General features: G+C 39.1%; 3 protein-coding genes across 3 annotated transcripts; 1 reads left to right on the top strand and 2 right to left on the bottom strand.

The window, feature by feature from the left end:
• Positions 1–217: 217 nt before the first annotated feature.
• On the bottom strand, positions 218–17,037 carry vsig8a (V-set and immunoglobulin domain containing 8a; the record flags this gene model as incomplete). Its single annotated transcript, XM_083930409.1, has 6 exons — positions 218–434; positions 9,087–9,228; positions 11,099–11,221; positions 11,845–11,997; positions 13,959–14,163; positions 16,882–17,037. The coding sequence occupies 6 exons, from the start codon at positions 17,035–17,037 to the stop codon at positions 218–220; spliced, it is 996 nt and encodes a 331-aa protein (XP_083786535.1).
• Positions 17,038–21,364: 4,327 nt separating this feature from the next.
• LOC310958952 (putative flavin-containing monoamine oxidase A) lies at positions 21,365–64,174 on the top strand (the record flags this gene model as incomplete). Its single annotated transcript, XM_083930115.1, has 13 exons — positions 21,365–21,482; positions 21,599–21,686; positions 23,033–23,213; positions 23,797–23,911; positions 24,367–24,524; positions 27,131–27,220; positions 29,747–29,831; positions 36,143–36,243; positions 41,572–41,730; positions 43,688–43,774; positions 48,712–48,812; positions 52,403–52,691; positions 64,082–64,174. The coding sequence occupies 13 exons, from the start codon at positions 21,365–21,367 to the stop codon at positions 64,172–64,174; spliced, it is 1,665 nt and encodes a 554-aa protein (XP_083786241.1).
• A 12,606-nt stretch (positions 64,175–76,780) lies between these two features.
• On the bottom strand, positions 76,781–112,656 carry LOC310958951 (leucine-rich repeat transmembrane neuronal protein 4-like; the record flags this gene model as incomplete). The annotated part of the gene is made up of 4 exons (XM_083930114.1): positions 76,781–76,846; positions 108,609–110,242; positions 112,390–112,450; positions 112,609–112,656. 4 exons carry the CDS (start codon positions 112,654–112,656, stop codon positions 76,781–76,783), a joined length of 1,809 nt encoding a protein of 602 aa, XP_083786240.1.
• Between the last annotated feature and the right edge of the window lie 9,240 nt (positions 112,657–121,896).

The following is a 121,896-nucleotide window of genomic DNA, read 5'->3' as shown; positions in this document are numbered from 1 at the left end:
AATGATCTTGTAATAAAAGATATTTCTGATGTGACAAACTATCTTATGTCAAGATTATCACTTAATTTACATGAACACTTTTATAAAATAATCACACAGCAGCTCCATATTCCATTAAATAGACTCTATGTGTGACTCATGCTGCTCCAGATTTTGATTCTACTGAAACATTACAATGAAAGCTAAATGCTTCTAAATTCAGCTCTGTTGTTGATTGTCACACTGCGTATCCGTACTTGCTGTCATACTCGACTGCTGTATATTTGACTGGTGTGTGTTCATGGCTGTTGCTGGAGGGAGTTTGTGTGCGTCCGTCATTGAAAGAGCTCACCTCAGCTCTGCTCGTCTGACAGTAAGTAACCTGCGGGTGCTGACTGGATCTCCGGCTCGTATGGCGACTGACCGGACGACTCTCAGGGGGCCGAGCATCCTCCCTGTTTGATATCAGAGCAGAGCAGAACAGAAGAAGAGGAAAAACAAAGTTGAAGGATTTTACTACAGAGGACATTGTTTCACTTCAGTCATTTGAATTAAGATAATTAGTGCTTGTCTTTATTTCATGGTAAAATGGCTTAGGAAGTCACTGTAAAAGCTGAGTTTCATAGCATGAAATCACAACCGTAAAGCTTATTTATGGAGCTTTAGGGTAGAGCTGCACTGATTGTCGAAGACACAGAATTTTCCCTGGTTTTGCTCAGTGAATATTAAATAATAGGGTAAAGAACACAGTGTATAAAATCTGCCTTCAATCTTGTGATAAATGTGTTGTCCTTGCCTATTTAAAGGCTCTACTCAAGTGCACCTACTCACTGAAACCCTGCTTTTACTGCTTCTCTTCTACTGAAGGAGAACATTCACTCTGGTGCTGGCTTCAAAAGCAGACACTGACAATAAGCAAACAGTACAATCTCCTGTCGTCACGAGCACTGCCAACAATTTAAGCTTATAGAAGCCACTTTAGATTCTTCTTTTATGTAACTTTGCAGTACCAGCTGGGATATGCTCCTCTGTCACAGGAAACACTCAAAACAACCGATCAGCATTGGCATTTTCTGCTCCTGTGGAGGCTAACAAAGGCTTTCTGATGGTAAAGGCAATACATTTACGTTTGTTGAGCTGGAATGCTCCAGGTCCTTGAGGCTCTGATTCTAGGCTGTGTATGTGTTGCCATGCAACAAGCTAGGATTGCTGTGAACAAGAATGTGCACAAAACAAATACAGACCAACTAGAGACCATCTTGCGAGGGGATGACACCAGCTTCCCTACTTTATACATCCCTACTTCTAGCCGCCTTGCTCAGATCACACCCATATTCAAACGCGATTATTGTGATTTGGACTACACACCTCCACATTTTGCCATGATGACACACACACACACACACACACACACACACACACTCTCTCAAACAAACAATACCAGCGAAGCTGTCGTAGCTGGTAATTAGTGAAGCTCTTTGTGTTATCTTTTTTACAGAAGGTTGTTCCGAACACAATTACCATGCAGACACAGTTAACTGGATGTCTTTTTAATGGTTGTGGCTTCACACTGAATTTTATTGTATTTTACTATTTATTAATTTGCATCCTGAGAGGCAGTTTGTTAGTGCTACACTTGAAAAAAAATATTCACCGCTCCAGGAATAACTGTAAAATCCTTACACTATCACTGTGGTTAGATAATTACATATTTAAAGCTGCTAAGATCCATAATTTATACTAATGACCTCATTAAAAGGTACTACATAATTCATATTCTTATGCTAACAATGGTTCAAATGACAGTGTGTCATGTGCAAGTTAAGGCTCATAGTGACAATCCACTAGTAATCCACAGAACCCCTCCTCTCTATGATTCCCCTCAGCTCTACACTTTCAGTTCATTGTTTTGGTTACCGCCCACAACTTTATTGTTTTGGTTCAGACTCCCTGCTCTTACTAACAGAGATATTTCCCCACAGAATTTATAGAGGAAATCCAACCAAATATCCAAAACAGACAATGCATATTGGATGTATTCCTCTGGTGGACAGAAACACAACTTCGTTGAATACTAATGTTGCTCCATATTGGTCATCAATCGATTTTATCGTCACATAAAACAAGGAACACTTGATGCAACTTGATAATGATTCACCCTGAAGCAGAATCCGCCAGATCGCCACACAGGAAAAGGGACACCCATTTGAACAGCTTCTGCTGCCCGTGTCTGGTCCGTGTCTGGTCCGTCGAGGCCCCTCACCTTCACTGCCACCCGTGCAGCAGCGCACCCGACCCAAGGGGTTCCTTCTGCTAGTGGTGGGCCCACAGGATGGAGAGGAGGGAGGTGCCACGTCCCTTTTTCGGGCTGTTCCCCAGACGGGGGGCCCGGGCTTCCTCCGGGCAGGGTCTCTCTTCCTCTTCCTTGTTTGTCCATTGGATCTTTGTGAACCATTCTAAGTCCGGCCCCTCGCTTGAGACCACTCTGCCATTGGAGACCCTACCATGAGCACTAGGCTCCAGACAACACAGCCCTCAGGTTCACTGGGACACACAAACCTCTCCACCACAATAAGGTGATGGTCTGCCTAATGCAGAGTTTGGGTCTTGTTTTCCTAACTTTATTTTTTAAATGCATACAGTCCTTGAACCGAACCGATACTCACATGCATACGCATGACTCATCTCTGAACTTTATCCCCACTCAAGCTGCTGCTAATGTTTGTTTGGTTGTTGCTTTTTTTCTTTTCTTTTTTTTTCTTTTTTACCTTGAACACTATATTAATTGTCTGGAAGTCTGACAAATGATTACTGCTTTGCAATCACTCTGCTATGAGCTTTTCACCACATAACCATGTTTATGTAAAGAGAGCTGAACTCTGTATGCCACAGATTTGGAGAAGGTTTGTGGCTTGAAGTGCCTTGCTGTCTTTTGTAGACAACACTGTTCTCCCACACTGACACTGCTCAAATTTCAGCATTAAAGCATGTGGGCTGTTTTCAACTGCATATGAACCATAACTCCACATTTTGGGTAGACACTGTTTATAAGCAAAAGGAATATTCTTGTCAGAGATGTCAGAACAGAAGGTCAGCTGAAGAACATTGGCCCTGGAGCAGCTTTGCATTCTGCATACTGTTAACTGCTCACTGATTTATGTTATCAGAGGACCAAAACAAGTCTGAAACAGGACCTTCTTTTTTAGAGACTGTCCCAAGCTGCCCTTTTCAACTAGTTACACACTGCGCGGATGTTCCTTTCGGTGATCTATTGTCTTTAATGTATGTTTATTTTCTTCAGTTAATTTAAGTTTAGTTTATCTGACATTATGAAGACTTACTTGACTTAAAGGAATAATTAGGCTTTTTTGAGTGGGGTTGTGGAGTACTTATCCATAGTCAGTGTTTTACCTACAATAGATGCGGGTTGGCACGCTGCAAGTTTCGAGAAGCATACAGGACTGCCGACACAGAAGTTAAGCAAAGAAGTCTACTGCTTTTTTTTTATTTCAGCTGTTCAGCCAACCTCCGTAAAAGTTCTGCTTCTGTATACTCTTGCTAAGGAAGGGATCCTGATCACCATAGTGAATGGCATTTTGCAATTGCTGTCATAATTACTCACTATTATTTTCCTGTTTTTATTATTATTATTATTATTTGTTTATTCCACTAACCACGGAAAGTCTGACCTAAACGTACTTCAAGGGCCACCACTATAAGCTGTGTCCACAACCCTTATGCACTTTTGCTGACAGATTAAGAAGTCTTAACAGCAATGTATTACCGTTTTCAAATGTTGTTCAATAATGCATTTAGAACAATTCTTGCTGGCATGTCACACAGCACATTGAACATGAGTAGTATTGATCAGACTTCATGAGTAGTATTGGTCAGACTTCAGACTTCTATTAAAACATATGACTTTCTCTCACCACTTATCTCCAATTTACAATGCTGCCCTTTCATCCCTTCCCAGGAGATTCAACAATCTAACCTCAAAGAACAACTGTTCACAAAAAATGGCCTCCTGTGACTCCAACGACTGTCGTTAAGACCCAATAGAGCACTAACGAAGTCGAAACCTACTTCCCACCAACGACTGCCACTCTAACAACAGTCGTTGGCACTTGGAGCTCAAAGGGTTCCAGTGACATCATTGGCCTTGTGAGAGGCATGGATCTCCATACCAGATAGTTGGACCAGTCCCAGCCTGGTCAGATGCGTACACAAACTAATGAAGCCTCTTGGATGAGAGGTGAAACGTCTTCCTAAACAAATAACCAAGTCCAGTTGCTTTCGACTGAAATTGCTTTGGGGTCAGCTCATAAATATCTCAGTTTATGAGACTTCCTGCTTTCTCGAAGAGTAAAAAAAAAGTTCAAACACAGCCACTGTCAAAAAATTAGATTAACCAGTTTAATAAGGAAGAAGAGACCGCCCTACCCCTCTCCCTCTCCTCTGCTGAAAGATAAGTTGTATTGCTCAAGGAAAATCCCAACATTCCTCTCCTAAGAAAACCTGTGAAACACCAAAGAGACTCATTTTTGAAACAACTACTAAATTGAGTATATATTGTGTAATAACCTGAATTATATTAATTTGTAAAGAAATGTGTTTAATTTGAAACAACTCTGAACTCTCTGACATTAAAAAGTACAAGCAGCAGGTCAGTACAGTAGTTAGGTGAAGCTTTTTTCACCTGAGAACCCTATCTAAGATCAAACTGGTGTTCGGTGCATATGCACAAACAACAGTCAGAGTGTTCCCCCCTGCCACCCGCAGGCCTAAGGAGGCGACCCTCTCGTCCACCGTGGTGAACTCCAACACCGCAGTGCTCAGCCGAGGGTTTGTGAGTATCCCCACGCCAGCCTGGCGCCTCACACCCTGGGCAGCTCCAAAGAAGAATAGGGTCCAACCCCTATCCAGGAGAGCGGAGACCTGCCCCAGAATTATTTAGCAAGAGTCATCCATGCCTTCATAACATCTCAACTGGACTACTGCAACGCTCTATACACCAACATTGATCAATAACAACTCTGGCACCTGCAGTTGGTTCAGTATTCTGCCTCCTGACTCCTCACCCGTACAAAAAAGCACGGTCACCCTGGTCCTCGCATTGCTTCACTGGCTTCCAATCTGCTACCGCATTGGTTTTAAACATATATTGTCTTTTTATAAATCACTCCATGGTCTGGTCCCCTTGTACCTGTCTGATCTTCTATGCCACGACCCCCTCCACAGAAAATCACCAACAGTGTAGGGTCCATGGGGCACATGCAGAATTTGTCTTTGTTATGACATAAGCAGGCCCGGTGCTTAGCCCCGCCTCCTTAACGCCACCCTATATAAAGAGGTGCGACATCACCCTGACTGGCAGTTGAGAGGTCAGTGGCATTGCCAGCACACAGAACTCGAGAATGTTTGCTTGCTCAGGAGCTCCAGGGTCACCACGATCTGCAGCTTAAAAGCAGTCCGACAAGAAAAGGGTCTGCATCAGGATAAATAGCAGATTGGCTTTCACAACACGGCAAAGCTTAAGAGCCTCTTTGGGTATAAAAACAGACTCGGAGCTGACATTACTTCTCATCGACAGGTCGCTTCTCATGGCAGTGCTAATGCTAATGTAGCAGTGTGGCTGCTTACAGTCACTGAATCGCTCTGTAGAACACTTTCTCTCCACATCCCTGTGTCTTTCTTCAGATGTCCTCTCAGCGTTATTAATGTTATAACGCAAAATTATTTTAACAGCACTATTTTTTTAACCCGCTATTAACGCGGGCGTCTCCGAAGATGCTGCTTCTCTCCAGACGCGTGTGTGTCTGTGTGAGTGACGGTTACCACGACGCTCCCGTCTCCCAGATATTTCTGCAGCTGGATTTACATGATCTGGTCTGAGACATGAAACTCACAAATTGAGGAGTTGTCCCACTGCGGTCTGCACGTCACACAGACCATTGTGCATTTGTAGGAGGAAGTTGTTGTTGTTGCCTTACTTAAAGGTGTCAGGTCCATGTCAGGTAAGTGAAAGTGTGTGTGTGTGTGTGTGTGAGGTGTCGGATGCATATCCAGGTATGGAGTAGGCAAGACTCCCCCTTGTTTATATCTGATATGCTCCGCCACAGGATCTATCTAGTGGTCAAATAAAGAAATTGGATTTGCGTTAATGCTCCTTTAAAATCTAGATATTTTTGAGGAGTTACCTCCACTGAAACTGAAGCCACATGGGTGTCTCTGAAGCATTTTTACATCATTCCTTCTGAGATCGGATTTTTAAAAATCTTATTGGTTTTGGGTGACATATCTTACTATGTTTAAAATGTACTGTATCATGAAGTTATTGGACGAAATGTCAGCATCTAAGATGAAACCTTCACATTCAGCTGAAGGAAAGACATTTTTTTGGCTTTCTATGCCTTTTTTTGACAGTACAACTGAAACGGGGGTAGAGAAAGAGAGGAGGGCAAAATGCACAAAAGGGCCGCAGGTCAGAGTCGAACCTAGTCTGCTGCAGTGAAGACTTTAGCCTATATTAGGGCACCCGCTCTGTCAGGTTAACTACTGGGCGCTTAAGGAAAGAGAGTTTAAAGACATGATGAAATGTTTTTAGGCATGGCACAGAGAAGAAACCTGTGCTGTCACTGATGAAAAGTAAATTGTTGCTACTTGTTATGTTTTCTTCTGATGCAACAAGATCAATGAACATCTCAAAGAAATAGCTTGAAACACAAGCACTGTATGCTTGTGTGCTTTCTGAGGGACAGTTGGATGAGAAGATTGAAACCTTTTTCTGCCAAATTGGGGAAACATCCATTGAAAACAATAATCCACTATTTAACAGGAATTATGTGTCAAACTGTCTCTTCATCCGACACACCACCTTATGGAGTCCCTGCTGGTTGCCTGGCAACTGTTGAGAGCCAAAGGAATTGTCTGGCATGAAACCCTACTAAAATGTCAAATTGTTATCAACACATTAAACAAACAAGTGATAACGTATTGGTTTGTGAGCTTCACAGGTGCTGATGGGCATATGTTAGTTGTTTTCCAGTTTCCCATCTATTTGCTAAGCTAAGGTTAACATCTCCTGCCTGTATCTTTATTTTAAAGGATGGATATAAAAATATAAAATAAGATATGAAATATTTGGCTGTTATAGAGAAAATAAGAGTGTTTACCAAAATGTCAAACTCTTCCTTCATGATCCAGCTATGCTTGCTTGTTGAAGGAGCAGTTACAACAAAAAAAACATTGCTGGATCTCAAAGCATAGGTTTGACATTTTGGGACAGAGTTTAAGATTAATTTAAGAAAACCCACAAAACATACATGCACCATGTCCAGAAAAGCCAGACCATTATATTGGTAAGCCAATATTATCAACCAAGATATGACTCAGAGACGGTAGCTATTGGTATTGGTGTAGACTATATGTTTTCCAATATTTATTATTATATTTCTTCTTTGAAGAACATATAATACAAAAAAAATAAGTTGGGGATGATTTAGAAATGGTATCATATAGCCACTTTATCCATGCTCTTACTGGCTCTTCCTACTGCGCATACTCATGATACCATGAGACTCTTTGGGAACTACATGCTAGCTTCTACCAGAGGTTGACAAGGATGCCAGAAGTATAAAGAGAAGCATGTAAACCGCTCATCAAGATGACCAAACAAATCAAAGAGAATTATCCATAGGCCTACATGTTTGAGACAGCTTCAGACAAGAGGCGGAGAGGCAGCAGATTCCTTTGGGCGGATCGCTGACTCACAGTAAGGCAGGTGCAACTCCTGGAGCTCACTGGTGGATGGCTGGACTCTGAGTCCAAACTGCCCGCCTATCCTATACTGACTCAGGTTTCTTTGCTGGTGTTGTGTCAAAGTTTAAGTGTTTCACATATTAGACAGCGATCAGTTTATGGATTATTGATGTACCAACTAAAAATTGCCTGGGATAAGTTTGAATTTCAAATTGCAGAGAAGTGCACAGACATCTCCTCCTTCAGGAGAGGAATGTTAAAACATCTCTGTTGACAAATTTGCTCAAATACAAGTCACTATAGTCAATGTTAGGCATTTTAGATGACAGAGACAGAAGAAAAACACTTTTTTGAGTAGAGGTGGACTTAAAGCAATTATACATACAGAAGTTTTACCCAGGAAAGTATTTTTAAAGTCATAAAGAGGAATTCTGTAATTATACTTTCCTACGCTGTTCCAAGATTTAATAATCAATATATTAATGATGCAAATCTAAGGCAAAAACTTCCAAGAGTGGTTGCTGACACAAGGAGAACCTTTCATGTTTCCCATTCTAAAGAAAGACGGAGAAGGAAAACAAGAAAAAAGAGTTGATAACTTTTAATGAATCCTACTCAGGCTTTCAGATGAAGCACTCAGCAGGAACTGATGTTATTTATATCAGCAGTTGTATTTGCATCAATATACCCGAAGAAAATCTTGTTTCTGCTCTTGTCACATTAAACCTCCCTCTTCATCAAATTGTTCTGCACTATGTGCGGCTTAGTAGCTCTGCATTTGGAACAACCCTGTCAGAATAGTCTAGACTTCTCTGTCTTCGGACGGATTTTCTCTCTAAGAGTCTGTAATAAAACTCTTTCTCTGTCTGTATTTTTGTTGTACGTACATGTTTCTTTCTTTTAATACAAGTCTAGGATTTTATTTCTATTTTCATCCCAATGGACGAGAGGTGTGTTGTTTTATATCTTGTAATACACATTTATAATTGCCTCTGTTTTTTCATGTTCAGTTGTTGATGTCATTCTTTTGATATCTGTTCTCACTTGCTTTGTGATGCCAAAACATGTTATTATTATTGTATGATAATGTAGAAATCTGTGTGCATACAATAATGTTTTATCAGTATGTTCATACCCTTTAACATAACAGAACTAGTCAAAACTGACCGAGGCAGAAGTTTCTTCTTAATAGGACTTTTGGTGTCAGATACAAATGAACTCTAGCAGAAACTTGTCAGACAACGTATGTGGATTTGTTCCCTCCTTGCAGCAGCTCATTCATCTCACCATCAAGCTGCCAACATCTTTAGCTCTGCCCCCACTGTCTCTGCAGTGCTGTACAGTACCTGATGTCATTGGAGAACTCCTTCTCAAAGCGTAGTCTGTTTCTCAGCTTCCAGTATAGAAGCCCGATGAAGACCAGCAGAAGGAAGAGGAGAAGCAGGGAACCCGCAATGGTACCGACTATCACTGCTGCTCTGTTTGGAGCTGTAAAATCAAAAGGAATTATTCTCTCACATGCTCTGTAGCAGAAAAGAAGTGTTTCCTTCTGTGCAGTGGTTACAATCATCGTTGACAATTTTGTATGTCCACTCTTTCATGAAATAGAATAATATAATAATATCATATATAGATAACTGGCACTCATGTATGCTACATGCAGTAGTTGCCAGCAGTCAGGTAGCTTAGTATAGTACATAGACTGGAATGTTGTGGTTTTATTATGTTATTTGCCAAAGTATTTTTTGGGCGGGGACAGTAACTTCAAAGAGTCTCTGCTGGTTGACAGTGATGATAAGACTTCAGACATATAACAGAACTACTAGAACCGGGCGCAGTATGGATCGTCTCATCTTACCCTTGGTTAGAAGGCCAATAAGCATATTTCTTCCCCAAATGTCACTATTCAGTTAAGGCTTTGTGACAATGCAACTTTTCTTCTTCATATAATTCAATTCAAACTTTAACCTAAGATATGAAGTATGGATATAAATTGTTTTCGGCTAATTTGTTATAAGCCTAAAACAAAGATTGATGTTCTCTTGTCAGATTTTGTTATTTAAACAATTTTAAAGGTATTATATCCAATATATCACCAACAAAAATTGGGAAAAGTCCAAAAAGTGACAGTTGTGTGGATGGGTGGGTCTGTCCTAAGCCTGAGGGTTAGAACCTCTGGTCTAGCACAGCACCGTGCACTTGAAATAAAAATGGATGATAGTCTGCCTGAAGCCAAACATCTGCGCATGAAGACTAAAAAAATGGATTTAGAGAGATGTCATACGGGTGTCTGCTCCACAGAACACAAGGCTAACAAAGACAAAGAATGCAGAGGGCTTGTTCCAGTCTAGACCCGGAAAATGATTTATTCCATAAAATTGTACTGAATCACTGACTGTACTCTCCCCTGATGCACTTACAGACACCAGATTCATTCCTCATGAGACACCTCTGGTATTTCTCTGCTTTCTCTCTAGTTCAGAGATACCATTATATATTAGGGAATTTCTGGATTTCCTTTTTGCACTGTACCAACTAAACAAAGCAGGTCACTTGGTTTCTGTTGCCACCTTCTTCTTGTAGACTTTCATTTGGGCAATCTTGTCTTTATACTCTTATCTTGTGTGTCTGTGTGTAACGGTTTGCACACAGCCCTGCAGTCTAATGTCCTTTTATGGGTATTGGCGGGGCTCTTACCTATTCTAATTAGGATATACTAGCACAAGCTTGGACATTTGATTCATTGTAAGAACAGAGGTACAAACAATTCCGTAGTTTAAGAACACCTCATGAATCCGACGTTGGCTTTTCTTAAGAAAAAACTTGAGGAGGAAGATATTGCCGAATGAGGCCCGATGATGCCAAAGCATCAAAATACAATTTGTCCATACTTGAGACTGAATGTCACACACACTTGACGCACCTGGCCCGATTTGGTCTTGTGGCTGTTGTGATCATAAGATGATCCCTATTTCATTTACACTGTATAACAAGGACTGTCAAAATACAAGGCAGTGGCATCATTTCAGCATGAATCATTGACTTTGTGGCTCAGCAGCAGGAAGGCATTGATGAGAAGCAGATGGCTTAAAAAAACCTTTGTCTTCTGTGAGTGGAGCAGTTTTTCTTCAATTGACTGTGACCTCATCTTGTCATTATTAACAACATAATGAGGATAACACACTGATATTACTGATATTACGGGGCATTGTGGTTTAAACCCAATGGGAAGATTGTGGCACAACTACGGAGAGGGAAGACTTAAGAGGATGAAGTCTTGGTCTTTTATGATCAAATGTGTGCATCATAAGTGATGTACACAAACAGCGTCATGCTGTGTGTGAATGTGTTGTCTTACGTTTGTTCGCTTTCAGGCTGATCCTGCAGTGTTGGGCTCCAACAGCATTGATCACCTCACAAAGGTAGAATCCTGCGAAGATCTGCGAGTGGTTGCTTATTTTCAGCTCCCCGGTAACGCTGTCTGAGAGAACACACACCCACCAACACAGATTAACACATAATGTACATGTGTATATGCGCTGATCATACACAAGGAAACAATGACTATAGATCAGAGTAGTATTTTATAGAATTTGTCATTTTAATTTAATAAAGACTTTAAGAGAGGATGTAGAAGTCCACAAAAAATAGAGTGACATATACTTGAGGCTTGAGGTTTATGGCTTTCAACAAATTTTAAAATATGGCAATTTTTGCTCACCCATTATGTATGCATGCTGCCAACATTTCTTGTCTATCTTGCTCTGATCAAGGCAGTTTACAGTAAACAATGTGTACAACATTTCAGTTATAAAGAGTGAAAAGAACATGGGGAGAAAATGCAAATGAATCCTTCTAGTATGCATCATAAACACTGATAAACTACAGTGTTGTGCTGCGTAGTGTATAGAATGCGCAAATGCTGTACATTCAACAAGAAAAGGGTTTTCATTGAGCACAGCAACCTCTCCCCAGCCCGACTCGCTCTCTCTCTCTCTCTCTCTCTCTCTCTCTCTCTCTCTCCCTCTCTCTCTCTCTCTCTCTCTCTCTCTCTCTCTCTCTGATCTGTAGTAGCATCCTGACGTCGGCAGAGGTCACACTTACTCTGTGTGGCTGCAGCAGGGATGGGGCCTGCCCTTTCTCTCCTCCATGTGTATGTTAGGGGAGTGGAGCCTTTTTCAGACTTGCAGTGCAGAGACACAGCCTCACCAACCAGCTCCGCTCCCTCCACCCAGCACTTAGGCACAGACGGCTTCGCTGCAATCATACAAAAAATTACTAGTTTTGCGCTGCCATTTCCATTCCTTTTTGTTGGAAGAACCATTTTGACTTCATAAAGATGGGTGACACCAACACTGAGATGCATTTTTTTACTCAAAAATCCTAGAAAATGTTACACAAATATAAACATGTCTTCATAACACATTCTAAATGTATATATTTCAAATCTATCCTCAGTATATATGGAGTGTAAGCGTGATGATATAAAGATGGAGTACTGTCCTGTTTGAAAGGTGGAGGACAGGAATTGGTAGTGATTAGGTTGAGATTGATTACGTTACATGATGGAGCTCATGAAACAGAACTGGACTGTAATAGATAAAGTATCTCTGTGTTCTTCCCAATTAAATAATAAGATAATGAATACTATTCAGTCATATGTTATGTGTTCTCTGGACCATGTATCCTGCTTCGGATCATGCAAAGAGCCTGATTTATTAAAGGCATGTCTGCTCTCAGGAAAATTTGTCTTGCTCTTAGCATGAAAACAGCCACAGGCTGTCTATCAATGTGAGGGTTTGCTGGAGATATTCATTCAGCAATGTGCTGGTTTCCATCAAGGATGAGGTGATTACATTGGATACAGCTCTGATACCAAGATGAGGAAATGTAAAATTACTGTGAAATGATGATGTTTTTGCCATTTTGCTACTTTCATTTACTCTCAGATTTAGGCTATGATGGAAAAATAACAAAATAGTTTGAGCCATTACTTATCATCCTTCTTTTCACTATTTAACATCCAAGCAGGCCCATATAAGAAAAAATGAAATGCTGGAGGTTGAGCAGTTGAAACAAGTCTTTGAATTTCAGGGTTTTTGAAATGGAAATGAACAGTAGATGTGCACATTACTGTGTCTTTTAAATGTATACTGAGATATAAAATAAAATCAGTGCTCCCTTAACCTGTAACTATGATTGGCCACCTCAAAAGCTTCTTTAAGACTTTATTCAGAAATACCATGTATTCTATCCCTTTGACTCAGAGTTAGTTTGTTGGGACAACTATTTGCTCAATCATAAAACATCTTTGTAAGAAGTGATTTAATGCAGTATTCAGTAAAATGATAATAAATAAATCCACTTCAGTTACTGCTCACGCTCAAACAAGACGAGTTGGACTGGAATCAAGTAAATTACTTTACCCCAGTGTTGACTGAATACACTGACTGAATAGTGAAATGTAATTTCAAATGATTGTCTCCCTTTCCAGTGTCCCATCCACTGCTCAATCCATCAGTTTCAGAAAAAAAAATACTTCCATTAATTGACTTTGTAACAATTGTCAAAATTGAGACCACAGCTATCTCTTCCAAGGCACTAATCTCTATTTGCTCCATCAGCAGATGAAGCAATGTCATGTGCTAATGAAAAATGTGACATGCATTTAGAAGCTCCATAAATAGCTAGTAAGTGAACCTTAAGTCAAGAAGTTATGGGTGATGTGTTTCTCCAAGGAGTAAATTCCATGTTTTCACATAGCAGGGTCTTTTTTATTATAGGCACTAGAGAAAATTGGGAAATTTGACCTCAATTTAGGGAGCAACATTTCATCAAATTAAGGAATTTTCTTTTTTATAGAACAAAACCTGACTGATGAAAACATTTTAAAACAACAGACATTGAGAGAGCCATGTGACCTTGAACTAAACTGACCTCCACAAACCACTAATGGATACACATCATTGGGGTAATGTAGTAGTCTTAAAACATGAAAGCATGCCTGATAGAACCTTGAAATCCAATTGCAAGTGTAATGCATTCTGGCATGTGACAAGGAAATGTAACCTTTATTGAAAGAGGCAACCCAAAACCTTAAAAGTAAATGTGTGTAGCTGCCTCCTCCTTAAAACCAAACAGTACTGTAGTTGTTTAAGGTGATGGATATAAATAATGCATCCCGGTGACATGTGGATGGAACCCAATGGTGGTCTTACCCATTACCACCAGTGACAGCTTGCGCATGTCCACTCCAGGTGATTTCTTCACTTTACACTGGTAGGTAGCACTATGAGCAGGTGACAGCAGACCGATTGAGATTGAAGCATCGCCCATTGAGGGGTCAGGAGCAGCAAAGCTGAGCCCCTTTGCAAGAGCGTGGTTACCATGGATGTATCTAGTGCCGCTGGTATAGGACATGAGCTAAAGGAAAACATAATCAAAGACAGATTCAACAAAGAGTCAACAAATTACACTGGATGACACTTTTAATTGATGTAAACCAATTAAATGTACTTTTACCTATTATTCATCTCATCAATTAAGCAATATCACACGAGAGGGAGTGATTTTGTACTGACTATCATCACAGCTGTGATTTGGTCGTACGCCTCATGCCTAAGATAATCACAGTCGTGATGATATTCAGGACATCAATCGATATCCTTTATTTAACCAGGTAAAAAACTAATTTAGATTAAAACCTTTTTTCCAAGAGTGACCTGGCCAAGACGGCAGAACAAAAGTTACACCAAACACACAAGACACAAATAAAATATGATCATACACTACAGGAAAATTTAAAAAAAAACATAGCCTTGAGTGTGATATTGCTTTTATAAAACAATTCTACAAAAATGAACTAGGGTTCTTCTCTGCTTAACCAGCAATTTATTAGTTAACAGGAATAAAGCGCAACACAAATAGTTTAACTGTTGGATTCATAGTAAGGTATGTTTCTTGCTTTCCAGGCTGTGATTTATTCAGCTCTCTTTTCACAGTCTGAATGGGGATGTTTAGATGATATTTTTGACACTTTTTGACACAAGCCCATGATGTTATCCTTACAGTGTGAGCATTGGCTTCATTTTTCAAGTTGTCCAACTATAGGGTGGCTGAAGCAGTAGGCTATATAACGTTACCACAGTAATATGAGCACACTTGGAGGATTTTATCAAAGTATCCAGGCTTCTTTCCTTACCTTCGTCCTCTTCTGATGACCATTCTTTATCTGATTATCTGTTCTGATCTCAGATACAAAGGCTAGCGACTGTTAATGTAAGGCACAGTGATACATATAGTTAATCTTATAGATCTTGTCAAATCACATTTCTTTGTCAGAACTAACTGTTGTATAATATTGGATAAACTAAAGATAATCCACAGGCCTGGTTACACACGCCAACAGTATTACAGTGATGAAGAAAGCATACACATGGATGTATAATTGTGATAATACATCAGGGCTGTCTGCTTGTCAACTTGTATTTTAGTTCCTTAATGGCCAAAGATCGATAAAGGCAGCGTTAAGTTTGCAGTGGAAAGATATTTAGTTTATTTACGATAGAGAGCTGGTAAGAACTAGCCTCGGACGTGAGACATTCCGGATTGGGCAAGCTCCATTGTATTTTACTCGCAAATCAGTCTGGTAATGTGCTGCGGAGAAAATTTGGAGAAGTCTGCCAAGCGACCGAACCTATCAGCATTTGTTTTGAAGCAAGATTTAAGTGTGACGAAATGAGAAGCGACTGTTCAGTGTAAACAAAATGGCGGCTTCCGCGAATGAGATGAGTGCAGCTATCGAGCAAGCTGCTCATGAACGCTTTTTTCTCTTGGATCCTTCTGTTGGAATATGAACCAGGCACCTGAAACTGTGCCTTTTATCTGTAAATTCACGTTGCACAAACGGCAAATATCCTTTACCAACATGTTGTGTATTTTCTGAGCTTTGCCTCGACTCTGTTAGTACGCCATATGCTTCATTGATCTGATTGGTTGATTTGGCCCGTATGTTGGTGATAGACAGATGGTTTATCCAATCAGAAACCAGTATTTCCACCCCTTCCCAAAAGATCTCCAAATGAGAATTCCCAGATGGATATGCTGAGAGAATTAGAATCATGAGAATCAATCCATCTGGTGGAGTCAGGTTAGGTAAGAACTATACTGAATAAGAGTTTGACTGCAAAAAGCATTCCATATGCACAAGAACCAACAATCCGAACTAGTCACACACTCTGAAGCAGCACACCGGGCTACTTGACCTGGTCAATCCTTGTATTGACTGTGAAAAAATGTCTGCTGGGGGACAGAAATGAGGGAAAAAACAGCCTCTCAAGTCTCAAACACTAATGACTCATTTAATTTAAAAGGCAATTGGATAAATGACTAATTCCTGTGAAATGAAAAAGGGGGTATGAGTTCATCCACACTGCAGCCTCTACAACACATCACATGAGGAGAAAAAGAACTCTGAAAGAAAGTGTGAAATCTCAATAGATGACAATTTTAAAGATTATGATCATGGTGAGAATTGCACATGTCACTAGACAAAGGTTGTCTAGTTTTATTTACGGGCCCATCATTTTCACTTTTTGGAAAGAACTTTGTAATTTGGTCCTATTTCCACTTGCTTGCATAACCTATGCAGCCTTTTTAGCCAGCAGGTCAGCCGTAAATATACAAATTACATACAAGAAAGAATTAATCAATTAAATGGGCTTTTTATTTCTAGGACATTTCAGTGTTCCCTACATTTTCTACCATATAATGTGTTCTTGAAATGTTTGGGAAATTATTCTGAAATCATGGACCCAGAGCCCAGATAAGCATGCACACACACACACACACACACACACACACACACACACACACACACACACACACACACACACACACACACACACACACACACACACACGCACGCACGCACGCACGCACGCACGCACGCACGCACGCACGCACACACACACACACACACACACACACACACACACACACACACACACACACACACACACACACACACACACACACACACACACACACACACACACACACACACACACACACACACACACACATCTGACTCTACATCTATATTTATAGTACAAGTTGCTCCATTCTCATTCTGCTTCTTACCATCTGATCTTTCTGCGTGGTATCTGGACTGATCACTGACCATTCAATGTCAAGTTCTCCATTGTCAAAAGGGCTCGCTGTGTATCTGCAGTCCAATGTCACGCTCTCTCCCTCAGCCTTTTGGATGGTCTGAGGACCCGTGGACGTCACCTGCATCCCACGGGCACATCTCCATTCTTAAGAAATTCAGACAAGTCTTGAAATTAATCACAGAAACATATTAGCTGTGTCTTAATCCCTTAGTGTAATCCTCAAGGATACAAATTGTGTATTCTCATCCAGTGAGCCCATTTCCACATTCATTGAACCACAGCTTATTGTTTCCATGTGCACAGTTTTATGTATATGATTAATATTGATTCAGATTCTTTTTCTCAGAGGAGGTCTGGCTAAGAAATCAACAAAAACACAAATTACTCTTAGAGCTTTACAACAACTTGTTGCAGTTATAAAAGTTACTAAGTGGCCCATGAACAGAACATAGCTCTTGGCTTAACAACCCCAACACAGCTTTTATGTGTTTTTTCCACAAGGTCCTTCACCATTATATACAACAAGAGCACTCTGTTTTCATCAAGACAAGCTAGTTTCTTCTTCTTAGCCCCCATTATACCACATGTATTATGGTGTCTAAATAAGTTTAACTGCTGCCTCCGTCGACAGCAGTACATTGCTTAGCTTCTGTGATGTTATTTTCTGCTATTTCATTAGGTAATACATTGACTATGGATAAGTACCTCATATAATAACCCTTCAGAAACCCGAACTATCCCTTTAAATAGCTGTTAAAAATACTGTCTAGCTTTCTACTACTAACGCTATCACACCAGAAGTTCCACCCATAATAATTTCTACAGTAACACCCCCAAGAATGAGTTAGATAGTTTCAAAGCAAATACCTCTTTCCCTGATTAAGTTCGGACCGTAGAGACACATTAGACCCTTGAGTTCATATCAGGTTTCTTTTTGTTGTCTTAATGTTTCAATCATAAATATAAGTGCACACATAATAAGAAAGCTTTTCCAATTATGCTTTTTCAAACTAGATGTGTATTTGAGATCTGCAGCTCAGTCTATTAAGGGCCCTACCCTGAAGAGAGAAAAAAACACAAGCTCAAATCCCTGGAACATCAGGGAGTCAGTCATCTGGAGGCACAAACTCACAGCGTGATTGGACAGCAGTGAGCTCCATGGCAACACCTGGGGACGCTTACACCACTGAGGATTACAGCTCAGCAGCATTCAACAGAGACGAGGCATGAGGGTCTCAATGAGCATTTCTAGAAGGAAGCTTGATGTAATGAAATACAGTGGAGTAGATAACACAGGGCACAGTCACTATATCTTTGTGTCTTCATACCTGTGCTCAAGAGATATGCGGTGGATAACAAGATAGACAACCAGGGTAGGAAGAAAGCTGATCTGCAGCTTTGTCTGAACATAGCCGTCCTGTTTAAGATAAAATCATGAAGAGCAATTGGTCAAAATATCTGCCAGCATAACAGACAGTACAGTGTCTTTACATGAATAACATATGAAACTACTTTTCACAGCAGGAGCATGGATGTACAACAACAACAACAACAGCAACAACAGCCAACTTTTAAGGGAGATATTACCTGATTGCAGATACTATATCCAAATGCTTGGCACATGGAATACAAAGGAGCAAGCAGGACTGTGCTGTTGCTTTGTAGGGAGCTCCCCCTTTACTTCCTTCTCATTACCGTAAAGCCTTTTGATTGGATGGTTGCTCCACCTGTTTTACCTGTTTCTGAGGAGCTTTCCTTGGTATTGCCATTCAGCTATTGCTATTGTCTTTCACACCCTCTAACTTTCCCCCAAACACTTAGTGATGACAACACAAAACTAAATAAAACAAAATTATGTAAAATAAGAATTTAATCAAATTCCATAAAAGCCAATGAGAATGTGCTTGAGGAAATCAGTGCCTTGGCAGCTGAATGACAATACAAAGCAATCCACTGGTAAACAAGGGAAACTGGGGGAGTGACCCTACAATTAGATGGGGTTTCTGCTGATGGAAACTCAGGGTGCTAATTTGATGAGAAGTGAACTGTTCTGAAAGGAAAAACATCCGCAATACAATGCTGCTTTCTCTACAGTCAATTCTAGTTTTTTGCTTATTTGTTTATGTAGCTGTCTGTCTGTTTGTTTATGCATATTCCCAGAGGTCAGCAACGTCACTTTTTATTAATTTGGATAAAAACAAACACAATAAATTACAATTAAGCTAAATTTAAACCTGAAAATAAGAGAAAGCCATCTGCCTCCACTTGCACAAGGAAACACACAGCCACTGTACACTCCTTCTTTGTTGCATACACAATACAGCACACACCGCTTTAGCTCCTCTCATTTTCCAGATGTATGTGGTTTCAAATAAGGAAAAGAAAGAGATGGCATGAGGTCTCAAGTGACAAGAAACTGGTTGTTCAGCCAAAAACATGAGCCAGCAAGGTTTGTATACATTACCAGGATGTGGGCAAAAAGTGCTTATCTCTGTACCAGATCTACAAGGAAACAGCCTTTATAAAAGAGAAACTGTGAGGTGTTCTTCAGTAGACACACAAAGAAAATGGATTAGTGATTAAGGATTGAAGCTTTAACTCCAGTTGTATATCAAACACTTATTTTAAATCCCATGAATTTTATCTTGTTGACACCGCATTTATTTCACAACTTTCGGGCAATTTATGTGAAAAAAATATTCTTATTTATAGCCACCCGCTGTTTAAGTAGAGTTGTCAGAGAGGGATCCATCTAAAATCCAGCTTAATGCCTCTCTGACCCCACATGCCCACTCTTTCCAAAGTTGAGTGTCTCAATTCATTTACACTACTCTGAGTAACTGCTTTAAATAATATTTTATGGAAAGCAATATTTGTCTAGGCACAGGATGGATTTTGCAGAAGGACATTTAATTAAGTGCTTTAAAAGCATGGAACTGGTACTATTCATTTTTTTGCTACTTCAACATGAAAAAGGAGGCTTTTGGGGTTTCAGTTACCGGAACTGGGAATGACATGTAAGTCGGAAACCCATTACATTTAAGTAGGTGGAGAGACTCTAGCCAGGTTAGCAAAACCATTATGATAATGCATTATGCAATATTTTGAAGCGACAAAAACTGTGGCATCATATCCACAGATATAAGTTAGAAAGTACTGTGTGGACAACTGAGATGAGGTACTGCACTTAAAAATGTTTTTTGAGCTGTAAACTAAATTATATGACTACTGTGATTAAACACATCAATGCAGGGGTGAACATTGACGAGCAGCCATGTTGGAGCAGCCATTTTGCATTGTGATGTCAGGCTTTGTGAGGTTCTACTGTCTTTTCGAGACGGAAATCCAACTTCAGAGGACATTACAGTAGACATCCCCGACTGGACACTCAGAAATTCTGCCGAACGCAACACTGCTTATGTTTTGTTCTAATCAGATCATACAGTACACTGTAATGTGATATGCCCTCTGCAAGTTTTTTTTGTGCTGGATGTCCATGATTTAGGAACCCCAAAATTCCTGAGGCGTTCCCAGGCCAGTGTGGAGATATAATCTCTCCACTTAGTCCTGGGTCTTCCCTGAGGCCTCCTCCCAGCTGGACGTGCCTGGAACACCTCCCTAGGGAGGCACCCAGGCGGCATCCTTACTAGATGCCCGAACCATCTCAACTGGCTCCTTTCAACGCAAAGGAGCAGCGGCTCTACTCAAAGTTCCTCACGGATGGCTGAACTTCTCAGCCCTATCTCTAAGGGAGACTCCAGCCTTGTGGGACTCCAGTGTTTAGTGTAAAGTGAAACAGGTGTGGTTGTCTCACATACTGGGGTTTGTTGCTAAGGAAGTCAAGGATCCTGTTACAGAGAGAGGTGCTTATGCTAAGGTCATTTGTTGACCAGTTTAGAGGGGCTGAAATCAATGAATAACATTATACTTTTTCCCCCACATGCTTGTTTTATTCTAAATAGGTTCACCCATTAATAATTGATTCACAGAAATCAGTAGTGGAATTATATCAAGCTACTGACTTCTGTGAATCAATTATAAATGGCTGATCTGTATATAAATCTGACTTTTACTCTTTTAAATGTAGTTGGGCACGTATTTATTTCAGGCTTGTCTTGAAGGGAATTAAAAAGACTATGTGGTCCAGTATGGCCTTCAGTTCAGACTGACACATTTAAATAATTCATACCTGCACAGCATAGTTATTAACCCAAAAGCATTGCCCCTGTTTTTTTTTTGCTGGAGTTAACATTGCTGATTCTCTGTCAAGTAGGTCATAAGCTGAGTTGTTCACAGTTCCAAAGGGCACTGTTGTGAAAGCAGCCCAGGCTTTGCAAGATAACCAAATTGATACAGGAAAAGGGAAAACAAGTTGGATTTTTGTGCCCAACTGTACGATTACGAGCAGACGTTAAGTTAGAACAAAAAAACGTAGTCACTTGAGCTTGACTATGACTGCAGAAATCTGGGACGTTATTATTGTTGGTGCAGGACTATCTGGACTGACTGCAGCTCATTCGCTCAGAAAAAGGAATGCCGAGATGAGAATACTGATACTGGAAGGAAAAGGTTTGTGAAACTGAGTAGCTTGAAATGTGAAGTAATTCTATAGTTGATTATTTTAGCAATGAAATTGTTGAAAACTAAATTGCCTTTAACTAAATTGTGTTTGGTGTGCCACGCAGACCGGGTGGGAGGTCGCACAGTGTCCAGTGAAATACCTGCAGCCAATGGTGTTGATCGATGGGACTTTGGAGGGCAGTGGGTAGGAAGGTAAGGTTCTCTGAAAAAAATACTGGGATAACAAAGACAGGAGGAGGAGCAGGAACAAAGTGAATGTATGCTCATGATAGAAATTAGTTTTTGTTTATGATACTGAAAACCATGTCGTAGCAATTAAAATGCAGCAGAGTTGCACTGAGCCTCAAATCAGTGATTTTGGAGTGAGCTGTAAATTAAGTCAGTCAGGTATTTCACCTTTTTCATTATGTAGTGCCCAAGACCTTTAAGGAAATCATTATAGCAAAACATTTTGAATTAAGTTAGACAAGCAAGCTTCACCTGACAATGGTTCTGAGTTTGAACCTGCTGACTGCATGCAATTTAGGATTGAGTCCAACCAAGGATAAATGGGCGAAGATAGACGATGATCACATACTGATACACTATTTTGAGGGGATTTTGAGTCTTAAGAGTAGGGTTCCCATAGTTGTCAATTCATCAAAACATCTTAAATTATGTATATATGTGCATATGCATCACTTTTGTTTGATTTACATACAGTAATGACTTGAAATAATATATTTTGACAACTAGAGGTGACCACTCATTCAAAACAACAAAAGTATCTCCCAAAGAGGTTAGCTTAGATGCTGCAATAGCATCAGTTTCATCGGAACCAGAAATTATTTCTTATTTAAAGGAAGAGAATGGCTCTCAAGTCTTTTCTTGATGGAAAATATGTTTCCTCTCTTCTCCTGATTGACTTTGGCGAGACTCTGATAGACAAATGGTTCATCCAATCAACTGCTAGGTATGTTTTGTGAGTGCATGCCCTTTCTCAAAACAGTTTACAATGAGGCCTTCTCAGATGGATCTGTGTAACAAACCATCTGACGAGTCACCTTAGGTAACCAGAGCTCATGTGGAAAGCATGTTACCAAGGGTCATACTCATAATAGCTTTAAATTAAAATACAACTGCCAGACAACCTTCTTACACCCACATAACTGGTTTGAACTGTTTTCAATTGGTTTTGCCAACAGCTTCTTTGTTAGGGTCAATTTTTCTTTTTTTTTACATAGGTTTAACATTATTGTTGTTTTTGAACATGGTTGTTGATCACATTATGGTGCACGCAATATGATTATGGGATTTTTGATGGACTTCACATGTAACCCCACAGGTTTTATGTAAATTATATCATGAAATTTCCCATGTGCAACCTACATGTTTCACATGTGTTCAACATATTTAATGTCATTGAAACGTTCAGTTTCACATGGGCAAAATGTGGTTCATGTGGTCACGTGATCATGTGTTTTTGCACGTGTTTTACATGCAAACCCTGAAAACTTTGTAAACATAATCATCATAAAATGGCTTCCTTTCTCTTCCAGCACCCAAACACACATCTTGGAGCTCATAAAGGAGCTGGGCTTTGAGACCTTCCCACAATTCAATATTGGCAAGAAGGTTCACCACATGGGAGGGCTATATGCCAAAGTTCGCACCTACAGAACCAGTATCCCCGCTCTATCCCCATTGGTGCTAATGGACCTCACCCAGCTCCTGTGGAAGGTGAGGCAACAGACATACAAAGCTTTATTCTGTCATTCCAACTATTCAATCAGAACAGTACTCCCCAACATTTAGAAATTACCGCTAAGGATCAACAATAACCATAACACTCAGTGGACAAATGTGATACAAAGCTGATTAGCGGTTTAGTTAATTCCTTGTTGCATGTGGACCCAGAATAAACTGATATGCTGTACAGTTTATGAGCAGATATACAGTATTTCTGTAGAGGCCACTTTTTACAACCGTGTATTTCTATAATCAGCTTTACATTTCCTTACCATGCTGGAAATCAATAGGAAGTCCCAAATGGATGTGTTAATGGTATTTAGATATATTGTATAATGCAGTGAGCTTTTGGATTGATAGTACAAGAGTGCTTACTCTATTACAATTTGCTGCCCAGCATAAGTGCTTAGAGTAACAGTGGGTAGTAGAAAATGTGTGGGGAAAGCCCTGTCAAAATCATGTTTGACAGCCTCAAACTATTTTTTGTTTTTATCTGTATCAATGGGACACTTTTGCTTCACAGTGGTAAAGCATCATGTGTGGGTGTGGTTTGGTGACTGTACTCTGCACTCAGATTGACAGATTATGTGCCACAGTATGCATCGAGGATCCTTCAAGGACCCCCAACGCTGTTCAACTAGACAGTATGACCCTGCACTCTTACATTGAGCATAATGCTTGGACTGCAGGTAAGGGTTATTTTCCTAGATTGAGCATTCTGACTCCCAAAGTGGCTGATGCGATACAGTGTACCTTACACAGTATTTTAAGAAGCAAGGCTGTAGCCATGCCAGCAATCCTTTGAGGCTGTGATGTGATTAAAAAAGATGAATAATAGTTGAGGTTCAAAGATTGTCTCTGCTCTTTAACAGTCATGGTAACTAATGGCAGTTGTTCATATATGGTTGTAGAGGTTATAATGCTAAAAAGTTAGTTTAACGTATAGATTGATACTCATGCCTAGATTTTTATGCCTTACCAAATACACTGCATTACCAGATTTATTGTCTGCAGACTAAAAAAAGCATAAACATCTAGTGGTTAGCTATCTAATTATATACAACTAGCCAGGAGACTGTCATTCTATGAGAATGCATTTAATTACTTTATGTGTGAGAGCTACATTATGTATAATTTATCCCAGAACTAAAGGAGGAGATGGGAGTTTGTAGCAGGTCTGTCTTTGGCATGGAGCCATCCCAGATGTCCTTCCTATTCTTCCTCATGTATGCTGCAGCAGCGGGAGGGATACTGCCACTGCTGGAGAACACTCCCGGTTCTGCTCAAGAGCTCAAGATAAAGGTACACAGCTAATATCCTTCCTCAGACTGCGTATACTGCAACTGTGTAAAATATGGACAAAGTCTCTTCGACATCACCCATAGGTTTTTGAAGGGTCAAAATGAAGCTCAAAATGGGCGTCTCCTGCTGTCTCCAGCCTTTCTGCTCCCAGGTTATCCAGAAATGGGCAAGAAGCTGGAGAGCTATTGAGCCAAGGCGAAATAAGCCTGGCTTAAAACTCACAGCTAGTGAAAGCTAACCAGCTAGGCTAAGAAGCTAGTTAGATATCTTTGAAGGAAGGAAAAGCGTCGGTGGCAGGCTGGAACCTATTCTAAGTGGTTGTTGTTGTGGAAATGGATTTCTTCAATAAAGATCAACAAAAGGATCAGCTTTTTCTCCTTGGTTTATTTTGACAAAGTGTTTTCCTCTGCAGACAAAAATACGTTCACCCCTGCTTCCTCAATAGGCTCAGAGTTTAGCAGAAATTACTCCGAGCCCACTGGTGCTCAGCCTTTTACAGGAAGAGACAGAACGAGCCAAGCCTTGGTTGGGTGACGTATTTTGACCAAACAAAACATGCCTCATACATTCCAATTCTGAACATTCTGAACTTCTCTCATCACAAGGTCTCTAACACAGGGTCCACATGCACAAATATGCCATTATATCAGCATGAGGCAGTTATTTGCGTTATCCATTAAAAAGGTAAGACAGAGGAGACACTGAATTGCGTTTGACCGGACAAAACTATGATTATGAATTACAAATATCCAAAATTCCCACAACATTGTATACACTTGGGTCTTTAATTCTGTGGGAAACACTTCACCTAACACATGTCTAACAAACAATTTGAAGCAAATCAATTCACCTGAATTTAGATTACAGATTATATTTAGATTACTTTGATGCAGCGACACAGTGGTGTCCAGCCCCCCCGCGACCTAGATAGGGACAAGCGGTTGAAGATGAATGAATGAATGATGATGCATCCGCAATAAGACAATATAATAAAAATACTTATTATTGTTATATAGTTGTTTAGATTAAACCATGCACATATTTATGGTATTGACACTGATAAACATCAGTCCACGGGAGGCTGACATTACGTTACGTTGCTATAAACAGCACTCTGCAAGATTATTATCTTGAATATGACTGTTAAGAAATAATAGTGCTCACATATAAATAAAATAATATAGAAATTTCACTCACTTCAAAACTGTCCTTGGAAACGGAACGCCAAGCCAGAAATCTCAGGGTTATTATGGATTTGGATCTACATTTCGACTGCCACATCAGATCAGTAACAAAATCGGCCTACTATTACCTTAAAAACATAGCAGAGACTAATCTGTTAAAGGTTCCCAGAGTAAATACAAAGCATTGGAAAGCAGCATTCAGTTACTATACAACAAACAGCTGGAATTAACTTCCTGAGGATTTAAGACTTGCTCCAACTATGACTACTTTTAAGACAAAAACTTAAAACATTTATGTTATATTTGGCTTTCTTCTAAATCTTAACTCAATTGCACATACAACTTTGCAATTCTTAAATTCTTTCAAATTTCTATATTTTATTATTTTATTTTGACTGTCATTTATTTGTATGACATTGTTATGTGAAGTGCATTGAGTCCGCCTTGTGTGTGAAATGTGCTATATAAATAGCGTTGCCTTGCTTCGTTTTGACTGTACAGTTGGGCATTTTAACATGGGGCTCAATAGGGATCTGCTTTGTTTTGAAGACCACAAGATGGTGGTCATTCTAAACAATACGCTACAAAGCAACCACTCATCAAAGTCTGCACATCTGGTTCAAGCCCTGTCCCAGTAAACACATTACTGTACCTGTCTGTTTTCTAGATGTGTCATCGACTGGCACAGTTTGAGCACTTGGAGCTGAGGACTTCTATTGGATTTTCCTGTTTTGAGTTCCCGCAGCATGATAGTTTTGGTTCCATATTGTTCTATTTTTGGTCTGTTGCTTCTAAACCTTTCTTCTCCTCAGAGTGGTCTAATGTAAGGGCTTTTCTAGTTACAAACTTGTGTAATAGCACATTTCCTTCCCCTGTTTCATCTGCAGCAATTTTCTGGCGGGATCTTAGCAACTGTAGATCATAAAGTGTAAAAGCTTACGGATGTACAATTCACATCTGCAATATTTTATTTTATTTTTATGTTCCTCAAAAGACATTTTGAATCAATATTTTTTATCTGAAATTTTAAATTAAAGTCACTACTCTTTTAGTTGTGTGTGGTATGTTCTTCATACTTTAAACTCAAGCTTACATTTGGCTTTTATCTGGTCCTGATTTTAGGATTTTTACATATGGTTTCTCTCATTAAAAAAAGCCAAACTGAACGGATGTATGAACAGTGTTCTGAGTCACTTCTGTCCACAATAACCAGGATTTTTAAAATTTTTAATTTAAATTTCTAATTGCTTGAGCACTGCAAACAAAATGTGTTATTGCATTGGGGTGTCAGAATACGTCTCTGACACATGATAATTGGCACTCACACAACTGAATTATCTGCATGGCTGGCAGGAAACCACTAGGGGTTTGTCCATCCATGGGTATCAATGGATTTAAAATGCAGTATTTGTCTTTCCACAGGGAGGCCCCCAACAGCTTTCCCAGTGTCTGGCAGAACGTGTTGGGTGGAAGAACATCCGGCTGGGTTCTGCTGTGACGGCCATATGGCAGGTAGAGTACAGTAACAGCTCACTCAGGGATTGATGAGGCGCGACACAGAGATAACAGCTTCCTCATTGGGGAAACAGGCCGTCTCCTGTGAAGGCACTGGCTGTTCTGCCTGACTGTCTCCCCCACGCACAGATGAGAAACCAAGAAGCTCCATGCACTAAGTTTAGAGAAATCACTCAATAAAATGTTTATTTAGTATTTATCTATTTATAGATTGTCAGAGTACAGAATATTGTCCTTCCTGATACTGATTCTATACCAGGACTTGCATATCGGCCGATACAATTTCCAATATGATGATGTTGTATTTTATTATTTTTATTATTATTATTATTATTTTTAACAGCTGCATACTACTTACACTGTATACTAAATCTATGAATAAATAACACTACCACAGTGGACATTTAAGATTTTAAATAGGACAATAACAGTATAAAAAAAGCTGTGCAACAGTATCTGAAATCGGCAACACTTGTGCCACCCCTGGAAACTGAGGGCTTGCACACTGTACACATCACTGTATTACTGGTTAATTTTGCAGTGTAAAACCAGAAATCGATTGTTCTTTGACACTTTAAAAACAACAGTTGCCATTAGCAGCACAGCAGTAAAGAAGAATCGATTTTTGGGAAAAGTGCTGTTTCATTCAGGTGAAACTACTTTAAAGTTGATTTTTTTGGGGGGCTAAACTATGTGGTTTCAGAACGGTGCAAAGACTTGCATACTCGCCAGTACCCAATCCAGCATTGTACGCGGCATCAGTTTCACATATTGGTATTTATTGGTTATTGGAGCAGCTCTACCTAACATGCTCCAAAGTAGATACGATCAGTTGATCTACAGAAGATTATTGACAACAATTCGTATAAACAACTTGTCATGTATGTCATATATAAAGCCTTTATAAAGATTTAGCCTTTAGGTGCTTTCTGGTAGCTATATATCAAGGATTTACTATAGCTTGGTTCTGGACCTTTGTTGGGACAAAATAATAATTATGATACTTTATGAGAGCTGAAACAATTAGTTGATCAATAAGTTATTGAATCAACAGAAAATTAATCAAAAGTAAAGTTAATATCTTTGGATTTTAGTTGGGTAATGCAACTGTTTCAAGAGAGCACCTTGTATTCTATGAAATTGTGTTGTGGCATGTTTTTTGATAGACCAAATGATTAATTCATTTTATTATTCAAGAAAATAATAAATAATCATTAATTGCTGCCCTCCTCCTGAATACACTACAATAATAGTAAGAATAAGAAGGAGGAAAAAGTGTCACAGATTCACAGGAGGATACCCTGTGCCAGCATGCATTTTCTGATAGGCAGGACCCACCCTTGACATTTTGCCAGTCTGTCACAGTGCTAAAACATGTTGACAGACAAACACACTCACATTCACAGCTACAGGCAATTTAGAGTTCCCAGATTCCCTAAGCTGGACATGAAAACACATAGGAAACCCACACTAGCACAGGGAGCACACAAACTTCACACAGTCGGCCCGGCGGGCTTCACACCCAGGTCCTTCTTGCCGCAAGGATATAGTGCCATGCACATACAAATCAAAAAATATGAAATATTTTGGCTTCCTAGAGAATTGGAGGACAGCTTGTCCAATTTCGAGAAGCTGGGACACATTTTAATTTGAAAAAGCCAACAGTTTCTGCTCTAAAGGGCGAAGGGTAGTAACAGTGATGCTGGACAATATGAACTAATTACAGAGAGGTGTCAGCTTTTTAATGCCTTGTGAATAATATATATATATATATTTCCATAATCCTAAAGTTACTAGGGATTCAGTCAAAGAATTCCTAATTTTCAGCATCCAAAAATATCTAGCTGTTTTACTGACTTCAGAGGATAAGAGCTTTCCATGTGATGTTCTGTGGTGGGTGACTTTTAATTATCACCAGAGGCTCAAGTTTAGTGCATGTGAGACCAAGGGAGCTAGCAAACAAGAGCTCTGTGGTGATTCCCAAACCGAGTGATATACAGTAGAATGCCATTTAACCACATCATTTATAGCACAGCATAAATTACTACAATTTTTCCTTCTCTTTGCATATTGTAAGAATGGACATCCATAAAAATACAAGACACAATAGAAATAAATCAGTTTTATTTATATTGTTTTATTGTTCAGTACATGATTAATGAACTTGGTAGAGTGTCTGAATATCTACTATATGGTATTTAATGATGCTTGTTATGAATTAAGTTAAAGGCCCAAGGGTTATGTATATACATATAAAACATCTGCATTAATTGTATATGGAAAGACAGAATTTGGCTCCATAGACCTAATATTATAGCCAATGTAATTTCAAATATGCACAGTTAGACTGAAAATGTGGGATCATCTACTGGAAAGAAGTAAAGTAATTAAGTTACCGTTAAAATAAAATGTGTCCAAAATCAGTCAGCAAATCACACTTGTACTGTAAATAGTTCTGCCACACCAGAGAGGATGTGCTTGCTTATTAAATAAAGCTGTATTTCTGTTTATGTGTTTGGACAGGATGCTGAGTGGGCCAGGGTGACAAGCACCACCAACACCTTCTTGTGCAGAGCTGTGATTGTCACCTGCCCCCCTCATTTGGCAGGTCAGTTGCGTCTCCCACCTCTGTTGACTCGCTAAATGAAATTGTCACTGATGCAGAGGGCAAATATCCTCCTCCTTCCCAGCTAAATGTGGCAAATGTCCACCCATGCAGATAAATCTTCGATTTCCCTAAATCTTTTCGGCACTTCTGTTGAAGTCAATTCCGTCTGAGGTCGGGCTATGGGCTGAGGAATAGTCTGGATTTTGAACTAGAGCAAGAGTTAAGGCCAAAGCTTTAACTGGGTGCTGATGTGTCATTCGTTATGGTCGGCAGTGGAAAGTTGAAAGTAACAGACCCAACATTACCGACTTATCTGCACTTGAGCTACCAAGGAGGGAAAAAGTGTTGCTGTTCACAAGAGCCAGTTTTAATTGAACCATCTAACGCTGCATTTACAAACTTTGATGACCACACATTACTGCAAATATAATGTGTTTTCTCTTGACCGTGTGGCCAGCCATGTGCTTTTGACATCATATTGTGCCGATGAGTTTGACGCCCAACCCCTTTCCCTTCAGATAATAAAGATTCTGCATTCCAACATTCTCCCTCAACTACAGGGTGAAATAATGGTGACTTGATGTTGATTTAATTTTTACAGTTTGGCTGGTGCTAGTCACGTGTAGGACACTAAGACTGCAGTTGTTGGTGCCAAAGCTGGAGCCAGGGCTATTTTTTGCCAAGTTTGGTAGGGGCCTAAGCTAAATCTGAAGCTGGGGCTTACACTGGGTCTGTGCCTGTTTGTACTAAGCTGGCAACAGATCTGTCACTCAAAGCCTCATACTCAGAGCCATGGACCATTGCCAGGATCCTTAATGAGACAGGTTTGGAGCAGTGTTGAATTATGCAGCATGGATTGCTCCGGCTCGAATGCCACAGTGCCACGCTCTGGCCTTAAATCAGTGTAGGGAGATTGACAGGGACTTTCAAAAGCCAACGTTAGGCCAGTGATTGAGAGGTCACCTCTCCCAAAAGGAGTCAGTGATAAATAAAATGTATGATTGCTGTTTGAAGTCATCTGTGTGACTCGTTTTAAATTTTCCTTAAGTGGGTAAACCTGAGCAGCTTTCCAAGTTAGTGGGGAGTAAAGGAGAGAGCTTAAATGATGATAGTGACTCTAGATGATTTTTCCATTGTGAAGTGCCAAGGGTTGTTCACAATATGCATAACTCATAATCTCATTTGGCTCTTCTTTTACAGATGTTTTAGAAACAAACATTTGTAAAAGAATCGCCAAATTGGGAATTACTAGAATTTCTAATTTACTCTCAAGTCACGCTTTTGAATGAATGAATGAATGGGTAGATGGATGAATGAACAAAGAAAACTTAAAACTCTCTGGGGCCAAGAGATGCTTGGCATAAAAAGACACCCAGCACTGAATATACACACACACACACACACACACACACACACACACACACACACACACACACACACACACACACACACACACACACACACACACACACACACACACACACACACACACACACACACACACACACACACACACACACACACACAAATGCTGGATATGAGCTGTGTGCTCCCCAATATATCATGTTTGTCCTGTTCTTGGCTCCTGGATTTATCTCCCCATTCATCCATCCATCTTTTATAATGAGTTCCGTCAGGTATTTTTTTTCACCTTTTTTTGTTGCCACTTCTCTCACTCACTTCAGTGATTTATGAACTGTTTGCTTTTGCTGCATATGAGATTGCTAGGGATGAAAAGAATGAGCTTGTAAATGACAATTTTGAAGATGTGGTTGAAGTATGTGCATATAATCAAAGGTTCCCAAGTATAGTCATTCTGAGAATACATGGTAGAACAAATAAAAAATACTGATTAAGATTTCACAGCATACAGTTAGAGTATAATGCAATTAGGCATACAGTCACACATTCAGCGGGAGTTACAGAGAGGGCTCTGCAGTAACTAAATACACATTTTGTTTCAACATGTTATTCTGTCTTTTTTAGGTAGGGCAGTTTGTGTCAGAGCATGCCAACTGTGGCTGTATGCCGGCATACTGTATGTATCTGTGTGGGTATGTGCGAACATGTTTATTGTTAAATGGCTGAAGGTAAAGTTCTTGATTTCTCTTGCAAAAGTCCTACCTGACTAAAGGGGACTTCATCTGATTGCAAGTGAACTTGACAGGCAGCCAAGCAACACTATATCTGATGAAGCAATCTATCTTCTTGTGGAGGAGGAGCTCCTGTAACGACAGCAGGCTTGGGCAGCGGTGAGGAAACTATTACATCTGCCACTCACGTTTAAGTCCAGAGGCTTGTTTACACTAGTAGAAAAACAGGTAAGCAGAGCATTAGCATTGATTTGCAGAGTGACACTGTGAGCCAGGATTCCAGGCCAGTATCTGCTGGGCTGTGAATGAACCTAATGAAGCCTCATTTAGGGATTAAACGCGAAGTGGGAGCTGAGAGTGATTGTGAAGATAGCAAATGCAATGTGATTTTTATCTTGCTGAATTTAAACTCTGTGGAAATGAATGAAGCTATCTGTGAGTATTTTGCTTGATGAGCGATATAGCAAAGATGAGCAGGCAAATTTAGTACACGTGGCTTTGTAATGCCTTGTTCTGTGATGGAAAATGTTGAAATCTCACGGGACACACCATGGCCAATACTCTTTTCTTAAGCTTTTGTCATTTCTGTGTGGTGCCTGAAATTTATGGAATATTGAGGCAAATAGTGATATTGATATTTGAGAGTTAAAAAAAAGATAAAGACATACTGTCCAATTATTCATTTTCTAATGTCAATACAAATGTTGGCAAATCGAAGACTTGAAGATTTTTTTCACACATATGTACTCATTGTAAATATTGTTTCAGTACTGGTGGAAAGACTTTGAGGTCATTTAGAAACACTGTCATGCATTGCAAACATTTTTAGCATTTTTTGTCTTTCACCGGTTAAAGTAAGTCAAGCTCAGTTCGACTTATTAAGAGAGGTTTTTAAAACTATTATTAAAGATGTGTGTCTACATAATGTCACAATGACAACAATGAAAATCAAAATAAATAAGCCCCTATTGTACATCAATAACATTATTATATAATAGACTTAAAAACACAATTCATTTGCTTTTGAGGGACATGCGTGTGGTGCAGTTTGTTCAGATTTGATCGACAGCGGTGTCTCAGCTTAATAGTGTTTTCATGTAGGACCCCAGGCCTTTACATGAGTAATTAAAATGAAATGCATCTTCTGTTTGTGATTCAGCCAGCTATGTTTAAATGGCCATTTATTTATAGGAGATAAAAAGCCATCCAATTTTAAACCACAGTTAAATGACTTCTTAAACTACTGAGGGAAATTTTGCCAAAGGGGTCATCCTTGTTGAGTCTATTTTAGTCCAGACCAACAGGAGAAATCATAAGTAATGTTGGAATAGCAGTGTGTGTATGTGGAGATGGTAAGCGGTCTGCTGCCCATATCGAGGCTTCAATTTCAATAAGTGTCAAGGGCCTACGTACGAAATTCAATAAAAGATCTTTGATGTAACGTGTGCATAGATACAGGAATCCATCTTTAACATTTAGATTAAGTGGTTGGTGAATAGTGCTGTCTATATCTGATGGCCCTACAGATTTATGACAGTGAGGGCCATTTCCTTTTTTTTCCTTTGGTATCCATCTGTCGTTATTGCCCCATTCTTTTGAATTGAAACGGTCTATATGGATACATGCCCAGATTTATGGTATAATAGGTTCTTATATCTTTGTTTTGATCAAAATGTTGACACACCGAAGTCGAATGTCAATGCTTTTTCTCTTTTCACGACCATTATCTCAGCCACACACCTAACAGGAGGCTGTGCGTGTAATTACTTCTTCCCCTGCACAACAGGCTGTTACATCATATGCTGTGCACTGCTCTAGGATGAAAGAAATGATCCAATTTCACAACATACGCAGGCACAGCCATGAAATAAACTTCCGCTCTAGCTAGCTTTAGCGATTTTCATACCTTATAAAGTTTCTTTGCACCACTCTTTTAAATTAATATTTGGAAGCTCCATCTCTGAAGCATCATCCCTTTCATGTTGTCTTGATTTGATTGGTTTTCACATTTTACTTTCCTCATTCTTCTGATAGTCAAAGACACTGAAAGTGCCTCTGTGCTTTGGTTAAAGCTCAGCATGAGAAAGTAATGGAAATTTCGTAGCCAAAGGCTAACAAGATATAACTCACAGGTCATGCCAGGCATGTCCAGTAATGCACACACAAAAATGAAATAAAAGAGGATTCAAATGTCATTCAAATGATTCAAATGTCATAGTATTCTGAAAGGAGAAAGTGAGATTATGATAGAGAGAAAGGCAATGAAACGACTAAAAGGAAACCACTCTGGGTGAGGCAGCATCCTTTGTCAGATTGTTAAGGGTCAGGAACCAGCAGTTGTGCAGATTGCTCTGGAGCTTGAACACACCCTTGAATTTGTAGCTGCTTTCAGATGACAAAAAGATGCAAAAAGCAATCTGATGAACTGTCAAATCAGAGTACTAAAGTTCAGAGAACAGTGCAGAAGAGGATTGTGTCAGCATCCTTTAGGGGGAACTTTGTACTCCTCAATGTCTGATCCAAAAATGAACTCTTGCACATTTCATCCACTGTAGTCAAATCATAAATCAGTCATTCTTTACTGAGCAACTCAAGTGGTTCAGTATAGTGGTTCTTCAGTCTCCTGGACCATCTTAGAGATTGTTCATCTTATTCTAAAAAAAAAAAAAAAAAATGGCTATGTAAATTAATGAATGGGTTGTAACGGAGTCAAACGTTGTGCAGTTTTGCATATTAAAAGGTCTGAGTGGAACTATTTCATATTTCCCTCTTGACAAAAGGGCTGGACTGTTTGGCACTGCCTTCTGAGCCACTACCATGGCTAAAAGTCTGAATATGCTACACTCTTACTCACCTCATTAACCTTTACTAAGCTTTACTTTTTTTTGGAGAATTTTGCTATTGTTCTCCAGTTACAATCATCAGACAAAGTCATGTGTGCCTCCTTTTTTTTTTTTTTTTTTATAGATTTGGGTGTGCAGTTTGCATGTTTGCCAAAGCAACAGTGAACACTGAAGCAGAGAGAAGATATCTTGTCATTGTTGAAGAGCATCTTTCACTTTTACTGAAATACTCAGTATTTATCACTTGGCACTTTGAAAAGTAAATTCTGGAAATTGCCAGAAAGATAGCATTTCAATAGTTAGATTTTTTACTGATGGCAGTTTACAAGTTGTACTCTGTTCCTATTCATCGGGTAGCCACCTTTCGGGCACAAAAGATCACATTGTCCTTAATCTTATTTATTTACTTAAACTGCCATACCATTGAAGCCATTTATCCACGTCGTCTCAATTTAAATGTAAAGCTGAGCTGTGATGACATTCCACAGAAGTGTCACAGCAGACTTGTGCATGTTAGATTGGATGACAGTTGTTGTCACTGTAGACCACTCTAGTGTTCAAAAGAATAAGATGCCAGAATACGTCTCATTTAGGCATCAACAACTTACCAAATAATGAGGTAGAAGGCATATTCTGCTATCAACCTAGATGGCTTAGGTGTCAAAACAAGCAGCCCTATGGATATGTCTCCACTTGACAGGTCTTATGTCATGTGTATAGTGTTGTCATTTGAACGTCTAAGTGACCATGTCAAATTAGTTTGGAGCCACTTATCATGTCACTGTTTTTCAATTTTACTGCTTTGGGCTCATCAATTTTGTTTAGCATTAAGGGCATTATTTTGAGGTTGCTGACAGCTCTTGACAGTTTCTAAATGATGTTTCACATCTTCCACTGGTTCATTCGTTAAAAGCCTGGCTTTAGGCCAGATGTCGCTTCACTTGCCAGAGCAAGCACACAAACAGTCGGGCTCCTCTGCATGCGTGACATACAGTACCTCTAACGGTACTGATGAAGTTACTTGACTGCTCTCACATCAGTGAGATGGGGCTTTTACAGATGTAAGTGCCGCGATTAGTACTCTGCAGCACAGCAACAGCCAGAGTAGTATGAGATCATGGGGATTTCTTTGCAAGGCCATTAATGCTAGTTGATGATTCAAGGTAAAACCATCATGATCAATCAAGGGATTAGCTCCGTGTGCTATAAGTCTTCTGTTTTTTTATTTTCTCTTTTACGGCCTCTAAAATAAAGCATAGATTTGTTCAACATGTTATATGTAAAGTACACCAGATGAAACCAGGGAAGTTGGGTTGAATAGAAGAAAAAGCATGTTTTTTTTGGGATTAATGGTGTACTGTTGTTTTCCCCACAGCAAAGATCCACTACCAGCCAGCCCTACCCAGCCAGAGGGAATTCCTTACCCAGAACATGCCTGTGGGCCACATGATAAAATTTATTATTACCTACCACACAGTGAGTAACAGAGAATAAATCACAACTGAACATGAATAATGTTGTTATTAGATACAAGATAAGAAACATTCATTTTAAACAATCATTATTTTTCTTTTTCTCTTTTTCTTTCTATTTAATAATAAATAATAAATGATAATACATTTTCTTTCTTTCTTTCATGACACGCAAAGTCACCTCACAATCCACAGATAAAATTATACTCAACATATAAAAACAGCAAAGCATTAGTAGTACATTAATAAAAACAGGCAAACAAGAGACATGCGAAGGACAGGATAAAAGCAAAGTGTGCAGGACAATGATCTATACAGTGAGTAGGCCAGTTTGAACAGATGAGTTTTTAGGTTGGTTTTGAATGCTGCCTGCGATGGTGTCGGATTGTTGAACGTGTGAGGCAGTGAGTTCCAGAGCCTGGGAGCAGTACAGCTGAAGGCCCTATTGCCTTTTCTTTCTTCTAAAATGCTTTTACACATGTGTTGTGTTTAGCACTGTCGCCTCACAGCAAGAATCTTCCAGGTTCAAATCCAGCCTGGGGCCCTATTGTGTGGACTTTGCATGTTATCCCTGTGTCTGTGTGGGCTCTCTCTGGGTTATCAGGCTTCCTCGCACAGTTCAAGGACATGCAGGTGTTAGGTAAACTGATGACACTAAATTAGCCGTACGTCTGAATGTGAAGTGGTCTGTCTCAGTTTGTCTCTATGTGCCCTGCGATAGACTGGCATCCTGTCCAATGTGTACCCTGCCTCACACCCAATATCAGCTGATGACTGGATTGAAATTATTTAAATTTATGATGCAGAGTAAAGAGTTGAATTGCAAACTCAGCACAGTCAAAATCATTTAATTACACTACATGTTTGTCCAATTTTATATTTATTGGTTTCAACACAGGGGCATGATATACAAAATCAATTTGCGAGCATTGCTGGTTTCTGGGTCACATTTCAAAGTTCCTACAGGGCTCTCACACACCTATGCATCCAAATTGGTTGAGTCTACGCTGGTTTTTTTTGGATTAGAAACATTGATTTTGAAATTTGGTAAAATAAGGCAGAAATAATTATATCATGTTGCAAATTTAGTTAAATGGGGCCTGGAATTTGAACTCTGTGTCTATCAAATTGCAGTTTTTAGCCATTTAGGACAAAAATACATTTTAAGTCATATCAGTGTGAAATGTCCTCATAGCAGAGGCATCAGCAGAAATAAGAGAAAATTATTTTCAAATATGTATTGTTTATCTATTCCATAAAATAAAAAGCCTACAGCAGCAGCTGCAGCAGCAGCAGCAGCAGCAGCAGCAGTCAACTTATTTGGCACAAGTTCTTAATATATCTCACACTTTGTACAAAAGAGCTTCTTGCAAATGAAAATTAATTTGTTTCATCTTTTCCATTCTGTACTTTTTACAGCCACACTATTAACAAAATGCTTGAGCACCTTGTTTATGAGAGATTAAATGTGTCTACTGTAATGAACACACAGTCAAGTGCTTAGATCTGTATCTCAGGGTCTTGCCAAAAATGCATTTGGGTTCTGATACACAAAATTTTGGTCACTGATCTATAATATAGTTTATTTGATACTCTATTTCTCAATTAGTAGCTGTATAAATGATTGGGAGGCTTACTTTTTAGTACAGTTAACTATAGTTATAAATATGTTTTTCTGCAAAATGTAAAACAGGAACCAGGGATCACTTGACTAAAACATGCAACACTTTCACATTAAAAAAATACCTTTTCTTTAAACAGTGTAGATGAGTGTACCCAATCCCTGACATATGGCAGAGAATAATGGTAAGCAGAAAATACACATTAAGCAGACTTAAATGAGAAAAGCAGCTGAGACCTGAGGCCTGTGCTTTGAAGCAAGTTCAACAGACCCAGGATATCTTTGACATTATCAGGCTTCACTAACCCAAACATCCATAGTCACGCTTAGTGTTCACATGATGGTGGTTATCAGCTTCGTCAGTCATTTACATTAAAAGGGGTTGTGTCTGCAGCATATCACCAATTGCAAAAATACAGTCTACTAGCAGCAGAGTGGCATAGATTTACAAACGAAGACCACACTATAATATTACAAAAATACCCAAGATAAACCCCCAATCCAGACTAGCAACACAGTTGCAGCTCCCAAATGCAGGAAGGACAGCTGCCAAAAAAAAATCACAGAATCTGTGATTGCGTAAATGAAAAGGCTTAATGGAAAGCATCAGTCCTTTCGGTAGCAAAAAAAAAATGAAGTGCATACAGCCATAGCTTTATGCCTCTATAACACACACACACACACACACACACACACACACACACACACACACACACACACACACACACACACACACACACACACACACACACACACACACACACACACACACACACACACACACACTACAATGAAGAATAGTCATAAACTGGAAAAGGCCAAACTACCAGGAAGCAGAAGAGTTCTGGAGTTGAAATGTTTTAAAAAAGGATACAATTATGACTCACTAAAAGCTTTACAGTAAACACACATACAGAAAAAAAGAATCAATGCAAAAAAAGAAATACATATTTCTCTCTGAAAACAGATATTTTCTGCCAGCGTATTGATATTGTATTTCAAGTGGAAGCAATTTGATGTATTGTCGTTGATGGCGTATTCATATTGATGTAATTACCCTTCCCTATAGTGCAATGAGTGTAATATCACTCAGACCCATTAAAGTTTAGTCAATCCTCCTTTTAACTGAGGTTAAAGCAAGCAACATTCCTGTTTAGATTTAAAATGGCTTGAGAGGAGAAGTGCATAGAAATAGCTTCTTTAAAAATGACATCAAGAAACACCAGCGATGCCCACAGAAGAGAGAGAGGAAGAGTGATCTTAGAACTGGCCTCTGCCATCTTATGCCCATCTGAAACACTTCAGAGAAGAGTGGTCAAAAACCAACCTCTTGCTAAAACCAATGGCCGCCGAAAATCACTGAGACTATGATAGCATGATGGCAGTAGACACCTCCCTAGTAGAAGAAAGAATAGGGCTGACTGAGTTGCACTGTAACACTCTTGCAACATCACTTGTGCAGGCCCAAGTACTTTGCATTTCCAGAAGAAATAGTTGAGTCTGCACTCCTGCCTTGGCTTATCTTGTCTAATGTGGAGGAAAATCTTATAAGCACCAGCTTGTCCCTCTCAGGATCCAAGTCCTTAGAGTCAGCCTCAGGCTAGGCATCACATCTGTCTCTTCACTTACCTATGGCACATTCCGCCATGTTTGGTAATTTGCCAGAGCAACGCCTGCAGCAGCTGGATGTACATTATACAAAGTTTATGTAAAGTCTGGATGTAAAAGATTAAACATCAACAAATTCTTTATCCTGAAGGAGCTTGTTTGTGCATGGTATGTAGGCAAACCTGTCCAAACAAAACAGTGGATTGTTATGTAGTGACAGGTCAGGCTGACGATGGCAGCAATTATTTTGCCATGAGGTAAAAAAGATCAATATATGACTACCCGAAGAAGGCCTAACAATGTCGCAATTATGGCCAGACACTAGATCGCTGATATTTGCAGAACTACGACCTTGTCCAGCATGCTGTGCAGTGTCTCCTGAAGTCTAGAGTAGAATGCTTGTTGAGTACCCAAATGCGGTGGGGCGGTTGGCAAGTCAAAGCAGTATTTATTTTTAGTAAAAAAGTAAATGAAGGTAACATGCATGAATAAATATATTATGAACATACATTCAAACATATTCATAGATTGCTGATATTGATCTTCCAATACAGCAACATCCAAGTAAGTGAAAAAATTAATGTACCGGTATGCATGAATAAAACATGTTACAGTGACGTGCCATTTGATGCTCACTCAGAACAGTCTGTACAGCCCAAAAGCCTTGGTTGCAGGTTCAGAGACACTTATTATTACATGAGGCTGCTAAATTGCCAGCAGGCACACATGATGAGTGCAAGAGAGCCAAATACTTATTATTTTATGAGACATTTGTAATACCTCATAGGTCTCATGCTATTTTAGGAAATACCAAAAAATGGTTGTAACATTTGATGTGATGAAATGACAATCTGCCCATATGAAAGATCAAAATGAAATATATATATATACAGTATAAATCAATGTATATACAAGATGATACTTCATGTTCATACTGATGGTTTAGATATCACATAATTAAACTACAGTGTATATTGTGTAAATGACAAGTATTCCTCACACAGAACCAGTCCAACTTTTTCCTACTGCCTTTAATTCTTGTATGCACCCATTGCATAAAGCTGCACAGTATTCAGTTTGCAAATTACTCATTCTCACACTCTTCAAGTATATGCATTGTGTGGTCCTTATTTAGTTTTGAGAGTGAATGATCCTATCTACTCTATGCAAGATGTGACTTGATCATGACTTGAATGCTACCTTGAAGAATTAATTTGAATACATATCGAGTCTACATTTCTAATTGTTTGATATGATAAGTTGCTGTTTAAGTGCAACACACACTGCCTGCATCAGGTAGCTTTGTTTTATATCATTTGACAACCATAGTACACACTGGACATACCAGCCCATGTACTAAAAGGCTGACCCTTCCTGCAGCGGCCTGGACTTCGAATCCGACCCCTGGCCGTTTGCTGCTTATAATAACTTCCCTCCCTCCCTTTCCTGTCTATCTTAGGCTGTACCTACGATAAAGGCAAAACACCCCAAAAATAAACTTTAAAAAAAAAGATGTTCTGTTTTGTTCATCAGTAGTGATGCTGACCTTAATGATTTGGCTTCCTCAAGGGTCAGGATGCTGGCAGAGTTAGAATTCAAAAAGGAAATTGTCCTCAACTTTAATTTTATAGGTTTATGGCAAGGTGATACTTATACTGTACAATATTAAGACAGTATATGCATACTTCCTGGTGCCCATAGCCCTCGAATAAAGATATTTTGCTAAAAGTGATTGGGCAACTGCTAAAACCATTAAAAAACTGTATGTAAGAAAGAATGTATTTTACTTAAAGAATATCAGCTTTTGCCATCACACCGAAGATTAAGAGTCCCACAGGCTTGATTAACAGGTTGAGGATTTTTTTTTCCCTCTGTCTGTCAAACCCCTAAATCAGAGTTTCGGTTCTAAGTAGGCCTACCTGGGTCCAACACTGAAAGTAAAAGGGACTTATAAATTGTTTGCACTACACTCACTTTTATTAATGATGTGATATATTTTTGTAGTATGGTTTTGTTGTTTGGTTTAATGCTATGTTTTGTATATATGTGAAACAGTGCAGTCAAATATGATGAAGTAAACTGTGAACTGTCTTTTTTCTACAGGCTTTTTGGAGGGAGAAGGGCTTCTCTGGGGAAATAGTGGCAGGATCCTCCAGCGAGTGTCCATTCTGTGTTACCTTTGATGCCACCAGTCCCAGTGGTAATGCTGCCTTGGTAGGCTTCATTGCTGGCCAGCAGGCTTCCCGATGGAGCTCTGAGGAGGTAATAAGTACCAATAAGGAGACAAATACAATTAGTTTTTATCTGTATTGCATAGTAATTGTATCCATTAGCCTTTGTCTTTAATTCAAAGGGGACATATTATGATCCTTTTCAGTTTCCTACTTGTATCTTGCATTTTGGATTTAACATGCTTGAATGTTCAAAAGACACCTAATTTTTTCTCATACCGCCATTGACTGCACCCTTGTCTGAGAGGTTCTGTTATAGAGCCTGTCTTTTTAAGCCCCCCTCTTGAAAAAGCTTAGTCTGCTCTGATTGGTCATCAGCGTGTCTTCCACATTTGTGTTCTCGCTGTCTCTGTACCATCCATTGCAGCCTCGTAATGACTGTAACAGAATTATAGTGACACTTTTTACTGCAAGCAAATCTCTACTAAAAGATTCTTATCCAAAAACTACACAACCAAACAAACAATATTTCAATACCAAGTCTTGTAAACGAGCTGCTGGCGGAAACAAACCAGCCATCTCTACCAATATGGGGCTACTTATTATGCATGATGATGTCAGACCTTGAACGCGTTCTTGATTCATCTAAACTTCAAAACAGACATAGTAGCCTAAACGGCGTGCATCAGCGTCTGTGGTGATTCTGAAGCAACGTAGTTCCACAGGGAGTGTAAAACAAAACACTAGAGTTGTATAACAAAATACACACACAATACACTACTATATCATATACTTTATTTTGTGGATTTATCACTTTTAATCTCATCAATCTGATCTTTTTTTTCATAAATGTGCAACTTCTAATCTCAGCTAGCTGTATAGAGGTTCTTTGAGAAGTTTGTTATTTTCATATTCGGCTCAGAGTCTACTTATTTAGATTCACTGTGTTGGACCTTGTGTTTGGTATTTGGCCTTTGGCATCTCGGTTTTTTGAAACTGGACCTGGACATATTTCAATGAGAGGGTGGAGCTGAATGCTAAGCCTGTGTTTTTCCAATTGGGCTGCACTTAGCTTAACACTAAAGAGGGAAGCTGACAATTTTTAAACCACCTGATGAGAGTCATCCAGCAGACTACTGCTAGTGGGTGAGTGGGGCACTCGGGTTGCTGATGCCATTCATTTGCAGTCAGTTCACTTAAGTTACCAGAAAACACTCGCGCTTCCCAAGAAATGTTCAATTAACTTTGATAAACTGAAAACACAATGTGAGAGAATGAAAGTCCAACTACTTTCACACAGACAACACTCGAAAACTAGTTCATGGCTGTTCATTTAAATGTATCCTGTTGCTAGAAGTAGGGTTATTTTCTCATTGACTTCGAATTGCAACCAGGCGTTGTCCCCTACTGAACATTAAAAAGAATGCAGGCTTAAGGTACTTGAGCATTGAGTTCACTTATCAGACCAGGAAGATATGTCCATCTCTTTTATACAGTCTATGATGGAGTCACAGTTTATGGGGCATTTTTCCTATGCAATTTCATAGGATTTCTAGCTGACAATAATAGCAGTGCTGCAGCAGATTAACACTGAGTTGTTTTGTTTTGTTTTGTTAATTTGTTAATTCCTCATCAAAAGCAATTTTGCCCCATGCTTGAATTCCCTCTTTGTAAAGGAGTGCATTAACAGACTGAGTTTCAGATGCAAATTATTGCTCAAGGATGTGCTGAGGGCAATGGTAAAGTGACATGCAGCTGAGAAATCTTAGACAGTTTTGCAACATCTGTCAGCATGTTTTATGGTGATATGTCCTTTTGGTCCTCAGGCCTCAGCTTCTCTGTACATAACTCACCACGTGAACTAATCCAACCATGACGTGTGCTGACCATGCTTAAGTTATTCAAATTTACTGCTGCTTCCTTTGTCCAGCTTGGATTGGTTTCTTGAATATGCATTCATATTTTTATGGCCTGCTGTTATATTTCTGAGTGATGGGTGAGTGTAATGTAAGTACCATGTTGGCACAGGCATTTCCATCTGTTTGCAGGGTGGAAAGAGAAGAAATGCTGTGCTTTCCAGTGTGGTCAAATACCTAGGTCCTGAGGCCGCATCTTTCGTCCACTATGAGGAGAAGGTAAGTAGTTTAGTGGCAGATGTCTAATGTAATGGAACAATATTAATTTGGTTTGAGGCAGCCTTTTTTGTGCCAAAACTCAGTCTCACTTTACCTTGGATTCCAGAGAAAAGCTATTTTGTGCAGCAAAGGCTTACATAACTGTCATTAAAACTGAACCTTGGAGATTTATATAGACTGAAAGTGCAGTGTAAACAGTATACTGAGCCAGTTGCTAAATACTTGCTAGTTAGGTTTGTCTTACTAGTCTGGCATTGCAACACAAAATTATGTATTCCAGCAAGGCAATTGTGATTCCACATTCATCAATGTTTAAAATTAATAAACAAGATAGCTAAGGGGAAAATATTGTTTATTACAACCACATGATAGAGAGATAGATTATAAAGTATAAGAGTATAAATACCACCACCCAATCTAAAATAGCAGTGCAACTTAAACAAAACCTACCAGACTAAAGCTGAGGCCAACTGCTGAGAGGCAAACTACACAGAGGAATGCTCTGTGTAGTTACCACTCACCTCAGGTGCCTCACATCAATCGTCACTGCAAACTAGAACTGTTGAAAAAATGACTTAAAGTGCAGTGTAAACAGTATACTGAGCCAGTTGCTAAACACTTGCTAGTTAGGTTTGTCTTACTAGTCTGACATTACAACACAAAATGATGTATTCCAGCAAGGCAATTGTGATTCCACATTCATCATATATGCTAATCACAATAACCCATAAAATCATAATAATAAATTAGCCGTACCGCAAAAGAGCCACCATGGAATTACACACTGGAGATCAAAATTAGAGAACAAATTATTAATACTAGATTTATTTTGTGAAACGAAGCTGTGAGTAAATTTATAGAACACTTTCAGATACCTTCAAAGTATTGGTGTTGATCTGACACTTGGTGACAATTTACTTAATTGTTGGACATGCCCTTTTTATCTGGCAGTTCTCCTGGCTACTTTGCAAGACGACAAGCCACTCTAAGGTGACTGAAACCCTGAGACAGCAGGTTGTCCAGATGAAGGCCAAAGGGATGACCCTCTCAGCCATCAGAGAGAGGTTGGGCGTTCCAAGTTTGTGATTTTAAGAATATTGAAACTTCACAAGGACACAGATTAATTTAAGTCCCTCAAAAAGGCCGGTCGTCAACGTTAAACAAGTGCACGAGAGGACAGGATTATGCAAAGACTCTCATTGGGAATCGGTTCAACACTGCTGCTGGAGTTTCTCGCCAGTTCAGTGCTGAACACTGCAAGGATCTGTCTCGGCACACAGTGTCTCGTTGTCTAATTTGGACTGAATACCCACTCTCCACTGACCAAACCTCTCATCAGCTGAAATAATAGAAAGGCTAGATTTGCCATTGCTGAAGAGCATGTTGTGTGGACAGAGGAGAACTGGTCCAGAGTGCACTTCAGTAATAAGAGAAAAGAAGTCAGTTAAATTTGGAGGAGGAAGTGTCTTGGTTTGGGGGATGTTTTCTGCAGCAGGAGTTGGGCCTCTTGTTCAGCTACATAGCAGGGTGAATGCAAATGTTATCTGAACCTCCTTCGGCAACATGCAATACCTTCACTGCAATCGTTTACAATTGGGGGAGAATTAAGTTGTCAACTTTGTCAACTGATAAGGCAAGCAGGTACATTAAACTGATTTGACAGAGATGGGAATTCCAAAATAAACCAAACCCTTATTTAAAAGTGAAACAATCAAAATGAGGATAAACTGGAACTGCTGAAGAGAAAAATGATTAGTGCACAAAATTAATAAACAAGATAGCTAAGGGGAAAATATTGTTTATTACAACCACATGATTGAGAGATAGATTATAAAGTATAAGAGTATAAGTACCACCACCCAATCTAAAATAGCAGTGCAACTTAAACAAAACCTACCAGACTAAAGCTGAGGCCAACTGCTGAGAGGCAAACTACACAGAGGAATGCTCTGTGTAGTTACCACTCACCTCAAGTGCCTCACATCAATCGTCACTGCAAACTAAAACTGTTGAAAAAATGTGTCGTATCCCAATGCTTTAACTCACATACAAGTGAAATATAATGACAGGTGAACCACTACAGGTCTGGGATAATGAGTCCAAAGTCACTCGATCACCAGGGCTGTCCTAAAGATGGTTGACACTTCAGAGACAGGAGCCACAATTGCACACAACTGCCGTAAACAAGGGCCTTGATTATGGAATGGACCATTTTCAGGCTGCATTCTGAGGGGTTAACTATGGCTTCTACACAAGACAATGCTCCCTGTCACACTGCAAAATGAGTAATGCTGTTCCTAGAAGCTAAGAATATTGAAACGATGAAATTCCCAGCCCAGAGTCCAGATCTAAACCCAATAAAGAATCTCTGGAAAATCCTTTGTGACAAATGAATGGCTAAGAAACCCACTACACTTATGGAACTGTGAACCAAGATCAACCAGAGCAATGTGAGAAACTAGTGATTTCCTGTGGGTGGAGATGTGCTAAAGTCATTCAAGGCAAGGGCCTCTACACTTCCTATTCATTTTTGAAATATATTGCTCTAAAAAAAACATTGTTTAAAATCTCTCCTGACACTGTGGTTACTGTTCTCTAATTTTGCTGTTTTATTTCACAAAATAAAGTTGCCTTGGTTATTTGGTTGGTTATTTAAAAATATCATTAGCACTACTACTACTAATACTACTACTGGAGTAGAACAACAAGCAATAGATATCCTACCATAAGTGCCCTTCAACAAGGCACTGAACCCAAAGATGTCCCTGTAGAGGCTGGCCATTGCCTTGCCTTGCATATTGTCTGGTTATATAGGAAGGCCCCATTTAAATGCAGTCCATTAACCATTTGCATGCCAAATACTGTAATGCCAAATACGTTCTATACAGAATAACTTTTTTCCATTAAATGATGGATAGAATTCATTGGTAGACTGTGACACAGCACATTAGTCATGCAGACATATGGGTTTAGTCTCTGGACTCCTCACTTGCAAAACAAGATTAAAAGGGAAAACATGCCCTGAAGAAACTTTAGGCAGTGATGCTAAGGGAGACATTATGCTTTAACTTTGTAGAGGCTCAATGGGAACAAAATTTTACAGAATACAATAACAATTACTCAGGAGGTTAGAGAAGAGAAAAGAAGAATACGTTGATAAATTGATGGTGAAGTGTGTTAAGGGACATATTTGGCCCAAATAAGGTAGCTAAGAGTTTATTGAGATATTATACTAATTATTTCTTATTTATTTGAACAGGATATACGTATGAGTTCCAAACATAATTTTCCTTTATGTTTTGTGTCCTACTGTAGAAAAATACATTTCGAATAATATCATGTCTTATATATAGTGGAGATCAAAATTAGTAAACAAAAAAAAGTATTAAAAAGTATTAATACTTAAATTATTCTAAAATATTAGTTTTTTTTACCGTTCGGAATTTGATAGAATATTCACTGTGGCTATACCACTGAAGGAGGTTCACATAAACATTTGCATTCACCCTGCTATGTAGCTGAACAAGAGGGCCAACTCCTGCTGCAGAAAACATCCCCCAAAGCAAGACACTTCCTCCTCCAAATTTAACTGACTTCTTTAGAGACTTTGGGTTCAGTCTTTCCCCAGCTCTACACCCAACATAATGTTTCCCTTCAGACACAAATAAATTGAACGTACTCTTATCACTAAAGTGCACTGTGCACCAGTTCTCCTCTGTCCACACAACATGCTCCTCAGCAAAGGAAAGTCTAGCCTTTTTATTATTTCTGCTGCTGAGAGGTTTGGTCACTGCAGAGTTGGCTTTCAGTCCACATTGTCTTAAACAACGAGACACTGTGTGCCGAGACCGATCCTTGCCCTGTTCAACACTGAACTGAAATTAATCTGTGTCCTTGTAAAGTTTCAATATTCTTGAAATCCCAGACTTGGAACAGCCAACCTCTATATAGCCAAGGCTGAGGGTGTCATCCCTTTGGCCTTCTTCTGGACTTGCTGTCCAGAGTCCTACCTTAGAGTGGCTTGTCATCTCGCAAAGTAACTAGGAGAGCTGCCAGATAAATAAGGTGGGTAACTCTGTCGAAAATCGAACCCACGGTCTTTTTCCGCATGAATATACTTCAAATAAGCCATCAAGGCAAGTTTTTTTGGTGATCACCTATTAACAGAGAAATCCCACACAGTTGCTAACAGCCAGACATGGCTAACACTGAGTAGCTTGGGTCGGAGCCTTAAACCATCCAAAACAGCTTTTTTAACCACTGCTTTTGCTCAAAATAGCACCAAACCAGTAGCATGATAAAAGTCCCTACACGTAAAACGAACACCAACAACGTAATAGGTGAATGCAGAGTTTATTAAAAAAGACTGTTTTACAATGCTAGAAGCTTTAGCAGTTGGCTGGTCCATATTGACAGGCAGCACAAACAAGTAGATTACCAAATGCACTGGAGTTCAATTCTGTGGGTTTGATTTTCGCCGGAGTAACATTTTGAGAAAAATGTCACCAGATTAACACCAATAAGTGTGAGGTATCTGAAAGTGTTCTCTAATTTTGCTCATTGTTTTTTCCCCTCCAAAATAAAGGTTTTTGTTGAAAAAAAAAAGAAAAATATTCTAGTACAACAGTTGTACAGCCACATCTGATATCCTATCAAATTCTGAATAATAAAAAATAACAATATTTCAGAACAAATCAAGTATTAATAACTTGCTCCCTAATTTTGATCTCCAGTCTATATACAATAAAAAATGAAAAATAGATACTATGTTGTAATAAGATTTTACTTATTTCAGGTAACCATTATAGTAGGTACTGGGGGAGTGGGGTAATTAAACTAGATTAGAGGAGTGTCATTTTGTTGAAACAAAGCCATTCTTTTGTACTTTGTCATGAAATATTACGATGTTAATGCCATTCAACTTTTCTTCTCTACAGGACTGGGCTAAGGAGGATTACAGCGGGGGCTGTCCTGTTAATGTCATGGCACCAGGTCTGCTAACATATTACCACCCTAGTCTGAGGAGGCCCTGTGGCAGGTAATCACCCCACTGATGACAATTACACCACAACATCACACAACTTTCCTCTGGGTTCTAGCTAGAAAAAAATGTTTATGTAGAGGGATGTAGTTGAGTAAACCAGCGTGACTGGCTCTGTATATTTGATATATATCTTTTCAAGAGCTACATTTTGAGTTTGTAGTTAGGCAAACTGTAGCATAGTACACATGACAGTATGAGGGATATTGACTGTGGTTGCTGGATGATCATGGTATTTTTATACCACAGAAACAATGTCTGCACTTCACCCCACCATCCAGGTATTACTCACTAGCACCCAATGCCTACAGATCATTGACACGGATCGTGGGACTGATTATGACTTTACAGATACACATTAGTCCAGTTCTAAAGAAATGGCAAGGGGTCATCAGTAGTTGTGTTCTCATAGGAAAACGTCCTATAATCCATTTCTAATGGCCTGTTCGGAGATGCACACAGCTGAATGAATGAGAGTGAGAGGTGGGGAGGAGGATCCAGGTAATGCATTTCCATAATGACATTAAGTCTGTGGGGAGCAGAGAAAGCTCATTACATAACGTGACTCAAACAGCGGCATAGGGTGGTAGCTCCCTATCCACATTCCTATCCCATATAGAAAATGGATTCTCAAGGACATGTTGTGACCTTGACACAATTCCAGCACGGGTAATGAAGACAAAGCGGTACTTGGTAGACAAAAATGCTGCTGGTACTTCAAACATATTGTATTTAACAGTCTGGTGGATTATGGGATTTTCTTTGGGGGAGTATGAATCGCAATACTGATCACAGTGTCAATTTTATAATTAGAGTAATCATCCCAGGTGGATACTATGCCTGAGTGTCCAGTATGTGAGAAGCCCTCACTACTCAGTCCTAGGTGTGGTTATAAAGAGTAGAGACAAGAATAAGTAAGAAGAAAGAAAAGCTGTACTCTGAATATATTAGCCCTAGTGGGTTCATTCTTTACTAAGTTAAGTGCTTTGTAGGATGCTGACATTTTTCAAAACAGAAAAAAAAGGTTGTTATCCCGCTCCTCACATTGTTTGGATTATTACCACCAACAGAAAAGGATTAGTTCATTCAACCTATTGTACATAGAGTGTAGCAGAATCATTTAAATGTTTTAAAACGGTGTTAGTTTTAAATGCAGTGGACTTTTTCATAAAAAAGGTGGGTAACATTTATGTGCTGTTAGTAAAGGTAAGGCATAAATATTGTATATAATAACTCTGATCATTTCAAGTGGAGCTCTCCATCAGAGGTCTACAGACTTAGCAGCTCATCTCAGTGTGTCCACACAGTGAAGGTTGCATTCATTCAGCCATTTCAGGATTAGACCTTATCTCCTCTGGCTTTTGGAAGACAGCAGCAACTCGGCTCCTCATGAATTGAATTATGCCAGCTTTTGTTAAACTCAAAATCGATTAATCGATCACACACACACACACACACACACACACACACACACACACACACACACACACACACACACACACACACACACACACACACACACACACACACACACACACACACACACACACACACACACACACACACACACACACACACACTATTCAACACAGGAGTAAGGAACCTGGACCAGTATTACTATAAGGAACTGACTTAAAATCTGTAATCTGTATCCCAATAGCATGCACAAAGAAATTACTGATGTGCTTGTTATTAAAGAGGATAAATAACTATATTGAATAATTGCCTAGCCCTATACAGACATATTATATTATAGTGCATATAACACATACTCTAATAACATAATTATTGTGATCAAATGCTTGAGGAAGGTTGATGATGACATAATTGAAAGAAAGCTTTAATCTTGCTAGAGTCTGTATTTGTGCTTAATGTGTGGACAACGTGGAACAGTTTCTTTCTAAATCCATTTTGTTCATCTACTGTTATAGTATCAGACTCAGCCCACTGGGAAATGTGATTAAAATGACACAGTAGAACAGTTTGTATACAGTGGAGGTCAAAATGATATCCCACAAGCTCACGGGGATTATTTTATCTTTATTTCTAGAAATTTGACTATTTCCATACTTGTGCATTTCAGGAAACCATCCATGATCACCATATTCAAATGCTTTACCTTTGTAAACAATTTATAAAACCGATGCACTGCATGCATTTTGACAGAGCCCTAAAGTTATGGGTGATTCCAGTTCTACTTAACTCATCTTATAACTTATTTAAAAAAGACACCAATCATGTTCAATCAAGGGCACAGGGCGGCCTTTTTAATCTGACAAGCTCTCACTCTTCGCAGTATAATGCTGCTGATCATTAAACTCTTTTCCGCCACCTGCTATGCATGTCGCTGTAATGGTTGCGTTGATTGATATTTTCCCTACACCACTCCTGCCTGTTTTCTTTTTTATTAACATACTTGGTGAATATATTGCTTTCCTTTTGCATTATCATTTGTATAGTATATCTCAGTGAGCCCTGGGTTTGTCACACTTCCAGCTGAGTCACTGAAGTCTAAATCCATCAAACAAAAGTGTATAACCATGTATTGCAGTAAAAGGTCCTATACGTGGGGTGATGTCAGGCAACTTCAACAAACTAATTTTTTAACGATCAGTTTGAGGAGACCAATTAGACCCCAAGACCTCTCAGTGGATCGGCAAGTACTGTGCATTACTATAACTCCAAATTTGTTTTGCCAAAAGGCCTTTCAGTCTGAGGTATTCTTCCTGGATGCTGATACAGTCTAAAGTGGATATTTTTGTAGGCTGAACTAAACACTGAAAATGCTTCTGAACGTTTCTCATTGCATCTTTGGCAAACTGATCATCTATTTACTACTGACTATTCATCCAATTTGTTGTTAACATATATTTGATTTGAAGTTTCAATACAAATGCATTCATATATATAGATAGATAGATAGATAGTTAGGTAGTGTTACGTTAATTATATTAGTAGTGTTAGCATAGCAGTACCCTCTTTGCCACAAAATATGTTGAGCTCGCTAGCAGTAATATAATGTTAGCTACATTTATGCATATTTCATTGGGTGAATGCATGCTGTTATTGGAGGATAGTATTATCTATAAAGTCCAGTAGAAGGCTCTGCCTGTGCTAATAGAACTAGAGTTACATTATTGTAACTTTTATCTCCTTTCCACATTGTATGTTTGGTTTATTTGAGAGTTTATGTTTTCACAGTGCAACTGGATAAAAAAAGCCTGTAATGCATCATTTTCAGTTCTGCTGCAGCCATTGTCTTCAACTTCTTGGAGGGGCTGTCAGTTGGCAGCAGCAGCATCCACGGCCACATTTTCCCTCCCAAGCATCCACTCCAATCCTTTTTTCCCCCTCACCGCTCTGGGCATCTCATTTTGCAGTGCTTTGAGAATATCTGTTAGATATTCAAACTCAGAAGTGTACCCTTTTGCCAATGACAAAGCCCTGCCGTCTGCATACTCCAGCTCCAGTTTGTAGTCCACATGCTGTGGACTACAAACCTGAGCACCAAACCTGGCAGAAATGTATAAATGTTTATAAGAATATATACTGATAATGTGTTAATCACTGCTTTTCTTGATTTACAGGATCCATTGGGCAGGTACAGAGACAGCCACCCTGTGGTGTGGGTACATGAGTGGTGCAGTACAAGCAGGTCAGCGAGCAGCTCTGGAAGTACTGGCTGAGCTCTGCCCCATGATCCTGACCCAGGAGGAACAGGAAGCAGTGCAGCTTAGTCAAACTGTCAAGGACGCTGCCAAGCAAACACCATCATCCAAACTCATGTACCTGTTTACAAGCAATGCTATAATCATAGCTACACTTGTGATAAGTGCATCACTTATGCTGGCACAGAATCAAAATGCATTGCTAAAGGCAAAAACCTACTTGACAAATGTATTTTTAACAACCAGGCATGATATATTCTGATATTGACAGTGACATGTAAAACTAGTGTGCATTTTACCTGGTTGGTTTTGGTTTTGCTGGGGCTCCAGAGACGTTGTTCTGCCTTCTGATATCTGATGATTTTCTTTTCTTTTTTTCACATACTGCATTTTTCATAATCAATGTTTGAAAATTAATCTCTATTTGATTAATTTCCGTTATACTGTATCATATTAAATCCCATTATATTATTAATAAATTATGGCACTGCTTAATATCATATATCAAAATTACCCTATATTGACTCAGAGTGTGCAGATAAAATACAAAGTGATCTTTAAACAGTTGAGACATGCTTTCTGCCATGGCATGACAGTACAATTATTAAGCATGTATTTCATTGATTGTTGATTAATAACATTTTTTTAATAAAATAATGTATTTATTCAACTTTTATGACAAAAGAATATATAAAACAAATCTTCGTCTTCTTTTAAAGTCTGATAAGGCTTTCCACTTCTTGAATAAAACCGCTGAAAGAAAATAATTTGATGCCTTTAAACTTAAAAGATTTTATGATTCATTAATCATTAATGAAAAATGATAAGACAATTACTTTCTGTAGTAATATCAACAGAAATCAATTGTAGATATATGCGCCTTATCTCATTTAAAATTTTTACCATAAAATTTAAGTTGTGCTTGTAAGCTTAGGCCTTCAGAGCGATCATATTGTATTTAAACCACTTTGCAGTTTGAAAATGGAGCTCTCATTTGGCATGCCTTGCATTGTTTCCCACAGAGCCACAAAACCTGCCTGAGAGGCTTGGAGCATAGCCACACAACCACAATCAGACATTAAAATGAGTGTAAGATTGATGAACCAGTCACACAATGATACCGTCCAAGAAAAAGTGATTCAATCGCTATCTCTTGATTGCACAGTTGATTGAAAGGATTTTTGTCTGTCCCCATGTCTCTCCTGGAGAGTATCTCAAATGCCCACTGGTCATTGAATGGTAGTCTGTGACTCCGTCGGCGCCACGGCTTGCTATTTGTCTTTGTTATCAGTAGCTTACACTGGATCAACTGCCTGTTCTCCCCTGTTTCATTTTAAGCGAGTCCAGGCTAAATCAAGACCAACCACCCAACATCTCTGAACATGTTAGTTTTTTTTAAACACCATTTGGTCACTGATTTGGCCAAAAGCAATGGCTCCGATATGGATTTGAGATTCTGTACAGATTTCATGTAAAGTACAAAATATAGACTTCCCTTTTGCCACGGTGCTGCATAGAGGTTCCTTCACATGGTACATGTCATTGTCAGCTTAAGCATGCGGCATACATAAATATAACATCTGAGGGTCGGCAACTTACCTTGACAGTTGCCATTTAATATAATCCAGTTCTTGGAATGATTGCAGATGCATTATCATTGTGAAATGATGAACATTTATTAGAACAAGTCTACCTAAGTATTGTGTGACTGACTTAAGGGGATTTGAGGGGGGACAAGGAGGAATGTCATTCCCTTGTTGGCAAAATGATCAAAATGTGTCCCCTTTGTTAACCTTCAAATGATTACATTTTGACATGGCATTTCTATTTTAAGCTTTAATGGCCTATACGGCACTGGTTTAGCAGCCCAAGAAACTCACAGATCAAATGCATGCGTTGTAAATCATCTCACGCAATGCAATCCAGCCAACCAAATCTGTGCATTCCAATAAGCGTTGTGTCTCCAGTCTATTAATAACATGTTTATATGAAATATTGAATATAAAATATTATCAATATGTACTTTCTAAACTGCATACACACATTGATACTACAAGGCTACTTCAATATACTGTGTAAGGCACTAAATCATAACACAAGGTAAACATTATGGTGCTTTGGACATTTTTATCTAATTGGATCCTTTTGAATTTTGATTGAAAACCCTTGACCTACGCTGTCAAAGGTTAAACAGTGAAAGTATACAGGGGAAAATTGTTCCTTTAAATTTCTGAGGACTGTAAAATAACATTTTTATGTTTCATCTTTGGTAAAAAGGCCATGCTCCCATTTCACAACCATAATTTGCGAATTTCGCTGTGTACATTGATGTAGAGCAGCCAGCAGCCTTTCATATAATACAGTCATAACAAATCAGAAAAGAAGACATTTTGCTCAATATTTTGATGCTCCCAAGATAAGGGTCAAATGACCTATGCAATGATTAAGTTTTCAGCCCCTGAAAGTTTGAAAGCCTAGAATTGGTATATAATTAAAAAGAGAAAGATGGATCTGCATGTTTCACCCTCTACTCTGCACAATTGACTGTGCGTTGTTGTTTTACATGAGTAATGTTGCTGTAATTACTGTAGCCTCTGTAAACACCTATTGTACAGCACTAGCCTTAGTTTATGCCTTCAGGCAATAACACCAACTTTAAAACTTCATACATTGTAGTGCAATGTTATCAATATTTGGGACCAAAAACAACAATTTTCTCAGTTAAAAACAGACTCTATATGTGAATAAGCTGATGTGGCTATCATATTAGCCTCACGCATACTTACGGGACTTGTTTTAATAATAATAACAACAACAATAATAATAATAAACTTTATTTGTAAAAGATCTTTCATAGAAAAATGCAGCTCAAAGTGCTTTACATCAAAAACATGAAAAGGAGAAGACAACCATCAGAGCATTAAACATAAAACATGCGGAAATCAATAGGTAGCACACAAGAAGAACAGCGCTTATAGACTTGAAAAATAAAATAATAAATAAAAGAGAAGAACAAACAATTAAATAGTATAGAATAAAGGAACTAAAGTGGCGAGTGACCAGCAGTAGAAGCAGCAAAAATTATTGAGCAAAACATACAATAAAACACTGAAATAGAATAAAAATAATTTTAAAAAATGCCCTAAAAGTATAAGAATAAAATATCTAAATGACAAGAGTACTGTAATGCAAAGGCAGTATTTCCTCCAGCATCACAGCAACGCAGGAAGAAATACTGCCTTTGTGAAGCTTATAATGTTCATTTATTTTAAATTATGTCAGCACGGGGTTGATCCAACTCTGGCAATTGTGTTTAGACTGCATTTTGTAGCATTGTTATGCAAATATTCTGTCAAGTGCCTTTCAGTGATTGTTGGCAAGGGTTTACTTATAGCTTCTGTTCCTCTTTTCTAAAGCAGCTTTTCAATGTTTAACATACATCATGATTCATTTGTGCAGCTGCCTTTGCAGCTGTTATTTAGTAACTTAGTTAATACATTCAAAAATGATATCCATACTACAGTATTCTGCAGCCCCATTTTGCTTCAAATGTGAAAGTTCAACAGTTTTCTATATCTAGTGAGGCAAGAAGTAACAGTGAGATTTAACATTAAACTCTTTACGTTCCTCGACTCATCTTACATGATCTGGGGTTTTGCAAAACTGTCAAATATCAAATTTTAGTTTGTAAATGACATAAGCCGCCTTTTTTTTAAATTCATAGTGTTTTGAAGGTAATATTACGACAAATCAAAGGGGAAAGTAGCATTATAGAAATACAATATAATTGCATTAACAAATGCAATGTATCATTTCATCATATTTATGTATCATTTTTGTATCTAATTTGTCATTAAACTGTATTATTATTATTATTTTGAGAGGGAGTCACCATAGCTTTTCTTTAGCAGATACAAACTGATGCTGATTTGTGTATGCTTGAAATCCTTGAGCTTTAGGATTACACCTCATGCTGATTCAATCTCTTCTTGAAGGCATGTTTTGACAATTCACCACAGGGAAACAACAAGATGGGTTAGTCTGGATTGTAGACTGATATAACTGCATGAAGCAATCATACAATCAACACATCCAAGAGAAAGTGATTCAATCGCTATCACTTGATTGCAGAGTTGATTGAAAGGATTTTTGTCGGTCCAATTTCTCTTCTAGAGAGTTCCCCCACCACCCACTGATCATTGAACAGTAGTCTGGCACCATGGCTTACTATTTGTCTTTGTTATCACTATCTTTCACTGGCTTTTTCTCCCTGGTTTCATTCAAACCAGTCCAGACTGAATCAAGGCCAACCGCCTAACCTCCGTAACAGTGAAGTTTTTACACCAGAATACATCTAATTTCCCCCCAAATTTCCACTCGCATAAAACAACTGCATGAACAACAAGTTGTAGGCTACAGTCTCAGAGACTGTTGAACAAGAAATGATCAAGTCTCAAGGCCGTCAAGGACATTCAGAACCAAAAATAACACAAAAACAGTACACCACATGAGGCAGCCGTAGGCACAGTGGTGGGAGCAGTCGCCCCATTTAAAGAGGCTGAAGATCTTCGAGGCAGTGTCTGCGGGTTCGACTCCAACCTATAGCCCTTTAAAAGGCTTGAAACTGAACTGCAAAAAAAAAAAACAGTACACCACAAAAGGAAAAACACATTGTCTGTGCATTCCGAACACACTACCATTTTATGACATCCACAATTCAGCACCAAGGACAGCGACACTGTTGACTAAACACAGAAAAGCAGAAGCGGACGTGAGCGACGTATAAATGAATCTACAGCAGAAGAAAATCACAGTTAAATGCCAAGGGTTAAAAACAAGCTCCATTCACCATTAAAATAGCTGAAGGCGGCGAGTGTCTGCGCCGAGCTGTGTGTCGATTACATCTTTACAGTCATTAGAGCTCCTCAAAGTTCTTGCATGCAAGCTACAGTAACTGGGCCTTCAGTGAGTTAAACATTGCTTCATGGTGTTCACTGAGAATGGGAAACAACTTTTTTCCTAAACAACTTTCTTAGAGAGTTTAAATGCAGTGAAGAATCATCTGCCCCCTGGCAGCGCTACTGTAACTAACATTACTGGGAGAACAATGTGCGTGACAGCACAGCCTTGATAGTAAATTTCAAACAGTCTTGGTCCTTAAACGAAAACCTTACAAATGAGCCGATTATGTCTGTATAAACAGACTTAAACTTAACCAACAGTAATAATCTGGGTTTGGGTTTGTAAATGTAAATTTTGGGGAGGAAACAGAGAAAGACATTTTGCAAATACTATTTTCAGCACTACCCTTTCCTGTCATGCATTAATTATTACCTGTGTGGACACATTCTCACAGTCAGACATTCCGCCCCAGCCCACCTGTGCAAACATGGAGGTGAGCACAAACATCTTTTGTTTTAGTATTTTAGCCTATTTGTTGATAATCTGGCTAAAATGTCAATTCAATTGTTCATATATAAGCATATATATATAAGCATATATAAGGCATCATGAATATATTTGAAACCCTTGACCTTGAATTACAGTCTCATGTTGAGGAAGTGTTCATTCAATCATTTGTTTGTTTTGTTTTTTTATTTGTATTATTAAGGTATTTATTATATAGTCAATTCACACAATCCACAAGGTAATTGGCCATTCAATTGTAGGCTATCTTTCAGCAATTCCTCTGACATCAACAGGGAGAAGGATGTTCCATATTGTTACAGCAGAATAGAGAAGGCTCCTGTCAAGGCATGCAAAGCATGGTGTGGTGGTTTGACCTGGTACATGAGCTGGAAATAGCAGACGTTTTGGGTCAACTGAACAGCTGGGAGTATGTATGATAAAAAGAACAGTTGTTCCAGCAACTGTTACGCAAAGGCTCAGCTTGGCATAATCCTTAAGGGCATATACCTCATCCACACCAATGATCTCTATTGCCTTGTTCTAGATGATATCTAGTTGCCTTGTAAGACATTCGTCCAGGCAAGGCAGGCTTAGCAGATGCTCCCATTGCATACACCACAGTTAACATCTCATCGTGTCCTGTGACATACAGTACTGAGCAGGTCCAGTTGAGATCTAACCAGCTGAGTTACTTTGAAAATTATTTAATAAACACTATGGTACAAGTGAGATTATATGTTGATATAGAAGGAGTATATGGAAATAGGAGGTCATAGAAAGGACAAGGAACATTCTGAACAACAAAGAGCTCTACATTCTTTATTGTTCACTTACATTGCCATATTTAAACTACTGTGTGGAGGTATGGGGTAACACTTACAAAAGCACCCTACATTCATTATGCATATTACAAAAAAGAGCCATAAGGATGTTAATAATGCAAGATTTTGGGAACACACCGACTCTCTGTTTTTAAAGTTAAATGCCAATTGAAGTTTATGGATCTAGTAGAATTTAATACAGTACAAATAATGTATAAAGAAAGAAAGAACTTTATATCGGGCAGTACAGAAAAAAAATGTTCTTTGACAGGGAGGGTGGTTTTAAAGCCATGGTGAAGATGATAGTATCATTTGAGACTAGTAAATCTAAAGAATCCATTGGTGCCAACCATGTTATGCTAGCTTGTCTAAAATAATGCTCCACAGTTAGGCTACATTTTGGCGATGGAAAAAAAGGGGTCACTTGACCTATCACTTTAAGATATCTGAATGATATTTGTCTATCTATCTAGCTTTTCAAATTAATCAAAGGAAAAAAGGTAAATTAAAACATATTGAATTATCTGATATGGCTATATTTTAAGTGATGGGCTCATGTTCGAAAATGTCTGAAGATTGGAAATAGCTTTTTCTCCATGATGTTTACTTTATTGTTAGGTTTCCATCTTTTTTTCTTTTACATAAAAGTGCTTAAAGAAGTCACTCAATGGTTTGATGAGTGTGACTGTGAACTAACTTTTTCACTAATTTTGTATATACAATATGGTACAGGTGGTGCTAGGACCTCAATGGGGAGATGATCTCCCAGTATAGAATGGATGGGCGCATGGCTATGTATTTGTTTTTTTTCCACAAACTCATGCCAGTAGGAATGCTGAGGTACAGTATGTACTTAATGAATAGATGATGGAAAAATACTGAATGCAAAAACTAAATCATGTTCACTAGAACTGATGACCCTTTTTTAAGGGTCGCCAGTTCATTCGTCATTTATAATTGCTTCAGCAACAAGGTAATTTGAGAGACAGAGACAGAGAGAGAGAGAGAGAGAGAGATAGAAGATAACAAGTGGTCATATGAGAATGAGATGGAGATTGTAACATCTGTCAGGGAGGTCCATTGGATTTGGATGTGGACGGAGTCCTTGACATTTCTCTGACTGTCCTCTAATTTTTGGTCGATAACTTTGACCTCTCTCAGTCGATGCTGTGACCTGTTTTTTGGGCTGGTGGTCACAGTCTCAGTCTCCTTCCAGTATTTCTTCAGGATCCTAAACAGCTGAGTACATCTATATGAATACTGTAACAAATGTAACACTTGTGTGATACACATCAGATTTCTCAGCTTAATCTGGATTTAGGAACACCCCACATTGTATCTATACTGTAGTAGACTATTACATTTTATGGGATACCACAGTTATTCATTTACAGGATTAGACCTAATTTATCCATAATATTCCTCAGGAACCACAACCCATTTATTTCAGTGCGTTTGAAAATTCATCATTGCTGTGTGAAAAATCCCCAGCTCTCTGTTGCCTCAAAACCTTTATATTATAGCAGATATTCAAATGTTTAAAATTCCCTGGTTAACATCACAAAGTGGATGACGCAAAATATGCAGTGTAGGTTAGATAAAACAGATTTTCAATGTAGAATGTGACAGATGTCATGTAGGTCTTTTTTATTTAATTTCATATATTAGTGTACAAAAAATAATTACCTCTAAAAGTAACATTCAATGTGTTACTGTTAAACTTGCCTGACTCAAAACTGGTTAACAGCAGGTTCCTGTTCTGAAGTGTCCTGGCATCACAAGACTCATTTGTAAGTGCGTATTAGTCTGGAGCCAACGTATGCTCATCAAAAGGTTCGTAAGGTTGACCATCAAAACTTTTCTGTTAGGATTAGGAAAAAAGGTTGCGGTTTCGTTTAGTACTTATAAGCCTGCACAGTTTAGCTCTAATTTTACAGCCTGTTTTTCTCCCTCTGTGCATGGCTATGTGGCCCTCCAACAGGTAGAATTGAGTAAAAAAGTAAAATCTGTTTAAAAATGATGACACATACCTCATTGTACCAGAATTCACTGGCCCTCATTTGTCAATCTTGCGTGAAAACGGGCGCAGATCTGAGCGCAGATCTGAGCGCAGATCTGAGCACAGAATTGGTCGTATGACAGGACCCACGTGTGATTTATGAAACATTCATATCTGACCAATCTCAGCGTACGAATGAGCTGGCCTTGATAAATGCGGCGGCTGAATACGATCGCCCTTAAATATTCCTGGTTCGGAGGCCTCGCCCACTGAGGTCAAACATGAAGAGAAGAAACGCTGGTACGAAAAGAAACTTTTCCGACACACAGATCGGCACCCTGACATCCAAGATGGAGCAAAATAAAGATGTGCTTTTTGTCAGTCTTAAGAGTGGAATAAAAGGGGCCCATAAAAACGCTGTATGGAAATGAATAACGGAGGCAGTCAACCCAAAGCAGCGCTCCACTGTGACCCGTGTGCTTGTGCACACTGCTGAACCTGCCCTCCTGCTCTGTAGCGGGGATTGCCAGCGGGGTTATTAGGTATTCTGTTAGGGGATAAGCTTTGTCCCCTAGAAGAACCATACCATCTTCAACCGCTTGTCCCTGTCGGGTCTAATATAAAAGAATCGTGTGTCCCCCTGGCCACCAGTCACACGTTTAAAAGCGACAGCTTGGCATCACAAATCACCTGTACATTTATCGAATGGTAGTTTTTGCGATTGATGAATGCGTAATCATTCATGGATGGTGCTATCAGACGCACATGAGTACAATCAATTTCTCCAACCACAATTTTTTTTTTTTTTATTCGTTTTTAAGAATCCGTTTTGATCTGTTCTTAATATGTGACTGCTTATGCTTAATGACAGCTGAGGTTTGGTAATTATTTTCAGCCAGATTTTGCTGTGCTGCACTGCAAATACACAGGCTGAAATTTGCTTACACAATCTCAGACCTGACGTGAGAGTTGATCATAGCTCCCGCTCACGTCCAAATTGATAAATGCCGAAGTTTGCCTGGAAATGGTTGTACGCACGTTTTTCTGCCGTACGTTAGTTTGATAAATGAGGGCCAATGTGAGGCAGCACAGCTTCCAAAGCCTGCAGAACCAACTTTGTTAAAACTCAATGGCACATGTTCAAGCTGGAAGCCGCAACATGATACAGACAGAGTCAATGTAGCAGGTAAAAAAAAATCCACTGTGCCCTGCCTACATACGCTGTGCATCAGTTCCCCATGTAGTTTGGCTGGTATAGTATGTCACATGAGTTCCTTCTTCGTTTCAGATGTGATTTATACAGTAATAAATATGTGGAATAAACAAGTACTACAGTGCATTACTTTTTGTAGTTATATGTACAAACTGTGAGGATAGACTGCTGGAACCTTTCATTTCATTTTGATTTCAACTGTGCAGACCAAAATGCCTCTGGACAAAAATGGATAGACCCACCAATCAGAGAAAATCCAACTTGGCCTCAAACCAGTCACAAAAACAAAACAACATAGCGTTGAGTGACACTTGCAAGTTGAGGTGGCACCACACAGCCAAGTCCGAAACTTCTTGAAATATAACTAAACTAATTTCTGTTTCTGAAAACATTTAAATTGAGAAATAGACAATACAGTAACATAGTCTTGATTAATGTTTGATCAGGTAAATGGCCCTGGATGGAGAATGCCAGTCATGTTCAGTACCTATATTCAGTAGATAACATTACAGCATGACACTGTCAGCCATCGTCTTAAACATGCCACATGTGAGTTAAACAGTTGCGAATGCTCTGACGAGGGCCTGTGCTGTATGGAAATCGATCTGAATGTGAGGGTGGCCAAATAAATCTGCAAGAGCCCAGAAAACATTAGCTCGCCATCTGACAGTTTTGACAGTTTTCAGAACAGCATGAATAAGAAAGTGATCTGATGTTGAGGGATGAATCACTCCTGAAAGTGTATATTTAGAGGGTCATTTTGTAAATATTAGGTCAAGAACTGGACTGAACTTGATTAGCTGATTGTGACCCAGCTTTACCGTGCAGTTGCTTTAAATGGTTTGCATAAGGTGCCATTCAAGTCCAGATTGATATAACCTACATTTCTGAAGCTTTAAGCACAGCTGCACTCCGATTCACTTCCACTAGGTTTCATACTCAGCAGCACCTGAACCAAGTGCGACCCCGAGTGGCAGGGTGTAATTGCAGACGAGCCCTCCATCTTGTCACGTCATCTCATCTTAATCTCATCTTCAACCGCTTATCCGGGGTCGGGTCACTGGGGCATCAGCTCTAGCAGGGGACCCCAAACTTCCCCTTCCCGGGCCACATTAACCAGCTCTAACTGGGGGATCCCGAGGTGTTCCCAGGCCAGTGTGGAGATATAATCTCTCCACCTGGTCCTGGGTCTTCCCTGAGGCCTCCTCCCAGCTGGACGTGCCTGGAACACCTCCCTAGGGAGGCGCCCAGGGGGCATCCTTACTAGATGCCTGAACCACCTCAACTGGCTCCTTTCAGACTCCAGCCACCCTCCTGAGAAAACCCATTTCGGCCGCTTGTACCCGCGACCTCTTTCTTTTGGTCATGACCCAGCTTTCATGACCATAGGTGAGGGTAGGAACGAAGATTGACCGGTAGATCGAGAGTTTTGCCTTTCGGCTCAGCTCTCTTTTACTTGCTCTTCTTCACTTCAATTAATTCTTTCTCTGTCTGTTCCCGATTTTCGATTACCATGAGTCCCAAATTTCTTGAAATTGCGACTAACCAGCATACTAAAATGTGTTGCTGAAAACATTTAAGTTGAGAAATAGGCAATACAATAACAGAGTCTTGATTAATATTTGATCAGGTAAATTGCCCTGGATGGAGAATGCCAGTCATGTTCAAGAGCACAGAAAACCTTAGCTTGCCAGATTCATCTGACAGTTTTCAGAACAGCATGAATAAGAAAGTGATCTGATGTTGAGGGATGAATCACTCCTGAAAGTGTATATTTAGAGGGTCATTTTGTAAATATTAGGTCAAGAACTGGACTGAACTTGATTAGCTGATTGTGACCCAGCTTTACCGTGCAGTTGCTTTAAATGGTTTGCATAAGGTGCCATTCAAGTCCAGATTGATATAACCTAATATAACAAGCTCCTTTATTACTCTTCCCCCCAGTAAACTGGGTTAAATAGACACTTGCACTGGAATTTGATCTTTGATCTTTGAAATTTCAAATACAGAGATATGGATGTTATTTTTCTCACAATATTATTCTTGTTTTTTTCAATTTAATATCTGAATAAAAGTGCAAACACCTGCGTCTTCCCCCATCTGTAAGTAACTCTACTTTCACCATTATTAGTTCCATGTCTGCGTCTTGTCTGCAGCTGCTGTTGAACATTGCCTCTCAGCTCTTGTTGCTCAAGGGGATGACACGACCCCATCCCAGAACTTCATTCCGCTCTCTGGCTCCCAGTTAGTCCCCATGCTTACTGATTGTTTTCAAGGCTTTAAATGGGCCAGATGGCCAATACATTTTTCACATGAGCTCATAGAATGCTGGAAATGATTCCACAGAGAGCTTGGGAGGTTGGCATCCCTTAGCTGTGGAAACCCTAAATCGTTTATTCTTAATTATTCTTATGCGAGTCAGCATGGCTGTGAATGTATTAATGTTTATGTATATTCAACTGTTTTTGCAGCTCTGGATCATCAGTTGTATTTAGTTTATTATTTTTTACAGTATGTTGACTGCCCGTGGTTATTTTCAGCTTTGATTTCATCTGAAATTAGCTCGAGCTACTCTTTTGTTTTCATCTATGGGGAAGAAGCTAATTTTTTTTTAAGTTTACGTGTGTTTTTCATGCATATTTTAATAATTTTGTCTCATTGCAAACATCCCCATTTCCCTAAAGATTCAGTCCTGAGGTTAATTGAGTCAACATTTAAATCACTTTGTTATGGAGAAATCCTCAAGACAGCCCTTACTCTGGAGAGCAGCAAGAATGTCACACACACACACACACACACACAAACACACACACACACACACACACACACACACACACACACACACACACACACACACACACACACACACACACACACACACACACACACACACACACACACAACATCTACTCTTTCTTTTTCTACCATTGTGCATGCTAATCCTAAAATGACATGTCCAAGGTAACTCAACAACAACAGCAACAAACATTCCAGGCATCTACTAGTAACAGTAAGGTCATGAACAGGAGGTCAGTTTGGTTGCATTAGTCTTTACAAGCTTGATATACAGTATTTAGCTCATGTTTAAAATTCTGTTGAGGTACTGTAACATCACGAGGTGACGGGTCTTTTATGTCTTTATTAGAGTAGCTGAATAATGACGCAGCAAAGGGCTCCAGGTAGGATTTAAACCTGGGCCGCTGCCAAGGACTCAGCCTCCCTTTGTTAAATATTTGTTGGGAAGTTGCAGATGAATTTCATTATATCTGTGAACTATCTTTAACTAATTAGAACTAATAATCCACCAAAACTGTAAGGCATAAAATCAATGTGCATAAAAATACACTTTTAGACAAAATCTTAAAAAGTGAGGTAATGATTTATAGCCAATACACATTTAGATGTATGATTAAGATGTATGTTTAGAATAAAATTCTGACAAATCTGAAACTTATTACAGTAAATAATATGACAGCAGGACAAACAATATGATCTAGTATGTCGATCAAGGATGTTTCAACCTGCAACAAGCTTGGCTGTTGATAAAACCGAAAAGAAAACATCTTAAACATGTAGATGAGATCAGGCTGTTTACCAATTACTGTGCTGTGTTATTGTGTATGTTATTATTGACGTTTCATGTTTCAGATGTCCATCCTGTGTGTCTTCAGAAACAGCAGCTGTCAGTACTTTATCTGCAGAGAGCATTTGTTTGTATCTCATTTCCTTCACAAATCGATGTTTAGTTGCTTCTCTGTGTGCACTAGAGGACACCTCGGGCTCTGTTTTCGTGAACCGAACAGTGTGGCCAGATTGCTGTCAAGTGCGCCCTGCCAAGTGCGTCAGGAGCATGCCAAACACACTTTTCGTAATTTCGTGGCCAGGCCTTAGCGCCCCTGTGGTGCACATGGGCCCGGGTTTGGATCAGAATAAACACATTATTATTGGTGGTTGCATCAGAGGTTGTGACAATCGTGGCCAATCATATTTACTACTTTCACCCCATTCATTGAGCTCTCTTCATCATGATGCACTGACAATACTGGGAATCTAAAGAGTTTTCCTCAAACATATTGATTGTCATATTGTTGAGGAAATTATTATTAAAGTTTACACTTTGGTCAGACTGGAGGCGTGCAGCTGTTACTATCCCTCAGCAGGAATCAGGGAGCAAAATTGGAAATGAGGACCCAAGAGGATTTATAAATAAAAGAAAGAGATGTATTTATTCAAGCAGTCAGTCAATGAGAAAAAACTAAGATGTGTTTTGTGGGGATGATTGGTATGATACAAACAAATAGGATTTTAGAGGATTCACATGTGATTGGAAAGTTTGTAGAAGTAAAACTTGGAGCTGTACGATCGGTCATGATTACAAGAAGTGGGATGGTTATCACTGAGTGTGTATCAAAGCGTCAGAGAGATAGAGCTCTGAAGGTTTGTGCATTTGAAGATTACAGCAGGGAGACTTGCTTCCCACCCGGATCAGAAGTAAAGAAGAAGGGAGTGGTAAGTGGCATGCCCCTGTCAGTAGTAAATATTGTATATGTGTGTGAGGCACAAAGACTGACAAGATTGAGAAAGGGGGGGATTGAACATAGTAAATTGGTGTGTTTGACATTTGAAGGAGAATTGACTGAAATAGTGTAACATGGTGAGGCCACATGAGAGAGCTCCTCTCAGATGTTTCTGCTGTCTGGAATATGGACGCGCTGCTTTAGTAGAGGAGTCAGAAGATGTGGGAACTTGTCATTATTACACTGGTAAATTATAGAGTCGCTTACATCAGCACATGTGCCCAAGGCGTCATAGTGCGATATCTTACTTGTATTGTATTAATAATAAGCAGCATTATCACTGTTCTCTAAATCAAATAACTTTTCCGTAGCTCAGCTCTTTTATTGATCAAGTAGCGCAGTAGCATCCACTCAAGCTACATTTCTGAAGCTTTAAGCACAGCTGCACTCCGATTCACTTCCACTAGGTTTCATACTCAGCAGCACCTGAACCAAGTGCGACCCCGAGTGGCAGGGTGTAATTGCAGACGAGCCCTCCATCTTGTCACGTCATCTCATCTTAATCTCATCTTCAACCGCTTATCCGGGGTCGGGTCACTGGGGCATCAGCTCTAGCAGGGGACCCCAAACTTCCCCTTCCCGGGCCACATTAACCAGCTCTAACTGGGGGATCCCGAGGTGTTCCCAGGCCAGTGTGGAGATATAATCTCTCCACCTGGTCCTGGGTCTTCCCTGAGGCCTCCTCCCAGCTGGACGTGCCTGGAACACCTCCCTAGGGAGGCGCCCAGGGGGCATCCTTACTAGATGCCTGAACCACCTCAACTGGCTCCTTTCAGACTCCAGCCACCCTCCTGAGAAAACCCATTTCGGCCGCTTGTACCCGCGACCTCTTTCTTTTGGTCATGACCCAGCTTTCATGACCATAGGTGAGGGTAGGAACGAAGATTGACCGGTAGATCGAGAGTTTTGCCTTTCGGCTCAGCTCTCTTTTACTTGCTCTTCTTCACTTCGATTAATTCTTTCTCTGTCTGTTCCCGATTTTCGATTACCATGAGTCCCAAATTTCTTGAAATTGCGACTAACCAGCATACTAAAATGTGTTGCTGAAAACATTTAAGTTGAGAAATAGGCAATACAATAACAGAGTCTTGATTAATATTTGATCAGGTAAATTGCCCTGGATGGAGAATGCCAGTCATGTTCAAGAGCACAGAAAACCTTAGCTTGCCAGATTCATCTGACAGTTTTCAGAACAGCATGAATAAGAAAGGGATATGATACCGACGGGTGAATACTCCTGAAAGTGTATATTTAGAGGGTCAGTTTGTAAATATTAGGTCAAGAACTGAACTGAACTTGATAAGTTGATTATGACCAAGCTTTATTGCAGTAGCTTTAAATGGTTTGCATAAGGTGTGATTCAAGTCCAGATTGATATCACCTAATATAAAAGGTATATTCGATACATTTTTTGTTTCTATGTCTTTGGACTGGAAGTTGAACATTCTTCTTTTTCTGTCTGTTTCCCGATTTTCAATCACAATGAAACGCAGCATTTGCCTAAGTGACTAGCTCCACCTGGGCAGACCAACTGCTGCTGACTGATGTAAAAACTGTCACTAATAGAGCACTGCATTTCGAATGTCACCACAGACACTCAAATGTATTTCTGGGCGAGGCAGCATACAAGTGCTTTAATTGGTTGGTCATATGATAAATCACCAGTGAAGGCTGGTGACTCAAACAATAGGGGAGGAAGAAAAATGTGTGTGGTAATTTACACTTATTGTTTACTTATATTTCCTATAAATGCACAATTAGAGATTGGCAGTAAAATAATTACTTTAAAGTTTTCTTAAAAGGAGCAGTGTGTAGGATGTAGCGTCATCTAGTGGTGAGTTAGAGATTATAACCATCCGAAAACCCTTCCCTCACCCTTCCCTTCTAATGAATTATTGACAATATACATGTTGAAGACAATAATAATAGTAGCTTGGTTGTATATGGCACAATTCAAGAAACAGTGTGATAATAGTTAAAATTACTTTTACTCGGATGATAACAGAACTTATTGTAGAAAAAAAGCTCTACCGCAAAAGTTTATGATATTTACACATTTTGTTCAGTGGGATAATCTTCATAAATAAACACCACTTTTGATTTTAGAAGTATAAATTCAATTGGCAGAGGTAAAAGGGCAATGTAATGCTATAAAGCAACTTCACTATAGTCGCATGACTACAATATTACCACCACTAGCTTTCAACTGATTTCACATGTTGGTTTCAGCTGTGTTGCCTAAAATGCCACTTCAAGCCAAAAGCTGTGTTTCCTAGCCCCGCTGTCATCACCTTAATTTTCCCAAAGAGGGGGTTATCATCACTTCTTCACTTCAACAAGTTAAGTGGTGCTTCTGCTAGCGTGTGTATTAACAGATGCCATAGCTGTGTTTAGTCAGTGTTGACTCCTTGTGGTTGATATCTCATGTGTGCTGGATACAAATTTTTGCTCTAATGTTTTTATTTCCTTCTTTATAAGTAGTCATGTTTTAGTGTTATAAGTTGATTCTTGTTTTCTATTGGCTCAGTGCAAACTCTGATCTGTAGTAGAGAGTAATGTATGTTGGCTTTCAGAGTGTAAACACGTCGGCTGTCTTGCTCACAGCCAATTCCCATAATTATTTCTCACTATTGGCTCCATGAGAAAGTCGATATGTCTCATATAGAAGAGGTTTCACATTCTCTCCCCACACTATATATTCAGCCACACATTCCTATTTGATGGTTTCATGTGTTGCTCCACTCAGCTGCATTCATGGCATCAGTGGCGATTGTTCTAAGACTGCAAGTGAAGCTCAGCTTACCTTAAAATGTCTCCAAAAAAGTGTTGGAATATGTACTGCTTTGTGTGCATTTCATTGACTAAATACGCGCTAGAAAGCCTTCATCTTTTTTTCAGAATCAGCTACTTATCACAGGTAACTGGTGCAACTTCCTTCTCATCCATCCCCTCAGCGCCACAGCGCCTTACAGAGTCGGCACTCAGCTTATACTGACTTCAATGGGGAAGAGTAGAGCGGGTTGTTCCACTGTAGCCAAACTAGACGCTCATTGGATAAATGCTGGGCTTTGTCCCGCCCATCGGATGCTCAGCGTCTCTGGGGGTCTGTGGGACAGTGGGCTGGCCCGGACGCTCGGCTTCTGCATCATGATTGGATGAGCTGTCTGTCTTTGATTGACAGCTAAATGAGCAAATCAGCGATCTTGAAGGATAAACATCCAGTGGAGCATTTTCCAAGTTTTTCATTCCGTTCTCCTGAACTGATCCGAAGACTTTACCGATCCCCAGTGACTTTGTGACTGTTCTGTCACTCTGCGGTTTCTTTCCCCAACGAGCAGCAGTAGCGATCACTCACACTCACAGGCGGTTACACTTCAGAGTAGCCTGGTGCAGCAGCTCCAGCTGGACCAAAGCCGTATAAGCAGCCTAGCTCTGCTGGCTATTGAGAGGACACTGGTCAAGTCCCTGGAAAAGACGCCTAGTTGGTACGACAAGGTCACAGATCATTTTCTTGAAAAGGAATGAAGGGTAGAATTTACATATGAATAAACAAACACATTTATGATTTAGGCTGGGAAAATGAGCTTCCCCTCACTGAAAGACCAGCAGCCGCCACTGCTTGTCCTCACTTCCTGGCATTTCATAAAAAAGACACTATCTGCTTCATGGCATGGATTTCTGATTTTAATATCCGTTAGTTGATGATCATCTGTTGCTGGCATGTCTTGGCCTGCTGATCCATATCAGGTGGATAATTCTGTTTAGATTCATCAATTTACACACAAAAGTATAGATAGCATATTCTCTGTAATGGCAACCAATTCTTTGTAAGGAAGAGACCACTTTGCAGCTGGTGCTGCTGTTGCACAGATAGCAGAATTCCTATTAATATATTATCCTGGCTTTGGTGCTGATGTGGGGAATTATCTCTCTTTCTCAAATGCTGTGGTTATCAAGGACTGAGTCTTGCTGATGGCGGTTTATGTTGCTGATTTCCTACCTGGCGTAGTACAGACAACATTTTCTTTCACTAGAATGCTGTTACTGCAGCGGCAGTAACAGCATACTGTAGCAGATTGTGAGTCTGAGCACAAAGAAACAACACCACATGCTGTAAATGTCCACTGCTATCACTGAATGCCACCTTATTGGCTGATTGTCAAATGACAATCAACAAGGGGAATCAGACAAAAGTGATGGTCTGACAATAAATCGATGCATGTTATGCAGTCTGGTGTATTATTGCAGAGTAACAGATATCATCTATGTGCACTCACTTTAATAAGTCCAGTCCTTTAGCTTCCATAGCTTATTGAAGTACAACTCATTATGACTATTTTAGTTTTAATTTCCTTACAGATAAACTGGCAACACTAACAGTTGTTGGTGTCTAGTTGAGGCTGTGGTTATTGGGACGTGCATTATAGTTGCATTGTCACAATCAATGATACACGAGCAAAAAGCAAATATTTCCTTGGTTTCCATGGCACTGTTTGCTCATCATGATTGTAGATAAAAAAAGAAAAGGCTCCAGACCAGCAGTTGGCAATGATGGTATGAGAGATGATCTCAATGAGAACCCTGCGATCCCCCAGTCAGGAGCAGATGGCTGAAGCACATGAACTGTTGAACGTCACTTCTGGTGTGGGCTGCAAAAACAGTGATATGACTGTTTTGAAATAACTGGTGCTTACATAAATGTTGGTTCCACCCAGTGAGCTGCACTCCAAGTTGGAGATCAAAGGTTCTGAGTAATTAAGAATCATTCATAGGAAGGCACATGTATTGCTGTAAAAAGGGAAAGTTTGGGAATTTGATGGAGAAAGACTTGGAAGGACTTGAAAGTTTTTTGTAAATGTAATGGCTCATTGAAAGTCCTTGAATGTATGTGTTTTGCGCAAGAACAGAACTTAACATTCTTTTGAATTTGCTCTTCAAGTTTACCTGGATAACCTTGATTAAAAATGAGTAAAATATGTCTTTAATGTCAGTAATGTGTGTCGCCAACACATACAGACAGCAGAACATAACCTATTTGCAACAGCATGCTAGATCTCATTATAATTATTCTGTGTTGTAACAGTGATCAACCATGAATCATGTCTCACACTATGTTGTGTTGAATTTGAGGAAATCAGGCCTTGGAATTCCATTAAAAAATGTCCCTGGTTTTGATATTTAATGTGTGGGAACTCTCTTTCTCTGAGAATTGCATTGCATTCCTCTGACTTTATTTAAAGGATTAGACCATTTTCTCTCCACCAAAAATCTGGAAACTGTTATTCACTCCTTTATGATTATCTCCTTGCTCTCTGGCAACAGTAAAAAAAAAAAGAAAAAAAAAATCCCTCTCCCACCTTCAGCTCAACAAAAAGTCTGCTGCCAGAATTTTGACTCGGGCCAGTAAACATGACTACATTACACTCATCTGGGTTCCCCTGTTTCCTTAAAGATTTTATTGACTACTTACAAAGCCACGAGAGTCTCGCTCCAAGTTATTTATCTGACCTGTTATTGTATATGTTCCCTCCTGCACATTGGGATCCTTGGATTAATTATTCCTAGTTGTTCCAAGATTAATATACGAACCTTTGCATCCAGGGCACCTAGACACTAGAATTACCTGCCCGAGGAGATCAGGGTTGCAAACCCTGTCTCGTCTTTGAAATCTCTTTTAAAATGCCACTTTAAAAACTTGCTTTTTTATGATTTTATTGATGTGTCATGATATTCAATCTTGTTATATTCTGTTTCTTGTTCTGGCCTTCAGTTCATTTGACTCTGGTTGTGTTCTCTGTTGGTAAAGCTATTTGTAACTTTGTTTTGAAAAGTGCTTTATAAATAAAGTTTATTAATATTATTTAAAAAAAACACAGCTTCTGAAAGAAACGTTAGATTGAAGTGTCAAATCAAATTAACATTTGACTTTTCATGTTGCCTAACATGAAAAGAACGATCCGTTGGTGAATCAGCTGTCGTTGAGGTTAGGCAAAGTTATTAGCAGCACATTTGTTTGAAGCGAAAACCCGGAGGAGGAGGAGGAGAAGGAACAGGGGAATCAAAGGAGTTGTTTTTCTTTCTGTTTTCTTTCTTTGCCAATCAAATATAATCAAGGCTCACAAACGGTGCTGAAATGTGTGCTCATTTTTAGATATCCTGTCTCACAGAAGCTGGCCCTTTTGTATACTGTTTCAATTGTTTACCAAGTTTGAAATTGTCCTTGTCCATGTTGCATTTATTGTGATCTTCATAGTTAAATCATAAAGTTAGATGATCTCATCTTTGTCTGAATTTTAGATTCTCTCAAGTCTCTATATTATAATCCATTGTCTTGTCTGGCCATGTCTTCAAAGGTTTTCGCACACTTTAAACTATCATCTAATCTTAGATGGTGGATAGAGACAATGTCTGCAATGTCATGGTTTTGGTTTGATACATCAGTGTGTTTTGCTTATAGTTTAACATCTTCTTCCTAGGGCCTTTCTGTGGAAGTGTTTTAGACTGCCAACTGTTTGGACTTGGGTCAACAGGGAGCCCAAGCCACATGAATAATGCATGGTGTCTGCTCTCAGGCATACAGCCCTGTCTGTGCTGCCACTACACATGCAGTGCCAAAAACGGAGAGTTACAGAGATCATAGAGAACAGCGGCAGATAAGACAGTGTCACAGAAAGGAGAAAAGGGGGATGGGAAAACACAGAGGATAAATCCAAGAACAGAGACGTACTATGTGCATGACAGGAAAACAATAAGATATTTAAGAGGAAGTTTCACTGAAATTACAAAAAACATTTCTCGTGCTACTGCAACTATTGATTACTTTCATTGTGGCTTAACTTGTCAATTATCATTTAAAAAAACATTTGATGATATTTTATGAAATGGACCCTTACAATTACCCAGAGGTCAAGGGTAAAATGTCTTGAAATGGCTTGTTTTCGACCAACAGTCAAAACCACCGAAATATTCAGGTTACAAGCAAATATTTGGAAATGTAGTTTGATAAAAGATGTTAATGTCTCTGAAGTTTGAATATTTCTTTCAAGCAAAACTAAATATCTGAAAATGTGACCTTGGACTAGGGGTCACAATCTTCGAGACTAAATATTTTAATCTAGAAAATAATTAGCAGATTAATTGATTAATGAAATAATCATTAGCTGCAGCCCTACTCTGGCATCATCCTGTCCTCTCCCTGCATATTTCCTGTCTGTCTCTACAATCGGCTATCAATAATACAGATCGATCAGCTAATCATGTCGGCACTGGCCACAAAAGCTGTTTGGTGCACAGATTGTTCCAGATTCCATCTGTGCTCCCTAAATCTTTAAAAAATCACATTTGACAAATTCTACAGCAAACTATTTTTTTTCAGAAATCATGTACCAGTTAATCTCGAAAATCCACAGACTTCACTGTCAACACTCCTACTGGAACTAAATGTTTTCAATGCTTGAGCACCACAAAAAAAAAATTCCATTTACTCTCATTATACTGAGGTGGGAGTATAAATCTTATAACCTTGATACATACACTGAGCGTAAAACTAAAACTATCTGCATGGCTATATGCAGCAGGTTATTCCTTGACCTTTAACAGTGGAGACGGACCTGGTTGGTTCTGTTCACCCATGACAAGTGAAACGCCTCATTAATGACTAAACGCGCTCAGCTTCATAGTTTTGAGAATATTATTGATCCAATAGTCGCTATTACAAATCTGTCTGCTACTTCAGCACCATGGACAGATTCTAACTTGCACCAACCTAAGTCAGATAAAGGATCGGTGAGTCAGGCAGACTACTAACATATTCAACTAAACAACCCATCTGCACCTGCACTTTCTCTGCTACTAGCGGATTTAGGACTGAGATGGCAGGTTAACAAGGGGCATGCATTTCCAAAAAGCGGGATGGCATCCCTCCTTATATTACCTATTGGCTATATAACACTAGTAATACAAGGGTAAATGTCCTTCTGTAATTTGAGTGAACTGACTATTTCAGGCAGAAGAAAGAAGCAGGTAATAAAATATGATAAAGATGCAGTAAACACACCAAAAACATCATAAATAATGCGGGGAAAAAACGGCTGAAATATGGACACCCAACAAGAGGAAGACAAGATGAGCTGGGGAGAATTGAAGGGGTAGATAGGTACAGAGGAGTGTGTGAAAATGCCACAGGGACTGCCAACCAGATTGGCCATCTGGACCTCTGAGCTGACAGCTTGACATGTTCCGAGTGCAGCGAACGTGGAGCAAATTCACTAAGCAGGGCCCCCTCTTGAGATATGCAACACATTACACAAGAAGCGTAATGAGAGGGCTGGTGGGGCCCGCAGTGAGCGTCACCGTGAACAGAACGGTCGAACAGAGATCAATGTTCTGCTCTCTAAATTAATGAGGCTAATGTTGATGTGACAGCCTTGTCACCAGAGATCTGCAGGGAATAAGACTCAATGATTTCAACAGGCGTGAAGGGAGACAAGGAACACAGTACTAGCTTATTAATTTACAGTGGACAGACAGACACACACACACACACACACACACACACACACACACACACAGATGCACATGCACACGCATACACACAAACAATAAAAAAATGCTTCATAGATGGATCTTGAGCACAAAAAATGATTAACGAATATTTTAATTTAACCAATTCATATTGCTCACCAATAGTCATTATTTTCATTATAAAACATACTGTTGAAAGTGAACAGGGAATACAGTAGGTACTAAATATCAACAGATTCAAAGGGGGAAAAGCAGAAATTTACAATAGAAAATTATCATTTTCCGGTGTAGAAAGATTATGTGTGAAGGTTGAAACAAACAATTCACAACTCATTGCATCTCAAATATAATCCAGAATTCCTAACGGATGAAACACGAGCACACGCGGAGCAGCGCACAGCAACATCTGCATTCTCTTGGAGGGGAGAGACAGGCTGATTACTTTAAGGAAAGTGAAGCATGTATTTAACATAAGTCATAAAATGTAAGCAGTGCTCGAAGTTATCTTTCAGACAAGATCCTCCTAATGAAGACTGTCATTGCAAGATCATTTGTTCACAAGGACATACACTTTACACACATAAAAAAGCCAATTGGAGCACCGCTGCATGTGAGGGAAGTTGAGGCTTGTTTTGATTTTTCATGGATGTCATCATGAATTTGTTACAACCCATGGTTGGGAGAGCCAAAAATGCTCCATTTGGCTCTTTGGTATTTGGTGTTGAAAATGGCAGAAACACATATTCCTAAAGTACAACACTTACAACATTATAATTTCAGAAAATTACATTTTACCCTTTTTCTTTTTTCACTCTTTTGCTTCTGATTGCTCTTACTGTCCTGCAAATCAAACTATTTAGATAGTCGAGGTTTGATTGCAATTAGAAACAACTTAGAAAATACTTTAACTTTTTTTTTTTAAGAAAAAGAAGCAAACAAACAAAAATCTTCAACAAAGGTCATTGGCTGGAGGATAGTTTGCTTTATATAGACTTCAAATGATCTTCCAGCTGCTGCCTTGATTTCCACCTGATGGAGCAGATTCCTCTTTACTGACAGGTGCACTGAGACTCCTTTCATGTGTCCGCTCCAGTGAGGCACATCTAGCCTTTGATTAGTCTTTCTTAAAAAAAGTACAGAAAGGTGATTACATGATGCTTCATTTAGAATCAAAATATGTATTTGCACTTTAAATTATACACAGCTGTGTTAGCAGAGCAGTCAGAGCCACCTATTCAGTGCATTTTCATTATTAATGATTCATTGCTCAGTTTTCACTTTTAAAGCCGATTGAATTTGTACAGTCTCTTGCCTGTGTTTTAAACAATGTCACGTTGTCCTCATGGAGACAATAAGCTATTATAGTCTATACAATAAGTTCCCCAGTTTGTCATAACCATCCATTAGTGCTTGTGAGTCCTTAGCCAAGACTGCTATTCACCGTAAGACTGCATTTCAATCTGTGTCAGTGTTTGTGAATTGATGAGGCATGATGTAATGCAGCAAAGCTGATGATCAAAGACCACAGGCCGAAAAAAGACTTTATAAAATCTTAAGAAAAAGGAAAAAGACAGTATTATCTCAACTTTGTCGTGGTCAGTGGTTGCCCTTGTTAGCGTGGAGGACCATTTTAAAGGTATCCTTGAAAGTGAAGTGTTGGAATGGGATCCTGATGGGTTCTCTGCATATGTCTATCTCCTGTATTCCTGTTCCAGTGTGGTTTGCTGCACCATCCAAATCAGTTCCATTTATGGGTTAATGAATGGTAGGCACATCTCCCAGCCAGGCACCAGGTAGGGGGCGTGGGCATGTGTACTCATTCTGCAAGGAAAGGAAAAAGAAGACAATATCAAGTTAAAACTATTTAACAGCTGGTCTGTGCCAGTTACAGAGATGGTGGTTACAATGTAAAGTTAATTACAGTGTCCAGTGATTTGATAACAGCACAATGGAGCTGTGACGGTGCCAGCAAAGCAAATTAGAGTAAGCAATTAGGCAGATGATGAAATCCTATGTACTCAGATAGCTCAGAAGGCTGAGGTGGAGAGACTTCCATAATGTCATTAAATGAAGGCTCAACACAGAGAACTTGTAGAGGTATTCATGTTGAAACTGTCAGTTTAAGCTGAGATAATTCATTTTTAAAAAGCTGTTTAATTGAACCTGTTCACCTGATAATTTATGTCACATTGTTTAGCAACAGTAGATTTTGCATACCCTCTTCTGAACAATAGCACTAATTATATCTGTGTATGCACATTTCTTTTTCAGAAGTATTATCTTTAGAACAATAAAACATGTCTTACATAATATATTTGAAGATATTTAAAGGTCCCATATTAGGCTCATATATATATTTTTCCGTCTTAATATACCCGTATGCACTCTGCTGTTTGACACGCTCCGTTTTAGTGCCTGTCTCTTTAAGACACCCACATGAAAAAGCCCAGTCTGCTCTAATTGGTCAGCATTTCTGGGTCTATCTCTTCTGCTCTCGTGACCGGAATGACTGTAAGACACTTGAAGGCACAGTTTTTGAACACTGGATGTGTGAATTTCTCTGTTCTGTGATTGAGCGTTTTGATACTTTCATAGTGTTAATACAGCACCTTGACCTGCTATATAATAAAAAAAAGACATTTCAATCTCAATTTTAACAATATGGGACCTTTAAAAGAAATGGAATCTATTAATAGTCGGACATTTTCAGATTACTTCAAAGGAGGAGGGCATTTTGCTTGTCACACAATAGCTACTGTATATTGGCATGAAGTTGAGTATACTGTTAAATAATGCAAAAAATCTTAGGAGCAATGCTTATATACTATACTGATGATGCAGCCATATGTAAATACAAAGCGATAAACAAAGCATCATGTTATGTTTCATATATTTTCAATAATGCAAAAATAGAGTGCCTGAACATGTGCTTACATTTTCAATGTTTTCCCCATGCAATGTGTGGTTACATCTCTACAGTCAGTTTACATTTACTTGAAATAAACAAGCTGGTTCCAATCAGACAGCACATTTGTGTCATAATTTGGGACCTTTAAATGTCAATGCTCCCCCACAGATCAACTCAAGTCTTTTGAGATGAAGTTGAAGTTTGTGAGAGATTGTGACATTTCCCTCTCATTTAAGAGCCACAAGCTTCAGCTTTATCTTCACATTGAAAGAGGCAGAGGCACCCACATATCCAAGTTTGCCTCTTAACATTAATTGCTCTTAAACCCTCCACTTTACATCTTAACCTTTAAAAGAGCCTATTCGCAATATAGGTAAATCCACATTGCCTTAATAACACAAATGCTGTAAGTTTTGCCTGGCTAAGCAATTTCTAAAGCTTTCTGAATCTGCTCAGAAATTATCCCGGCTCAACTTTTTGCTGCTCATGCTGAGATTGTTGTCAGTGTGAAGCGGTCTTTGTAACACAGGGCTCAGATGAGCATGCCCAGAGCACAACTTTTATTCAAATATTATCAAACAGGCTGATAAGTCTTCACTCAACTCTTTACCTATCTCTCAGGCAGATGTGAGTAAAGTGAAGACAGCTGTACAAATTGTCATACCTTAGACAATTTCATCAGAGCACAAAAACAGAAACAACTCAGAGCAAAAGCTCAGGCTATGATGTGAACACGTGCATTAATGTGAACTCTGAAAAAAGCAATACAGATACAAGCTCTAAGACACACACACACACACACACACACACACACACACACACACACACACACACACACACACACACACACACACACACACACACACACACACACACACACACACACACACACACACACACACACACACACACCTTTCAGGGGGTGGAAAAAAAGATGCAATAAATGATGAAATTGGCAGATCACAGTATTTAATTTTTTATCCCATTCTAACTGTCAATGGAGCATGCGTTGGCACTCACTGCCTGTCTTTCTGGTATAGTTTTGGAAATAGTAGAAAATACAGGAAATAGATGAATATGTTTGCAATATGAACACACAATATATACTGTTGCTTGTAAAATAGTACTCAAAGGGTCAAGGTGCTTTCCTGATTTAGCTGTATTTGATGATAGAAGCCCATTATCGTCACAACAAGAGCAAAATCTTAACCAATCTTTTTTTTTTATTGTCTTGTTTTTCTTTAGTTTTTGTTGCTTCATAATGTGTCATGATAGTATTTACTTCAGCACATCTCAAATGTTTGCTTCATGGACACAACTGAACAGTTCCTTGTAAAAATTAATTATGCTTCTTCAACACGATTGTCTTCAAGAGCTTAGTTAATGAGGAGTCTTGTATACACTCTGCTGCTCACAGTTCTTCAAACACTAGCATTAAATAAGCCAATAGTTGCTCTTTTTACATCACTTTGCATGTGAGGACAGAACGGCTGAGGATAAATTTGTCCCCAGACTCCAATTCTCACCACTTCTCCTGCCATTCAAGACAGGCTGCATGCAAGGAATAAGTGCAACTGCACTTCCATGAGGTGGTTTTATGTTCTGTCGCCAGGGACATGTGATTCACTTCTGAACGTTCCATAGGTCGAATGGGAACCAAAATGATTGGCTGCTGGTTCTCTAACACTAGTGGCCTCAACAACAGAGCAATGTTCTTAATGTATCTGCAGCAGCAATTGTCTTCCTCCTCCTGCCTATGGTAGCCTCTGAAAATGCTCCTTACACTTTCATATAGACTGCACAAGTAGTGAAAGTAGTTCTTCATCACTAAAAGCAAGGCCAAGATATCTTCCTCGGTTCAAGCCAAAGTGGGAGTTAAAGTAAGTTGACTAGTGCCCAGGATAAACCCGGCTAACATTATGGTCAGGGGTTCTTCCTTCCCACAAATGCAATATGGCAGCACATGTTAGAAGCATGTCTGTTGGCTATTTACCCTGTTCAATGTCTCAGAGAACCTATGTCACTGGGCCATAAGTCATCTCCTCTGCCTCAAAGGACATCACATTTCAGAAATATGAAATGCCAGGGCTAATGTGATGTCCAGAGACATCTGACAAGATTTCAGCCAAAAAATGTGATTAGGCAAACACCCACTGTCCTTTTTGGATCTCAGGCCACACCATACCAGTCTACCCTGGATAGTGTTGTGGCTCCTTTATGCCTTTCTTCCCCCAAATGAGCTTCTAGTTTTTGGAAAAACAAGACATGAGAAGTTGGCATGGACCTAGGGGGTTTCAGACTGGACATAGACAAAGATTACTTGGCAGATGTAGCTCAGTCCCCTAAAACATTGTCACACAGGATGAATGGTCCATACAGCGTCTAACCTGGGGCGTAAAATCATGGGAGGGACTGGCCTGTCAAGAATTAGCCCCTGCAGTGGTATGCATTGATATGGAAACACAACACACCCTTGCATGCAGAGTCAATGCGAAAGCTTCTTGATGCTTAATATAGTAAAGTTTATTTATAGTAAATATAAAGTTTACACAAGCTACACTGCTACATTTACAACTATTAGTTTATATTTTAACTTCATACCATATTTTACTATAATTTAATATTTTTTAAACCCATTGCTTAGGCCCGGCGGGGAGTTGAGAAAAGACAGGTGGGCAACTAGTCGGAACCCTGACATGCACAAGAAAACAACACTATTAATCATAATTGAAAGGTGCAAATTTAAAAATGTGGTTCCCCTTCTATGTAGGCATTCTAGAGGGACTAAAGTTCTGGTCTTTTCAAGAACACAGGTTACATGTCTAGAGCCCTCCATGCTTTCATCCAGCCCCCAACACTTTGTGTTTTTAAATAGGACAGTAATTAGCAGGTTACAAACTTGATGTAATTAGTTTGCTCTCAGTTGGGACAGCTGGAAGAAACAGACATACGTATACCCACCACTCTCAAAGGGATCACAAGCCTCTTACTCCGCTCAGGGCCCCAATTACCCTGTTCTATCTTCCCGCCCCTTTGCCAGTATGTCCATGTTATGTTTCGTGTTCCCTTTTTTCCCTAAAGACCATGAAAAGAGAGGCATACAGAAGGAAAACGACTGAGCATGTCAATGTTTCTTGAAAGGTTACTGAGACATTCGAAATACTGCGTGCACTGCAACTTTGGTCTTGAACACATGTGCAGTATGTATGAACACAGTTGCTCCCTTGTGTTCATGTGTATGCATATGTATAGTGTGAATTTGCATGTCTGTTTTAGATTCACACACAGTCAAAGGAGATCATGGGAGATACGGATCAGCTCTAATCTCCACATACAATACAGACATGCATGCACAAAGCATGTCAATTTAAAGCACCGCAACTGAGCCTATTGCTGTTTAAAGAAAAATAATAATCTTTCCTGGGGAGCTGATTCTTGTATAAGCTTTTGATCTCAGCAACACAGCTACTAACACTTTTTTAAGCTCTCAATCTCTGACACAAACACATATTCAACCCTCTGATTAACCAAGATCAAGTGATATGTCTTAATAAGTTGCAGTATTGGTATTTCAGTAGCTGGTAAAAGAACAGAACAGAACAGAACAGAAAGGTAGACCTCTATAAACAAAGGTGTAAGCGCTGGTTTGGAGTAATTGGAATCATCTCTTTGATAACAAGACCAGGTTCAGTGGAAATAAAAGGAAAATAATGAACTTCCTGCTAATGGTCTGACAAAAGTCTAACTGTGTTCTCAACAGGGTTACAGCACTCATGCCAAGCTTTTAACACAACACATTAATAAAGGGCACACAATATATATATATAATATATATATATTAAAACATCCCCATCCCTTTTAAGTACATACATATGTACACAGTTTAATATGTGTGCCAAGAGCATGCATGTATGAATATATACAGTAAATCTTGACAGCAAGTATAATATTTTGTATCCAGCCATACTTTATGACTTGCAGGATACCAATAAGGGAAACATATGGTAAGCAAACTGTATGGATATAATACCAAATATTCATCAGTACAACTATGGATGGATTACTGGATGGGCCTCCCAGGAACATATATACTATATAATATTGCATACAATAATGCAGGGGTGCAGCTCAGGCTGCAGAGGTAGAGTGGGTTGTCCACTTATCTAAAGATCAGTGGTTCTTGCATGTTAAAGAGTCCTTGTGAAAGATACTGAACCCAAATTGTTCCCAAATGCTGTGCCAAATGTAGGTCTCAATGGTTAGATTAGATCCAGATGAGCAGATGGCACCTTGCATAGCAGTCTCTGTTATCCGTGTATGAATGTATGTGTTAATGGGGGAATGTGGCAAATAGTGTAAAAGCGCCTTAAGTGGCCTGAAGTCCATTTACCAATCACAAAACTATCACATAGGTGGTGCTAAATCACCATACGTACATAAACAAAATGACCGCAAACGACACAAATGACTCCAAAGAGACATAAAACAACCACAAAGAGACTGAACATAGATGCAAACCACCACAAAAAGATGCAAAACAACCACAGACATGCAAAACAACCATAAAATGACAACAAAAAAGACAAAATTACTAAAAATAGATACAAAAGGACTACAGAGGGACTCTTTGAGTTTGTACCTATATGTATGGAAACTGCATGTAATCACTTGATGTACAGAGAACAGAGGCTAAGGAATTGTAGAGCATGTGGGTCATTACTGCAAATTAAACCCTGACAGGGTGATGCAGGACCCAAACAACCAATTGAAACAAAAATTTTATTAAAAACGGTCCTCTCAAGTCTTCGATCACAACACCATCCATAGTATTGGTAGGAAATAAGATACCACAAATTACCAAATCAGAATTGAGTATTCAACAAAGCTATGTAGTAATTTATTTTAATGTCCTCATCACCTGATTCAAACTGTAAGAACAACTAGTGTATAGCAGTACCAGCCAGCCATAGTGGAGCTCTAGCAAATGCTTTTCAAAAAATTAGTACATTTTTGTGTAGCTCAAATGCATTTTTAATATGCTATTATGTCCATGTGTTGGGTTACTAAAGTGCGGAAGTTTCTGAGGGAAAAGGAATAATCTTAACTGAGCGTGAGTGCCTTCACCCTTTACACTTTACCCCACACGAACATCACAAAATATATATTTCATGAGAAGCGAGGGTATAGTGCACATATGTAAATGAGCCAGTGAGAGTAAGTTGCTCTGAAAGAGTATAATTGGAAGTTAAACATAGAGTGATTTTGTGTGTGTATCCATTAAAGAAGAGATGCAAACTGTAGTCTAAAGGCAGAGCTCAAATATCTCCCCGAGGAAATCTGATCCAGTGAGTTGTGGCTGGGAGCAAACTGAGCATCTCCCTGATGAAATGTCTCAGTTTATGTGCGCATATGCACATGCATGTTTATCAGTGCCTGAGTGTTATGATTTATGATGATTGTGATTTATGCAGGTGATGGATGACCACATTAGGAGCAGCAGCAACCGCCCTCCATTTCTCCCTTTATATATCGTGATGCACAATAAATTTAAAAAATACATAAATAAATGCTTACCCTTGTTAGGCTACATATATCTAAGGCATCATTTCAATTGAGGTCTGTTCTGTAAGTGTAAAGGAAGATGCCACAGTGCCATTTATTACCTGTGTTATCCCTAGTTTCTAACAAACCATGTCCTCAAATTCAGAACAATTTTTTCAATGTTTTTTTGTGGTTGTATAATTTATCTTTGATCTACCTCTTTTGTTATAAATATCCCAAAACTAATTCTTCAATTGTGAATCCCTTGTGCATGTGTTACTAGGCAACATGTAGCCTAGCTAAACATGAAAGGGATGATATCAGCAAAAAAACTATGATTTTGCTGGGATTACATGTTTTTGAAAGTCGTGAACAACTTTGGAACAGGTTCAATCACACAACGCTTCAGTAAATATCTGCTCCAAAATCATGAATAAACTACAAAAATACAGATAAGCATCATGGACAGCTAGGGATTATGACAGCCTTTCCAACTGAGATATGCAGCACCTAACTTTTCACTCTTTCTCCATCTCTTGTCCATTATCAAACACAATAATATAGGAACCACTCTCTTTGAACCTCTCCTTTGTGACCTTACATTCCCCCCCTTTACCATCTGCTAAGTCTCACACATGAGAGCGAAGTAAGATAAGGGGTGTTAGCACCTTTTTCCCCTGCGTAGTATTAAACAATAGTGCATTCCAGGACCTTCCTTTCAAAGTGAGGATCCCCCCCAGGAGTGTAAATTGAATAACAGTTAAGTTCCCTGTTTCATTGCAACTGGCAGACACATTTAAAAAAAAAAACCTCGAAGCCTTTTTGTCAATTTTCTACCTTTTGGAATTTTCTGAATGAAATATTATTTGCTTCTTGCATTGTGCATAAACTAGAGTGGGGGACCGTTTGATGTAAACTTCCCTTTCTGCAGGACTTACACCAGAAGGTGCAGAACCATCACTTCAAGGATTATGAAGGATCCTCACCTCCCTAGTACGGACTATTCCAGCTTCTATCCTCAGGCAAATGCCTTTGTAGCTAACACAGACAGATACAGGGTTAAATCAGGATGGTGAACTGTGTTCGCTGTATATCCTTGGTCTTGTCTAGCACATTGCATTGGTGTGGAAAACAGTGTACATAGACATTGCGTTCTTAGAATTCTTAACACACTAGTCTTTGAGCACAGCTTTAGTGATTTCTGTGTGTAAGAAATAAATCTTTGAGGTTGTATGAACCAAATATTTTCCGTCATTGATATCATATTTTTTAACAATGACGTGAAAATCTGAGGGCAATCTAATGTCATTTTAATTCACACCCTGTCCAGTTGGTAAGCTCTCATCTAGTCTTGTCTTTGATCTCACGTGCATGACTTGTCTAGCTTGCTTTAGCAATCACATTGGTAGCTTGTTAGGCTATCACTACATGCCATTGGAAAATATCACAGCAGTGAAACTTTGCAGTTTTTCGAATGGCTCTGTGTCACTGCAGCACAGATAGTACATGCGGATGAAAGGCTCCCGCCTCCCACCATGCCACCATTGCCTGTAGCTCCTAGCTCACCCACAGGCAAAAATAAATGGCGTGAAACCACACAAAGAGCTGGCAAAAATTCAACAAGGTTTCACATTAAAAAGCCCAATAATTGTAATGGAACACTGAATCTAATAATGAAAAGTGACTGCAGGGTCTGTGAATTCAAATTTGGATAGTATCTTTTCTGGAAATTCAATTAGGAAACTGTTAATAGATACAATAACTGTATTGGAATGTTTGTTTTTGGCAAATCCAGTGTAAATTATATCTGGCAAAATAAAAAAACTAGACAACAATAACCTCAATGGCTTTATACAACCAGAAATACACATGGCAGTTGACAAAATTCCATCTTCACTTGGCATTCATCATCAGATCCCCCATACTGTGCACTGTGCTACTATAAGACTGTCAATGTTCAAATCCAAATCTACCATAAGACTGTGTCTATGTTCAAATCCAAATCTCTCTCTTCTCCCACATATCTTCTAGGACCCAGTTGGAAACTGAGCGACACAGGGATTCTGATCTGCGTAATGTCGGCTCCCTGCAGATCCTCAGATCTCAGCTCAGGACATTCCCTCAGTTCTTCTCTGTAACATGCAGCTTTTACAACTGGGTTTCTATGTCTTTTGGATAAAAAAACGAGTCAGTCGACACCTAAGGCCATTTCCCTTGTTTTTGGGACTAATGGATTATATCTGAGTAGCAGGTAATAGGGCATCAATATACTAAGATTACTCCTAGCTACAAAGGGGCCACAAAATCAAAGTCCGTTTTTCTAATTTTCTAGTATTGACATTTATTTTTTACATGGGAAGTTAAGTATTTGACGGACCAAAATGACTAATAACCCAATAACAACTTCATAGAGAAAGAAAAAAAGTCACTCTTCTTCCAGTTAATGTGTATTATTTCTGTGGTCACAGACACTTCAATTAATCAACATGAAGCAAGAGTAGCTCATTACCAACAGCACACTGTTGATTCGAAATTCCTATAGTTTAGTGCCAAAAAATAGTTTTATTGCCAATAATGTGAGGAAATGTCTCTTATATTGTGGTTTGTATCTTTCCTTCCGACATTGACTCAGTAAACATATTCATATGGAATCAAAATATATACTTGTTTACAGAATGCAATTCTGTTCTAGCCTTTCTAGTCGCCATGCAATATATTTAAATGTGAATACGCATGATAAAGTTATTGTTAATCAGGTCCGCTGTGCGTCCTGCACGTTGGCCACCAGAATGAACGAAGTGAAGTCACGGGGAGAGTAGAATGGCTTTCAGTTAATAATAAAAGTTTCCAGGAATGGAGAACAGTGCCGCTTCATCACCTTTAAATAATTGCACCAGCTATTGTTGGTGTAGAAACAAATACCTCCACCCTTTGTTTTGCCGGAGAACCGCGTGTTACGGCCCGCGCGGTTAAGCTGAAACCCATCCAGCAGCAGCGTGGAGTCTGGGATATTCCCACACTGCCATGTCTCCTTGAAGCACAGAACAGAGGATAAAAAAAAGTTCTCATTCTCCTCAACAGAAGCTGGAGTTCGTCCATTTTATTGCCCAGTGAGCGAATGTGTAAGAGAAATATTCCGGGTAGCGGCATGGGTCTTCCTCGTTTTCCCCTACGTCGGCGTGATGCCACAAAGGTGAGTGCACCTTTGGTCAGAACATCCATTTAAATAGCCGTGGGTCCAAGAAATGCGGCAAACAAATCCCCTGGGATTGTGCCCCTAATGTTTATGAGCTCCTCTCTGGTGAGAGTGAACCTGGACTTACCTATTATATACAGTGAAGACTTTGAAGGAATTTAATAAAAAGGCATGGTTGCCATTTGTTCCATTCCAGTCGGTTGATGCTTAAAGTTATAACCCATGATATTTTTATCTAGTTAATTGTCTTTTAAGTTACTATGTATCAAAGAGCGACTTAAAACAGTGGTGATTGATCATATGACCCCCTAATGAAAGCATTTGTACTTGCCTGTTTGCAGAGTAATATCACCTAAGTGCCTGTGGCGACATTCCCTCGCTATCAAATGTGCTGCAAGGTTAGTGATGCTTTTCAAGTCAGTCAGCAGCGGTCTGCCCAGGTTGAGCTCATCACTGCCGATCATACTGTGTTCCATTGTACTCCGAAATTGACAATGGATTTCGTGTCAGGTTCGCTCTGATGTGTCTGACTGGCGCAGTAACATTTTATTACTGCTGACTCACAATGGCGGCTCAACAGACATATGGAGCATATGAAGGCATCACGCCACATCGCTTAGAGCTTCCAATCTAATGACGTCTTACAGTCGACACTGTTTGGTTTTGAATGAAACTTTGGGAGATGAGGTCCCAGAGGCTCCTGGAAAAAACGTATCTCAATCCCTACTTAGGCTTAGGGTGGGGTGTGAGTTAGAGCCCATGAAGATTATGAAACCTTTGTCTCATTTGTACTTCATAAATATGATTCATCGACACATTCATCTATGAACAGTTGTTAACGCTAGTTAAACTGTTGTAACTAAACTACTGAAGTGCAGATGTTGAGCTTGGGCAGTTGAAGTTACTAAACAGCTCCAGGTGCATTGTCACTGGCTCTAACTTGTTATCTGAAAAACCAAGGCAGGTTGCACTTAGCATACTTGTGATCTGGCCAATCGACACACATGAATGTGGATCGGTGTAAATCAAAGTGTATTGAATATCACCTGTATTTTACCGCCAATACAATTGGGAAAACATTGGGTTGGAGTGACTCGTTTGTGCCTTCTTCACCTATATTTACTCATCTTATTCATGTGTTTCCTCCACTCTGGTAAGACACTTTTCTGACACGTTGTGCACAGGGCATTTTGAAATGAAGACAATGGAGCAGATTATTTAAAATGACAGGAGACCAGGCTCAGAGGGAATGGTGCTTCAGTCAGTCGTATTTCTGGTGCTTGTATAAAGAGGGGGAGAGCATTATCAAATACTTTCACACCCCCAAATCTAAAACGACTGACCTTCTGATAAATAGGCTGCTCATCAAAGCAGTTCTATTGGTCTGTTAAGGATCAGGTTTGAAATATATCATGAAATTGTCTCCCTACTTGTATGTATTATTGGTGTGTCAGTATTGAGGGCCACAATTTCATGACCACACATTAGTTTCCCAGCTTGGAATGAGTGGCTACACCATGACATCCTTAAACTCATAATATAAAAAATTAGATGTCTCTACCATATGGCAAAGACATGCTACGGAAATGTAAAAGTATCCAAATATAACAGGACTCTGACTGAGTGCTCTTATTAATCCAACAAAACACCAACACAGTGTTGTCTTTAGGCTACTGGGCCTCTATAGTTTCTAGTTATCTGGCCAAAACAAAAGTATATTTAGTCAAGTTTTATAGCTTGAATAATTAAATAACTTAATTTCAGACAGAACCCTGCCATGCTGAAGCCGCGCCAGTCACGAAAAAAATGGGTTATGCTGTGTTAATGACTTTGGACACCAGTGGAAACTACAAGGCATTGGATTGTTGTCTTCCTGTCCTTTGTTAAATGTTCTTCATGCAAATTATGTTCACATGTTCCAAATCAGCTGTGACTTTCTGATATAATAGGATTTGATCTGAAAGAACTGCCAAATAGCTGCAGGAGACAACTTTCTCATTCCCTTCCCCTTCCCACTAGAGTGGCTGTTGACACTTGCCAGAGGGTGCAATTGTGGAATTAGTACGCTTACTGCAACTACTAGACTGTCACACTCAGCTGTTAATAATTTAAGTAATGTGGCATTTAACAGAAAATGGAAGGTGATACCTTGAACTTTTTCAAGAGCCCTGGTATAAAAATTGGGGTGTCAACCAAACCCAGTTTATTACAATGGAAAAATCTAAAACTGGAAATGTTTGCATCTGTGTAAAACTGTTAAAAATATGATGGTAATGGCCACATTTATCACTGAAAAATAAAAAGCGCAAACTCCCTAATGAAAATGATTTAATTTCTAAGACTTGTGCAAATGTATGCTATTTAAGTTTATTTTACAAAATAAGATGTGCTTTTTGTGATTATTACTGACCATAAATCACTCAGCTTAAATTAGCATAAAAACCGAAACAACTGTCCCCAGAACTACTCATTCCACAACCAGAAGCCATGGATTACCAGGACCAACCATAAACACACACACCGCAGCCTATAAATTAGGAATGCAGTCTGGAAACATAGAAAATTATAAAGCAGCACCCTACAGGAGACAAAACAGGACTGTATAGAACTAAAATTCCAGGAGGGCAATCCCAGAGGCATGTGGCAAGGTCTAATAACTATGACAGATTTGTGGAACAAGCAAGGAAGCAACAATGCTCCCCTTAATATAAATGGATCCTCTGTGGTGAGGATGGACAGCTCGGAGTACCCTAGGGTCCACATCATCAAAGGCCTGACCTGGAAGCTGGATACTGACTCAGTGAGAAAGGCAAGGCAGAGACTGTTTTACCTTAGATGCCTGAGGAAATTCTGGGTATGCCCTCAAATACTGAGGGTTTTTTACTCCTCTATCATCAGGGACGTCCTGATGGTGAACAGCATAAGGAAACAGCGACATGAACACGACGCAAGGCCCTGCAAAGAACCTGAAGCTTGGCTGAACATACAATAGGCGGTACCCTACCTAAAGGATATTTACACCTGGTGCTGCAAGAATAAGGCTAAGAGCAGGGGTGCCCAATTCCGGTCCTGGAAAGCCACTCTCCTGCATGTTTTAGGTTTGTCCGTTAGAATCAGGTGTGTTAGAGCAGGGAGTAATCTAAAACATGCAGTGGCCCTCCAGGACCAGAATTGGGCACCCCTGGCTAAGAGAATCATCAAGATTCAAACCACCCAGCTTGCATAAATTGTTAAAAAACATAAAAATGTATGAAAAGGTCTTCAGATTATAGCCTCTGGATTATAGACTGGCCTCAACATGTTTGCTAGTCAAGTCAAGTCAAATGTATTTATATAGCACATTTTATGTGCTTCAAGAAATTAAAACAAAGATACATTGTATAACATAAAATAACATAATGCTTACATAGCATATGCTATGTAATATGCTATGTTAGTGGAGAGCCCCATAATTGTGTCATTTTAGGAGATGTGTTCCTTGTGTGGAGTAAAGTGATGGGTAACCTCTTTAAGGGAAGTTTTTTACAAGAACTGATTAAAGGAGAGGGGAATTATGTGAACAAATATATTAAATCATTCTAATAAATGGTGGCAAATAACCAGGGCGGGATAGAACTCCAAATTTGGTAACATCAAATCCAAATCAAGGATTCACCATAAAAGATACAATAACTAACCAACCTCACCACTGAGTACACATACAATGGTCTGCTTGTGTTATACTATGTATCAGGTCATATATCATATTCACATATTGGACCATCTTTATCTTTATTTCAGCCTGTTCTCATTGCCAGGGCATCAAATACCGCTGTTTTGTCACAGCCCATCTGCATTTGGTGCATCAGTAAATTGCTTTCAACTGTAAACCATACTCAATGATATCAGACACTCAGAGCAAGCGCTGCGGATTAAGAGCGGCAAACGCCGCTTAAGGAGGCAGGTTGGGATGATGAATGAGTCAAACAAACTTAATGTAAACCTAAAACCTGGAGCTTTTGGTGCTTAAACCTAACCATGTTGTGTTTGAGTTCACAGTCTTATTAACTGAATGCCGCTGAATATCTTTGAGTTGTGGGCAAAACAATGGATCGATGGATGTCATCTTGGGATTTGCGAAATGTTGATCAACATTTCTAACCATTTTCTGACATTTTATTGACCAAACAACTAATCGATTAATCAAGATAATAATCAACAGATTAATAGACAATGAAAATGATCATTAATTGCAACCATAGTGGCACGTTGAACGCACAGGGCTACCCAGTGCATTGACGAGTGACGCCAAAGACCTGTCAAAACAGCAGTATGTGACGTTGGGATGAGGATAGTTTGATATTTTTGCTACTGTCAGGCAAGATGCTAAACTGTATATCAATTTACCAGCTTTGAAGCCAGTATAAAGATAATTAGCATTCATAACTGTCGCAGAGTTAGAGTTAATGATTTCTTGATAACATGATGATCAGGCTGTTTTCAAGTAAACTAAATAAAAAAAAAACATGATCCAGCTGATATTCATATCTAAAGAAGAGGAAGCAAAACTTTCTCTTGATATTGTTCTCCCTCTGTTAAGATGGCATAAAATGTCAGCTTTCAAAATGTTCACTCCAAAAAGGAAAGGGCCTTTGTGGGTGGCTGGTTGCCTGATTACAACAAATGAAAATTATGCCTATAGGGCACTGTTCAAAATATGTGATCTCCACAAATGCCTCTGCTTCCTTATGAAAACCACACTTTAATAATTCAGACATTTGCAGAAAAAGAGCCAGAGCCTTGTGAAATTAAAATTCATGTGACAAGGGCAAAAAAAAGATCAAGACAAGCCAAGACTATAAAATATAGACATGTACAATATGGTTCTGATAATACAGACAACTTACCGTGAAGCATTAAAAAAAATCAGTGGTGTGACATTGACATTGATATTCCCTAACCTGAAGTGAACTTGTTGCTTTTCCTTTTCCCTAATATTCCTTGGAGCACAAAACAAAGTGCCAAATTACAGCATAAACTACTAACAAAGGGCTCATATTGTCAAATTTATGAAAGCACATATACTCAGACTCTAAACTATTTTTGAAATCCCGGTCTCTCTTGAAGAGAAGAATAAAGAGTTTAAGTTCTTTTATGCAAACTTCCTCACTGTTTAAAGGCTCATGGCTCGCAGAGAAAGCTTGGTCTCAATCCTTTCATAATTTGAATAAATTGGACAATGCAGTAAGCCTCCTAACGGAGTCAAAGTTGACTCCCGACCACGCCTAAGCAACGGAGATGTTTTTTAAACTAAAATGCGTTATAAAAGCACACTTGAATATGTGGTTGAGAGAGAAAATGCGTGTGTGCCTGAGTATGAAGTTAGCAGTAACGTTAGTTATAGATGTTAGCTATCTTATTTTCTTGTTATAGTCTTTTCAGTGTTAGCGCAGTCTATCAAATGCAGGTGAAGCTTTGAAAAGATGGACTAAATAAGTAAAACAATGAAAGGCCATGTAAGGACGTTTAGTTTAGCACCATAAAAGGCCTTGAGGGTATTCTCACCTTAGCCTAGGTTCACAGAGGTTAAAGGTTGAATATGTAGAATATTTATGAAAAGCTTTATTTAAAAGAAAATAAAAATACATCCACGGGGCGTTTTTAAGGGGTACAGAATAAAAGTATTGCTTTTCCATAAAAAATTATATTTAGTCTGAATTAATATTTTTAAAATGTTTTGACAAATGTTTTGATGTTTTTCACAAAGACTTTCTGTCACATTCTGTTAACAATGTACCAGCCAATAGCTGCCGGCATTGTGGGTTGCCAGGGTAGCCTGTTGTTGGGTTACAGAAACAAGAAATAATTTTGAGTTGAGAGCTAGCTAATCGATTACACACCACTCAAAGAAAGACTTTTAGTTGAGGACTGGCTAATGTTAAATACTGTTGTAAAATTAATTGATTAGTAGAAATTAGTCATCACCATGTATGATTCATCACTTGACATGGCACAGGTTGATCGCTTGACACATCATTATTTTTTGTTGCTGCGTCTACGATCGTGACACACTAGATGGCGGTGTTCTGCTCATTCTCCATATTCAACCTTTAAGGTGACAGTTCTTCTTGCATGGACACCAAACTAGGGAATGTCAAACACATCCATAAATAAGTTGTATGTTTCACTAGTATATACGATGGATGTTAACTTCTGTTCTTAGAGGAACCTTGCACCTCCCAGTACCGTAATAAAGCCTCCCTGAACAGAAGATCCTGCAGAGTTCTCTTCGTGTGTTTGTCTCTCTGAAAGTCAACTCTTACAGATAGCTGTGAATGTAACAGAGCGGTGTGTGTAGTGTTTATTTGTTGGTGAATAAATGCTGCAACTTCTCAAGACCCAAGCGAAGTTCCCATTGCATGTTGCATGCTGATTAAAGTGAAAGGGTTGGCCTGATATTAGCAACAATTTCGGCTCAGGTTCACTAAATGAACTGACATTAAGGCGGACCAGCTCATTTTAGTGACAAGCCGTGAAAAGTCAATCACAATTTCCCAAAGCCAAAGTTCACATTGTTTTGTCATACAGTCAGATGGGCCAGATGGACGGTAAACCTGATAGATTTACTCTCTTCTGTCACATAAGACAAAAAAATAATCCTCACAATTTAGAAGCTGGATTAAGTAATATGACATTAGCAATAAAAGCAAGTCTTTCCTTTGACTTATTGTTCCTGTTCAGAAAACATGACTGATTACAGTGACTAATCATTCTTTCACCATACACACACTGGGCCTCATTTATCAATCTTGCGTGAAAACGGGCGCAGATCTGATGCCAGAATTGGTCGTATGACAGGACCCACGTGTGATTTATGAAACATTCATATCTGACCAATCTCACCGTACGAATGAGCATAAATATTCCTGGTTCGGAGGCCTTGCCCACTGAGGTCAAACATGTAGAGAAGAAACGCTGGTACGAAAAGAAACTTTTCCGTCACACAGATCGGCATCCTGATATCCGAGATGGAGCAAAAAAAAGATGTGCTTTTTGTCAGTCTTAAGAGTGGAATAAAAGGGGCCCATAAAAATGCTGTATGGAAAAGAATAACGGAGGCAGTCAACCCGAAGCAGCGCTCCACTGTGACCCGTGTGCGTGTGTGCGCACTGCTGAACCTGCTCTCCTGCTCCGTAGCGGGGATTGCCAGCGGGGTTATTAGGTTCCGTTAGAGGATAACCTGGAAGAATCATACCAAGATGTTAATCATCTGATACCTTGTTTGATTTAATGCAATTTATCGAGGGTAGCCACTAACCGAGGAGATGACTTTGGCTCTGCAGTGCGCGTTGCTGCAGCCGCGCGCCAACACATGCATTCATTAATTCATCGTCAACCGCTTGTCCCTGTCGGGGTCGCGGGGGGCTGGAGCCGAGCTGTTTAGAAATATAAAAGAATCGTGTGTCCCAACTCGGCCACCTGGCCACCACGTTTAAAAGTGACAGCTTGGCATCACAAATCGCCTGTACATTTATCGAGTGGTAGTTTTTGCGATTGATGAATGCGTAATCATTCATGGATGGTGCCTTCAGACACACGAGTACAATCAATTGCTCCAACCACAATTTTTATTTTTTTTTATTCGTTCTAAGAATCCGTTTTGATCTGTTCTTAATATGTGACTGCTTATGCTTAATGACAGCTGAGGCTTGGTAATTATTTTCAGCCAGATTTTGCTGTGCTGCACCGCAAATACACAGGCTCAAATTTGCGTACATTACATGTTCACTACTTCCTCTGTGAAAAGTTGAATACACTTTTTAAAGACAGTGTGTGTAGGCAGGAGCGTGGTTCACTTCATTTACACTGAACAATGTGCAGTGGAGTAATGTTTAGATACTGCTAGTTACACTAACTCCCATTAAGTAACTGCACATTTAAGGACCGTTATGTATTCATGCCAGCAGAATAGTTGTTATAAAAACCCTGGCAGAATAAGATGTCTGTGTATTTTTTAAAGAACAAGTGAAGGTGGGTGGGTTACTGTTATCTGAGGATGATGCCAAAGCCTGTGGCAAGAGGAAAATGAGGGTGGTGAGTGGGGGGCAGGGATGAGATTGTAAAATTCAATTAAGGGCAATAGAGGGGGTGGATCTTTTATATAAGGTGCCATTGAGCTCTTCTCCCCTTTTCAGTCGAAAACACAAACACATATGCATACACATACTTTCAAATATCTGAATCTTCCCTCTCGGTGCTTTGTAGTGATATCCAGCAAAACTGAAGATCCCTATTTATCTTTGCTGCAGGGCCAAGCCAAGCTCCAGATGCTGCTAATAATACACGGCTCATTGGGGTTTGTGTTGAGTCTGTATGACTGTATTTCTGCATGTGCAGTAGGGAGGAGCACCTGGGGTGAGCCACGTTTACAACATTTCAGTACATGTATCATCATCCATCACAGCCTCTGCAGGGAGGAGTTCTTTTGAGGATGGCCCAGCAATTGAGGGAAGAGGGCATGAAATTGCCCCTCAGAGATATTTAAGAGGTTGTTGCACTGAATAAGTGGAAGTACTTCTCACTAAGAGGTTAGTCGGCATTGTCGTCTGAGCAGCAGTTCTCACCATCCACATCTTCAAATGATGATAAACAGTTGAGGGTTCCACTTTTCTCTGTTTTGTCAAGCAGGAAAACACTTGGGCCGAGCCTAGAAAAACATATATCTTGGCCTCATTAGCTCCCTGTTTCCATTAATAGCAGTTCATTTATTGGCTGACAAGAGCAGCCTGATCTCCCTCCCACTCTAGTGTAACAAACAGGGAGTTTAGAAGCTGCACTGAATAGACACAGAGAGCTTTCTATAAACTATAAAAAACGTTTAATAATTCAATCTTTTAAAACTCTATATTGCTTGATCACAGAAATGATGAATTTAATAATTTAAGGCAAGGGAGGTTTTCATGATGCAGACATTAAAAGCTGCTGTTTCTGTGGCTGGAAGGGGAAATTCGGGAGAAGAAAAGTGTGAGAGCAAATTAGTTGGAACTGAAATCTGGAATGTGAGACCTACTGTATATTCATTGAGGTCTATCTCTGTGGTACACGCCTGCTTGCACTTAAGCTCTTAATGGTTCCTTAAAACTGATGAGCTAAAGAGCAGAGGGAGCGTAAAATGAAAGTGTTCTTCTAAATGTTTTTTGGAGGAACGCCTATCAAGTGGAACGGAACTGGATGGGAAATTAGCCAGGGGACATGCAAAGTGAGCGCTGTGGCTGGCTGTATGACATCCTTCTCTCTTCAAAGCTGTCTGTGAGGAAGTGGGGTACAGGCAGAGTATCTCCAAGAGGCGCAGAGTGTGTGAGGAAAAGACCAGAGAGAGTTAGGGATCTGGCTAATCTGACATTGTGATTGTGAGACAGAAATAAAATAGTGCTGATTTCTTGTTCATGCCATTAAAATATTTTCAACACTTTGTTTCCTTTCAAAGCTGTACATGTTTAATTTCAACCATCTATCATCCAGATAAACAACACACACCCTCATACCTAAACAATACAATAGGGATTTTGCCGATGACTCCAAAAGCAACATCCAAGAGTGTTCTATTTAACACTGTGAAATGCGGTGATCATGTGAGTGTTGTATTTATTTTGTGAAAAGGAACTACTTAAAGGGACTGAACTTGACATTCAGTGTATCGATAAAGTCGGCATGAGCAGAGGATAAAGTCACTGTCCCATCTGTGTGTGCTGTAATCCAAGCTTGTCTGTTGTTTGTTGTGAAAAACATGTTAGTGTATGTGGCTGTGAAAACAAATTGTTTTACATATTTGATTGATAGCGGTATTGAGGCAATTCCAGCCCACTTTTTTTTCAGTATTTTGAGTAACACCTTTTAGCTTAAGCAACAAAAACACTCGGTTAAGGTAAGACATATATCATGGATAAGCCTAAAGAACTCCTACAGTAATATATATATATAAAAATTATAAAATGTGATTAAGCTGTGATTGATATTTAGTTTTGTGTTTTTTTCAACTAAGAAGTAAAACACATACAAACCCTGACAAGAGGCTGAAAGCACACCTACTCTTTTCCCTTTTTGAGAAATTCTGGATCTGGCCTCAAGCCCCACCCACCACAGCTGCCACAGTTAAGCTATAGAATGCCCCAGCCACAAATTGTTGAAATTTGTTCTTTAAGTGGGTGATGTATGAAATCGGGACTGTTTGAAGGCAGAAAAGCTCAGACATAGCATCTACTGCGCATTCTGCTCATGATATGTCTGGTAGCATATTAAAAACAGCACAACGATTATATATATATATATATATATATATATATATATATATAAATATATATTTATATTAGTGTTAGAAATTGGGGGTATATATCAGTGTTTTCCCCTACCAAAGTAACAAACAAGAAAGTCAAGTAAATTTTATGTAATTGTATTTCCTGAATAGCGTCAGATCCCAACAGAAGTCAGTTAAGGATCCCTTTCCTATAGAACAGCTCTATACCTTGTCCTTTTAGTAAACAAACTATGCAGCCATATGTTATTTATCTTATTTGCACGTTGGCAGGTAAATTCTGTCTCTACATGGTTGCGTGTTTCCAATTCTCAGAAAACTCCGACAGCATTGGAGATTCACTCGTTCAAAGATTGTTTGTTAAATTGTTTGGGAAGAGGCTTCACTCCTAACAGAAAAAAACAGAGACATTAACTTAACAGAGATCCTTTATTATTTAGCTTGTGAAAAAACCCCAGACTAAAACAGAATTAAACAAACTGAAATTCTTTATTTATTTTGTTGTGCTTGAGACTGAAAAGTGAGTTTTGATTTAATTTTGGACTGTTAGTGTTGGGGAACATTATTTGGACCTTTTTGACAATTATTGAAAAGACATTTTCTGATGCAGACTGTAGCTTGATTAATACTCTGGCTTGTGATTTTTACCAACACTGTATATATATATATATATATAAAGCAAGGTTAAAAACTTTTTTTTTGGGAGGGTGACTTCAAGGTGGAAGTTGGTTAAAAAAAACATGTCACCAATGATTTTTGGTTTTACGCTTTTTTATGACACTCCAATGTTTGTGTGACATGTCTGCCGCCTCAACCTTCCTCCTTACACAGACTTTTGGACTTTTGTAAATATGTCTGCTGATTTACTCACTTGCTTATACGATAATTTCTACTAGAGGTCACTGCCTTACAACAAACATAAACATGGGTTGTTATAATGTGCTTGCACATTGACCTATTCGTTTTTCGTGAGTGAGGCAGTCTGGATTCATGACGTGTAGGGATGGGTATTGTTAAGATATTATCAGTACCTCTGCTGCTGATCATTGCCATCAGTGTGCTATCCCCACACCAAATTCCATTCTCAAATTGAACACTTTTCTTTTAGTATATTACAGTTACTTTTCTAATTTCAAATGAACCATTTTTCACATTGGCATGAATGTACAGCAGTTACAAGATTTGTCACTTTTCAAGCTGATTCGCCTGTTACTCCCATTATTTCCTTCCTCCAAAACAGTGGTTAAAAACAGCAGTGCGAAAATAGTCTTTAATCAAACCCTCATACAAGCTTGATTTGTAAGAGGAAAATGTACCATTCAGGCTTTGAACATAAAACTTAAAGCAATTATATCAAACAGTTTTCTTTAGTGTAATGGTTGAAATACAGTAAATTATTGCTGAAGAACTCAATATGTCAAGAATACAGTGCCATGAAATGGTTTTTTTTCTCACAGCTCCAAATACAGCCACAACTCTAAAGACATTTGTCTGAAAACAACACTTATCTATTAACCACTAACCTAGTTTATCAGTTCACAAAGCACATTCCACTGTGTTTTATAAGCTCATGAAAGAAGAATCTAAAGTATATGAAAAGTATTTGCTTAGAAACAGGAGAAACAAAGAGTGAATCTCAAACAATCCAGTGAATCATTATAGTAATGTAATAGAACGTTGAGTAATGGGCTTGAAAAATTGTCTTTAATACCTAATGTTCATATTGCAAACATATTGTATGGAGCACCACCATTTTCTTATATGGTTTATTTTAATCTTCCTAGACATACACCTCTTTTTGTCTGGTTAGACCTTTTCGAATGACTGTGTAGGTGTGTACCAACCATGCTAAATTATTGAGTCAGAAAAAGGTTAAATAACTTACACATGGATTCATGCAATGAAAGCAGAATGGGGGAAAAACAAGAAAACAGCATTGTGGTATACCCCCCATTTCTAACACTGTGGTTACAGCAGACAAATTAAAGTGCATAAATGTGCTATTTTTTCTCTAGTGAGAGGGAGAGTTAGGGCTGGAAGATTTGAGGAAAACCGGACCAATACTACAATTGCGATTTAAATGGCAAAAAACAAATAACATACTGTGCTAGATAGATACAGAAAACAGATACACTTGTTAAGATATTCCAATATGAGTGTACTTGACATTACTGAATGATACAATTCATGGCATTTAAAAGAGGTGTTATATCAGCGACATAGTATGTCAAACATCTTCTGAGTCACTTTTGACATTGTTTTATATCAAACAGATTACCATGTGATGTTGTTGACAGCTTTGCAATGTAGCTGCATGAGTTAGCTTCACACACTGCGGTACGAGCTGCTGAATCCTGGAGGTCCCAATTTAGAGCTGCTGATTAGCATAAAGTAATACTATCACATGCCTAAATGTTTGAGTGGGAGATTAGGCAACTCTCTTCCCCAGCTATCTGTCATTTTACACTGGACAACTGCAGAGCTAACCTGACCTAGATCACCTTAAATCTCACCATTTTTTTCAAATTCTTGGTGTCATCAATAAATTCTCAATTAAAAATTGATTCAATGTGTATTTATTTCACTGAAATGCAGTATGAAACGTAACTGGCAGTTCAGCTAACTAGTCATGATCATGGTCACCTATATGAAAACCTAACCTGGCTTATTGCTTAATCTGACTACCACCACTGGCTTAATGTCTGTTTTAACAGAAGTTGCTCTACGTACATGCTCTGGAGAAAGGAGTGTTCAGCTCTGGCTACGGGGAATACCCTCTGTGCCAGTACCAGAGAATTTATCCACAACTTTTTATGCATGGGCAGATAATGAGACAATGTGCTGCTGGGCACAAGCATGCAAAAGGTCCAACCAGCACTCATGGAGCAAGACATACAGTATGTTACGGACCTAGTTGTTTAGCCTCTCTTGGTAGTTGTTTTGCGTCATTTTGTAGTCATTTTTTGTCTCTTTGATGTTTTGTATCACTTTGTGGTCAATTTGTAGTCATTTTGTGTATTTTAGTTATTTTGTGCCTCTTTAAAGCTATGTTTTCCATATCTTTGTAGTTGTTTAAGTCTCTGTGGTCATTTTGAATTTCTTCCTGGTTAGAACGTGTCTCTTCGGGTAACATTTTACAGGTAAAGACCTGTGCCCATTAGACCCATTGAGTAATCCATCCATGTTTGTATGGACGTATGAGTAATATTTACCTAATCACGTTAGCTGAAGTCTTGTCAAGTGTGTGTTGGTTGGCAGGCTTGGTTGTTATTGCTGGGGTTCAATGATCCACTCACTAACGCTAGTCTCTGGGTGATGATATACTTTCATCTTGCAAAGCTACTTATCAAGATCTTAAATTCAAAATGCGCCCAAACGCTGGCCTTCTTTGAAGATTAACTAGGCTGCTTTTTTGAATCTTTCACTAGATTCAGAATCGTAGAAGACAATAATCTCAAGTCTTATTCAAATGAACTTTTCTTTCAGCCCCACTTGTTAAGGCACTGTTAATTAAGGAAATTATAATTACCACTGTGGTTCTAGCGATTTGATAATTGCACTCTGATTGAAATTCTTAATTGTACAACCCCACTAGATATAAACAGTATAGACTATGTTTAAATGTGCTGACAGTATTAGTGTTGGTGTTGCATTTTCCAGAGCTGATGGCATTTCAGTCATTTTCATACCAGTTTGTTCACACTTCGGTAGGCTAGTTCTTTTCTCCAATAACTCCTACTCGGGATGACCGGAACTATATTTTCCATTTAACTGTTCATATTTACAGTCTGTACAATATAATGTGAATGTGGCATTGGTAAATGGATTTTGGTGATCTCAGAACTCCCAGCACGGCTGTATTAAACTTCAATGTGAGCAGACGTCCAATCAGCCAGAGTAAATAATAACACCTGTCTGGGTTTATGGGGGCTTTTAAATTTGGAGTATCCAGCCCTAAAGTGGAAGAGACAGTGTACTGTTCCAACTGTTTTCCTGCTGGGCTCTGACACCATTCTATGGCGGTCTTGACAAATACCTCATTGAATCCTAGCCACAGCAGGGTAAATGTGCTGTGTTGCCTTTTGTTCTTCCACAGAGCCTATCCACAGAGACTGCTGGCGCTGCACAGACCCATAATGAAAGGCACAGCTAGCTGTGTCGGCCTGCAAGATGGCACTTTCATCAAACTAAACCGAGCTTACGCCAGCTTCTCAATTATTAAAGACCTGAAATAAGCAACAGTGTAGAGCCCCCTCTGCAACAAACTACAGTAGACACCTGTCAGTGATGTTGAAAAGGGGAGATTGTTTTTGAGATGATGAGATTTGGATTATGGTTATTTAGAGAGACAATACACTGATGCTGATTGCTACAGAAATACTTTCAGTGCTTGAAGAGAGAATTATAACACTGCTTTTGTTTCGTATCAAAGTGCAGTCAAGCTGCATATTGGTGCCAGATGTATGACTAACACAGCAGGCGTACGGCTGTATATACCACTTCCTGAGCCAGGGTCTTTCTGGGCCTGTTTTTAGGTCCAAAAATATATTGGTTATGTCATGAAGTGATTTTTTTTTATGACTTAGTATATGACTGTATATTTAGCATAGAGCATAGCAGCCCCTTCAAATTGATTATATGTAAATGACAGGTTTGGGACATATCTAATCTGTTTATTTCTCTTTAAAAATACATCAAAACAATCTTTTTTTAAGGCAACTAAGTTGGATGATATGGATCAATTTGAAATATAAATTATCATAATATAACTTTGTAATATAAATATATTTATTTCTTTTCCCCCCAAGACCAAGTAGGATTGTAGAGGAGAACCGAATAACTATAAATTCAGAGAGGCACAAAGTTAAATTCTATAACATATGTCTCCGATCACAGCTTCTCCTGAAAATGCCGAAATATTACATTTAAACTTAACTGAACATTGTAAAACTGGGGCGGCAGTAGCTCAGTCCATAGGTGACTTGGCTGGGAACCGAAGGGTCGCTGGTTCAAGTCCCTGTGCGGACCAAGTATGGAGCGTGGACTGGTGGCTGGAGAGGTGCCAATTCATCTCCTGGGCACTGCCGAGGTGCTGTTGAGCAAGGCACCGAACCCCCAACTGCTCGGGGCGCTGGTCACTGGCAGCCCCCTCGCTCTAACATCTCTCCCTAATTGCATGTATAGGCCCTGTTTGTGCATGTGTGTATTTCAGGCCTGTGTGTGTGTGTGTATGTATAATAATAAGAGTGAAAAAAAAAAAAATTCAATTTCCCCGTGCGGGATAAATAAAGTAATTCTTCTCTTCTTCTTAAAGTCCTTACTCTGCACAGATGTGCATATTTGATGTTAGAGCATGGTTAGCTTTCTCATGTGAGCCAACTTGTCAAGCAGTGTACACAGGACTTTTGGTTATTTGTTCATATGCACCGCACAAGCCCCAGATTTATTCCGAGAAAACTCTGCATTTTATTTTCGATCTCCAGAGAGAAGCTCAGTACCTGGTTCTGATCCCACTCTTTTAATTGGTTTCTAGCGATATCACAAGATCATGGGGGACAAGTTTTGACCAATCAGCATCCTGTGAAGAGCTTCTGGCAGCTACGGACAAGCATTCCTGCCAACTTTAGGTTTTGAAAAAGAGGGTGAATTTCTGGGCCCACCCACCTGGGACTCAGGCCCAAGTGGAAAAAGACTTTTTGTAGGGGTTACCCTGAATAGTCGACTATTCGACAATTCAATTTGAGGAGCCTGATTCCACTGCCAATCTCACAGTCGAATGCCCCCCCTTAGACTAAGTGGTACTATCCAGGATCCAAACACAATTATGTTATAATAACAAATAATTTAAATAAGATTCCCCTATCAGAAATTACATCTCTCAGTAATCCTCTGCCTGACACGCGTGACCGCACAGCGCTGGACTCACATGCAGCCACCGCTTTCTGAGCCATGACCTTGGCTCGGCACCCTGGATCAGAGGGTTTTTAATGAGCAAAAAAAAAAAAAAACTGATTAGACTATCAGTTGACTATAGGCAAAACGTGACAAATCAGATTCGACTATGAAGATTTTTAGTCGGGGACACCCCTTGAAATTTGTATAATAAGCAGCAGCCAATTAATAAATTTGAAATTATTTGACTATTTCGACCAATAAAAAATAAGACAAATGTTTTTCATTGCTTCTTTACAAATTCAGATTTCGTTCTTAGATTATTTTAAATGAAAGAGCAATTGGCCAATCACACCTCTTGGTTTCTTCACAGGTGCAGCTTATGGCTGCTAATTCAACCGGCTGTCCGTCACCGGCATTTACACTTGATTCTGCCGCCCATCAATGCTAAAGCACAGGAAGGCTACCTACACATGCAGATGTGGCCGCCCTACGTGTGTGTGTGTGTGTGTGTTTGTGTGTGTGTGTGTGTGTGTGTGTGGTTTACATTCCTGCGATCTTCAAATGTTGTTATCTTTTTAACAAGAAGAGGATGTTGTTGCTGCTGATCATATTAATACGCTTTAATAAGGATGTTGTCTGTGTAGGTCTATGCGACCACCGCGCTATGGGATGCTGTTAATGTTTTGTGACTGTCACATTACCTCTAAAAGGCCTATGTAGTCATACATAGTTGCAATGGCTTTTAGTTAACATATGTGTTTCAGGACACATTAAGTATGATTGGTCTGACGGGCTATAGGCCCACTCATTATTCTCCGTTCCCACCCACACTTTGATTTATGCCTACACTACTGCCCCACATAATCTGAAAGATAGGGATATGTACAAAAAGAGATCATCAAAAGTCAACATTTCAAATTCATGTCATCACAAAAGGACAGGTGTGGGGTAGAAGTGTGTGTGTGTATGTCCACATGCAATTGTGAATGTGAGTGTGTGTGACGACACGTTTGACAACACATTTTCCAGACTGGTTTTCCAGGTTCAAAATATTAAGCGTAATGTGTATGCTTTTGTGTTATGGAGCTCATACTGTCCTCCAATCTTTTTTGGCAACATATATCCCCGACAGAAACAAACGAGAAACATCCATTTGATTTGTATATCAATATAAAATTGTGGGATTAGAAATTAAAAATTAAAATTAATTACCAATCTGGGTTAAAAAACAACAATGAGTGTTGGCAGATATGCAGGCATGGTTTAGGTGTGTGTGACAACAGTGACCCGTCCAGATGCTGCAGTAGTATCAATTATTTCTGAACTGAGTATTTCTTTATTAAAAGCAGAGCAATGAAACAGCACTGAAGGTTTTTTTCTTCTCCCAAAGCAAGAGTGTGATAGACAGGTGGTTCATCCAATCATCTGGTATTTATTGAAAGAGCCGGCCATTTTCCAAACAGTTTCCAACAAAGGCTTGTGAGATGGTTCTGTGTAACAAATTGTACTGCATCAGGTTAATGAAGTTAAGAGTAATAGCTGAAATTGCAGAAGTACGTATGTGAAATGCTGAATTTGTGAAGTTTTCTGCATGAATAGCATGCCAATTGGGTGTAGATTTAACATTGGACATGTACCTCCTTCACTTAAAGAAAGCACAAAGAAAACAGTTCCAGTCACTGATTGCTTGATTGGCTGCTGCCTTACTAAATCATATACATACAGATTGCTAGCACAAATCTATCAGTGAGGCAGAATAAAACATCTTCTTTCAGTTGTACATCGTGAGGAGTAAGAAATCAAAGCTGTTCTTTACAACTGCCTTTTCAAAATGACTTTTACACAATATAAAATCATAATCCAGCACAATCATGGCAATTTTAGTATACTTCCAATTGTTGAGGCTTATCATGTCAGTAAACTCAATTAATTGGATCTGTTGAGCTGTAATCCTGAACATAGTGCACGAGAAAATATTTTGCTGGAACTGCAAGTAGGAGAACATTTTTACAGTCAATGTAAAAATATAAGAAAAAAGAAAAAAAGACGTGCACGTGTTGATGACTCTTAATTGCTGGTGTGAATGTGAGTGTGAATGGTTGTCTGTCCCTGTCTGTCTCTATGTGCCCTGTGATAGACTGATGTCCTGTCCAGCGTGCACTCCGCCTCACGCCTAATGTCAGCTGGGATTGGCTCCAGCCCCCCCCCACGACCCCGATAAGGACAAGCAGTTAACAATGAATGAATGAGTGAATGATAAACGGAAACACCCCATTGCTTCACAGTTACAAAAATAACTCACCATGTACAATATTGAGGAATTTAAAAAGTAAGAACTATTATTACATTACACAGTGGGGTTGGGGGAAAAATTGATTCACTTAAGTATCACAATTCTTTATGAATGATTTTCCAATAGATTTTTTCAATGTCTAAATCAACTCGATTACTACATTTTAGTTTATGGGGAAGTAGGAGGAAGTTACCACTTTCATTGCTGTAGTCTATGAGTAAAGTGACATCACATCCGCTTCTAACAAAACAAGCCAAGCAAGAGAGCTGGAAAGCAGATAGCGGACTATCAGCATGCCACAAAGTTGCAACCTGCACCTTCACATTTTATATCTAATGTATGGTAAACATTACACTACACATAAAGTAAAGTATGGAAACATTTTAGGTTTCACACATTGCCAGGAAAAGCAGAGCTAGACATGTTGAGACTGCATGCAAACTCTGTAATAGACAGGTGATGACACAGGACTGTGGAGATAGGTCTGGAAATGCGAGACTCAACTGGAGTGCCTTTTGTGCTCAACTGCAGTCACTAACATCTCCATACTCAAATAAGCCGATGCTACAACTGTCAAGCATACGTACAACTGACAAGGAGAGCTAGTGACAGACTTGTGAACATAATGATAGCGTAAAGATGCATGTATGACTACATCTGGTTTTCAAAATAAATTAAAGGGTTTTTACAAAATAAATGGAAATGAGATTAACAGATCGGGATTATAGATACCTAAATTATAAGGAAAATGTTTTTGATTTTTGTGTTGTTGGAAATAAAAAGTCTTGACTGATACATTTGAGTTGAGGACACTCAGACAACATACATACACAATTCAGTGTCCCATATTTGTACCTTGAAATAGCTACATACTTGAGGTGTAATAGAAAAAACAGTGTTCCTAATTTCTTACAATGAGCAATATACTTTATATACTATACTATACAATGACTGACAAAATACATGGTTAAAAATCCCCCAAAAATTACTCTACCAATTGAGAGATTTTGTCTTTTAGATTTTTCTCTATTTGTTCCCATGGTCTAGTGTTAAAAAAAGAGCTAAAATCGCTATTAATCCTATCAAATTGTTATACTTGTAGAATCGCAATACTTAAAAATTGGATTACATATCAAATCAGCACCCATGTATCGTGATAGTATGGAATCAGGAGAACATAATATTGCCCCAGCTCTATGAAACAGTACAGGATATCTAGTGACTACAAAATCATCATTTCAAATATTTGTGAAAGTGTGCGATCTTTCTCTTATTACCATTTGTATAATTTACTGTACCTACAGAATCATAAGATGATGGCATTTTGAGCCAAAATTCAAAATATGTGATGTTATACAAATACCAATATTTTTTAAGGCGAGTAGTTGTCATTACTCTGGTCTATAAATATACTCCTTATCACGGCAGAGGGTTCCACATATATATTTTGGGATTACCATATTGCCTCCAATCTGCAGATTATTATAAATCTCCAAAAACTAAGGAGGTGTGTGCTGTTGCTGAGAAACTCCAGTTTACATGAAGGGCAGTTAGAGTGCATATCCATTCACAAGACCACATAAACCTTAGTAACCTATAACGGATGTTCAACCTTGTAATGAAAGTCAACATTTTTCACTTTTCTTTTCTATTAAAAGCCTCTGGAGCAACTTCTCTCACTTTGCCATATGATAGCAAAACTGTCAAATAACAAATCAATACCAATGCACATAAATTGATGATGTTGTGTCTTATTGTTATGGCAATTTGGAAGATTGCATTAGTAAGTAAAAAATGCATATTTACAGAGAAATATGTACCTGCACACCCATCTTCAAAGAGAAGATGGGTGTGTGAAGATGGGTGTGCAGAAGCTGTTTATGGCGCTGTGGAAAAAAACTGCAGCCATCGGCCACTATTGGAGCCAAGATCCACCAATTCCAATAGTTTGTAAAACGTCCTATTGGCTTGTCGTTTTGGCCGATTAATCGTCGACCTCTAGTTTCTAGCGGCCTATTTGTTGGCAAAATGTAATTGCAGACGAGCCTGTTGTTTCAGAGCCCTCCATCTTGTCACATTCATAGTCACTATGTGTGTTGGCTTTGTTTTATGTTTTTTTTGTCTCTTTTGTAAACTTTATTGAAACACATTCACCTCTCTACTTCCAGTCCATCCCCTATATGTTACCCTCTTAAATACATACACACACATATGTTCCTATTACTTCTGCTTTAATTACAAGCCTGACTCAGAAGTTGGAAGTTCCTGATTTCCAATTACAAGTGAACGCAGCATAACCGCTAGTGACGATCTTGGCCGACAGACGAAGCACTGTCAGCAGGGTCACTAACATGGTAGCCTATTTACATCTAGCCCGGGAATATTGCTACAGACACAGATATTGGACAATAACGCAAGTAGAAGTGCTTTCAGTTGTGGTTCATATGATCAGTCACCATTGTTTTAACTCACCCCTTGATAGATAGTAACTTAAAAGAGTATTAAAAAGATGAAAATCTTATGGAATACATCTTTAAGTGAGAATAAATACAATTTTACCTGCAAGTTATATGTAACTTAGCTGCGTGTACTAATCAAGGACCTCGCCACAGTACATTTTAAAAAGAGATTATACAAGTGCACTAATGAAAATTTTCTCTGTGGGAATTCATATTATTTTGTATTATAGTTGGTCATTTTTATGACCTGTTCGACGTGGTGGAGTATGGATTTTAAAGAGTATGGATTACATACATTTTTTTAGATTCTCATAATAACTAAATTGGAGTCAGGAGAGAAAAGGATTTCCCATTATCAGGCAGGTTTTGGCTCATGCGACAGTTACACTTTGTTGTGGATGCTTGGGCAGCTTATGTGCATTAATTTATATCTCATAAATATAGTGAGGTAAGAACACAAACAGACATACACAGGCATACACACACACACACACACACACACACACACATGGCAAAGTAGTTTAAAAATGTAAAAGCCATGCCATTCTGCTGCATCTGCAAAAAAGTTAGGTGTCCAATTATTCATGGTCCCTTAAAGATGATATACCAATAAGAACATATGCAAACATGTAAAATGAAATTGTATAATACAGAGATAAATAATGTTTTAAAGCCACACCCATTAATTTCAGAAAACACATAAATCCACTTATGTATAATTGTTATACTGTCTGCTGTAACCATATTTTAGGTTGATCTCCTGAATCAGATTAGTTTTTTTTCTATTTTCCACTTGAGGGTTTTAAAAGTAAAACCTGAATAATTGGAGACATCTAACTTTTGAATTCAAGCATGTTATGAACAAAGAGTCAAGGATGCTTAACTGTGATTTAACAGTGTCTTTTTACAGGGCAAACTCGATAAAGGATTTACCTCTCTGTTGAGCCTTTGATTTTTTTAGTTTGATTTTTGATTTTTAGGCTGATGCGATGAATCATACCTCACACTCCCTGGAGCCAGACATTGTGCATGTGCAGGAACCAGTGCCATTGCCTAGCACCTCCAGTGCCTCCGGTGTGGCAGCAGGGTTGTAGCTCATGTAATACTCTTGGAGCTGGGAGCTCAGGTTCTGCTCTGGCTCTGGACTCCTTTTGCGACGCTTCCGCCCCACCATGGATCGCTGCTGCAGCAACCTGGTTGCACCTGGATAGCGCCGCCACAACACATAGATTATTGTCAAGATTAGGGACATGGTCAAGAAGAGTGCCACGCTGCCCACCACCACTTTGTGCAGAGTCATGTGCTCCATCTCTGGCGGTGGTATGAGAGTTGGTCGAGTGCGAGCAACTGAGTCTCTTGGGTCTTTGCTCATATGCCCTGGAAAGGTAGGATGAGGAATTGGTCGAGGTCTGAATGGTGGGACAGGACCAAAGCTGCTTGCTGGTGGCATAGGTGGAGAGCCACTAGTAGGGGCAAAAGTTGGTTCACCCGTGGCTTCAGAAATGAGCTCTGACATTGGTGAGGGTGTTTCTGTCAGAACATAATCAGTTTCTTCACAAATACCATGGTTCCGTGTGGCTTCCATAATTTTTTCACCCTGGAGATACTTTGGGCTGCTGCATATCATAGTGGTGTCTTTACTACCCCGAAAATTCCTCAACCAAGCCACAAGAGGGCATATGCCAGTTCCACAATCCCACATGTTCCCAGCAAGGCTGATGGAGGTCAGTGAGATCCATGCTGACACCGCCTCCTGAGATACATTGGACAGTTTGTTGGATTCCAGGTTGAGGACTTGAAGGTTGGGCAAGCAGTGAAACACAGCTGGGTCCAGGGTCTGGATTTCATTTCCGGACAGATCAAGTTTCTGCAGTGTATACCAAGTCCAAGGAAGGCCCTGGTTGACCACCCTAATGCGGTTCCACTGCAGATAGAGTGATCTCAGGTTTGCTAAGCGTGGAAACAGAAAAAAGTTGATCCGTGAGAACTGGTTGTGCTCCAAATGCAACTCCATCAGCTTCTGTAGCCCCAAAAAGGTTGTACGGGTAAGAGCCTTGATTCGATTGTAGCCCAAATCCAGAAACTCCAAACTTCGGCACTCCAGGAATGCGCGAATTGGGATGTTAGAGAGACCATTTGAGCGTAGGTGTAGGTTTTGCAGTTTCCGTAAACCATGGAATTGACCTGGCTGCAGGATTTCCAACTTGTTGTATGACAAGTCGAGACTGCGAAGATTAGGTATTCCATGGAATGTTGAATTGTGCAGGGATGAGATCCTGTTGGAACTTAGTATCAGCTCTTTTAGCCTGCGGACCCCCTGGAATGCTCTACTGTCAACAGCTGCAATCTGATTATGGTCCAAATATATCCAGAGAAGCTGACCGAGGTGAGCAAATTGATACGGCAGCAAGGTATGCAGTTCATTATAGCGCAGGGAGAGGCCTTGGCAGCCTACTGAGATGTTTTCTGGGACATCTAAGAAGCCGGCTGAATCACAATGTACTGTTTTGCCCTCACATCGGCAGCTATTTGGGCAGGTGCGCTCACCAAAACTGAACAGTAGGGGAGCCCGCAAGAGGAGGAGGAGGAGAGGAAAGAGGAGGTGAGTCAGTCGTCCATCACACAGCAATGGACCTATAAGAGAATATAAGACAAAGACAGAAGCAAGGGAATTAAGGATTTTACTGGAGTCAGATTTCTGATGTTAAAAGCAAATAATTGATGGACAAATTAAAAATTCAGTATCATCTGTGAAGCAAAATGGATTCACAACTTTTCCAACACATTTACTATGTAATTTAAAAATGTTTTCTTTGTTAGCACCAGAGGAAGATAAATGTGAAAACTAGATTAAAAACGATCAAGTGATTTAAATAAAACAATTATCTTCAGAAGATCATTAAGAAAGCCTTCTGCAAAATACTGACTTTTGAAAAATTACATCAGCAGTAATACAAATGGAAAAACAGTTTCCTGGTTCATTTACTTCTGGTACTTGTTCTTATAGCAGCAATAGTAAGACTCACAATCTATACTTTGCTAAAAAACTTTTTAATCTTCCTATGATCATAAGTCACAATACGGGTTTCAATATGATGAACATCTGGACACACATTCTAAGCATCCCTTAAGGGTTAAGATACTCATGTTTGATTCTATAACAACCAAGAACTCCAAGGAGTTGAAACATTTTAGACAGTCGAATGAAAGTAGTGTTTTCTGGGGAGAAGCACATGCCCACCACATTCAGTTTTCACCACTATGGTGATTTTAAAAATGGGAACTGGATGCATTTTTACCGTGTCAAATGTTTTTCTCAACAGAGATATTTGCACATCCAAATGTCTCAGATGCATGGAAAGTATCACTTGAGTCTTGAGAAAAGAAGATCTGGCCAACTACTCTTGTTCTGATTCAAAATGAATAACACTAAGGTTTCAGTTAAAAAACATCAGTATAAGTAATACATTGGGGATACTGAACAAGAGCTGTGTGCCAAATCTTCTATTCTCAAGACTAACTTTGTCAAAGAATATACAGGATTTTTTCTTCTTCACAGTGAGACATGCTCAGGTTATATTTTACTCTCCCTACAGAATTGTCAGCCATATCCTTTCTCTTAGAAAGGCTAGACCCAACCTCTCCTGACTTTAAGAGGTTTTCCCATTCTCCATCCACTGGAATAGCTGTGTTTAATACCAAGGAGACTTGGGTAACAGCACTACCATAGTCCCAAAATCCATCAAGGGTCAATATTCTTGGACCTTGACACTGACTTTTCAGATTATTTGACCAGTTTTGCAGAAATACACAGGTTTGAAGGGTTCCCCCCACTCAAGATTAGTTTTGTCTGAAAATACCTCAGTCTTATATATATATATATATATATATATATATATATATATATATATATAGATAGATAGATTTGGATCAATGGCAAACTTAACCTTTACAATCAATGTAAATGCAAAGAATGACAAAATGTCTGCTTGAGGGTGCTTATATCCAAACTGTGTGAACAGTGTGGGACTTTTATTAGTCACCCTATCACTATTGCAGGTGGACAATGATCCTCAACTTACAGGCATGGCAATCAAAAAGGATCATTTAAGTGACCATGTGGGATAATGATCTTCAGATTGAAATATTTTGACTGTTCAAGTCACTGTCACTCCCTACTTTCAAATTAAATCTGACAACACATTAAAAAAATTGTCCTGCTATATGTCAAGGGACACATCCTTGACCAAGGCCCTCATCTGGTCTCACTTTGAGCAATGCTCTGACCAAGGATATTCATATCCCAGGACAACGCTACATTCAAATGTCCTTTTACCTTTCCTCAGGCACCTATCTGTTCAATGTTTGGTTTTGAGGGAGCCGCATTGCTGTTAACAGATACAGATGACAATTAACAATAAGGAGCTTGTCTCCAAAGGCATACATGGAGGAAGATAATTTAGTTTGGATAGGATTGAATGGGAATGGTTATGTGTTGTAGTTAGGCAAAGGCTAGGATGACAAGCAGCATTGTAGATATGTATAAATCAGTAGTTACAATAGGTATCTAATTAGAAGGTCTAGTGTTTTTTGATTAAAAACTCTTCTTGATTATTAACTCTCCACACTACAAACAGTGTCAAAAAGAACTATACTGGGCAAAAAAATCGCAAAGAAAAGGGAAACAAGAGGTCATGGGACTATCACTAAGTTATGACAATTTCTCGGAGATTATGACAAATGTTAATGAAATGGCTATCTGACTGGCTAAATAAACATACCATATTCTTGCACTCTGTGCGGAACGTTGCTCATTGCAAGAGTTCCTGCCCGGCTGTAATACTGACGCACAGGACGCAACACAAGAGAAATGAAACCGATGAGAAGTGAGATGAGTTGTTGCTGGCTTCAGAGGGCGGACATTTGAATTCTAAAAGACGACCAAGTGGAAACATGGACAAGAGCACAGCTGTGTAAAAATAGTGCTAGAAAGAATTCACCTCCCACCAGAGCTCTTCAGCCTCCGCTCCCACCCCAATGCCGAACATGTTGCAGCTAACGTTAGCACAGACAACGCTCCTAGGAGGGACTGTCATTAGTTGATGGATAATTTTTGTTTCCGTGTTTTTGAAAACATGGGAGAAAAAGCACTCTTTGTTTGTTTTTTTTATGCCAGGGATATTATTCTAAATATTTTGTAATGTTTCCACTTTTCTTAAATATGCCATACTAAGCATTGTTTTATTTTTCATAAACCAAAACAAATGTGTTTAAGACGCAAACATTTAAAAAAAGTTAGTGCTCGCTGATACAAATAAACACATTTTGTTTGTTTGTTTAAACTAATTTTTGTGTCTATTCATTGATTAAATCATAAACCAAAATCCATTTAAATTGAAAATGTTGCTTCTTGTTTCAAATATGGATATGCGATTAATCGTGATTAATCAATTACAAAGCTTCTAATTAATTAGATACATTTTTTTAATCATGTCCCACTACTAATAATTCACTTTTTGAGTAAATTGTACTTGAGTTTTAATACCCTTAATTCATCAGTCATTACTTTTACAGTACACTTGGGTAAATTCACCGCGCTACTTTTGTTTTTATGGAATCATTCTGTTAAAGGGCAGGCTGTCAGCTGGTGCGGTCTGCTGCTGCTTTGTTATCCTACTGCAGCCACACGTTTCTCCACAGCAGAGTGTCAGCACTACAGACGAATACCCCGAGCGCAAAGTGCAGCACGATCGAGCTGGTCTGAAGTCAGTAAATCAGAGAACAGTGATAACACTGAGCTGACAGAGAGCAGTAAGTTTCTGTTGTTTTAATGCTAATAATTTTAACAACACTGAAAATCATCCAGCTAAAGGTGTGGTCAGCGTACTCTTTCAGTGTCTCATCCTCTGAACAGTACAGGATGGAGACTGCAACACACACAAGCTGCAAGACGTAAGTTACATTGCCCCTCAACATATACAACACTTTGTATCAAAGTGATCATCTCACATCCCATTCACTGTTGAACTCGCTACTTCAGGCTGTGGCCGACAGTACACATGGCATATCATTTGTTTGTCAAAATCTCGATATTGATTTGGGGAAAATTACATGGGTGGATAGCATGCTTGTCTTGTTGTTAAACATACTGTCAAATTACTGTATTGTTGTATTGTATTGTCAGTTGTATGCAGTATTATTGATTTAGAGACAAAGTTACCAAGTCATATCTAAAGTTCATCTGCTTTACTGGAGCACTGAACACTGATTCCATTGCATAAGAATCTAATGGAATGGTAATGATTGTTCCAGGTATTAGTCAAACTCTCAGGTGTTACCAGGAAACTGATTGTTGGAAACATTGCCCCATATATCAAAAGAATGGGGACACATTTTTCTGATGACACCCCTAGATGCCAAGGATTATATTGTAATTTGTCCTAGTTTGTATGCACGTATCACTCAGTCATACCGTATATTATCATTGAGGATCTTTTTTTAACCCATTATCAAAATATAGTTAGACTGCTATCACTGAATTATTATTATTATTTACATATGAATATGTTATTAGTTGATGTCATTGTGTCACTGACATTTTCCCAGGATTATTACGAGGAATGTTCACATTATGTGTTCATGTGTGTGTATTCACTGTTAAATTCATACACGTGGCCTGATTTGTAAATTTATATGAAAACTGATCTCTTGTCTTTGGAGAAAAAGGAAAGAGGTTGTTTCCCCCCTTTATGCGGGGAAATGAATGCATCTCATTATCCAGGCCACACCTTTAGACTTAAAGATAGCAAGCCCAAGCTGTCTCTTAAGATTTTTTAAAAGATTTCCTAAGACTTCTCACTTCTCCCTTCTTGGTCCTGTTTAATGTACAGTCTTTTATTTTGTAACATCTATCTAGTTTATATTTGTCTTTCTTTCAACAAAGTTCAGTGTTTTATTTGATAAATAACATTTTATTAATCAGTCGAACGTCATTTTAAGTTAGTGCTCATGTTTTTGAGAACAAGCTTATTTTTGTTCCGGCCAGAAAAATGAAGCTTTAGTCAACAGCGCAAAGTTATATCAAAGTCAAGTATTGACCAGGAGTTTGAAAGAGAACAACTGACTTTCTCATTCACCTAACTCAAAGCTGTCAGAGCTGAAGAATCCAGAAAGACTCTTTTTGGCTTAAAGCTGAAGATTTAGGGTTCACAATGACAGTGACCCTTGACGCTGAATATCTGTTGCCACGGTGAAGCTTCCCCTATTGAGAGGCTGTCGCATGCCGTTCACTCCTTGGCCCCTGATTAATCCTCTGACGACCTGGTTCTGCCAGGCCTGCTCTTCGGGAGAGACCCGGGGCACTGCACGTCTGGAACACTGCTCTGGAGCTGTTAAATACAGCTCCTTCCTCTTGGATCCCCCTTCTACAAAGCTGAGTTGGTGAGATGACGTTGTTGGTACTCAAATGAGCAGACCTGGTGACCACTGGCTATTTGATATTAAACCTTCCTTTCCATAAAGGTATGCTTAGAACTTGCGTTTCCAATCATAGCTTCACCATGCCCATTCATTTTCCGTGTTATTCTCATGTGTGTCATTTCATGTTATAATCTATCATGTATATTATGTATCTAATTGTATTCATATTTTTTTAGTAAAACCCCATCTGTTGTCTGTGTGCTTTCATTCTGTTTTGCAAAGTTTTGAGGTCACTGTTTTACGAGAACAAACGTTTTTAGATTGAGATTGATAGAAATTAATTGATGTAATTAATTGATAAGAGAAACTGATGGAAAGTATTCTTTTAATTCTTGCAGGTGACTAGGTTTCGATCAGGCTAAGTCCACATTACCTGTCTATACGGTGGTGGTGACCCCTTTTTAATGAGGAATAATGAATTAGCCTAATTAATCCCTAATAAGGTGATTCATTTATTTATTATAATACGGGTAGATATCCTACACTGAGTTATTGTTTGAAATACTTTAGATTTTGATTGCAAAACACCTGAAAACATAGGTTAATGGTTGAATATGGAGAATGAGCAGAACACTGCCATCTAGTGTCTCATGATCATAGTTGCAACAACAAAAATGAATTCCAGCAACTGGGTTGCCAGGTTTGTTGTCGAGAGTGTCAATCGATCAGCCTGCGCCATGTCAAGTGATAAATCGTACAGGATAGATTACTACGGATGACGCACTTTTGCCAAGTACGAGTATAATAAGAGTAATACGCGTCAATATCTGTGTTCGGATTTAATGAAAATCCTCATTAGCGGACTGTGTCTGCCTTGTGTGATAGGCTTGTCCCCCTCCGCTACACACAGACACCTACTCACTTATACAGTCACTCAGACTTCTGGGTCTTTTCCTTTAACATTTAAGTTTCTTCAGCTTCAGGTTTGTTTTTACTTTGGTTTGTACTCACTTACTAACCAGCAGAGTTCTGTAAACGTGGGTTGATTCAGACGTGATGCTTGGTAGAATGGGACTCGCGTTGCGTCTCTGCCTGTCAGAGATTTGTTTTCTTTTTCTTTTTCTTTAACTATCTGAGACTTTCTTGCTGTATTCCATAAAAAATAAAGGTGTGGTAGTGGTATACATATTACAAATTATTAATTATTAGTCTTACTCACACAGGCACAAAAAAGAACCAAAAAAATGTAAAATCACACTGATCGTAAAAAAATTAAAAGTTATGTTTGTAAACTCTTGTTCATTACATTCATGTGTTGTACCCATTGTTGCAAACTTGTGTAAATAGCTTGTTTGCTGTCGCGGTCAAAACCATTGATCTGAAGCTCAATGCTGATGCTGTCCAAGAAGAAGTTCTCTAATCAGCAATAAATATTTCATTTTCACATCAGCGTTTCCTCTAGAATCTTTATCAGCATCGGGGGGAAATTGTTTTGTTGTACCACCACAAAATGGAGTGCACACATGCCGAGCTCCCGCTACACACACTTCAGTGGCAGCACAAAGATTCTCACCCAGCATAAACCCTAGCACCAGGAGTCTGATCTCATACCGCCCCGAGTCTAACTCCCTGCCATATGAGCAAACTACTTTCATAGAACAGGCTGTTAAAAGAGACAAAGAAAGAAGGTCTAATTTTTAAAGCAACGTTACAACCTGTTTGCCCACTGGCAAAAGAAGGGAAATAAAGAAAAATATACATATGAATTTTCATGAACATCCCAGCAAGCATAAAGGACAGCAGCCGAAGGAGGTAAGATAATAGAAGAGGTAAATTAGACATGATAGTGAGTATTGAGAATTTAGTGAAGATACACGCTATGTGAATATGTGTGCTATAAATAGATCCCTTGAGTCCTCCAAGCAACAGATTTACTGCCACTATCATCAACTCCATTAGGTAAACTGACTGAGCATTCACAGCGCTTTTCATTCTTATATTCATCAGACTTCCCTAAATGATAATCCCATTTGAAAAGTGTCTGTTGTGTACCCCTTAGGGAAACCTCACTATGCCATGTCACTAAAACTAGATTTGAGATGAAACAGAAAAGGGGATCCAAACACATTTTAAGTGGTAGAAAACTCCAGGCTGTACGCAGCGACAGAAAGCCACAACATTCAGCCACTGGCTCATTGACGCCTCCACAAGACACCATCTTTAATTAGCACACAGTGTTTCAACATGGATTTCTACATAGACAGAGGAGTAATAAAGGTCCACTGGACATGTGTACACCGGGCTCCCACAGGAGGCTATGCTGAGCAGAATGAAGAGAGACTTTAGCACAGATTGATTATCCAGTCAAATACGGAATTCTGCACAGGCATCTCTCATTCCTTTTTTTTCATGCTTCAGATACTTTAGAACCCAGAAATCAGGACACCCGCTGAACATTGTAGACAGGGGCAAATTGTGGGAGCCTCCGGGTACATTAATAATATTAAACACTTGTCTGGGTACGTCCATTAAGGCTAACTAGCATAAGGACCTACATCCCTAAATGTGTCTCATTGTGGGAAGAAAATCTCCAAGTCAGAACCTTAAATTCAAATAAAATGCTACAATCATGGTTCAGGCAAGCATCTCTCTTTAGAGCTGTCATCTAATGCAAGCTGCACACATCTGTTTACCTGGCTCTCTCATCTTAGTAGAGCAAGACAAATCAGAGCCCAAGGCTTTTGCAGATTTCATATCTGCAAAAGCTCATATTCATTCATCTTCAACCACTTGTCGCGGGGGGGCTGGACGTGAGGTGTGAGGCGGGGTACACCCTGGACAGGATGCAAGTCTATCACAGGGCACATAGAGACAAACAGAGACAGAAAACCATTCACACCTACGGGCAATTTAGGATCGTCAATCAACCTAACACGTGTATGTCTTTGGACTGTGGGGGGAAGCCGGAGAACCCGGAGAAAACCCACGCAGACAGGGAGAGAACATGCAAACTCCACACAGAAGGGCCCCAGCCACCAGATTTTATATCTCGTAGAAGTTAAATCTTAGAGATTTGAACAACTTGCAGTGCAGCAATACAGAAGTACACATTAGTGCACTTATCACAAAGATAAACATGTTCCCAGTAACTGTCAAGTCTGAAGTCTGTTTTTCTCACTTGTCTTTAATTATGAATGGCAGTGGTTGTTGGTGCTGTAAGTCTTATAATACTTTTTTGTTAGAGAACGTCAGTGGATTGAACATAGAGTATGTTCTAACTTTTCTGCAAAGAATCCACCTACAAACTTAACCAAAGTTTTCCTGCCATCTTCCAAAAACCATATCCATGATTAATCCTTGGGCATCCTTGAATCTACAATTTTGTTGACCTGATTCAAATTAATTTTAAAGTTAAAACTGTAATTTAAAAACCTACATTAAATCCTGAGAGTTATGGGCAAATATTGTACTCTATACAACATTTCTCATACCTAAACAACATATTGGGGTGAAGTGAATGACCCCCAAACAAACATATAGGACAGTTCTCTTTAATCTTGTGAAATGGCTGTTTTAAACACGTGACTGTGGTGGTCGTTTTGATCATGTGACCGTAATAACTACTGTAGTAGTAAACATGTTTTAACATTGCAACAAAAACTAGGGATGAGCGAGTATCTGTTTACAATATGAATTATCCGTATCCGTATCCATACTCAGAATGGGCGGCGCATAACCTGAAAGTAGGTCTAGAGTTTTCTTGAAATGGCAAGGGCTTTAACCAGTATGTTATTTTAAGCATGCAATTGATATGATTGATCAGAAGTTGTAATATGTATTGCTGATTAGAAAACTATTTCCAGGACAGCATCAGCATTGAGCATCAGATCAATGGTTTTGATCACGACAGCAAATAAACTATTTACACAAGTTTTTACATAACTTTCTTTTTTAACTTTTGGTGTGTGTGTGTGTGTGTGTGTGTGTGTGTGTGTGTGTGTGTATGTGTATGTGTGTGTGTGTGTGTGTGTGTGTGTGTAGCTTAATAAAGACTACTACTACCTTTATTTTATTTTGTATTGAATACAGCAAGAAAGTATGTGTGGTCAGAGCCAGCTGACGGTTAAAAAAAAAGAAAAGAAAAAGAAAATTTCAGACAGGCAGACTTGCAATGTGATTCTACTAAACAGCACGTCTGAATGAAGCCACGTTTACAGAACTCTGCTGGTTAATAAGTGAGTACAAACCGAAGTAAAAACAAACCTGAAGCTTAAGAAACTTAAAAGTTAAAGGAAAAGACCTGTGAACCTGGGAGACAGAGGGAGAAACAAAGACTTGCTCTGTGTGTGAGTGAGAGCGAGACATGGCAACACGATCTGCATGTATGTAGGGGAGGGGCGCTGTGACACACAGTTAGCTACCCTATGAGGATTTTCATTCAATCTGAGCACGGATATTAACGAGTATTACTCGTATATTACTCGGACTCGGCAAAAGTACTTTATCCGTACCAGATACTCGTTTCAGCCGAGTATCCAGCTCATTTCTAACAAAAAAACTTGAGCCCTATTCACACAGGACTAGTTTTACCAGGGGACCTCATGTGATTTATAAATTATTTATTACAGAGATGTGTATGTGTTTTGTAGTAGTTAACTTGCAGTAGTCAACAATAAAGTGTCAAGAACAAGTAAGTTGCAGTGTAATTATTGTTATAGAAGGGTCTTGTGTTATGTCTGTTGCCACCAGCAGAACATAAATTGATGGCAAGGCTACTACGCTGCCTCCGTCCCATTCAGTCAGACCGAGCATTGCTAAACTTGTTAAGCCAAAGTTACCAGAGGTCTCCCAACTACGGTTCGGAGCCTAGAGCTGGAGAGGCCCCCAGGTATTACTAGTCCTGTGCAAATAAGGCTTTTGATAGGTTTAGGCAACAAAAACACTTGGTTAGGGTTAGGAAAAGATCAGGGATTTGATTAAAATGAGTCACGGAAAAAAAGTACATAAAGGAAGGAAGTTGGTTAACTTAACTAAATTTCACTATTAACTTTGGTTTAACGCGGGACACTCACACTGGTCTGCTGGGTGAAAGTCCTTTGTTAGATTAAGTTCTAAATCTCCCAAACCTTCCTGCTTACTTCCATGTTTGATCCTACGATAATTACTTTGGCCATTAGAGGACGCCGTCTAGCATAAACTGTTTGCACAATCAACTTTCAGTATACGGCTGCTGCTATAACATATCTAAATCTAAATCAATGCAGCACAAGTAGAAACGTCATATTTTCCCTCACATGCATTCCTCCTGGTAAAACTCATGCAAAACTCAGTGCAATACCCATAAGCTAGTTGGACGGTGCTTAAAGACAAGATGGGTAGTTGTGCCTCCAAGCAAGGTGGAGCACACTCTGTTTTATTGGGTACAGTGAATAATACTTCAGCACATTTTGCGTCCGATAAAGGCGCAATTGCAGCCAATGAATATCCATTACAGAACAGACTCTGTGCTCCAGCTCCCACGGGGCTTAACTACTCACCAACTGGGTGTAGTTTGCTGAAGTTGGATTCAAATGTTCACACTAAATGTCAACTAAAATGTGCTTACAAATGCACAAAACAGCAAAAGTTAAATAATTACATAATTTCCTAAGATATATTGTATCGCAATTACCTCACCTAATGGTCAAGTTCCAATGGAAACCTTTCTGAAATCCCATAAAAGTAAAACTCCCCCACCACCCCACTTTGGGAACAGAGTGGATTCTGGCAGAACCACCAGAGTCAGCTGTCGTCTTCCTTGGCAGTGCGACAAGTTGATATTTCATCTGAATGCACAGTGCTCTGAGCACTGATGCAAAGGCTATTACCCAGAGTGCCCAAGTGCGTTGGCCAGCAGGGCTAAGGCCGCACAGTGGGGCACTTCAAAGAAATGAAAAGTGCACAAGAAAACAAAATATTTCTTATTAAATGGCCTACTGTAGCACAGGTTATACACATTAAAAGGAATGGTTTCTTTGTGGCAGCTTTTCAAGGTTAAAGACTGGCAGAAATGTAAATCAACATTTTAGACATATATTAATGTACTGGAGACATACTAAATTGTTTTGTTCTTTTACTTCAGACATTATGTGCTATACTATACTATCCTTGATTGTGTATCCCCCTTTTTTCTCTTTGCCACCTCTCCTGAAAAATATTTAAAAAAATACACATGGTGTATTAGGGAAATACATAAATAAGAGGCTGTATGATCTACAATCGTTTTAAAGCTTTAGCTTGGCACTTGTTAATTCCTCCAGCTCCTGCATTCCCCTGCCTCCCCGACTGTCTTCCTTTCTGACACGGGAGCCAAGGGTTTTAAAGTGTGTGATGTGATAGAGCTTACGCAAGCAAAATCCTAGGGCACTATAGCATGTGTGATATATTATATTATTGAGTGTGTTCACTCAGATTTAAGGCATGTAAAATTAAAAATATTTTCTAGGCACATAAGCATGTGACATATTACTAGTCACTGAGCCCATCATGCAACAGTGATTAATTGGACATGTTGGCATTACAATATTGAAAGTACCTTTTACACACTTAAAAGCCATTATTTTACACCCATTAATTTGAAAATTGGAGTCTGCTGTAATTTCAGCTCACATTAAAAGCATGAAGGAGTATAAAATGGCTGATTTATGATAAAAGTGTATTTTACTACTACACATATATGCAGAGACTAAGCAACCATTTTGAAATGTATACCTCACAATGAGGACAAGATGCATTGAAAACTAGACTAGATGGTTAATTTCACACCAGGAATGGTATAATACAGCTTAAATGGGGTAGCATCCATTAAAAAATTAAATGAAGGGAACAGT

This window comes from Echiichthys vipera (assembly GCF_963691815.1).
Source record: "Echiichthys vipera genome assembly, chromosome: 16".
Lineage (NCBI taxonomy): Eukaryota > Metazoa > Chordata > Actinopteri > Perciformes > Trachinidae > Echiichthys > Echiichthys vipera.
This window is presented reverse-complemented; position numbering and strand designations above follow the sequence as displayed.